The 121,896-nt window shown below is 38.9% G+C and overlaps 1 protein-coding gene and 1 long non-coding RNA gene across 5 annotated transcripts; one reads left to right on the top strand and one right to left on the bottom strand.

Moving 5' to 3' along the window:
* Positions 1–218: 218 nt before the first annotated feature.
* On the top strand, positions 219–82,207 carry UBE3D (ubiquitin protein ligase E3D). 4 transcript variants are annotated; one of them, XM_039385324.1, is made up of 11 exons: positions 219–292; positions 671–873; positions 3,012–3,102; positions 6,849–7,080; positions 11,336–11,405; positions 13,869–13,938; positions 14,726–14,834; positions 20,034–20,203; positions 47,561–47,699; positions 80,350–80,381; positions 80,852–82,207. In XM_039385324.1, the coding sequence occupies exons 1-11, from the start codon at positions 231–233 to the stop codon at positions 80,862–80,864; spliced, it is 1,191 nt and encodes a 396-aa protein (XP_039241258.1). In that variant the 5' UTR covers positions 219–230; the 3' UTR covers positions 80,865–82,207. The 4 variants fall into 4 exon arrangements, with proteins under 4 accessions (XP_039241258.1, XP_027599011.1, XP_039241257.1 ...); XM_027743210.2 differs by lacking the exon at positions 80,350–80,381; XM_039385323.1 differs by lacking the exons at positions 80,350–80,381; positions 80,852–82,207 and adding an exon at positions 80,123–80,339.
* Positions 82,208–90,443: 8,236 nt separating this feature from the next.
* On the bottom strand, positions 90,444–96,317 carry LOC113999614. Its single transcript, XR_005565031.1, has 2 exons — positions 95,960–96,317; positions 90,444–93,474 (listed from the first exon to the last, which is right to left on the bottom strand). It is a non-coding gene; the product is annotated as an uncharacterized LOC113999614 (long non-coding RNA).
* Positions 96,318–121,896: the final 25,579 nt, after the last annotated feature.

Genomic DNA, 121,896 nt, shown 5'->3' with positions numbered 1-121,896 from the left:
CCCCTGGATTGTTTAAGAGGCATCTGGATCTGGCTCTGGTGATATGGTTTAGGGGTGTAGGGATTACAGTGGTAGTGCTGGGAGGACGTTTAGACTAGATGATTTTACAGGATTCTGTCATTCTATGATGATTCCATGCAGGCGGCGCTGTGACGGGAACGGGGGCATCGCGCCTGCGCCGGCCGCGAGAGCGGCCGCTTCCTGCGCGCCTGGAGCTGCGCGGTGCCGGCATGGCGGGAGGGTTCCTCATGGAGATCAGGCGGGGGACGCAGAGCGCGTTGCTGGTTATCCGGTAGTGCGGGGGCGCTGCCCGCCCGCCGCCACTCGGGCCGTGCGGGGAAGGCGGGGGCGCGGCGCGGGGACGGCGGGCTTGGCTTCTGGCGTCCTGAGCCTTGAACGAGGGGGAACGGGTTGTGTACGGGCGCCTCCCTCCGCTCTCGTCTGCCTGTGCGGCTCGGCACAGCCCGGGCTAGTGTGCAAATAAATGCTTCCTGAGAACGGTAGTTTATTTCTCTCGGTTGCTCCTCGCTCCCACGAGAGACCTCGGTTCACCGCATGGGTTCCGCGGCGCCACTGGGGCCGCGGGAGAGCTGCAGGTCGGCCTGTGTCAAGCAGCAGCTCGGCCTGACGGCCCCTTCCCGAGGCAAACGGCGTTCCTTTTCCTCCCCAGCGCGTCGGCAGAGGATCCAGGCACGCCGGTGGAGGTGTCGGTGTCAGCGGATTCCCTGGAAGTGCGGAGCAGCGGGAGCTGCGCCCCGGCAGCGCTGCCGGCAGGGGTCAGGCTGGCGCCGTCCTCGTGCCGCGGGCTCCGCCGCCTCCCCGGGGACGGACTGCACCTGCGCATGCGCCTGCGCCGCCCTCCGCCCCCTGCCGGTGAGGGTGGGGCGGGGGCGCGGCTGGGGCCGGCCATCCAAAAAGTTGTGAGGGGGGTGTGAAACAGCGCGGGTTCAACTGAAAGGCTTTGTAGTGTAGGTTCTATAGAAAAAACACCCCTGATTCTTCCCATTGTCAGTCCGCCCCTCAGCCTGAAGCCGGTGGTTCGCGCTGAGTGTGTGTTGTTGCTGTTTCTCAAAGGCTGTCTTAGCTCTGACTTGAAGGTGTAAATAGGAACTGAGAAAATTTTAATGGACTTGTCACTTTTAAAATATTGAAGTGCAATTAGAATGACGTAACAAAAGGAAAACATGGACTGTAGGAGTTTTGAGAATCAATTCCTCCACCTATGCTTCCCCGTAGTACTTCCAAATCATTTCATTTCTCTCCTGTTTCATGTTTAGTAGCTGAAAATCATAAAATATTAAGGGGTTGGAAGAGACCTTAAAGATCATCTTGTCCCAACCCCCCCTTGCCATGGGCAGAGACACCTCTTACTAGACCAGGTTGCTCAAGGCCTCATTCAACCTGGCCTTGAACACTTCCAGGAATGGGGCGTCCACTGGGGGTAACCTCTTCTGAGTGTCTCACAATAAAGAATTTTTTCTTAATATCTGACATAAATTTCCCCTCTTTCCATTTGTACCTATTACTCCTTGTCCTGTCACTACAAAAATGCTGTAATCTGATTCATCCAGGCTATCAGACTAAGGTTGTCCATCCCTGACCGCTTAATCATAAAGGATTGTGGGTTTGTGTTGAGGCTCTTTGTTCTCATAGCTGGGGTTTGCATAGGTTAATGTCATAGGTAAAATCTGCAAATTACCTTCTTTACTTCCATGATGCTAATTCAGGTCTAGGATGTCTTTGCAATAAATAGAAAGCATGGTAGTGCAGCTGGTGCTTTCTTTCGTCCTGGCATTGAAGCTCAATATGTTTAGATTCATGGCATATGATGTGACACAGAAAGATATATTAAATAACACAGAATTGCCATTCTGTGGTTTTAAAGTACAAATGGCCAATAAAGTGTGTGATATACAGTAATGATTTCTGCACCAGAAACGCACTGGAATGCTCTGTTGATTTTAGGATATGCTGAGGTTGTATCTTTACGTTAATCTGTAATTATGCACGTGCTTTAAAAATTTGATTATACTAAAATTATTTAATGTGTCCTATTAATGAGACATGCTTGAGGAGACCAGTGATGAAATTTTAAAAATTTACCTTGGAAATTCATACTAGTGAAAAACATGTCTGTGAACCACATGGTAATCAATGTATATATTGGAAAATCTTAGTTAACTTTTAATGCTAATATTGCTATGCAAAACCAGTTGTCTCTTACATGAAATTCTGGAACCTTTTAAAGTACTTTTCTCTTGTGGTTGAATCCTAAATTTCAAGTACTGAATGCCAGTGCTGAGAATATACTTTGGTTCTTAAATTTGAGAAAGTGGGCGATGCAGAGCATATTCATACATAGAGCTTGGCTTAAAGTCCTACTTTTCTTCCACTTAATATTGCTGGATAATTTGTGGAGGCTTTTATAGCTTCTTCTTTAATTTGGAAAAGTTGTCTGAGCAGGCTTTTGTGAGACTGTTTTTGCTTTGCTGGCCTGCAGAGGCCGTTGCTCACTATCTTTTCCTGGACTGGTACTACAGTGGCTGGCCTCTTATATGCCTGAAGATTTAAAACTGGTGCCTCCCTCTGCTCCCTGTCCTGACTACTTCGTGTTACGTATTGGGGTGTATCCTCATATTGCAGAGACATTGAGTATCAGAAATATCATTACAAAAGAGTGGCACTGAATTTTGATTTATACAATCTCTCTAATGATATCTATATCTCAACTCCCCCTGTGGAGAGGATTTGCACCTTGAAAATTATTGTTCACATATACAGTTCCTATTCAGCAATATGAAGCATGAGGTGGAGATGGCAAGTTTTTCCTCAATCTAGATACTTGTTCCTACAGGTAAATAAATGAAGGTTGTGTTTCAAATGTCAGCATCTCGCATTGTTTGTTAGATTTTTCTTTCTTGGTTTGAGGTATTTGGCAGGATTTTTCTGTACAAGTGACTGAAAATTTCACACAGTTTTTTGAAGATTAATATGTTTGCTTTTATTAATAGATCTGGCTTTTACTCTGAGGGAAAGCCTGAAACCCCACAAGAAATACGTCTTTTACTGTCAGTCCTGTGGTGACATCATAGTAAAAGACCGGTGAGTACTGCAGTGTCTTGTATTTATAGCAATAAGTGCCATAGTGATTCGTATTCACGTTATTTTGTCTACTTAGAGGATGCTAAAAGTTATTTGTCTTGAAATTGATAGACAAGAACACATTTGAAGCACTATGAATGACAAAAAGCAAAATTACCTGAAGCAGTTTTTAACCATTCATTTAATTCTTGATTTCTTTCTTCCTCTGCACTTCAGGCATCCTCTTCTGTTCTTTGCAGTAGCTTGTAAATTTTCTTCAGTCATTGTGCTGTAATTATAGAGTGGCTGCTCCGAATGGCGATGTTGACCACAGCTGCCCTCTATCTGTTAAACAAATCCTACCTCCACATAGTTCTGGGGTGCTGAATTTGGAGAACACAGGAGCTCTGTCTTAGAGGTGTGACTCGGCCTCGTCTCTGTTCCTTAGTCTGCAGAGTGAATGAGAATTTCAGTAAAAAAGCTGCTGCATTATCTGGCTCTTTTGATGAACAATTTTGACAGCTTCAGTTGTATGTATAAGAATTGTTATGTGCTTACAGGCTTTTGTGATCTGTGTGACTTCTAATACTTTGTTACTTTCTTGTTGTAGGTGTAGACTTATGGCTAGCCTGAATGTAACTGAATGAGGATTTTTTTGGCTTTCTCTTCTGAAATCAGAAATTCTCTTTCTCATCAGAAAATCTAGTAGTAACTCTTATTTTGATACATTTGCAGAGTAGTGAAACTTCTAATTTCTAGTCAGTAGTGTTTGCTTTCAAAACATACTGCACTTTTATATTTTCATATCTCAGTGGGTGTTTTTTGAATTTCAGCACATCAAATTCATATGCATGGAGTTTAAATCTTTTGGTTCTGAATCCAATAATATAATGCAAGCAGAATTTTTGAGAAAGGAAAAAAACCAAAAAAACCTGCGTGTTCATGGCTCTTTACTTGGCATTTCTTCTTGCAGGGAACCTCTGAGCCCCTTGAATGTTGCCAATAAAAAAGACTAAGACAAGGGTAGAAGAGTGGAACTGCCAGTGTATCCAACACCTTCTGTCCCAGCATTTCCAAAAGGAAGAGAGTAGCATAGTCAGAGGTTTCAGCTACTAAATTCATGTGTTCATTTCTTTGGGGAGAGTTAAGTATGACAGTGGCAACACAGGTGGAGGGATTGAAATTACATAACTGTGTGAAGGAGAACTTTTTTAAAGTGTAAATTACTAGAAAAGGATCTGTAATAAGAAAAACCTGAGATCTAGAAAATTATATCTTTGAGAATAAATTGAAATAAATGGGATTTAGTTTAGATAAAGTTGTGGAGAAGACATAAGACTCTTCCAATATCAAAGAAGTTAATGCAAAGGAGGTGCCAGTAGTCTTCAGCTGAAGCAAGAGCAATTCAGGTTAAAAATAAAAAAAAATCCAAACCTGCCACAAACTTATTCTAAAGCTTATGTTTTACTGTTAAAGACTGTGTAAGCAGCCATCATTTTAAAGGCTGGATTAGAGAAATATATTAGGAATGGTTTAAATGTAAGTAAACCTTCCTTGGTGCAAGAAAATTGACTATGCATTTTCTGAAATCCTCTGGTTCAGTCTGTTTCCTTCTTTGAATCTGATTGTTCTTCAGAGGTTAGGGGGATGTTCTCTGATTCTTCTCCATTACTCTCACATTATCCATGTTAGACGAAGTGATTAGATTTTTGTTTTCTTCCACGATGTAAGAACTGCAAAGAATTTGAGATGCTTTCATTTTTCTTTCTCTCCTTCCAGGTGGGCTAAGTATAGCTCATATATAAAATAATTCTTTAAGGCTTTATTTCTGTCATGAAGAAATTTTTAAAGGTTTGTGGTGGGTGGATGCCAGGTGCCCACCAAAGCTACTCTATTACTCCCCTCCTCAGCTGGACAGGGGAAAGGTCCCAACCTAAAAATTGTTTGTTGCTCTGACCATGAAGGCAGCCTAGGTGACTATTTTTAAGTAGAATCTCAGTTGTTGTTAGGAGCAAGTTTGGGGACATAAGTCCCCCTGTCTGCTAGGTTTTATCACTGTGTTTAGCAGCCTCAATTTAGTCAGCACCCAGTGAACCTCAAGTTGTTTTTGTTTGTTTGTTTTTCCAGAAAACTACATTTTCGTTAGTGTTACATTTTTCCAGTTCTGATGATGCAGGATATGGTTTCCTGCCTATGAGTGGTGAAAGCCTAAAATATAGTGGAAATGCTGTATTTTCGGTATAGCTCAAAGTTAAGAGAGTCTGTTTAGGAAATTCCTACTGGTTGGAGCAACTGCTTTTGTTGGAAAAGAAGTGAAGATCCTGATGCTTTAGACTGTGAGAGTAAAGAAAGGGTGATGTAATGAATAGAGACAGCTTCAGTATGCAGCTTAAGGTAGTCGCTGGCTTTTTTTTCTCCTGTATGTAACTTTTGTAAAAACGTTGCTGAGCAATACCAGCTATTTGTTCTTTAGTGTAAAGAGCAATTCATAGTTTTTTATTTACAGTGTGAGTCCAGGAATTGGAACTAATTGTGAAGGCTGGTGAAGAATGAGTCATTAGGCTAATACCAGAATTAAAGTCTCACCTTGGCAGTATTGGGTTGTATCTCAGGCAATACATAAGAACACAGAAAATAAAGATAGAGATGGGTAGTGCTGAGAGGTTATCTTAGTTATGGTAAAGCTGGATCAGAGGACGAGTTATTCCAACTTTCATCTGCAGGTAGGGCAAGCACAGTTTAAAATGTATTGTCAATCTAGAAGGAAGGATTTTTTGATAAAAGATTTTACTTATTGAACAATTCCAAAGGGACAAGAAACTACAATGGGAAGAATTGACATCCTCAGAAAGGGTTAGTTTGGGAACTGCAAGAAAGGGAGGACGTCTAACTATTGGCTTAGCAGCTGTGTTTTTATTTGCAGAGTGGTACCATAAGCAAAGTCGTATTTGCAAGTTTAAAGTAAGAAGTAGAATCAAGAAACTCTGTGTAAAAGTTTCAGGTGACAGCAGAATAACTAGGGGAACAAAAGGAAAGCATTTAAGGAAACTAGGCAGAGAGCAGAAAATGCAAACCCAGTACAACTGATAACAAAGGCAAAGTCTGGTATGTCCTGAAGCAGCAGCCTTGGTCCTACAGCTACCCAGGAGAAAGGGATTTGTGTTTTCTTTAATATGACTTCTGAAAGTTGGATCTGAGTACTGGAATCTGAATTAAGATTGCATTATCCTTTGTTTGTTGTTTTGTTTGTTTCTGTTTTTTTAATGAAGATGTACTGTGGTATTTTTGTCAGGATTTACCTTTTTCAAAGTCTGGTATCTGACTCTGAAGGGCTTCAAAGTACATGCTGAATCTTGCTGTGGCATGAGTCTGTTTCTGTTGGTTTTATATCAACATTTGGTGCAAGTAATAATAAGTGTAATTGCAAAATGCCCATTGCTGTATTTTGCATGATTGGGTAGAACTGTTTTATTTGTGACATATGATTCATTTCAAGATAAGACTATACCAAATTCTGCCTTATAATCACTTCAGATTCACCCTTGGAAAATGTTTTATCACAAACTTGGCAGGAAACACTCAGCCATGGCTTTCTCAGAATTCACCCAAAGAAAGTGCCTTTGACTGAAAAAAGAGTCAAGTATTTCTTTTGAGAAAATGCCATACTTCTCCTTCCTCCTCCTCTTTGTCAGGAGTCTAAGCTCTCTTTTAGTATCTTAGAAAAGAATTATAATATATTGAAATGTTTGTTTCTTGTTCCCTCTTAGGAAATTTCTTAGAGTTCTTCCTCTACCGAGTGAAAACTGGAATGATTTAGTTGAAGAGTGGTGTTGTCACCCTAACCCCTTTGCCAGAAGCACTTTGCACCCTCAGCATGATGACTGTTTTCTTGGAGACACTTTTTTTATGTTGAATTCAGGAAATGAATCACATGTGCCTGAATCTCTCATGTGCTGCTCAGAGACTGGACACCATGCTTCGCAGAGTGGCTTCAACTTGGTAAAGTATTTTCTTAATATAATTCTCAGGTGAATGCATTTAGACTTTTTTAATTATAAAGTACATTTTTTTATTTCCTGGCTTGTTTAACTTGTATGTATTACAAAGCTGTTTTGAAGGTCATTGAGAGTTCTTGACATCCAGTTGTACAGAAGCCAGAAAATATTCTATGCTATGTTTTACGTTTCTTAATCTCACAGCACAGTCTTGATATTGACCTACATATGCAAGAAGACCTTTGTCCTATAAACTGAATTAGGAGGTTTACATTTATGCAGTTCTAAACCCAAAAGTTTTCCCCCAAAAATATCCCGAGTGAAGGGCAGAAGGGCATTGAAATTTAGTAAGATAATAACTGTAATGGGTTAGGTGTTTGTCAAAGGATAGTGGAGCAAAGAATGAGGAGGAAACTGGAGTAACAATTATTTTTCTTCTCAAACTATGACTGGATGCATAACCATAAGTATGATCACAGGAAGGTGGGAATTTTTTTTCTTTTTTTTTTACTTTAGAAAGACTTAGAAATGTGTTATGGGTTCAGATGTGGCTGTCTTCTTAGAAGGAAATTGAGTTTGTTTGGCTGTTCTGTCTAGAGAGGGGGCCTGCCATGTCACATTATAGCTCTTTGTGTGGATGTTTCTGAGGTGTTCCAGGATGGGATATATTCATCAGCTGGGTCTCTAGGAAGAAGGCTGTCGTTTGGCTCAGAAATGTCAAAATTTGTTGTTTCCAGGGAAAAAAACATTTTTAGGAATGCTGATGTTTCAATGGCGGGATAAAACCCATGAAGAAAGAAAATTCAGTGCTTTACTCATCCTGGAGGTATAGCACGTGTATAAAATTTCAAGCAGTAATCTTTTCTTCTGCCAGAAGAACATCCAGGAATTTAGTTCATCAAAGCCTACATTTCCATAACGCTTGTCTGCGTTTATGCTGACAATGGTTGGGCCTGAAGATGCCGTATTTTCTCACAATACCAAGTATTAAACCTAACTATTGAAATCCTTCTACAATTATGGGAACCACTGCAACCTTGGCAGTTTGTGTCTGTAACAACTGATGACTTTCTATATCCAGGTTCCCAGCGTGAAACTTTTAATCTGTTGAGAACTAACACCAGAGACCCTGATTTCCATCTGCTGCTGCTGCTGCTTATTAGTGATTTGTATTATCCCCAGTAAAATTCTCACAATTCAGTATTTGCTGGTGCAATGCCTGGGGAACAGTTTTGTCCTATAGTCCATATCTCCAACTCTTACTGCTGTGGTCCCCTTCGTTTCTTGTTCCATTGTTCTTTGAAAAGCAGAATATGGGGAGGGGAAAATAAGGACTGGTACCCTGAAAGGATATCAGCATGGGAGAAGCAGATTAATTTGGATTAACTCTGTGACAATTGGAGTTATTTCTTCTAAGTTTCCTTAAGAAGGAGGTGGAGTAGAAGATTATGAATTTCAAAGAGGACAATGCTTTCTGCCAGAGGTCCCCAAAATGAATTCTCACATTTCAGCAGTCTTAAAAGAGATCTTAGAAGAACAGGAACAAATATGGGAAGAGGCAGGGTGTGTGGAGTTCATACTGCCCACTTCTTCATCAGTCAAAGAGAATGTTTGGCAGCAAAGGATTGTTTTTGAGACAAACACATAATAAAAGGATGCAGAACAAGATGTTACAGAAAAGATGTTACAGAGATGTGAGTCACACCAGGATAACAGAAGGACTTTTAAATGAGGGAGAAGGCTGTTTTATGTCAGAGGCATACTATAGTAGTTTAGTGTAATGAATTTTCATGTTTGCTTCCTTAAATGCCTCAGAAACGTCAACATGAAGAGCTATAATGTGGGATGTCAGGTCCCCTTCTCTAGACAGAACAGTCAAAGAAACTCAATGTCCTTACTGTGTCCTAGGAATGTAAGACAGCCACATCTGAAACCACAACACATTCCGATTTTCCCAAGTCTTTATAAAGCTAAAAAAAAAAATAATTGAGAATGTATTGCTTGTTTGTGTCAAATCCCTCTTTCTACATCTTTCATACTAGCAGTGAATTCTCATTTCTGTGTTTGCTTATTTCCAGCATCACTCAGTTGCCAAGCAAATGAGCAAAACTCTAAGATCCAGCAGAAACTGGACTAATAAGGAAAAAACCCTCATACTGAAGGAGAAAATTCTTCCATAATATAAGTAATAGGAAGTTACAAGCAAGACGGATTGCTATTGGCATAAATGTTCTCATTTCAGATAATTTTGTTGCAGCCTGCCCCAGTATGAAAGTTCTTTTCTAATTGCATTGCAGTTCTTTGGGAAGTGTTCGCCTATGACTAAAATAGTAGCAGGAATGTACCAGAGGTGCTTAAACAATGTTTTCCAGACTCCAGTGGGACCAAGACAGCATCCGTCCACTGCAAACATATTTTTCACATCTATTAGTCTTCCAGTGTAACATAGTTTTTAAATGTCACATGGTATTGCAGCATCCTAATAGTATCTCTTGGGGAAACTCTTTTTCCCTGACACCATATCAGGGATCCTTAGAAATAGAAACAGAAAATATTAGGCTTGTGATCCACCTCCACCTGCAGATTGCCAGCAGCTGCAAGTTGTCAAATAGATATATTGATTTAATTAGTCAAGCTAGAACTGTTGCTTTTTCCATTGAAGCATGATCCAATGAGGTAGTGGTGTTTTTTTAGTACCGTGCTGCACAATTCTCAGCCAGCATCTGTAACTGTAGTCAGAAAAAAATACTCAAGTTGTAGCTTTCAAGGAAGTACTGTATATATTCTATACTTGTACTGTGCAGTATTTGTACCTGTCTCAAATACTGGTATTCACAAAACCTTGTCTACTTATCCTTGTTTTTCACATCAAGCAAGTGATTTTACTGTGTATGTTTGAGAGGAGTAGCAAGGTGGGAATTGGGAAAGGGGGTAACTGCATATATATATGAACCAAATATTTCTTCTGATCTCCATAACAAGGGGGCTGTAGTTCCAACGTAGTCAGCTCTTGGGCTCTCCCTGGGCCATTTAGTTTGATTCGTCATTTGTGACCATTACAGACGTTATATATATGTACTGCTTTCAGACCAGAGCTGTAGCGTGCTACATCCAGGTTAATAAGCCCACACAGAACCAGTTTTGGACTCTGGATTAAAGTAGGAGTTGTGTTTACTTGTTTGATACTGAATTTAAATATTAACACTGTAATTAGCAGGAGTGTTATAGGGCAGATTTCATGCTGAAAGGAGATCTTTTTCAAAGGGCAGTAATGGATACATAAGAGTAAGGCAAGTATTGAGTTATGTTTTGGAGATTGTAGAGACTCCTTGAACTGTTATCCACATTTTTTATTTTTAATAAGACCTTGATGAACATTTCCTCTGAATTTTTGAAGACTTTCTGAACTTGTGTATACTTTCACTATGAAAAATACTTTCCTATAGTGAGTACCAAACTATATTATGCATTGTGTGACAAATGCTTTCCTTTTCTTTGATGCAAACAGAACTCGATGATCTCAGAGGTCTTTTCCAACTTAGTTGATGCTGCGATTCTAAAATTTTATGGCATGAGCTATGAGAGCAAATGTTTTTTCTTTCTATTCAGCTTTTCCTAAACATTAGTGATTTTATATATCTCAGTGATAGCCCTCAGTTTTCTGTCTTCTGTGCTTCCTTCTATTACGTGTATTTTCTTGCCACATATGGAGACTGTTTTGCGCCTCTGACAATTATTCTTTGTCAATACCTTTTCTGTTTCTACTTGAATTGAGGGAGAAAGGTTGTTCAAGAACAGAATAGACTGCATCTTTCTGGATTATCATGCTATATTGTGTTCTTCAGCTCTTTTCTAGTAATTCAAAACAGTCTGTGGACATTTTCTACTATCTGCTGAATGTTGAACTGGTATTTGACTCATATAAAACTGTCCAGAGTGGCTAGAACTTTTTACCGAGTAATGGTATTCACTTTGCATCATACTATTTTATGTATATATTATGGAGTACTTCATTTCATGTGCATTATTTTGCTGTGAGGTCAGGATATATTGCCAAATTTTAAAACTAGTATGAAACTTGCAAGCACGTCCAGCTATAGAGAGCTGAAGTAGTGAAGGCAAATCTGTGTGCGTGTAAACATAAAGAGAACAGAAAGAAGTATGAAGTTTACTGTCTACTCTGTAGATTATATTACAATTATGCATTCCTTTTTCAGAATATCAGAGAGACATTTAAATGATATTTCTTTGTCCTACAGAAATCAAAGGAAAATACCAGAGTAATTTGTAAGCGCTGCAAGAAAATGCTGGGAGAAACAATATCGTCAGGTATGAGTGTGCAAACAAAACTAGACTTGACTGCATCAACCATTGAGCACTGGAGGTTAAAAACTCTGAAGGAAAGTAGTTTTATCAGTAAGCTGCAGGGCTGATTCCTGTGTGTTCATCCCATTTCCTTCTGGAACAGATGAGGTTGTTTATTCCACTGTTAGACCTTGAAAGTGACTTTCAGCAGGGATTTTCCTCATCCTTGTTTCTGTGGCATATTTGGCTAATTTCAAAACTTTGGAAGACTCAATGCATGATTCCAGTTTATTAGGAAACTCGGTAAAAAAGGAGCCTTGAGAAATTACAGGTTGTTTATTTTCCTGTCAGTTCTACAGAATAATTGAGAGGCTAATTCAGAACTTGATCAACACAGAACTAGAAGCTGAAGATATGGTTGCTAGCAGCCTGATTTTGTGGGAAGAAAACCTTGTCAAAGAAGCAGGTTATGTCTCATCCTCGTTTGATGATGAGATGATGGTTTAAAAGTGTAATTATACTGAATCAGCAGGGTCTACCAGAAGTAGTCTAAAGATCTGGTCGTATTTAAAATTCAGCTATTAACAGGAGAGAAGCAATGATAAGACTGTTAGTAGCAGGGTTCATTCTTTCATTCTCCCTCTACTCCACTGCGTCAGTCAGTGTGAGCCTCTTTCAGTTCAAAGATCTGGTGAATATAAAAACTTCTCAGAAAATGCAAAGCCTGTTTTAGAAGTAAGTCACGAGGTGATGCAAGACAGAAGGTCTTCTGTACAGAACGTTCTGATTGTCCTGTACAGGGATCTGAACAACACAGGCTTTGATAAAACCAAATTTAAGGTAAAATGTTTGAAAGCCTCCAAAGGAGGATGTGACTTTGGGAAAGGAGTGCTTGGAAAAGAGCATGAATAATAGGGTCATGAGTAATAGATGCCTTAATCTAAGCCTTCAGATGGTTGTAGCACCCAGTAATTGATATGATTGATATAATTGGTGGGAATAGGTAAAGGCAAACACTGTGCATGGATTTGGTGTGGACTCTGCACACAGCTGAAGTTAGATAGCATATCCATTGTTTTGACCACGCTTCTTCAGTACTGTAGGAAATTTAGGTAGAGTTCAAAGAACAGACAAACTAACCAACAATATATGGTATAAGTCTAGGCAGAACCGTCTCTGTGAAAAGGGACTAGAGAGCAAACTTGACTGTCATGGTTTGGTACTTCCTCCTGAGCAGATATCGGTGCCTTGACAATAAAGCAGGATTAGAGTGGTGTGGCTGTGGAGGCCACATTTGGATTTGAATTTCTCCCCAGCTCTACCCACAGACACTTGTATGATTTTTTTTCTTGGGAAATCACACCTTTTATCTCTCTGCTAGCAAACATCTCCTGAATTCTCAATACCTTTGTAGCAGTAGCACTAATTCCTTAGTCAGGGTAATGGGTGAGGAACTAAAGGGACTGAACTTTATTTTCCTCCTGTCTCCTCGGACTAGTACAGCGTGGAGAAGACTAAGTTAAACTTAGAGGTAAAATATAATTTCCTAACAGTGAAGATAATTGAAAAAGTTATCTAGTACTTATCTAGAGAAGGGATTGGATTACCAAGGCTTTGGAGTCTTTAAAACACATTAAGTGTTTTCCTGAAATGCTCACTTTCATCTAGTTTTAATGGTATGTGTGGACAGAGATCAGATGAGATGATCCTTTTCACCCTTAAAATTTATGGAACCGATGAATCTTCCAGCTGTTCACATGCTAAGGCTTAGTAGAATGTTTTTATTACTCTCTATATTTAACCTGTTTTGCTGGCCCTCTCATAGGCTATGTTTGCAGCGTAGACCCAGATCTTCAATATGATCGTCTTTGACCTGACTTTATTGATGGGGATTAAATTATGTCCTCAAACGCTTACATTTAGTGTTAAAGGCTGTCTTAGTGAAGCTTTTGGTGAACACTGAAACTCAGAATGTATGCAGTGCTAGTGTTGAGTAAGTGTGATTTTTGGAAAGAAGTTCCATTCTGTTCTTTAAGCAAAGAAGAAAATTATTCCCCTGTGTGTGCTGTTATTAAAACTGTCTCTTGTGATTCACTGCAGCATTACTGAGCAGCAGAGGGTACTAAAATACTTATGTAAGCCATGCTGATCTCAGTGCTTTAGGGAAGTCCTTTCAATTCATCTTTCAGGTTTGGCTTGAGCTCTTGCTTTGTTTCAAGGTGATTGTTCCCAGTGTTAACAAAGATCAATATGAATGATAAATTGCTGATCATGTAATTAGCTCAGAACAGTTTTCTTCAGGCAATGTAGGTTTTTTGTTATGGTTGCTTCACCTCCTACAAACCAAAGCAGAATTTGACCATCTGCTGCACTTCTTAATGGAGTACTGAACAAATGTTTGATTAGTTTAGCGATAGGCTGTCTTATAGTCTAATCTTAACAAGTTGGTTATTCTATTATACTTCGAAAATGTTTTTGTCATTTTAGATACCATTAAATATTATGTCACCGAGGTGATTATTCAACCATCTGAGGGAAGTTTCAGCCCAATACCAAGGTAACAAAAAAAAATCAGGTAATTTGCTCATGTGTATGTTTTAGAAAGGATGCTAGAAATGCTCTAATGTTGTAGTTTCTTGAATAATTACATATAATTAACAGTGCAGTTTTACGTAATCATCCCAGAGTTAAGCATTGTAAAGGTAATGTAGTTTGAATTCATCTGTATACAGTTCTGTTTGCTCGTCTTTGTGTGTGACACGGGAGAGAGATTGTGTATAATTTGTCACAGTCTCTCACTATTCAGATGATAAACCAAAATGAAATACTTATTTTTTGAACTATTTAAGCTTACATGACGTCTGATGACTAATTATGGAAATAGAAGGTTACATCATGTAAAGTTAAATTAAGTAAAGCTTGAAATATTTAATTGGAACTGAGATTTTTGAAATTTCAAGCAATTCAGTTTGAAATTAAGACAAAGATGAAACAGAATCTGATCTATCTATCTTGTATCATGTACTACCATTAGTCACAGTTCTCTCTTTTTGTAAATTGTGTTTGAAATACGTGCATCGTTCTGAACTTTGTGTAAAGATCATATGTGTAAAGGGAAAGCTTTTATTCAGCATTTGACATTTGGTATCAGCCCAAATAAGGGATGTGGAGCAATTTAGAATGCTGGTCTGTTAAAAAATTCCTGTTGCAGGAAATAGAAAATTGTAGGATCTAGTGAAATTGCCAGTATGGAGATACTAATGTATCTGTAGTGCATTGATATGAATGACTTTGCCCATTTAACTGTTATGAAAACATATAATATGTGGTTCATTCTTAAACAGGTCTCAATTTGTGCAGAGCATGGTTGCTCAGTGTCTTTTGGAATTATCCTCTGCTAAAAGCACATTTAGATTCACTGTAAAAGGGGATAATGGAAAAACCTATATTCTGGTAAGTTTTTAAATCTTCATCTTACTGAAAAAGTTTAATCTATGTATCCCAGCTCCTAAAATTTATTATTTATGCTGTTAGTTATTGTATCTTTAAAGAAAATTAACAAATTCAAATTCTTGAAGTAGTTCTGAAGAGTTCTGTTCAAGTAAGAAATCTCCAAGTTCTTCAGTGTAAGTAGATGTACGTGTAGAAATTTTCTCTTGTTGTTACATTGATGAAAGTACTACAGACACACCAGAAGTAGCACTGGTTTGTATTCTGAAAACATGGAAAGTTTAAGTTTTAACTTTTTAATATATATCTCATCTTCTTGCTCCAGTGCTTCTTATCTTTAATTACAAGAAGTGAATCAAGTTGCATAGCATCTTTCCCATGTATTGTCTTAAGTCAGCAGAGACTACTAATGTAGTCAGTACATTGCATTGCAAAGTGAAGTGCAAACAAAACTAAAATTGCCTGTTATACTTAATGTTCCAATGCTGCTAAACTTGGTTAAGCTTGATATTTAAGTAGTGACAACTAGATTCCTCAAACTTTTAAGATGGATAGGAATTATTTTAATACTATACACTTGTTGTAACTAAGGATGTTTTCTTTTATTCCTGAACTAAATATAGGTATAGCGTTTGTATTTTTGCAGTTTATACAAAAAATTCATGGACGCAAAGATAAAGAAATACATGATTATAGATTCCTGCCCTGGATAAACTTATAGATGCACTTTCTTGAGGTAGACAATCTAATTACATAAATTGTTTTATATATGCATTGTCCAAGTTCTGTTATTTCTGAACACCCAGGTGCTGAAGAAAGTGTATATCTCTTGCTTTTAAGTAAATTTTAGTGCCAAGATAACATTTGTACAACCACTGAGAAATACCTGTTTTGTGATGGCAAAATTAAGGTTTCATGAGTGGACCTGTAACTGTCACTATGTGTTATCTAATTGAGGAGTCATTAAAAGTTGTTGTGATTTTTCCTTTGTAGCTTACGTGTTTCCAAGTTACCTAAAATTCTGCTGCTTAAGTCTAGTAGCTTACATAGAACAAACTGGTTATTTGCTAACAGAAAAATCACTTTGTTTAGTAGATTGCCATTACTCAGCTCTGAGTTGCATTTTTGCTGATGTATTGATTAGAGGAGCAGGCTGAATGAGATAGGGCTGGCTTCTGATTGGCATCTCTTCCTTTTTATTAGTTAGTTACTAGTTTTTTGGGGGTGTTCTTTGTGTTTAACATCAGAAAGCCCTTACTCGTGTCTGGACTTAGGTTCTGGCAACTGTATACACATCAACAGGTATTCTGGAGTTGTGGGTTAAGTCTTAGGGCTCAGAGGCCTTGTGGACACAAGTATAATTTAAACACTGTTTATATTAATGATTGTCAACAGCTAAACAGTAAAAAATGTAGGTGCTTGAGGCTGTGAGTATACAGCCAAGTTACACAAGGAGTCTCATCACTGATGCATCGTGAACCAGCTGTCCCACCTGTTTGTTTTGATAATGAGCCAAAGATTGTAGTTGGCAGTGTTTGTGCTTACATACATGAATGCCCACAGCTTAGGGTGTGTATGTGATAATTAGGGTTAAGGTTTCTCACGAGTATGTTTAAGTTTTTTTTAAACCACAGATATTATATACACTTGTTTTCCATGTTTCCTCTGTATGTATCACTTAACGTTACCAGTTATGCTATTTGCAGATATCATAATATGAGTTTCTGTTGTTTAAGTTATGCTTATTCTGTTGTTCAAGGTATATACTACTTATGTTGGGGGTATTTTTAAAGGATGTCAATAAATAAAAGTCTCTTTGTCTCAGGAAAAAAAAAAAGTGGTGCATACAGATTTCCTTATTTATCCTAACTATATGTCTGCCCTCTCTACCTTCTGTAAAAGGTGAATCACTTCCCTCCTCTCTTTGCTAAACTGTTGAAGTGTTCCCTACCTTGCATGACTTACAAGCTAAGAATAAGAGGAGGACAGCAAATGGGCAGTGAGATAGGAGAACATGAGCAAAATGGTACATTGTTGATCAGCATAGCAGCATCTTAATAGATGTCTGTTTTTTCTGTACTATTAAAAAGTACAGCTTTGAAAGAGGTAAATAAGTAGTTTTCTGGATAGATACAGAGAATTCATATAATGGATGGGATCAACCTGATAAAACCCAAAAAGATACATCTATGAAAATCAAGAAGTGTGTGGTAGAGTTTAAATACTAACTCCAGTCTTTCAGTACTGAATGAAAGACCTTTTTTGGAGTGTAAAGTGCCTTGAAAGTAAGGCAGCTTGTATTTCAGGAGTGACTGGAGAGGGAGGGTCAAAATATCCCAAGAAATTTAATGTGTAACAAAATGGGAGAGACCTGATTGTTGGGCCATGTCTTGAAGAGCATGTGCAAAACAAGTTTGCATTGGTTAAGATTGGAGAAGGGGTGGAGGTTGCAGTGATCAAGAAGTGCGTTAATGAGAACCTTGTTGAGACTTAGCTACCCAGTTCTCTTAGCGACCTTTATTCTTTGTGAAATATGTGCAAACCACATCTTTACCTGCACAGTCTGAATGTGAGGACAAAGTAGCTGTAATGAAAGATGTTTGCATTAGTGACCTGTGTGATGATAAAAGTAATAGTAATGCCTGCAATAACTAAGAAAGAACTAGTAAGGAAAAATAAAAGCTTTTTTTTAACCCATATTAAGTTTGAATTGATGCCTAATTGTTCACAAGATTGTAGTATTTCACTACCTGGATTGAGTCTTGTGAAGTATAACTGAGATAGATTTGTTGTAGCTTTTCTCCTAAGAACATCTTTGAGGTCTATTGACAAAGTGATTTAAAAGTGAAGGAAAACAATGAAAAAAGACCAACAAAAACCCAGAGACTTTCTTCTTATGCTGTCATTTCAGAAAAAGTCATCAATCGCACTATTAATGAATTCTAAACTTTATATATTTATCTTTCTGTGAAGGTTCTTTACTTACTGGAGTTAATATGAAGGGAAGTTGGTTGTGCAAGCTCTGCTGTACAAAGTGGTAGAAAGGAAGGAAAGATAGCACGTTGTGGGTAACGTAGTTGAAAGCACAGATCAAAATATGAAACTGTCTTAGCCAGAAATAACATAAACTGCTTTGAGTCAACACACTGAGTCTGAGCGAGTGGTTGGTCGTTCAGAGGGAAAGCAAGATCGAAATTAATTCATACATGAGGAAAAGAATGAAAACAGATCAAAATATGAAACTGTCTTAGCCAGAAATAACATAAACTGCTTTGAGTCAACACACTGAGTCTGAGTGAGTGGTTGGTTGTTCAGACCGAAAGCAAGATCGAAATTAATTCATGCATGAGGAAAAGAATGAAAATACTGCTGAAAGAAGTAAATGTAGTTCAGAAGTTGATTTTCTCAGGGCCAGGAGTCCTTCCGCCCCCATTTTCTTTCTCTGTACTGTGTGCTAAATTATTAATACAAACCTGTTACATTGCTGTTGAGACAAAGACATATTCTGAACAAGTGGTAAAACGTAATTGTCAGATGCCATATATCAACACTTGTGGTGGAAAGAAATGCTTGTCAGATGGAACCATGTTGCAAATGAAATGCTTTAGTTGCTTTCTGTAAGGCAAATTGCAGAAGGATTCTGAAAGGAGTAGACATGTATTGGCTGCATTGTTCCCTAGACTAGTTTGAAGCATATTCCCCTTCTGAAAAGCATCCCAGGAATCTCCTTCACAGGGAATTGGTAGTAATTTCAAAAGGAAGAAATTCTGTTTCGTTAAAACTAAAATTGTTCAGAGTGGCCTGTGTGTAAAGGGCACTTCTCTTTTTTCACCATTGTCTCCAACACCTCCTCAGCACTTGGCTTAAAGCACCTTGTGTAATGGTCCCAGCTAATGAGGTGTATTTTGCACTTTAGGCTATAAATGTGTAGATTGAGTTACCAGAGCAAAACTGATGAACAACCACTTGCTAAGCCAAGTGCAGTTGCTTGTCATCATTTATGTGCATATGCTAAAGTGATTCTCCTCCTCCCATCCCTCCCAAGCTATCTTTATCAATATATCTCATTCCTTTTTTATGAAGCTTCCACTGTAATGTTCTGAGCCTTGGGCTCTGATAAATTGTGACTGTCACATTCAATTACAACATATACTATGTGTCCTGTTAATGGTGGCTTTTTCCCTCCACCAGGGGATATCATGTGTCTGCTACCTAACATCATGTAACTTGTTTTACTTGAAGCTGATTAGATCATGAGAAGCAGAAGATTGCTCTCTGGTGAGCAACACTGCATAAATCCTGTTTTCTATGATAAATATTTCATATATAAACATTTCATACAGGCTCTGCACTTGCAAAAATTGATTTCCATTGTTAACTCGTATCACTTCACTGCTGCAGGCTGTGAATAAAGGAAAAGCCTGAGTTTTTGTACAGTGTTTTTAGTATGAAAGCCCTGGTTCCAAGTTGGGACACTGATGCCCAATCACACGAAGATTAAATAAGATCCTTAATGTGATGCAAAAAGTTCAGATTTCTCAAAACTCGCTCCAGTAAATATCCCCTGAATTGCTGGGAGCAAATAGTGCTGAAGAATGCCAGTCCCATTATGAAATTTGATAAAGATTTATTTTCCAAGTAAGAGTTTGTTACAGCTGTTTGTAAATCTCAGTGTTCCTTTTAGACCATGTTAATTGGTGTCTTCTTCCTTGCATGTCTTAGCTCCATCTAGTCATGACTACCACTTATAAAAATCCTCAATTTTTGGCACTTTCGGTGAGCAGTCTTTCAGTTCCCTGTCTTTAGCCCTCAGTTGCTCAACACCATATACTTGACTACCTCCAAAAAACCCCAAAAGAAATTGGAGAAAAAATCCATCTGCTACTGAAGGAGATGACTTGGGACTGTTTTGTTACTATCAAAGGAAGTGTGCTACACTCAATAAAAGAGACAGCTTCACAGAAATGATCTTAAGAGTGACTGTGATAAATCAGGCATCAGTTCATTGTATTAATCCTTTTTTCTCCACTAGACGCTGTGCAGACTGTGCTGAATAATAAAATGTCAATTTATGTCTGTTAAAACATTGTTGAAAACTTTGTAAGAATGTAGCTTTAGTATCAGTTGATTTAGAGTCAGAGTAAAGTAACAAGTTGAAATTGATATAATCTACAGTAAAATAAATTATTTCTTCATTTATAGATATGGCTTTTAAATTCTGACACATTGCTGGTGGAGTCTTTAGGAAGTTCCTCCTCTCTCAGTGTTCTTACACTGTTTGGAGATATTTTCATGCCTAGCTCTGGACCAGTGGGGACCTGGAATGCTGTCAAAGTCCTTTACCAGCCATGCATTAAATGCAGAAATAAGGAGTAAGTACAGCCTTTTCTGAAGTCAGGTTCTGATATTTGATTTGCTTTGCATTAGTATTTTTTTGATGTTCATTTTTTTAAATATTCTTTTAAGCAAAATGCCAGAGAAGTAGTATTTTGTTTCTGTTAGGGCCAGAGAGAATCTGGTTGTTAAATTTTTCCACTCTGATATTAAAATATAGACCAAAGAGTTATGATTTTTCTAGGGACACTTGTAGATAACTTAGATATTAGTGTTAAAATTTAATTTGCTTTCAGCCTAGTGATGACATTATTTCAAAAAGAAGCAGGGCCCTAAGAGAAGGGGAAAGAGAAGAGGTGAGGGAGCTAGTTGAGTACAATGTCATATAAATGTTTTACTTGGATGTATTCAAGTCTACCAGAGCCCTCATAAAGGAAACATTGGATTTCAGCAAGCTTTGAATTCAGCATTATGAAAAACATACACTGCCTAACATGTTAAAGCCTTTATCTGTTGGAAAGCAAAGATAAGAGAATATTGATTAAGCAGCGGCTCCAATGTTTGCAGGTGATGGAGTGTGATTTTAGCATAGTTTTCTGCATTTGTTTTTGCAGTGATAGAGAAAAAAGTATTGATTTTGTATAAGTCCCACTTAAATAGTGGTTTGGTATTGTTATTTCTTTAACCTTTTGGAAACTAGATGAAAAATTTAAATAGGTATGAGTGTATTTGAATTTAGAAGACAGTCCCTCCAGACTCAGTCAAGACACAGCTAATTTATAGCCCCAGACCTCACAGAAGTACAGCGAAAATGTTGTCTCACACAAACTAGCAAAGCTGTGTATGATTTTAATATTTTTGTAGGAGAAACATACACCTTGCAAGCATGTATGATTCATCGTAATGTGTTTATCCTGGGTGTTGCTAAGTGTATCCTTTTTGTTTTTCAAACAGATCCAATGCTAAATAGCTGAAATAAACTGACATAGGGAAAGAATACAAAATTCTAATGTTTAGCAAAAAGGTCACTCTACATTGTTAATGCTATTCATGTAAGAGAAAATAGCTTTATTAATGTAATAGCCTCAGAAGCTGGCATTGGAAAACCTCTGTGATCCTAATGTTATTTAATGATCCAAAATACATTGTAAAGCATTATCACTTAAAGTGCTCCTTCTGAGAATGGGAGATATTGCAACCTGCTATAAGATGAAAGATATTTCACATACCACTCTTAAGTCTTACAGAAGTGTAACTTACAGTTTTGCTTTTCAAGTTTCAGTTCTATATCACTGAGAAGATTGAATTACCTTAACACACGATCAATTACTCTGACATGTTATTGAGATAAAAGTCGTATCTACTTAGTCATTTACCTAGCATTCACAATTCCTTTTCTTGAATGGAGTTCTCAGCAGCAGAATTTTACTGTGAAATTATATTCAGTTCTTTCCCCAGACAGACTTGTTACAAATCACTTTTTTCTGAAGATTATTTTGTATTTATCTTTGGGATTTTGCACTGAGCATAAAGCACAACTAAGGTTTTAATTCTTATCTGACAGTAATTGACATTTTTCCCTGTCCAGTCCCTAGACAAATGCAACAATATAAGAGAAAGAACAGAGGATTCTTTTTAAGGTTCAGAAACTAAAGGAACTGTTAGTTTGGTATTGTTTTCCCATTTTTATATTTCTTAATAAAGTACAGTAAAAAGGACATTAGCACTTCAGTTTGTTTCCACTAACTCATGTCAGTTGGCTGGAATTACTACTTGGATCTGTGAAATAAGACTGAAGTCTTTCTGTATTGAACATGAATGTAAACACAGTGGAAGGAAAAATACCAAGACCAGTACAACATATTTAATGCAATGTGTTTGCATTTAGATCTCAAATATTATTTCAAGAATTCTGAACCAAGCATGCAAGTTCCAAATATTTTAGATGCCCACATTTCAATAATAATTATATTACCCTGCTTGCTTCTATGTACACCTGCCTTTGAAATAATGCAAAGGTTTCAGAGCCCATGGCCTGCTCCCCATGAGTGGGGAGTAAGCAAGGACACCTTCTGTGTAGGAAGCAGTCAGCAGCAAGTCTGCTTGTGACCTAGACACCAGCAGACACCAATAGCTACAAGGCATAAGCATGCACTCTGGTAACCTATTGCACATCAGAGAGCCTCTTCAGTTGCTGTGAGTCCCTGGGTACACTCGGGTCCTGTCCAATTCCTGCAAGGCCAGAATCTGAACTGTGTAATGAGAGGGAAAGAAAACACCTTCCTTACGTGTGGACACTGCAGAGTCTGTGCTGGTTAGCTGGGCCATAGGTAAACTAGAAGTAAAAGCATTGTTTGTAATATCTAAATATAATAACATAATCACATATTTGTAAAACACAGGTGACAAAATGAAACAAAATCTGTACTTAGTCTACTTACACAAGCATAAATCTACTTACTCTGAGAGAAATACATGGTTCCATGGTAGCAGTTGAGGTCTCAGGATTTGTGAAAGTCTCCCTAGGCAAACTGCTGCTGCTAGAGAGAGTCGGACTGGGATTGCTTAATAATTCACATTCAGGCACCTTTTTTTGAAGTAAGCCTTAGGTTCAGATTCCTGGGGATTCACTTGAATATGTTTCTTATTGGGAGCGTAGTAGCTTTTATGTGTGATCTTTCTTTTCAAGACTTTTGAGATGTCAGAAATTTATTGTCTCACTCCAAAACTCATTTTATTCCTTCTTTATTCAGAGCACAGTTTTGGAATTCTTCGTAATTAACTTAATGCTTATTTCTCTTCCTCAGATATAGAAGTGCTTTTTTCCCGTTAAACTAGAAATTATGTCCTGTGAAGAGCACTGCTTCAGTGAGCAACAAAACTCTCTTTCCTCCAGTAAATCACTGACATAAATCTGTCGCTGTACCTTACGTTCAGTATTACTCTAAATCTTAACAATGTAAAGGAAACAAACATTTGAGTAGGATAAATGTCCATGGTTCATTACTGGCTACTGAGTGGTAATTGCCCATTTGAAGTGATAGCTGTTTAGGGTTAGCTATCCTGAAGCCTGCTGTAGGAAAACTGTGGTCAGAGTTAGACTAAGTATTGCTACAAAGGTAGCCCCTTGTGTGACATCAACAACATGCTGATTTCATGTTCAATTTGTTGATCTGTGTTGACCATCAGATCCTTTCTGGTGGATTGCAGTCTAATAAACAGCCTTCCTCATCGTGTTTGCACACATGTCCTTTGCCAAATTATATCCTAATTTGGTCCAGAACCTTTTTCTCTTTTGGCCATGGCCATTTTTGTTTCCAACATGTGGCCAGTGATGGCTCTTCCCAGCTCCATGTTGTCTGTGGAAGGAGAAGCATCTGTCTTGTTCAAGTCTCTGGGAGGGCGACTGAGATATGGGATAGGAACAAACTAAGAACGTCATGTGGAGTCTCTGTCCATATACCTTTTTTTGGCAATGAATTGTTAACAGTTGTGCTCTCTATATTCTTTGTATGTTAAACTGTGTTGCTTAAGAACATTCAGAAGCTTAAAAGGCGTTGTGAAGTTAAAATATGGCTAGGAATATCCAGACATGCTATTTATAGTGTAGTTCTTGGCATTTCTCCCTGCAGATCTGTTTTCCTCTGATCTTCTTGGGGGTAGCCTTTAAGTGTTGTAGTGATTTGTATCACTCCTTCAGCAGTTAAGCAGGGCTAGAAGCACTTAGGTGTGTGTTATGTGTGATAACACAAATTCTGTATAGGTCCATCTACAGTTAGGGTTTCAGCCCTTGGGGGAGCTTTATGACAATCCTTTCACAACAAATGAGTTGAAATTGCATGCTGTCAATTTCTTCTTATCACACACGAAAGAAGTGTCTTATGAATGTGGTTGAGTCCCATTAGAGAAGGATGCCTGGTTGCATTTTCTGCTCTGTCCTTACTTAGGTATTTGTGGATCATGAGTATGTGATTCTGTTCGTTCCCCCCACTTTTCTCTCTGCAAGGCTCCCTTTCTCCACCTACAAATCTGCTGTGCAGACAGAAGAGGTCTTCCTTTCAAGTAACAGGTTCTTGGCAAATAACACCTTATGCAGACAGCCTTGGCTGGTGGGAGTGATAATGGTAAATACTGCTGAAGTGAATGTGTTGTAAAAATGTATGAAGAAAATTGAAAATACCATAACATGACAATTCAACCATAACTTGATCTCAGAAAATATATGTGAAGGTACAGTTAGAGGAAAATTGCACTTTTCCCTTTATAGTAGAGTGCTAGACAAAGCTTTGTCAGGTCACTGAGAACTTTTTATATCTCATATGCATCTAGAGTCTCTGTGAATGGTTTACAGCTTTTGCAGAAGCCTTCTTTTGTGTAAGAATTTTCTGCTTATAATTTGAGAGTTGAAAAATGACTTCTAGAAATTGCTCATTTTATTAGTTTTAGAGGGACAAGAATAAGCTTGAAAATCTAGTTTGTGGCTGAAAACCTGGAGGTTTTGAGTCCCAGTGCTCTTAATACAGTCCATATATAGTGAGCTGTTTATGAAGCTGTTATTGCTGTATTCCAGAATGTTGTTTATTTATCCCAAGAATGGCTCTCATTCTGTATTTATCATCATGGCTGGGCTTCGCGAATGAAGATTTGGGAAGGGCTCTACCCGTGTTCGTTACAAGCGCGCTGGTGGTTAAAAAGGCCAATACGAGATAGGCACGTCCGATTGCAAAAGGCACAGCAGAAAGACTCCTCAGGTGGTATATTCTGCAAGACACAATTCTTTCTGCGTTGTCTTTTCTCCTCAAGGGTGATCCTGCGTGCGTTCTCAAAGGCATCAGCAGCGTTATAGATGGTGTGTCTCCAAACCTCCCGACTGGAGGCCAGAGTAGACCAGTTATGTTGATCAATATGGCCAAGGCTGAGATGTTGTTTCAGGGAGTCCTTGTATGTTCTCTTCGGGGTTCCTCTCATGTGGCAGCCGGTGGCAAGTTCACCATAAAGCAAGATCTTAGGGAGGCGGTGGTCCTTCATCCTGGAGACGTGCCCTGCCCAACGCAGCTGTGTTCTCAGCAACATGGCCTCAATACTTGTAACTGCTGCTTGTTCTAGAACAGATGTATTAGTTCTAGAGTAATTCACCTGTCATAAAAACATCAAACTGTGTCACTGTTTCACTGATTTCACTGATTTTTGTATGTCTGAAATAAAATGTCTTTCCCTAGTGTTTCAGTGACTCTTGCCTATAGAAAACTTATGGGAGCACACAGATCAAGAGTTAATTGACTGAAGGGTGACCAATGTTTCACTGTTTTGTGCTCTCTTTAAGCTGATTTCTGTATATCTAGAATGATTAATGACTGGGTGTGATTGTAAAAGGATGGTGAAGGATCTGGTTTGTTTCAGATAATTTTTTTTTTCTGTTCCCTTCTTGAATTATTTCCTGGTGTCAAGTTAAGAGAACTGACACCACAGAGGGGCTAGTTTGCCTTAAAAGATGTGACTGAGCAGTCAGGCAAAAATTTTTTTAAAAGATGCAGTCTGATGCCAATCAGGGTTTTGGGACGGGAAGGAAAAAAATACTTTTCAGAGTTTCATAGAGATGTAGAAGCTATAAACCTCACAAACTTTGAATGCTTGGGCAACAAACTGCTCTTCAGTACTGGTAACATCTCCCACCTCTTGGAAAAGGTGTATGCAACTTTTAAGTGTAAGATTCAGGAGAAATATCCTGACTTTCCTGTTTATTGAAACTAGACCTGCATGCGCAGCATCCTTTTATGGTAGTTACTTAGGAACTTAATTATTGTTTCTAAACACAGGTCTGATATATCTTTCCAGCTCTTCCAAACTGTAATTTTTTTTGTATCTAATCTTTCCAATTATAAATAGTGTTAGAAGTACTAACTGAAGTAGAGGAAAATGTTGGAATAAACTCTTTGTCTACCAAATAAGTTCCGATATTTTTGCTCAAAAATTTTGCTCATGTTATCATTCCAGCTGAGATTTTTGCATAGGCTGCCATCTTTTGCTCATCTTTTGAAATTTAATGTTGAAGTCCGAGGAGAAAGGATTCTGTCTGGTTTTTAAAAAGGGGATTTGTAATCCCAAATTGCTTAGCATTTGTTAGGAATGGGACCAATAGCCTGCCTTTCTTCTTGTGTAGCGTGAAAGATGCTGATGTGTCACTACACATCTTGCAGGGCACTGCTGTTTTACTCTGCATTAGAAGTGTTAAATGCTATGTACATGGGCAATGTAAAAATAAGAAATTTACTCTAAGTGGTATAGCTTAGCTACTTCTTACAGTCTAATTTTTTTTTATAAAAAATTGATAAATATGCTATAAAGATCTATCACATTTCATATGCTTTTGAATTAGGATTTGTGATTCTGTAATATGGTAGAACAAAAAATACAATCAGGCTTATATATTTTTTTTCCGTATTGTCCATATTTATTGTCAAACGCTGCAATTCAGGTAAGTACAATTTTGGTAGTTCTCGTGTCTCTTTGGTTCATAGTGCTGTAGTTCAACTCTTTTGGGAATCTTAGGATTGGTAATAAGAGAAATGTCAATTTGGGTGGGAAAAATTGTAGATTAAAAGCGGCCGGATTATCTGAAACTAATTTAAAATGTGTAGTCTGAAACAACTGCGTTTTTAGATAGTTTATTCCACTCTTATGCAATTATAAGAATTGCCACGCTAGGTCAGAGCAGTGTAACATCTAACTCAGTATCCCCCCTCTGACATCCAGGGATGTTCTTCAGATTGGTGTGTGAGCCCCAGCGCTTCCTTGTACTCTCAGCTCTGCAGTTGTTGTTTTAAGGATGTTAGAGAGTACAGCTGTGCCAATTTCCTTTGCAATCTATCCATTCATCTTTTGACCATCTGTTTGAATAAATACTTTTTGACCTTACTACTGCTGTCTGCCTCCACACTCTCTTGTAACAGCAAGTTCCAGAAGTTCACTATTGATGTGTAGTACTCTTTTAACCTCTTCTGAACTCATGTCCTCTTAGATCTAGGAGTGGGGATTTAGTGAACAGCAATTCTGCATTCTTACCAGCAAAATGGACATGGGGATCCTAAACTACAGCATGCAGTGATCTTGCTGATTACTTTTAGGACTTAGATTTACAGGCCAGTTTGCTGGAAGGAAATGAATGTCACATCTATTCTTCCTAAGTGTTACTATATATATATATATATATCTATTATATTCATTTTGCTTTCCTTGTAGCACTGCTTTTTTGAAAACCAGATAGCCTAACTGTGATAGTGATGATCTGTTGAGGATAATTGTATAATTGTACATCAAACTATAGCAGATTTCCACTTGGAAGCTTACAGTTTGTTTCTCATAGAGTTATAGAGACTGTTGGGTTCACTCATGAACTGTAAGTACTCAACTCTTATAATGCTTTTTAAATTATGGGATTTATTTGAGCAGGCACGAATCAAATAATGAGCCAAGAGTGAAAGAAATAAAGCTTATAAAAGGCTTTTGGACAGATTGCTGACAAGAACTACTTAAATCTCAAAACTTGATTTATTGAATTTGAGGATCTTGGTCTGTTTTAAATTAATTAGCATTTGTTGTTTCCACTGTATTTCTCCATGACAGGCTGTGTAAACTAACGTACTTAGATTAACAAAATTTTACTGCCAATTTTACTGGAAATGTTTTTTAAATCAGTAAGGCTAAAGCAAATTGGGAGTTTATGATTTGAGATCAAGGAAGGCTAATTTGTGAAGCTGGTCAGGATATTTCCATTTGTGGGGGGGGGAGGGCAACAACAGGATATTGCTGTTGGTTGTTTATTTTGAGTCTGGTAGCATCAAAACAGAACAAGCAATTCTCCTGTTGGCTGCTCTGAATACTGACTTTAAGCTATGGAGTAAATAATTTGTATAACTAATAGGCATAATAAATGATACCTATCGCAGAATGAATAAGGTTGAAGGAACCACTGGTGGAGTCATGTGGTCCAACCTCCCTGCTCAAGAGGTGTCATCATAGAGCACATTGCACAGAATTGTGTCTAGATGGTTCTTGAATATCTCCAGTGAGGGAGACTCCACAACCTCTGCACTGTGCAGATTGTCACTCATAGATTGCCTCTGCTGTCACCCACACAGTAAAGATGTTTTTCCTCATGTTCAGGTGGAGCTTTCTGTGCATCAGTTTCTGCCCACTGCCGCTTGTCCTATTGCTTGTACTACTGAGAAGAGCCTGGATCCATCCTCTTGGCATCCTCCCTTCAGATACTTGGAGACATTGATAAAGTCCCCTGTAAATCGTCTCTTCTTGAGGCTGAACAGGCCCCTCTCTCTCAGCCTTTCCTCATAAGAGAGATGCTTCAGTCCCCTCATCATCTTCATGCTGGACCCACTCCAGGAGCTCCCTGTCTCTCTTGTACTGAAGAGTCCAGAGATGGACACAGTACTCAAGATGTGGCCTCACCAGGGCTGAGTAGAGGGGCAGGATCACCTCCCTTGACCTACTGACAATGCTTTTCCTAATGCAACCCAGGATTCCATTGTCCTTCTTGGCCACAAGGACACAGAGCTGGCTCATGGACAGCTTGCTGTCCACCAGGACCCCCAGGTCCTTCTCTGCACAGCTGCTTCCCAGCAGGGCAGCCCCCTGTACTGGTACCTGGGTTTATTCCTCCCCAAGTGCAGGACCCTGCATTTGACTCTGTTGAAATTCAAAAGGTTCTTCTCTGCCCATCTCTCCAACCTGTCGAGGTCCCAGCACTCTGGTGTATCAGCCACTCTTCCCAGCTTTGTGTCATCAGCAAACTTGCTGGGATAAAATTGCTGCAGAATTTTAGAACCTCATTCAAGTACTTGCCAAAGGCAGGACTACTAGATCTACTCACAAGTGAGCTGTTGGATTGACCATGCTTGTTTTCCTTCTGTGTATGGTTACGAGTATTAAAGTTCATTTACATTCTTCCCAGAGTGTGTGCATTACTGTAATACCTGTTAAGCCTTCATAGGGTCTTGTTGAGGATGGTTTTCCAGGCAAATGACTGCAAGCATGTATGTCAACTGGATGTCCATGACTCCAAAGCTGCAGGTGCAGCTTTTCAGCTGGTACTAATGTGCAGCTGCATAGTATCAGTAGCAGAACTGGTTAGAAGTTGAGTTTTAAGCTAAGCACAATTTTTCTTTCCCCTGTAGACACTGACTTTTCTGAACTCTCCAAAACCATTTTATTTCAGTATGGATGTGTTGTTGAGGTAGTTGCACTGTTGTATGAACTTGTTTTTCCTTGTTGACTGACTTCCCAACCGTGTCTCTCTCAAAGCAATATGGCTGAACAAGATATCCTATTTCTTCATTTTTGTCCAAAGTTGATATCTTAGGATGGAAACAATTGTATGGCCCACAGAGAACACTGATGAAGCATTTCTTAGGTACTTTTTACACTGAATTTTTTTCCAGGTTCAAAACTTCCTCCAGAAGTTGGTGGGTATTTTTTAAAGAATCCAGCGTAGTTTTGGCCAAATAGAATTAATCTTCTAGAAAAGGCAATTAAAAGGTCTCTAAGAGAAGTCATCAGATATTTAACGATTTAGCATATTTTGAATCTAATATCATTACCAAATATGAGCCTTACTAAAAAATTTGTCAATATTCTCTGCTTCTTGTTTTCAGCTTTATGAGTTTTACTGCTGCAAACTACTGTTCAGCTGATGCAGAAATGGCTGCATGTCATTAATGTTATTAAGGCCTCTAATTTTTAAGCATATCAACTCTTGTCTAGGTTGAGTTATGTTATTGAATACTATATTTTGGTTTCTGAAACTGATGAAACTCTCACTGGGTGTTGCAAGAAATCAGTAACTGATAAGCTGTTATTTGCCCTCCAACATAGCAATTCTGCAGACACTTATAGATAGCACCTCTGCATCTCTCCTTTACACAAGGGACCATTTAATTTAACACAGGTGAATTTCTTGTTTCACCAGCTATGTGTGATGCAAGTCTAACTCAGCAAATTTTTTCAAGAATGTAGTGTAGTAGTGTGTACTAGATAACTGTAATGTTCACTGATTGCTTTCAGTAGAAATTTGAAAGAACATACACCTCTATAGTTGATCATGAAAAAGTTTATCATGAAAAAGCTTAGACTGGACCTTCAAAACTTCCTAACATCAGAGCAGTGAGATTCCTGCAGAGCCTTCTAGTAGGAATAATGGTGTCAAGAAACAGAATTGCTTTTAAGGTGAAGCACGCTAAAGCTGGGAAAAAGGAATGCTTCAGCACAATGCCTGTTCTTGCAAGGAGGTGAACCTTTTGGCTGGGAGATGCCTTCTAGTTTTGTTTTCCAACTCTGTCACTGACCTGCCAGAAGACTTTAAAGTTCACCTTCACCATATCTCTCTTGCTCTCTGGAAGCTCTTAGGACTGACATCTTTGCATATAAAGCCTCACTGGTACCACGGTCTTGGTTGGACTGTTATTCAACAATTTATCAATTATCAAGTGTGGTGTTATTTCTTTACCTATGGTGTGTTCTCCTACATCTGAAGTCCATTCTAATTAACTTATATGGAAAAGATTTATAGTACTTTATCTGCAGGTGTCAGTATTTCAGCTGTTGCATCTCCACTTTGAATAAGGTCATCTACTCAAAGGCTTCTCTTCTCATTGAGCTGGTGTCTGTGACTCAGTCTTTCCATTCCTACTTTACTTCTTTTCATCAAAGCTGTGTTTTAGTCTGTCTGTAACATCAACTCCTGCATCAACATTGACTTGGTTTAAATCTAGATTTAGTCTTCCTTCTAAATCCCCTTTCTCTTCCTTTTTCTTCTGCTCTTGCTTGTGTCCAGAACTCAACTGCCAGGTTGTATGTCTCCCTTTCCTGTTTCTCACACTTCTAAGCTCAGACTAGCTTTCCCTTTTTCTTGATCCATAAAATTTTAAGAAAGCTCATAAAATTAAATTAAAGAGCCAAAATAATCTGCTTTCACTGATCGGCCTTTGTCTAGGTATGTGTGTGTGTGCAGTGCAGCCCCAACAGTGCTGTCTCAGAAGGGTGGCGTGTGGCCTGTGTAATTCCTCAGCTCTGCTTCATGTCTGTGGTAGGACAGCAGGACAGCTCTGCTAAAGTTCTGCCTAGGGCTTCATCAGCATCAGTGTGGATCATACAGGCACTCTTAAATCTCTGCCATAACAGAAGGGGAAAGCTTCAGAATAGCTTTGAAAGGGGAAACTTGGGAATTAGCTCTGAGGAGAGGACGTGTTAAAACTGGGGACAGTTTTGTGAAGGGTGGAGCGGTTATTTATGGAAGGGTATTTCCCTGCACAGAGGACAACTGACAGACGTGTGAGGACACAGTGGCAGGGGATAGGGAAAAGGGGCTAGTGGAAAGTTGATCATTCCAGACTGACAATCAGTCTGCTGTAAGTTTCCAAAGTGAGCTGTGGGATGTAGTAAAGTCTGTAAAAAATGTTTCTGTAGCAGTTTATGATTTTGAATTAATTTGAATTTTATTTTTAGGAGAGAAAGCTGTGTTCTTGGCTGCTGGTTTCATTTATTTGGGATTTAATTGCTCGTTAAATTTGACTTATAGCCACATCAGATACTTTAATGTCAATGTTGTGTTAATACCTGCATAGAGTGAGCGTCTGTACAATTTTTGCCAGAGGTACAATTTTTTATGAAAGAAAGGGAAAATGATGATAAAAATAAACTCTTCCATTAAAATTGTGGTTTCAATGTGAAAGTGAAAATATGACGTGAAATTCTAACTTTAGTCATTTTGTTTGGCAAAGGTTTGGATTAAATGAGTAGAAATAATAAATTTTGCTGTCAGCGAATTCAGGATCAACCAGTTCTGTGATTTGTGGTGTTCCTTACATTGCTGTGGGTAATTGCATCCTGAAATACCGAATTTCCTTCTCTTCTGAAGTTGGAACATTAGGGAAAAAAACCTTAAAGCAGCAAGCTGAGAGATTTTTTAACAGTGATTACAGCATTTTTTTGTACAGCAGGATAACTTCTCCCTTTGTATTTGGACATAATGTTCTGGAGTGCCTGATATTTGTGAATACTTCTATATGGAATATCAACAGCAGTGTGGAAAAGATATAATTTTACCCAAAGGTTTAAAAATCAGAGGCCATAAAACATTTTCATCTTTATATTGTTCTGAATATCCATTTCAACTTCAGAAATGGCCCCCTGCTTGGTATAATAGGACTTAAAAAGGAAATTAAAGTTTATGGAGCATGTGCATCTTCATGTGGCACAGCTGATAGGAATAACCTCCATGAGAACATCCAGGGAAGTGACTAGGAAACCAGAGGCTCTAGGTACAGAGTAAGAGCAGTGCTGTCCCATCACTGATCATACAGACCATTGGTTCTTTCAACTTTGATTTCATTTGATTTTTTTTCTTAAATAATTTTTCTCTGCCACTTGCCTGGTTTATTATGCTGACAAAATAAGTGTTATTGTTTGTTGCTAGTCTATGGCTCTGAAGGCACACCTGTTTCAATACTGTTGGGACCCTGTTAGGACAAGGTAGCAAAGACACCATCCCCTCTGGTACCAGGTGCTGGTGTTGAGGCTGCTGGTTTGGTGTGACAGTGGTAGTGAGGAGCAGTGGGAGGTGGGCGGTTGGAGAGACCTGGTGGGAAGGTACTGGCATCTAACATGAGTACAGTTCACATAATTTGCCTACAAGTTTCAGCAGACAGCTCTGTCCTAATAAGTGGTAGCTAGGCTATGAACTCTGTAGGCTCATATTATGGACTATATTTTCTGCATAGGGCCTAATCCCCTTAGTTTGTGGTTGGAGCCTTTACTGACGATTGTGGTGTGACCACTAGTAGCAAGGCAAGGGGATACCACATTGCTTACTGGGTTTGCTGCTTACCACCTCTCTGCTGCTCCCCCTGCAATGCCTAGATGAGAAACTTAGATTATCTCATGGAAGCTAACTCTGCTTTTCGATTATGGCCTTAGGTGAGGTTACTGCACTGTCTGCCCTGCTTTTGCATCACAGGCATGTGAGCCACTTGACAGTCAAGTCCTCAACTGCTGCAGTTTAGAGCATATGGTTGAAGGTAAATTGTTGCCAATTTTGGACTGCTTAAAGACACTGCACTATGAACCATGACAGTTTAGGAAATGAGGGATGAGCAGTTCAGATATCCAGGCAGGGTTAACAGCTGAGACCAGTAGCTTCATCAGTTATCTCATCATTGCTCATCCATCAGGTCACTGAGTACCTAAAACTGAGTGATGCAAATACCTCCCAGTGCACAGAAACAGCAGATCACACCGGCTTTGCAGCATTTAAGCATTGGCTCTGAATATCTTCTGTTTTCACCTGTAACTACTAATTTTTTTAAAAAATTAATCATTACTTAATAAACCTATGTTGATTTATCATAATTATATTTATAAATCCATTTCTAATGGCTAGGTGCAAAGATTTCAACAGTCTCTTCCCTAAAACCACATTTGTCAGTATAAGCTCAGACTGATGTGTAGACAATTTTTTTCCCCAAACTCACAAAGAAGTGTAAAGAAGTTATGATATTGCTTTAGCAAGGCCCACTGGGATTTGGGATTATTTATCTAAGCCTTTATTGAAGACAAAAACTCTTCTATGTTTAGCCATGCAGAGCACAGCTGCTCTTCAGACAGTTCAGGGCACTTTAAAAACAAAGAGAATTTGTTGAAATAAAGGAGAAAAGTATAAAGGATCTTCCCTCTGAATTCTTTTACTGCAAAGCCACAGTTACTATGAGCTACTAATGTAAAAAGTAAAATAGAGTGACAGCACCTCTTGAATTTTAAGGCCATTTCACTATACTAGGAGCCAACAGTGGAAAACTTTTAACATTGTTAGAAGAAAACTACTTGCAACACTGGAGAAAAGGCAGAAGATGGAAAAGGTATGCCTCATTCCCTAGCAGGAGGATTAATTCTCCTCTACAATTAATCTGATTTCTTAGCCTCATTCTTCAGCACCCAAATCTCTGTTCTTTCTCGAAGAGGTAATTTTTACTCATGTATGCCACTGTTGGGACTCCAGTTTAGCAGTCCCCTACTTCTTTCTCCTAGGAAGCTCTAGAAGGAGAATTAAGTGGAATGTATTCATGAGATACTTTATGTTCAACTCCCTCTTGTTTTCTTTCAGTAATTAGGAAATGAAGCTGTCTCCACAGGCTTGAAAATGAAAAATCTAATGTAAAATTAGACCATTTAATTAAATTATAAAAATTGAACCTAATATTTTTAGGGAAGATATTTTACAAGAGGCCACAGTGTGGTTGGTAGAAAGTTTTAAGTTCCACACTTTCAAAGCACCAGAGTTGCTTTAGATGTTTTCACTCCTTTTGTAAATCTGAGCAATCTGTGTATCCAGAAACTTAAACACATTTTTTGTCTCTCTCTCTCAAGAAATTAGGCATTCTGCTTTTGTGAGAGTTATACATTGATAAATACCTTCACTATTTCATTCAGCCTTCCTTTGGATAAATTTCTACCATTTTAATTTTCAGTGTTTGTTGTTTTGGATTAAGCTTTGGTTCTTTTTACCAAACCAGTAAGAGTGCGCTCCTCTGCCAGCAATTCAGAGTTACTAAGTGATTTCTGTTCTGTAGATCATTCAGACACAACTAGAGCGTTGGACACGATGTTGTAATCTTATTAAACTGAGTTCACTGCTTCTGTAGACATGTCCACATCCTGTTGTACAGGGTATTCTGTCCTCAGCGTTAAATTTCCACATAACACAACAAAAATTTGCAACACTGCATATTTGCTGTAATGCCTAAAGGGTATAAGTTACTCTAGTAAGGGTAAATTTTATGTTGTTAGTGTTGGAAACCTTATTTGAAACTAGGAAAGTATACTTCCTCTTCTTTGCAAAGGTCCCCATTTATCAAGGCTTTCTGATAACTAGGTCTGAAAAGCTGTTCATTGAGGTTCCTCTGAAATAATTTACATTGACTGGCAATCCAAAAAGGGCAGTCTGCAGGTAAGTGAACTGCACATCACAGAAAACCTTGAAGAAAAAATGCAAACCTGAATGTAGCTGGGGCTGGTATTACCTTTTTTACAAGCAGTGACACTGAATATTGTATGAAAGGCTGCAGACACAGATGTTTTGGGTTACCGATTAAGCTACAGATGCTGATCTTCAAGAAGCATGTGCATGTATTTTTACACTGTGTAGATACAACAAGAATATGTAATCTCTCTTATGCCCCAGATAATAATGAGGTTTTATTTCAATAAATGATGGGAACATTGTCTTGGAATGTCATTGTATTCACCTTGCTTAATGTAAAAGGATTTAATGTGGATACAAATTCTACTTTTATGGATGCAGAATTGGTAAAATAATCTTTAAATCTGATTAAACACCAACCAGTTATCTTTCATCTCTTGAATTGTTTTGCTGGTTTGGGATTTTTTTTTGTTTTTTTCAGCAGCATCTGTGAGATTTGAGATTTTGTCAGTAATGGGTATTGAAATTGAGCATACATGACCCAGTTGCTGCTAATCTGTAGATACTTCAGTCAGATGTATGAATTTGGAAATCATCTCGTAGCTGTTTTGGTCAAGCAAACCAGATATTTTTGGACCAACTCCAGTAATGTCCTGGTGAGCAAAGGAGGACTTCAAACAGATGAAACTGGAAAACAAGTCAATCACAGATGAAATTAGGAGCTGCAATAACTTCAAATAATTCTTATCCTTGTGTTTGTGATGGTTATAATTATTATAGGAGGTCAAGAATGGCATGTATAGTCATTTTTAATCTTGGACAATCTGTACTAGTTTCTTTTGAAATAGTTATACTAATAAAATTCCTTGCTAAGGTGGTGAAAGGAATTGTTTCATTGCCCCTATTTTCATTAGGAGAATTTCTACTTCTCTTTGAAAACTAAGTTATCTTTACTCTCTCCAACTTTGAGCTTTTTTTATGCATTTGCTCTTTGAATAATTTGCTCAACTGAGAGTTGGTTGGGTGAACTGAAGTGAATTAAATGCCATTTCAAATGGCATTGGTCTTCTCTTTCTTAAGCATCTGACCCTCAACAGGTCCAAGCATACTGCTTGTGAGATTTTTGGAACCTTTTGTACTGAACTAGTTAAAAAGATTAATTTTTGTATTTGATCTGCCTTGCCACTGTTTTGAATGATGGATTTGGACTTTTTGGTTGACTCTTTATCAACCTTTCACATTTTACATAGTGCAAAATAATTCTCAGATATTGAGCATAGCGCTTGTACACAGGAAATCTTTCTGTGAAGTAAAGGGCCCTTGTATTTGTGATAGGATACTTGACAACGTGTGTTTTATTTTCACCAGTATAACACCTCATTTTGATAAATTTTAAATAAAGTTTAGAGTTTCATGGAGAGATGTAAAGGCACATCAGGAGAGTGGTGTTATTGATAGCATCTGGGTGTTTAACATAAAGACATGCCAGTATTTTTTGGCAAAGACGTTTATGTCTTCCCCCTGAGTCTTCCTCCTGTATAATGATTGGAATTTTCAATCTGTGAAAGGGGAAAGAGGCAGGGAAGTGTCTGTAAAATCATTCCTGTATGAGAGTTTAGTGGAAGTTTAGCCCAGGAGAGAGCAGAGATATTTTGTGTTTTCTCTTGGCCTTTTGCCTAGTGTCATGATGGCTGGGGTGGCTGAGAGACAGCCAGTTGTCTCAACCTTCAGCTGGGAAGGTAGGCTGTGTACAGGAGATGCTGGATAGGGTGCAGACAAGGAGGAGGCACCCTGCTTTTATGACACACCACTAGAGTCCCTTGATAAGATTTTGTAAGCTCTTGAGGTTAGTTTATGAAAAAAATCACTGAGGCAAATATTATTTCTCTGGGAAGATGAAGTGTTTAGGACAGTACTTGGACTTGGTGGTGTTAGGTTAACAGTTGGACTCTATGATCTTAGGGATCTTTTCCAACCTAAATGATTCTATGATGTTATACTTTATGTCTGCCTTGCCAGTTACCCTCATACTCCTTCTCCTGCCCCGACTTTTAAATGTGTTTGTTTTATTTGGACAATTTGGGAGATAAATGTTTTGAATGATTCTTTTCCCTGCAATATCTGTAAAACAAGTGTCTATATAGAGGATACATCCTTCGTAATGGCCCTGCTGAGGAAAAACTATAGGTTGAAAATGACAGTTACAAGAAGAGTCTACTGGGAAATGCAGGTCTAATAGACATCACTTAGTCCCATGAGCAGGCTTCCTTAAAACTGAATGAGTCTTTCAAAGGTGAGCTGTCTGGAATTACTTTGCATTTACTGCAGGGTAACCATATTGATGTCAGCAGTTGCCATGAAGGAGCTTTTAGATAGTATTTTGTTTTTCTGCAGCCCTACCGTGCACTTCTACCCTTCAGGAAATGTGCATTAATAGAAGAGGCATACTCCTATTTGCCAGGGCAGTGGCCCTTACTTTTCTATATACCTCATGTGTTGAAAGGTTAAAAAAAAAAAAAAAAAAGAGCTATAACCTTAGAATTTGAGTACTTGATTCATACATGCTGGGAAGGAGGCTTTTTAGGTTGATGGTGTTGCTGCTCACATTTGGTATTCCCTGCAAGTAAGATGGCACCAGTCAGGTTGTTAGCATAGGTCAATAGCACGCTGTTCTGTGTCCTCTGTGTCCATCCCAAGCACAGTAGTCTACAGTTATTGCCATACACTAGGGAAATTATGAGCCACCTGTTCTAATTTAGACCAAGATGTATCCAGAAAGGAATCAAGAGGTGGTTAAGGTGAAGAAAAGTATTTTAAGGACATACAAAGCTATCCCTTTGTTCTGAGCTGTAGGCGTATTCAAGAAAACTGCAGTCTAGAGTCATAGGACAACTGTTGCTAATCCAGATGGTGATGACCAGCAGCACTGCCATCCTCCACTATGGATCAGCAGTGATCTGGCTACAACAGTCTGATCTTTATTGTTTTCAGAGAAGTTATTTTAATTCTTTCCACCTGGGATGCAGTAAGACATGAAGAAAATGCAGCTTAAAGCCTTAACACAACCATTAAAGTGAAGAAGCATATTCTAAAGCATCGGCCATGAAGTTTTTATGAGAGCAATTTGCTTCTCCATTTAGTGGGACTGTGTTGCTCTGCTGCTGAGAAGTCAGCAATTAGTACTTTGGAGCTGCTTCAGCAGTTCTGCATAGTGTGGATGCATAGTGTAGAGCAGTCACAGCAGACTTTAGACGATGCCCAACAAGAGCTAAACTCCTGTGCTTTTCTTGGTTTTTTAGGAGAACTTCTAAATTAACGTGTGGATTCTACTGTTGCAGCCAGCTACGCAAAAATTAGTAGGAATTTTTAAAAAGTAGTTTCAAGAAAATATATTGTGAGTCAGTTGAATTCTGTCTGCCATGTTTTCTTCCTATTATGTCTAGATATGTTTGACATCACGAGCCCAGCAGGAGCTGTTTTCTCCATGAGCTTGTATCCCTCAGTCAGGTGCTCTAAAGCAGAACTTTATTTTAATTGATGAAAATTTGCTGCAGTTTTCTGCTTTTACATCTTTAGCTTTTGCAATAAACTCTTGATCTTGTAGATGAATGGAGAAAGAATGTGTCTCTCCATAGGCAGCTATTCCTGTGGGTTGGCTCTGTGAATAGAACTGCTGCTGCTGTACATTTATGGACTGTGGTTTTGCAGGTAGGACTTATCCTGGGACATAGCTGGCAGGCTTGCGATTTAATATCCAAGGTCAGTTCCCAAAAAATTAAAATCACATTTTCTCTTCATTCTTTGATCAGCTTATTTTTGCTTCCATGGTGCTGAAACTAAATAAAGATGATAATGTCTTAGTTATACTCATTGACCATCTGTGCATGCTTTGAGTACTGTTGTGAATTTTAAATTTAGTACATTTGCAATGTTCATGATCCCACGCATCTAGGTGCCCCATTGAACATAAGTCTGCTTTAGACATTGTTGCTTGATTTAGGTTTTCATACATTCATTTTAGATACTATGAATCTTCAACCTAAAGGTTGCAGAATAGATGAACACCTGCTAATCCTTCTGTGATGTTTAAGCTTTATTTCAGTGATTCTTGCAGCTGAAATTCCGTTTTGTCTTCAGCAGAAACAGTACAGTTGGTGCTGTTCTGCAATGTAATGAAAATATTTTATGGGTGATAGAGTTTATGACTTAAAAGTAATGCTTTTGAAATTGCATAGCAGTCATCTAGAGGCGGGAAGGCAATGTGAAAAAGCTGTTGGTGAGCACCCAAAAATCTTTAGACTGGAGAAGTATGTTGAGCATTACTTTGAAATTACATACTCCAAGGCAAAGTTACTCCTGGACGGGATTAAAATCTCAAGATTTATTGCCATGTAAAAAGTTGCAGGACGTTGAGATAGCTTTTCTGTGCTTCAGAGGAATAATCTACTTGTAAACACCTAGTCTGTCTTGGCACAATATACTAACGCAGTTCTTTGGTCTTCTGGTTTTGCCCTTTACCACTTTAAGAAAAAAAGAATTGAATTCTGTGTGCTATTCAGAGGCTTTATTTGTGCTAACAACATTTTTTAATAACTGTACCAAAACCAATGCAATTACGTTTAAGTTAATACAGGGCAGTTGGGTCTAATAAAAATGTTGGTTGGTGTGAAACAAAAGAAAAATAATTTGGGCTGTGCTTTACAGATTGAGATAGGCAGCTTTTACTACTCTAACTTCCCTTAAGTAGCTTAAAATGATCAAAGCATGTCAAGAAGTTGTAAAATAATTTAAAATACATTAATAAAATTAATGTCGATGAGATTCATATGCAGTTGTTTCATGGAAACAAAATAATTTAATCCACTGCCTTTTAATGTACCTTTTAGCATGAGCTATTTAATCTATGCTATGTACTGGAGTTAGAAAAGAGAAAAGTGCATGTGGAATATCGATTTTAAATCATAAAAGCATTCATCAGAGAAAATGGAATGATTGTACTTAAAAGGCACTTTGAAATATCACAAGACCATTTGATATTTCTTATGTCAGCCCTTCTGAAAAATATTATGGCACTAGTACTCTGGTGAGGTTAAATTTTAATTTTCATTATAAGACTTTCTTATTAGTAATAAATAACATGGCCTTTTCAGATGGTGACACATTGAAAGTTCAAGAAGGACATATTTTGTAGGATGAGGTATTTAAAACCATCTAAATTGTTTTTGTAGTGGATTTCTAGCCGAATTCTTTTTGACCAGACTCTAGAATACATTGTTTTTCCGTTCAAAATATGCATTGCTAAGAAAAAAGATAGAATACTATCAATAGAAATATGCAAAATTGTATATTAATATGATAAATGTATATATAACTAATATAATTATGTATACTATATTAAAGTATATGTATGGTGTACTATATATAATTCACTTTATTACAAGGATTACATATCAGTAATTTTCTGATAAGAATGCTTTGCAGAAGAGAGTATTTGAGACTCCTTGAAAGTATAGAAATTCAGTTAAGTGAAATCCTGTCTCTGTAGTACTAAGACTGGAGAAAAGAAAAGGTTTAAAACTTAAGAGACGGAGCTTCTGTTGTTGACCACTGTAGTCCATTGCAAAAAATATAATGCATGCTCTCTGTCTTCTTACTTCCATAGATATGTTGTTCTTCTCTTGCTCATTCCCTTGCAAGGACACCAGTGGGTTAAATTTCAGTTCTTCCCCTTTTTATCTCTTATGAAAGACTTAATACCTGATGGTTTGGGATACCATGCGACTAGTAAAGATTCCAGGGATCTTTACTAGTGTGCTCAAAACCCACACTTGACATTCCCAGCTGTTGAGAATGAATAATGAACTGCGTTAGAACATGACCACAGATGTTTGTTTTAGAGGGAAGCAGTGATTCTGTAAAGCAAGTTTTTTTCCATAGGAATTTGCTGTAGGCTGTGAAAGTACCACACTTCCTGGTGTTCCATATTATTTAAATTTTGTCTAGTAATGAGCATGCCTTGATTTTTATGTCATTTTTAGATCACTGTAAGGATAATTAAAAGTATAAATACCTTAACCTCTTGGTACGTTAAGTATATAGGCACATCATCAACCATAATTTAGAATTGTTTTTAGATTAAATCATTTTTACAAATAGTTATTTAATTTAGCAGGTTTGTCCTTTGGTTCAGTAAAGTCATCTGTCATTTCTGTCAGAGCTGTAGCTTGTGGAAAGGGCAGCTTTAACAACATTCAGTGAGCTCTGAGAGTCAGGGCTGAGCTTCTGTCAGCTTTTATATTGGATTCTTCAGCACAGGCTTGATTCAGCAAAGTGCTGAAGCTGGAGCTAACATAGTAATCTCTGTCAAGGGTTTCATGTCATTGGGAGCCCTAAATGCAGAGTGCATTTACCTGGATCATAACTAATAAAGTCAAGTTAATATAGTGCCTCAGCAACACTGAGTAGTGCCCTGAGTAAGAGCTTTTTCATTTTCTAGTTTTGACCTCTGTACACTACCTACAGTTAATGTATTTATAGAAGCAACCTGCTAAATCAGAGGGGGGGGGTGTGTGCTGTTCCTCTTCAAAAGCAGACTTATTTTGTCTGTTGATGAGACGGCTCAGTTGCATTTTGAAGTGAATCTCATGCATGACGGAGGGTGATTACTGCTGATAAATGGCTTTTAGCACTTTTCTTTTGAAAGAAGTCACAAATTTCTTCATTGCAGTGTAGTCAGAAGTTTGGTTCAGTTTTTCAAAATCTTGTGAGAATCCTTGTCATTTTTTCCTGGTTTTGAAATACAAAGAATTCTTTTCATTCACTGACATACCATGAATATTGCATTTTTCCTGAAGACTCAGGACATTGTGGGTGGGTTCCACGACCTTATGGATGACTGTGTTTGTTTACTAGTTTTTATATCAAGGAATTAGGAAATAAAAGTGTTTCAATATTTTGGTGTCTTAAACCTTTCTTTTAAGGACACAGTTTTGAAATGTTACTCTGACTTATGTAGGCAATTCATTGGGATCAATTCCGTAGTCAGTAGTGGAGAAATACCGTTCTCTGATGCATGGTGAGTCAAATGTAAAACATCATCTAAAAATGTGATCAATTATTTCTGCTGCAGAAGTAACTGTCTTATCTTTAGTCTTATCTGAGTAGTTGTGTTCAAGTTTTGCTTATCTCTGCTTTCAGATTTTAAATTGGTTGAATTTCAGATAGCATTTACTGATTTCTTTTTAGTTTTTAAAGAAATCAAAATATTCCTGGATTTCCCCTTATCAGCTAAACAGATTGGAAAATGCCACTTAATTTTTTAAAACATTTTATTACATGTTAGTACAGGAATTTTACTTTCCTAGCTGTATTTCTTTGGCTGGTTATTGGGAATGTGGCAATCATGTCATATTCTAAGATTCTCCTTCAAGCAACCCATTCCTTAGAGAAAGCGTTGAAAAGGATAAGGGGGAAGATAATCTCAACCTGTCATCTTTATTTCTTACTTGTTTTGAATGCTCCATTCATAACAGTTTAGCACATAGTTATTTCTCATCAGTATCTAGAACAGTAGCCAAGTATCTTCCCCTTAAGCAGAGTTTTACTTCTTCACTTTCTGTACAGCTTTAGTTGAGTTCTGAAGTGTTTGCCAGAAATATATTAAAGTTTTATTAACATTCATTATATGTGGTTCTGTCTTTCTAAAATTAAAGTTATGTGAAGGTTCTAATGATACCTTTTAATCTTAAGTCTATTTGTTGTATTTTCGTGGGTGAGACTAATAGATATCTCTTAGATGGAACAGAAGGAGTGGGTTTGAGGTTTTGCTTTAATCCGCAGAGGCAGCATCTCAAGTTTGGTTAACACTGGGAACAGCTCTGACTGTTGTTCTTACTGGTGATCAATTCTGTTATCAGCAATCTTTCTTCTTGCCTCAAAATTTTAAGATTTTTTTTTTTTCAGTTGTCCTGAACCCACAAAATTGACTGCACTTAAGTGAAAGCACCAAGTCTCTCAGTTTGGCTCACTCATTAGGGAGTGGGCTGTGAAGAACATGTTTACTTTGCTTATAGTAGTTGGTTTGTTAGATAGAAATGTCATATTATTGAGTTTATGCTAATATTCTCCCAGGTAAACATCACTTGATTAGCCGGTATGTATGTTGCTGCATTCCATCGGCAGCTTTTCTCTGTGGAGTAACTAATGTGCATTTCTTCTCACTACTCAGACAGTGATTTTCAGGAAAACATGAAATTTCCCCAAACCTAATTTATTTGTGATCTTTCTTAAGAAAAGTTGGTTGAAATAAGCTAAGAGGGTTAATACAAGTTCTGGGGAAGAGTGGGATAAAGAAAACAAGGAGAAAATTGAACAAATGGACTGACAGACAAAATGCTTAGAATTATTTGTGCTTTCCTGTTGGTGAGATCACTGACAGACAAAACCGGATGATGATGGTGATTTACAGAGGTGGATTCAATGTCCTGTGAGAAAATGCACTCTGACATGTCCTTTTCTTAACTCAGAACATGCTCTTAGTTTGGACCATTTTACTGAGTATGTTTTACTACATCTTACTGTTTTAAAGCCTGTTTTCTAAAGCTGACTCACGTCTCCCTCAAACACTGTCAAGGTCAGTAGGTAGTGGTGAGATTTTACTTATCGTAAAATTAGTCCAAAGTAGATCCAGTCTTTCACCCCGCAATGACTTAGGGAATCTTTGTAGAATTTATGAATTTTGTTTGATACTGAGAGTCATAATTTTTTCTTTTATCAGACTATGAAGTCCAGAATCTCAAGGCTTCTTTGCATTGCAGAAAAGATGAATGTTTGCTGAAGGAAGAAGAGCATTATTTATTTTGTTACCCTCACCTTCCTACCTTCCTCCAGCTGATGTCTTATCTCTCCCTTACTTCTTTCAGCCAGCATAGCAAGCTGTGCTGTCTTCTTTGGGAATTATGCTGTCTTCTGCCTTTATTCACACTGCTTTCACTCAAGGGAAGCTTAGAAGCAAGAATTCATTGCTGAGTAAAAGTATTAAGAAGCAGCAGAAGAGAGCACATGGATGCAAAGCCCTACATCCGAAGTTACCATGCAGAGTAATGGTAACTCAGAGTTACCACATCTGAGTCCTACATCTTTCTTTCTTGTCTTCTTGAGCCCTTCCAAAATCTCCTTCTGACAATTTGCCCTGTCTTAATATCAAATTAAATTTTTTTTTTCCATTAAAATCAGGAGAGCAAAACACAGTTTTGTTTGCATGTTTGAGGAGCTCTGTTGGCATTTCAGATTAGTCTGGGAGGAAACGCTGAGCTGATGGGCTGAGTTGTCCTCTGTGAATGCTCACTCTCCTGGGGAGCATTAGCAACCAATCTACCTCTTCCAGTAAATGGAAAGCAAGCTGTCTCCAGTCCTGTACTGGAAGTGAGACAACTCTCCTTACACAGAAAAACTGTGAAACTAAGGTGAAAAACAGTGGGTTCTTCATGTTTTGTTTTGCTTTTGTTTTAAGCATAGGTGCTTTTCTCCTTCCTCTACTATAAAGATTAGGGAAAAATGCTTCTAAAAATAATAGAGTTAAAAAAGAACAAAGAGAAAGGATCTAATAAAACAGTGACTTCCCACAACCACTTGTGTTAAATGCTGGTAAAGGACAAGTAGCAAAGACGAATTCCTAACATGAATGTTCCTGGAGCAGTAAGTGCTAGGATACACATGGTTTGTTTGTAGTAAGGGAATACACTGGAATCATTTCAGGAAATACTAATAACCGAGCAATTAATAAACAAGAATTGCAATATAGTTAGGCCAAATGTCTTTATGCAAACATTCTTTCCCTCAAATAAACCAACAGCCACAAAAAAAAGCCCTTGTTCAGTGTCAGGGCTGTACTAGTTGGACTTTAAAACAAGAAGACATCTCCAAAAAATCCTCAAATCAAAACACAAGAATAGAATCAGGGTACTAAAGTAAGTTGTGATGTTTTGAATATTGCTTGGAGTTCTGAAAAGTTTCTTTGCAGAGAGGGTGTTGATCTGTGGAAACACCTTCCCAAGACCCAGAACCTTAGCATATCACCTCCAATCTCCAAATTCTCTAGCTGTGTTTGAAGATGCCTGCACAGTGCTTTGTTTAGACTTGCTGATTTCTGAAAAATAAAAAGCCCCAATTTTACTAGCTTCACCTAAATTTGCCTCTATCACCACATTGTAAAAAATGTAGAACAAACACTGAGTAAGGAACATATAAAGGTAAGTTTCAAATTATGTGTGGAAATGAAATTACGAACTGATAAAGAAACATAAAACTCAGTTCTGGATTACAGTTAACAAGACTCCTTGGTTACTGGCTGCTCAGTGCTCATCACTGAGCATTGAGTGTTCCTTCTGGAATATTTATAGAATCATAGAATGCTTTGGGTTGGAAGGGACCTTAAAGGTCATCTAGTTCCAATCCCCCCTACTGTGGGCAGGGAAACTTTCCACTGGACTAGGTTGCTCAGAGCCCCATTCAACCTGGATCTCTGGACCAGGGCTACCTCTTCTGGGCTTGATCTCTTGTGTAGTCTTGTAAAAGAATCCTGCTTCCTTTCAATATAGATATAATATTTGGGACTTAACTGAAGGCTTGTATCTTTCAGTAGTGAAAATACTCCAGAGTGTCTTCTAAACTTTTCACCTTCCAGTCCTAGAAGACAGTTGGGGGTTTCTTTTGTGGTAGCTTTTAACAGCTTTTCCAGATCTGTGTGGCACAGTATAATTGTCCAGTGAGATAGTACATATTATAATGGCTGTTAATGTATGACAGGTTTTGGCCTCTGTCCTTTTGTAGCAGATCAGACATATGTGGAGATCTTAAATGGTGCACTGCCATTAGAGGAGTCAGAGGGTGCCTAGACCAAACTGCCTTCCTTCTTCTCCTTACATGTAAAGCTTAGACCTTCTTTTGTCAAAGTGACCTACTCTAGTGAAGGTTGAGAAAAGACATGGTGTATTTGGTAATCTAGTTGTGATACGATTCTCTTTGTCTTTTATTGTGGATTAAAAAAAATAAACAGAGTGAGAGAAAACACTCCTTTTTTTAGGGAGATTGAAGTGCATTGTAGGTCTGACCTTGAGTGCATTGTAGGTCTTGCTTCTGTATACTGAAGCAGAATTGGATTCTGCTTAGATAGTAGATAAGTGAGGAAGGAGGAAAAAATGTAGATATTAGGAAAGAAAAAACCCAAATAGTTGAAATTCAAGAGGCCATTTCAAACAAGTGGACGTAAGAAAGTGAAAATACACCCACTCTTTGAAGAAAGATTTATGCTAAGTAGGATTGTCTTGTAGAAGAGCTAAGAAGGTGCTGTGTACAGTAAGTGTATAAGCAAGCCTATGTGTAAGAAGCAGGACTTTACAATTGTTGGATTTGAGAGACCTGAGAGAATGAGAACTGTCCAGAAGGAAACAGATAGTGTGAAGACAATATTTGCCCAGTTTTCACCATTCTGAATATTGGAGTCACGACTGCTCTTCTAGGTGTTTAAAAAATGCAGCTACTTCTAGATAGTACATTAAAATAAGCTGATATTTTCACAAGCAGTGATTCAACTGGAAGAGCTGCGGGAATTTAAAGGTGAAAGCTGATTCTAAAATTATTTATTGAAATTTTGAAGTCTTGGACATGGAAGGCTAGCTAGCATTGTCTTCCAAAGTGACACTCTCAGGTCTGCTGAGAATAATTGGCATCTATCTTACTTTGGAGTATCTGCTACTAGCTGCTCATGAGCATAATATGGAAGGTAAAATTATTAAAGTAACTGGATCACTGATCAGTCTATCAGTTTGTACATTATGGAAGAAATAGGCCTGAACAAGAGGAAGTGGAATGATCTTGTGTTTTGAGTAAATCTGGTTGAACTAATCTTGTTCTTCAGCATGCAGTAGTGGGAACAGATTATAGGAATGTGCTTTAGAAATCTTAATTCTTAAAGCTGTAGAAATCTTTATCCTTTTAATACATCTAAAGCAGAAAGCTGTATAAAATGAACTGGAATTGAGTTTTTGCTTGGTGTAGACTGTTAGTAAGTTTGCAGTGTGAGCATCATAAACATCAGTTTGGGAAATTGCCAGTGACAAATGAAATTTTGTTCCAAAGGAATGAAATTTTGCATTAGAAACATGAGTGAATTTCTCTTATGTATGCTAAGTTTTCCTTTCACATTGTTTTTAACAGTTGGTGATATGGTTAAGGTGCTCCATCTAAATTCACCTTGTCTTTTGGTAAGACACACTGACTTTTACAAGGAAAATGTGAAAGGAGGTGTTTTTTTTTCACAATAATAAGACAAATTCTAATACTTGAAACTTATGGTTTAGATATATTTTAAGAAAATGAAAAAGGTCTTTTTTTTTTTTTTTAAACTTTATAGCCTTGCTGATGCATGGGAAAATGATATGGGAGTTCATCCTTTAAAGTTTCCATCAGAAACATGTTTGGAATTACTGCTAATGCTGGGTTTGAGCACCGCATCTCTTCCGCCTTCGCTTCGATGCATGAACTCTTTTCAGGTAAGGAATAGGTGCTATTTCAGTATAAAGGTGTTACTTTTAGGAGAAAGAGAGATTCCTGGGGCCCATAAACCCTTTCAGAGTAAAGGTTTATATTCTGTGGTTACATGACTCTCCATTAAATATAGCAATGGATGACTTCTTGTAGTGCTCAGTTTCTTTCAATTGTATTAAATTTACATCAAGGCAGGAAATGTCATTGGATCTTTAAACAATGAATCACTGTTTAAATTAAATTAGATGTTTAAAGAAATTTCATCAATTTAGGCTGGAGTAGTTAGAATCATTATATAAAATTTTGTTGGCTTAAAAAACAATAAAAATCTTCAACAAAAAGTAAAGATTTCCTGTGGTGAAAACCTATAAAATTTGGAGCGAAGCATTCAGAGTTTTCTCCAGTGTTCTTCTGTATGTTACTCACAGAAGCACTCACAGAAGTTTTCCTAAGAAAACATTGTTGCAGGCATGTTACATTGTGATATGTATCTATTATGTGTCTAGAGACTAGGATTTTTACAAATGCAATACACAGGCAACTGAATTCATGATGATATTTTTATGATGCTTCTGTCTTCCCTTGTAGTTACATAATCCATCAGTTGTGTATTGATGCAAATCTAAAGTAACCAGCTGTTGAGCAGTATGTGTAACTGAATCTGTGTTTGTTTCGACAGCTATAGAAGAATCATTGTCTTAGTGGGACTGAGTGTCCTAAACAGTTTGTAACATGAAATCAGGTAGCTTTTGTTTGTCCATACTTCCTATTTTAAGTTAAGACCTGTTTAATTAGTATTCCTGAGTTATGTTTACTGAAAAATAATGTTATTGTAGAATTTTGGAGCCAGAAAGAACATGGTCATAAGCCAAAATCAAGTAATAGATTTTAGTGGAGTTACACTGATTTACAACTACTGAAAACTCCTCTAGATGTTAGGAAATAAGTATGCACCTGTATTGTCTGCTCGCTTTGTGTCTTGTGAGCTTTTAAACGGGGGATCTGTGTATGGTAAACATTTGGGTATGACAACAGCCACTGATTGTTTCAACATGTTATTTTAATACCCAGGGGCAGAATTGTTATTCTTTTGTACATTCAGAGGCCATAAAATTGAAGAATCTCCTGGATACTAACACAGTGAGATTGCAACAATTAGTAATTTCAAGAATTGGCCAGTACTAGTTATCCATGCAGTTGAATAGTCCGTATATTTCCTATTAAGAAATCAACATTTTTGTTGTCTAATCCAGCAGGATGTATTTCTTGTCCATTACATTGCCAGTAATCTGTGGTAAAATCTTCTCTGCTTTACACATGATAGATTAAATAGGAGTCTCTTCATGTATGCCAAAGCTGTATGTCCTGCATTGTTTCTGTGTGCACTCAGTCCCAGGTTGTGCATTCAGGATTCCCTTTAATTTGTGTGTTGGGGTAGAGGTAGGAAGTGATAAATGGCTGTCAAGTATGAAGTCAGGTATGAATAAGTAAGCTCAGGAAGGGTTTTTTCTTGGAGTACACAGAATATCAGAGTTTTCTTTTTCCATGTCGTTCACTCCATGATTGTGCTTGATTGCTCCTGGGTCATTTTAGCTTTGTGAGGCTGTCTCTGTAAAGGCACTGTCACCCTAGAGGCACATGTGCAGAGCCTGGAATTGAACCAGGCATAGGGTTATGTCAGCTGTGGGGTGGGAAAGCCCCATGCATCCCCTGGAAACCCTCTGACTATGGCCTTTCAGCCCTAGATTTCCATGGAAGAGATGAAGGCAAATGTCACAGTGCTTTGCTAAACCGAAGGGAATGGTGTCTTCCAGCACCAGCCTGTGCAGATTGTGGTTTGCCCACCTGTGTGCCAAAGTTGGCGATGTGACAATGTCCAGTCTTGGTTGCAAACAGAATTTCAGGCTGAAGATACTATATTTTGAGGTGATTCCCAGGGTCTGTGCTTTTATAGCAACACACAAGGTAAAAATTCATAGTTTTTGAAAAGCCCAAGTTCTGAAACCTGCTCTGCTAAGGTAATGTTATATTCTGCCAAGTGGGAGGAAAGGAAGATGGCTTTTTTGATAAACTTCTGTGACTCCAACTGTCATTCTCCTTGTCAGAAAGTCAATATCACCAAGTGTTTGTCCTAGAGGGCAAACACTGTCCAGGAAAATATTGGTTTGTTTATTTTTATCCTTGCAAACCTTGTTTAGATCTCAGTTTGTGAATCCAAACAAAGTTTGCCCAGGTTTTCACTGATGCTTTACAGTGGTCTGTCAGCCTTAGAATTTTTTTTTTCTGGCTTGTTTCATTCTACTCATATTCACTTTCTGTACAGCAAATATTAGAATTACTGATCCTAGTTTTTCTGTATTTTTATTGGGAAAAGTTGGAAAGATCTGCAGAGAGCTTGAATGATGATATTTAATTGTGCTTTTTCCTGAGCGTAAGATCCCTCTTCGTCCAAAATAGTGAAGATTGTGAGTCAAACAGGGAGTAACAAAAGGGCACTAATTGAAAACTGATATTTCATGTATCTTACTGGAGTAATAGCAAAACAAAAACTAGTTTTGTTTTATTTTGGTTTAGACATATTTCTGGCAGTAGCCTAGAAAAAAAATTGAAACATTGTAATTCTGTATTACAATAAAACTATTTGAACTGAAAATAATTGCAGAGTTTCCTGGTATGACACATGGCAGCTATATTTGTGGTGTTCTAAAAGTTACAGTTTAACATCTGATACCGTGTCAGTATAGCTTTTAAAAAGCCTATTGTTTTAAATTAGGTAACCAAAAATGATCTCAACCACACCCGTGTTTTTGAGAATGTATTTTCTCTCTCAATTATATTACAATACTGCCAAAATTCTAGTCGGTATACATATGCATTGGATGTAATAAGCACACAGAGGAAATGCTTAGTTGCTAATAATCTGTAATAAACTCTGTTCTGCCTTGTGCTCCAGAACTGCTCTCTGGGACTAGCTTAGCGGACTCCTTATCTGTGCCGAGACATAAATTACATTTTATTTTCCAGTGGTGTGCTACTGCTTAGTAACATAATATTTGAAATCACTTTTCAATTCCGTTTTGACCCTGTAAAGATCTTTCAGTGTGATTTATGTAGCTGGAGGAGCCTGGAAGAGAGCAGCAGCAGAAGAGTATGTTACATAGCTCTCTGCTGAGTTTAAGGTGCTCACTGCAGCCAACTTTTAAGCTTCCCAGTCTGTTGATTCTAGTTTTTTAGATTGTCTTTGGCTCATCTCTCATTTCAGCTGTGCAATTGCATTGACATTTTTCTGGTGTACTGTAGAGAGTTACATCTTGGGAAGCTTGAGCCTGGAAACTGAGCGACCAAAGTGGATAGACCACTTCTTGCTGGTAGATCGCTGCCCCCAGGTTTACTGGAGAACATGTTTTTTTCAGCCCTGATTTGTTCTATCCCAGGCTTGTAATCCCTCACCCATACTTAGGATGTCTCAGGTCAAGGGAATTGAATGAGGCACTTGATACTTATCCTGGAGCAATGAAAAAAGCAATAAGAAGGAAGAGAGTAGTTTGATGCTAGAAGATTAATTTTGTTTTAGAGTGCTTTTGCTCTGAGCATTGTTTTGCCACTTTTGCTTCAGCTCCATTACACTGCACAGAAAGGTGTGTTACCTTATTACACGCTTAATCTCTATGGCTCTCCACCCACCCGAGCTGTCAGCCCTTTGCTTTAGGAATGGTTGAGCTTTACTTAGTGTATTATTCTTAATACTTGCAAACACTTGTAGCTAGCACTCACTTGAGTTATTGTGTACTTTATCACAGAACTGCTCAGCTGCTACTTCTCAGCACAGTCTGGGAGGATGTTTTGATATTTTAGAGCCTACGGCACAAAACAGTTAACACAAGGAGGTGCTTTAAAGTGACAAGTAATCTCTGATGTGTTTTTCTAACCTTATCTCGTCTTTCTCTGAGTTCAAGCACAGTAAACAGAAAATGTCCTAGATATTGAATTTTTATGATGATAAATGAGGCTGTTGAGCAAATTTTATCTCACTGCTGTTATTGTGGGAAACCACAGTAGTGGTACTTCCCCTCTCAAGGTGCTATTCATAAGGCCACAGACTGTAACAACAGTTTTAAACAGATTGTGGTTTTATTTTTACTTTTACAGTTGCATGAAATTGAAAGAAGATTGCGATTAAGAACTTCTGAGCCATTTCAAAATTTCATTTCAAATAGCTCTTGATAGTCTTTGGAGCTGCAACCAGCGCCACTGGTAGCTTTCAGCACACTGTCTGCTTTGGTCGAGAAATGAAGCCAGTGTTTAAGAAAAAAACAAAAAATGTTCATTCTACCATCGCAGTAAGAATTCCTGCCAGTGTCTCTGAAAGGAAAACTCATTTGCTTTCAAAAAAATGAGGAAAACAGAGGTTTCTCATAGAATGCCTGTTCTCTGTCATTTAAGTTGTCATTTAAAGTCTCTTAATAAAGTACAGAAAGCTTGCTAAAGGCAACAAGTTTAGTGATATAGACAACAAGTTGCTCAGAAAACATAAGAATGAACAAATACAGTATTCATTATAGTTTAATGGCTCTAGTGTATGCATTTCTAAAGACTCATGAAAAGCAAAATGTAAAATTACCGCTGTCTCTCAGGTCTATGCATGGTCCAAACTAAAGTATCCCTTGATATTTGGTGTTTTTTAATATTGATACATATATTTTTATGTGTGTCTATATATATAAAAAACACTTTCAAAATCATTTATGAGAAGAGGTAGTTAGCTGCAGATAGGCAACACCTGCAGATGCTCCTGTGTTTTCTGACAATCCTTTTTAAAGCAAACAGCTGAGTAAAATTTAGGAAAATCAGCTCAGTTTAGCTCAGCTCAGTTTAGCCCAGCTCAGCTCAGCTCAGCTCCTCCATTTGTTCTGGGCATTTGGAGCTGGGGAAGATGCACAGATCATTTAAGATGGATTCCCCTCCCTTGGAGCACTGTCAAACAGCAACAAAGACAGGTTCAAAATTATGTGTGCCATAGTCATACAAGAAATGAAAATATCAAGAGTGAAGGAATGACTTTCAAAATATTGCACCTTTTATTAAACTATCCCAGAAAGGAAAAATACATAAGTCAATTTATGCAGTAAAAATAGCTTCTTATCTTTTTAAACATTTTAAAAATCACACACCATTATTTGCCTACTAAGGACCTCCCTCAAAATGAATTATAGATCTGAATATGTATATTCTGTAATATTTCACAGACAAAGGATGGCTTCCTAAATACTGCAGGAATTTTTTTGACCATTAAGGAGATTTTTTAAAAATTTCTCTGAAGCTTGACAATGTTTATGTCTCTGAAACTTCTGAATGAACATTGACAGTAGTAGGGAGCAACCACTGCAAGTACATTTCAATCTCTATGGAAATACCATAATTTTTGTTTCCCTTAAATGACAGGTTTTACATAATGTAAACTACAGTGAGCAAACCCAGTGTAGTTAGTGTCAGGCTCTTTTGGCTGCTCCTGTTTTCCCCAAAATAAAGGTGGTTTGATTTTTGTGGATTAGTTAGTATAAAAGTGCCTACTATGTGCTTTTTCCAGTTTTGACTAACTCAGATAGATTGCCAGGATGACATAGGATTTATATTCTGGTTTAATTGTGATCATTATATTTAAATTTTTAAGTTCAATTTAAAACAATTTATTTTAAGTAGGAAATAAGAACCCAAGCCTTGTATATGAAAGCAGATGTAGTTTTGTAAAATATGCATAGAAATATTTCATTGACTTTAAAATAAAAGAGGTTATAACATGTATATACGGGAGTTTTTTTATGTTTGTGCGCATTTACCAAGAGCCATAATAAATGTATTGAAATGCTGCAGAGTAATTTGGAAAAAATTATAAAACTGTATTGAACAAATGCTGACAAGCAAATGATATTAAGAGAGTTACTGCTTCAAAGACAAATCTAAATATTTCTTTGCAGAATTACAGAGATTTCTATGTTCAATTAAGAGGAGTTTCTTTGTCTGGTACTTAATCGTCCCATGTTAAGTTGATTTATATTATGTGACTCAGGTTATCTTACTTGGTGTTCACTGTAAACTATCTTTTAAAAGTAGCTCTGAAGTGTTCAGGCATATTTCTTGGACACTGAGATTATCCATTTCTTTTAACATTAACTCTTGGGGCCTCAAGCTGAGATGGAACAATTTTTTTATTGAACTATAATTAGTATTTTAAGTCCTTGTTGAACGTGTACCAAAAATTTTACGTACTGATTCTGCATAAACTTTATTAAAGCATAATGTCTCCCGGCTGAGAACTGTTCAGCTCTGCATATGCAGGAGCTTATTCAGCGATGACCTGTATGTCCTTATGTGCCCCCATATGACTCATCCATATCTGTAGCACAGGCTCTTATTTCTAGGCTAGGGTTTTGTTATATCTGGGGCTGCTTTGGACATGCTGATGAGAAGGTAATATCTCACTTGTCTGATATGTGGCATGGCTACATTTCCTCCAATGGACAGGAGCTGCCCATTTATATTGGCCTGAAACAGAATAAAATCAATCATGTGCAAACCTAAACTGAAGCTATGAATGGGAAAAATGCAAGCTGAGCTTACTTGTGAGAACACAAAATTTTGTCATTACTTCAGTGTTCAGTGATGGAGAATCAGGACCTTGACAGCAGTGACCTTGACCTGAATTTCAAAATTTGTTGTCGTTTTCTCGGAAGAGGTAAATGCTTCTTTTCTTCCAAGGCGGTTCTCCAGTAGAGAAGTCAGAGAGAGCGAACATGGGCATATCCTAAACACAAGTAGATTTAATTACAAAAACCACATGAACTCCAAATGAGAAGCAGTGAACATGTAGCACACAGGCAAGTGCCTTCTCTGAAAATACAGTCTCCCACTGCTTGAGAGGGAAGATCTGCCAGAGGAACAACTTGTTTGTGTGCAGTTGCCTTTGCATAGAATATGGCAAAAGCCACCTGTTACATAAGCATCTGGTAATACATTTCAAAGCAGTTTTCTTAGAAAAGAAGTTCCAATATGTCATTGTAGTAGTTTGACCCTGACTGAATGCCAGCTGCCCACCAAAGCTGCTCTCTCACTTCCCTTCTCAGCTGAACAGGGAAGAAAAACAAATGAGCAGCTCATGAGTCAACGGTAAGGATAGGGAGAGATCATTCACCAATTGCTGTCATGGGCAAAACAGATTTGACTTGGAGAAATTAGTTGAATTTGTTAACAGTCAAATCACAGCAGGATAATGAGAAGTAAACCAAATCTTAAAAATGCTTGCCCCGTACTCCTCCCTTCTCATGTTTAACTTTGTTCTCAATTCTCTACCACCTCCTCCCAGCAGTGCAAGAATATGGGGAATGGAGGCCGTGGTCAGTTCCATCACACGTTATCTCTGCTGCTCCTTCTTCCTCAGGCAGAGGACTCTCACACTTTTCCCGTTCTCCTGTGTGGGTTCCCTCACATGGAAGACAGTTCTCCAAGAACTTCTCCAACATGGGTCTGTCTCACAGTCTGCGGTTCTTCATGAACTGTTCCACCATGTGTCCCTTCCATGGGGTGCAGTTCTTCAGGAACAGGCTGCTCCAGTATGTGACCCTCATGGGGTCACAAGTCCTGCCAGCAAAGCTGCTCCTGCATGGGCTCCTGTCTCCACGGGTCTACAGGTCCTGCTAGGAGCCTGCTCCAGTGCAGGCTTCCCATGGGGTCACAGCATCCTTCAGGCATCCACTGCTCTGGCAGGGGTTCCTCTGGGGGCTGCAGGTGAATGTCTGCTCCAGCATGGACCTCTGTGGGCTGCAGGGGAACATATCTCACCACTGTCTTCATCACAGGCTGCAGGGGAATGTCTGGGAAGACCTCCTCCCTCTTCTTCTTCACTGACCTTGGTGTCTGCACAGTTGTTGCTCTAATATAGTCTCATTTCTCCCTCCACCTGCTGTTCTACCTCTTCTTAAATCTGTTATCCCAAAGACACTACCACCATTGTTCATAGGCTTGGCCTTGGCAAATGGTGCATTTGTCCTGGGGCTGGCTGGCATTTGTATCTGTTGAACACAGGGGAAGTTCTAGCAGTTTCTCACAGAAGCCACCCCTGTAGCCCCCTGCTTCCAAAACCTTACTGTGCAAAACCCATACAGTCATTTACCATTTAGATGTGAATGTACACTTAATTGCAGGAATCCAGTTTAGATGGTCTGGTGTAGCCCACGTATCAACTGCTAGAAAGGGGTGAAGACAGAAGTAATTAGGAATCAAAATGCCTGATTGGTGCCACTCTTTTTTTTTTTTTCCAGTTTTCATCTATTGGAGCTTTCTGCTTTTCCCAAGTAATTTTGAAATCTGAAAGTGTAGCTGTTATGTTGTAATTATCAAGTAGTTCTGTAGGTAATATATTGTGAAACACAAACTGAGAGTTTTTCTTCTTTATCAACAGACACCATCCTGCAAGTGTGTTATGGAAAAGACAAATTCTCTTGTTTTGTATACCTGAATATATACATAAAAAAGAGTCTTATGGGAGGTCTGATACACTTCTAGAACATCCATTTTTTTTTTTATTAACTGAGGCTGTTGCCTTTGTGACCGAGAAACAAGCTCTGCTCAAAAGATATATTTAGCCCTGTGCACAACCAAATATTGCAATATATATTCAACATGATTTGTATAGGGCTGCTTCCCTCCAAAACCTTGGCATCTCTGAGTTAGTCTTAGCTCTATCCAGATTATAATTAAGAGCTTGATTTACGTGAGGTGTAAGCTTCAAGGCCATAGCTAAAAATTTACAGAAATCAGATTATCAGCTACATAGAGCTCTGTTGCTTTGCACATAATGCTGAGTCATTGGACTACAATGATTCTATAATGGAAATTTATCTTAAAATTTCATGTTGTTATGCTGTGTGTTTGGTGAATGCTTGTTATTATGGAAAGCTACAACATTGTTCATTTCCATTAAGAGTCTGGATGGAAGCTCTGAAGGTACTTATGAAATCAAGAAAGCTGTACAGAAAAACAGATGTATTTATAAAGGTGCTTCTTAGAAGGTTTAAAAGTGCTTTAAAAATGGATGGATCCAACTCTGTTAGATTTCAGCTGTAGGCTGAAAATATGTATGATGTTATCACAGATGACAAAATTTTGAGGGATCCTGAAGGAGGATGTCACTAAATTCCAGCATTTTATTGATAGATGGGTCAGCTTGCCAAGGCACTTAGAGCAGCTCAGGAGCATTGTGTGTTAAAGAGCTGGAAACAGTAACGATGTCTTCAAGGAGACAAATGGACACATATACAGGAGCCTGCAAAGCCAGAGCATAATAATAGAATCAATGACTTGACTAAGATAAAGTACATGGTGGACGAAAAGGAAGAGGGTTGTTAAGTTCTCTTCTTTTTATTGTCAGTTGAAAATGAGTCTGGAATGGATCTTTTGGTGAGGAAGTCAGTAATGCCTCCAGTGAGAAACATACAATTTGCCCTCCCTCAGAACTGGAAGTCCATCATTCAGTTGCAATGTCAGTAAAGAGAGCGGTGTGCTCTAAATCTCTGTTCTTAAATCATAGGTCTGTGTTCTGGGGGTGGTGGCTGATGACAAATGGTAGAGCTTGAAAGCTCTTGCTTCTTAAGGAAGAAAACGCTAGGTTTGGGTTATAGGAAAGCTCGAATGGGCAGAAATATGACATGGAGAAACAGGTCACATCACTGTCTGTCCAGAGGCAGGGATAGACCTGAAGGGAAGTATAACAGATAAAATGGACCAACTACCCTTTCAGTAGGCTGGCGCTCTTGCTATTGACGTACACCAGCACAGTTCTGACTGGGCATAAAGAGGGCAAAAGTATTTCCATGATCTCTAAGTTGCTTGCTGCTTTGACCAGTAAAAAAGATCAGTTGTGTCAATATTCGTTTGTAATAGCTCCACTGCTTTTCAATTAAGCAAGCTGTTCTATGCATGGGAGTGTAAGGAGGTATCTCAGCCTATGCATTTTATAGAACTTCTGAGACAAGATTTGGAATACTCCTGTGGGAAGAAGAAAGAGAAGGTCAAAAAGGTGTATAAGCATTAACACAACCTACTGAAATAAGGAAGCGATTTAGCCTTCAACAGAAAGCTGTTATGCCTTGTCGTGAAACCTGGCAACCATTTGGTAAGATGTGGAAAAACTTGCAGGAATCTGAAGATACTGTAGCTGAGTGAGATCACAGGGAGTGTTGGGTGGGCAGAATGTGATTGCTCTTTGGACTTTTGCCAGGGTTTCTGGTTAATGTTTCTTTATCTGTCTCCCAGTAGCTTGATAAGTAAAATGGGAAGTGATTCTGCCTTATGGAAAAAGAAAATTTAAAAAATTATTCCCATATCACTAATGTAAATTATAAAAGCATGGTATATAGAGAAAGAGACTATTTTAAAACACCAGTTCCCAGTCTTCATTATTTTTGTGAGCTGTGGCATTGTGAAGTGATGAAACATCAGGGAGCTATATTCCTGCTGTTGCTTTTAGTGAGCTTGAGTTTTATAAGGAAAATAGAAGAAAAAAGTAAGTATTAAGCACCTTGGCTACATGGAAAATTGTGTTGCCTGCAAACTCGTACAAATGAAGATGTGATTTTAATCTTACTGACTATTTTGGCTGCTCAGTCCACTTCCAAGTTCTTCCAGAATGCCTGACATTTCTAAATATGATCCTGAAAATTACTGAACATTGTACTGGTCAGTTAGTCTGTGACTGGTACCACTGACCCTAGTTCAATAATTATATGCTGCATAGTTCAGTTGAGATAGAAGTTTTTCTATCTGTTGATGTTGCAGTCTTTGACAACTTTTTCTATTTTCATATGTCCCACCAAATAAAAAAAAAAGCTATTATTGTGTAATGGGGAGTTACTAGCTAACATATTTCTTTTTAACTCACCAGAGAGCTTGCTGCTTACCCTTTATTTCATGTTTTCATACAAAGCCTGTTCCATTTATCATTTGCCAGATTTTCAGAAATTAAATTCTAGAACTGTCTTGTTTTCCTCTTTGTTAACCTCATTGAGTTTTGTGCACTGTTGAGTTTCTATGTTACTTTCTAATTTCTATTGGATACGAGTTTACTTTGTTTCCATATAATTTTGGAACAGACAGCCCTGTAGTTCTTATTGCTTTTCACTGGTTAGAAACTAACTTTTAATGCTTACAGTTGCCTACTTGTATTTGCCTCTTTTCAGGTAAGGTGGAAAAACTGAGCCTGAGAGGGTAACAACAGGGCTTTATATTCTACTTTGAAATGAAGTAGAATCAACTTTCCGTCTTAAATTAAAAGAAAAAAAGGTCTGCTGAACATACAGAAACCTTCATATTTCGGTTTGGATTCTCTGCTTCCACAGAAAGGAAATGCATTTTCAGCTATATTTTTATAGAGCGGTAGCTAGTGACTAGTTAAATTAATCAGAAGTGTCTATTCTGCATGATTATCCTAGGGATATATTCCATTAAGCGAATGCTTTTTCTATTTTAAGATGAGATGTAGAATATGACTAAATACTGTCTGTAAAACTTACTGTATTTTGTAAGCTTTTACTCACCTCTTCTACTCTGTATTTCCTACATATTTTTGCCCTCTCGTGTAGTGTTCTTTCTAAAATCTGGATTTAATCCTGGTACTAGTGAAGGAGATTAAGAAATTTTTCAGTTCCAAATATTAAACCGAGTTCTTCGAGAAGAAATTCAAGAACAAATAAAAATAAATCCACGTGACATCTCACATAGCTAGTAAATCCTCAGGGACTGAAATTTAAACATACAAGTAAATACTAATTTCAAGTAAAGTTTTCTCTGCTCAAGTGTTGATGCTAATGGAGAACTGGAATTTGAGAAGTAGTCCACTGCTCCAACAGTGTACCGAGGCTCTGAACTCTTCTAGAAGGAGACAGGATTCTGGTGAGGCCAAAATTTGATAAGATTTGAAACAAAAGGGAATTTTGATGTATGTGAATAAGAATGGTGAGCTATGTGGCTTAATGATTAGACCAATTTTGAAAGAGCTACTGAGTCTACTGAGTAGAATATTACGGTTTTTTAAGCCACTTCTGTGTGAGGAGTTTGGAAGGAGACTGTTCTGCTGTTTACCTGATATTTGGATCATCTTCTGAGGCCTCTAGCATTCAACAGGGTTGTATCCACAACACCAGATTTAGATGAAGCAGAGCTCCAATTCCACCTGGAAATTATTGTGTTCCTGGAATTTAGTTAAAATGAACTGTCAGAAGTGAGACACTGTTTACGTATTTTTAAGTATAGCTCAGTAGCTGAGGAAACCCTTGGTGACAGTTATTAGCTAATCATTTTATTTCAGCCTTTCCTGCAAAGGCAAAGCATGTATTCCTGATACAAAACAATGAAGAAGTCAAGTGGGGCTCTTTTCAACAGTACTGATAGTGGTTAAAGTACCAATACTTATTACAGTGCAGTGTCACTGTTGAATTACACTCCTTTCCCAACTCTACATTCAGATAAGTTACAGTGCAGCTGAATACCTGATTAAATCTTTGAAAATAATTCTCAGAAGAACCCATAATATTTTTTTACAACAAAGTGATCATCTTGAAGAAGATGCAAGTCACAGAAAAAAAAATTTCACATAAAGACATTATCTTAATCTCACATGCTGCTCTGCTTATGCAGAAGTGACTTGCCAGTCCATTTTTAGCCATTCCAATAAAAATTGCCAGTACTTTGGATTACCTAGTGTTTGCATTCAAATGAACAAATACTGAGTGTTTTTGAGAGTTAGGCAATCATTTAGGGTGTCCATCTGAAGACTTAGGAGCTTGTTTCTCATCTTGTAAGCTTAAAAATGCTAGTGATGGTCCCTTAGTAGATATAGCTTTTAATTAGTTTGTGAGGTATTACAGAAATGCACCTGAAGCATTTGTGGTGATAGCTCAACATTGTAGGCAAGGACCCGAACCTATTGAAGTTAATATTAAAACTCTCCTTGGCTTCAGTGGTGCAGAACTGGCCTGCAAATGAATAAACCAGCCAGCTGGATATATTTTAGAGAAATAATTATTGCAGACTCTCTGAAAGTTCCTCATTAACATTACTGCATGTGAACTTTGCAAGCAAATGCTTGAAGCTAATCTCTGATAGCTGTTTGTTAGACAAGTGAAGTAATAACTGTGGCTTCTGGTTCATGCAGGGGGTTTTCTGTTGGATTTTTTGTCCTTTCTTTGAAGACTTCAGTCAGTATAAATGATTTAAAGGCTTCACTCCACTAGATGGGGAGAAGATGCTTATAGCGTAGTTCTTGCTTATACTCTGCAGTTATTGATGTAATGTAATATTTCTACACTTGGGTGAGTATAGATTTTGAATAAAAGAATTTAATTAACACTGAATAAATGTTCCTCATAAGGGGAAAATTTTCTATTTCTATTTCATTAATGCTTCATGCTTACAGCAGTTAACTAATTTAATTTTACTCCTGGTGTTCAAGGTCTGTGCTTTTCTTTCCTCCTGCCTTTCAGTCTTTCTGTCTTTTAAACAGGCTTTGTTTGTGTTTTATAGTTGGGAAGAGAAAATCAGCCAGACATAAAAGAAAGGGAAAAGTGCAAAGCATTTTTTTTATTTAGTTGGACTTTGTGTAATACACAGTGGACATGTATCTTTGACTGTGCATGAAATGTATGTAAGGTGAAAAAATGAGATTTTTTGAATGATCTCTGAGATTTAAAGACTACAAATCCTATTTTAAAAAGTAAGCTCAGGGAAAAATGAGTTATTTTAAATAATTAAAGGTAGGTAAGATCAGTCACATTATAAAAGCAATCCTTACACATACCAACAACCGCGCTCATTTAATTTGGCTTACTAAGGAAATTGAGGGTTTGGGGGATCAAAATCCCTTTTGAGATTTATTTTGTTTGTTTATTTTGTGTGCAGTACAATAGGATTTTGCATAAAATGGTTTAATTCAGAATACAAAGTGAATGAAATGATGTGGCAAGTGTTCAAAGTGAATAAAAAATATCTGTTCATATTGTGTGTCAAGCAGTAGGGGTTTTAGTGTGAGAAGTCCAGGAGAATGATTGTTTTTAAAGTTTGAGGCAAACGATTTTTCAGTTTTCTTTCTTTCATTTACTTGATACAGTTGTATTAAATAAAGGTTTTCATGCAGAAATGTTAAGTGCCTGGTTTCAGTCGTTGGTAGTTCTCAATATTTATCTTATAAAGCTGGTAAAATTTTTAACAACTTCAGGTTGTTTCAGTCAGACTTTAAGGTCATGCTGTGATCCTCAGCTTTGGATCTTGCATATTTCTAACTTGTTCTTGATTATCATCTTTCTGCATTTCTACTGATTTATGCTATTTTTCATTCATTGAACTTTGTGAAGTGCTAAATTATCTTTTTTTAATCATGCAGATAGTTTACCATGTTTCAACAGCATATTTTTTTAGTGGCCTTGCCCTAAGGAAGAAGTTTTAAACTGTATTTTGGAAGTTGTAGAGCAGACCAATATGCTATAATAATTATACTTCAAGAATCCAGAATGATACCTTAAGGGAGCTCCAGTGCAAACTTTGTTCATAGATACTTGTCCTTGATGGTAAGATTGGATTAAAAAATAAGAAAAAGAATTAAAAGAATACGGAAAATTGATTCTCCTTGAAGATTATTAATGCTTTCTAAAAAGAAGATCAAAATTACCATAAAAATCTCATTGTTAAAGAAATCATGCTAGCTTTGTTTTGAATAATAAGATCTTTATCAGTACAAGAAAAGTTCTCATAATAATAAGACCTAATTCTTATTTTCATCTGAAACCAGAAAGTATTCAATGGCAGGAAAACAGACAAAGAAAAAGAAGGGGGAGGAAAAGAAGCTTGAAGAGAATAATATAGATTGCGTGGAACCACCAGCTGAAGGACAGACTCATACTATATTGAAATATAGAGAAAAGAGGTTGCAAAGGAGCAGGCAAGGAAAAGAGAAGGCGAGTCAACCAAAACTACAAGATAATGTTTAATTCAGAAGTATTTTCTGTGCAGTATTTGACTACAGTATCTTTCAAGTGAATGAAGGAAGTTGGTATATAAATGGAAACTTAGGCAGCAAAATGAAGAGGGAATGTGAAACTTGCACTCAAAAAGAGTGGAAAAAGTCCAGCTTTTAGGTTTTACAAAACATTTGAACTGTTTGTCTTCAAGGATACCTTAATTACTAATCTTTGTTAATTAGCTGGTTCACTTCAGAAATGCTGCAACAGAAATATATTCACAGAGTCATTGAGGTCAGAAGTGACCTCTTGATATCATCTAGTCCAATCCCCTGCTAAAGCACAAGTCAGCTAGAGCAGGTTGTCTGGGACCATGCCCAGTTGGGTTTTAATTATCTCCAAGGATGGAGACTCCACAACTGCCCTGGGACACCTGTGCCAGTGTTCTACCATCTTTACAGTCAAAAAGTGTTCTGAAGGAATTTCATGCTCTCCAATTTGTGCTTATTGCCCCTTGTCCTGTTAGTGGACACTACTGAGAAGAGTCTGGCTCTCTCACCTTCACTCTCTCCCATCAGATATTTTTACACATTGATAAGATCCTCCTGGACCTTTTCCAGGCCTAGCAGTCTCAGCTATCAACCTCTCCTCATATGAAAGATGCTCCTTGCCGTCCCTTAGTCATCTCTGTGGCCTCTTGTTAGCCCATTCTTAGCCCTTATCTTGCTTCAGTAAGTCCATATCTTTCCTGTACTAGCACTCCAGATGTGACCTTGCGAGTGCTGAGTTGAGGTGAAGGATCACCTCCTTCAACTTGCTAGCAGCACTTTTCATGATGCAGATGTATGTCCTCTTTAAGTGTTCCGTTACCCAGTCCTCCTTCACCAAGGGTAAGTCTTCTTCTTACAGATTTGTCTACTGGTCTCAGGGCCCTTGGATTCCTGCAGGTTGATCATATCAGTAAAGACTGAGGCAGAGAGGGCATTGAGTACCTCGACCTTTCATTGTCCTTTGTCAGCAGGGCCTCTGGCAATGTGCAGGCTAATGCTGTACTACTTACTGCTTGTGTCTCATTGAGAATCTGGAAAGAACTGCCTCCTGGCTCACTTGGTTCTCATCTTCTGCTGAAATAGTTGCTGTTCATGGTGATGGCCGTTGTTGCAGTTAATTGTTTAATTAGGGTGAGTAGGGAGCCAAAGAAGCCGTTTCTACAGTGTAGACTTGACTGTACCTGTTAGATGTCACTCAAGATTTCTTCAGTGATGGTTAGGTTGGGAGTGCAAATACTGGTTCAAAAGTAGTCTCTAAATAATCGCATTATCCCAGTCCAATGAGACGAACAGTCCCTAAGTATCCCATACATGTGTGCAGTTAATGTCTTTGACTGGCACCAGTGTTTTAACATCTGTTTCATTTTGAAATGGGTCTCATTTCAGCTGGTTATCCTGGATGCTGCCAAAGCCCATGTGTGAGCTGTGATAAATGAGTACAACTTGCCTCAAAATCCATTTGTGGTTTTTTTTTTCTTGGATCCCTTTTCAGAGTAGTGATGGGTGGCCTACTTTTGTGCGTATGAAATATTATTTTCCTGTTCTTTTTTGACATTATGGGTCTTGTAAACTGTTGCATTGTCTTTTGGAATAGGTGGCATTATTAGGATGGATATTAATTATTTTCAGGCTGCTGATACATCATCTCTGCATGATCTATATTTGTCTCTTGAATGTTCCTCATCTCTAGCTAATTATAGGTGGTCTTGAGGGAATCAGCTTCCTAAGTTAAATAGACTAGTGTAACACACAGAGTGTTTCTGAAGTGTGTTCAGATGATTCATGTCACCTTCTTGCCCTTTCGCAACCAGATTTTTTCGCAGTTCTGTGGTGAGCACACGCTAATGCTGCTACCTACTCTCTTATTTGGGAGCACGGTTCCCAAATCCCCTTGGTCTGAAAACATGTGAATTCCTTTCTCTTCTGTTTCCAGGCTTGTGGAGCAAACTTGTTATTTTGTTTCTGCTTTAAGAAATGTAATTTTTTTGTGTCTTTTTGCTGTCAGTTAATATTTTTCCTCTGTTCTATCCATTGCATTTTTTTAAAAAACAGCTTTAAGCTCTTCAGCAGATTCTGTGATTACTGCTACATCAGTTATCTGAAACTGAGAAGGGGAAGAGCTTGTTTTTTTTCTGGTTGCCTATTTTGCTTATCTAAAAAAGTCTCCATCTTTTTTCCTTTCTTTCTCTTCCCTCCACCTGCCAGCCCCTGAAAATTGGAAACATGAGAGGTCTTGTCTGAGCATTGGATTAAGAGCCAGGAAATCCTTACTCTTTCTTTCCATGACTCATTGCGTGTGTGTCCTTGGGCAATCTGTTAATAGTAACAGATAAAAGCTGTGCATGGCTTTTGGCTGAAAAATTAAAAGCACGGTGCATGATCCAAGGAGATTATTTCGAATTTAAATCAAAGCATGGCAAAAGTGGACAGGAAAGAAAGGCTGCAGAAGATGACTACTGGGGGAACAGTTTGTTTATGAGCTGCATAAAATGACTGTGAAGGGAGATGGCTGTTGCTTACAGTAATTTCGTTCTTGTTGAATCCTTTGATTCCATCACATTGCAGGCATATGCTGAGGTAGTAGATGCACACACATCCCTCAGTTTCAGAGCAGGTATGTTCTTATTTAAAAAGAAGTAGATAAATAAGAGTGATGGAAGAGGAGAGGATGCACTGTTCGATAGGTAAACCTGCACTGTTCAGTACATAAACCTGTAAATCATAGCACTCTGAGGGTTTTCTTGGAAGATTGGTTTGGTAATTGTGTTTAAATGTGTGTAAATGCCTGAGGTTTTTCTGTTTGCTTGCTTTACTTTTTTCACATTTCACATCTTTAAGGATGTGAACTCTTCCTCACAGTTCAGTACAAGTAACGGTAATCTTTGGAGAGAGTAAAGGTTTGGGGTTTCTAGACAGTGTCACTTGGAGGCCTGGGAAGACAAATGGAATCATTTACCTATATTTCCCTTGATAAATCAGACATGAAAATAACTTACAAAAGTAACAGAATACAATAGAATAGAGAAAGCTGCCTTCTGTACTGCTTATGTGACTTTTATGCACAAGGCTGAATACCGTGAAAAGCTCTTTATAGAACATGCTACTTTCAGAGTGTATTTGCAGACGTTTTAATACCATATTCATTCAGTGTTCTTTCACATGAGGTTGCCTATACGTGTATTTTGACTATTTAGCTCCCATTGCTGTGGTATTGAGGGCTGCAGTTTTATATTCAGCAGCAACCTATTTAATCTGGTTTAAGAGAGCCCTTCCATCTTGTTCAGAGAGCCCATGTAACCTTGTCACTTCTACTCCTTTGGCATTATCCAGTGACGATGCCGCTGTGCCAACAGAGTGAGGAGGAGGTTTGCAAGACATTTTGCTTATTGCTTAACCTTCCACCAAAGAAATGCATACTTCTGTGGTGAAATACGTTAGTGAAGGCTACTAAGGTTCTTGTATAATCTTTGATATTTCATTTGATGAGGAAAAAAGGTTGTACTTGGAATGAGTGTTTGGATTTGAATTATTAAATACTTATGTATTTTTTTTTCCTGTTTTTGAATAGTCATGGTTTATTGAGAAGAAATATATTAGGGTTCTGAGATTCAGAATCTTCTGGTGATGCTATGGTATGCAAAAGGTCATTGTTTCAAAAGGTTAGTGCTACCCCTGCAGTGGAGGTTGCTGTCCTGATACCAGAGAGTGTGGTCAGTCTGACCTCTGCTCGAGAGTGTTAACTTGCATTTCCCACTGTTGCTGCTCTTTTAACATGCTGGGATAGGAATCTGATGAAAAGACTCTTTCAGAAAGGGTTTAGCTCTGTATCCTGTGCTGTCAGATGTTTGTCCTAGCCTTTGTGATCAGTTTTTTACCCCATAGACTTGAAGTATTTTTTGTAGTTTATAGCTAGGACCACATGGAATTCTTGTGTTTCATTAAATTTAGTGCTCTGCTATCACAGATGTCATATATCATCAATTAGACAAGCTCCAACTTAAAATCTCTTTGGTTCTTTGTACAGCCCTTCCTTTTGGAAGGCCAATTCGTTTTCTTACGGTGCCTTCAGAAATTACCATTAATTGATGTATTCATCAAAATTTTCCAGTTCTGCCCTGATAGAGAGTAAGTATTTAAAATTGTCTGATGGTTGTCAGGAGCACCCATAAGCCATTTATTAGTCTAGATTTGACTCCCATAAGCACTTCACCACGTGAATAATTGCCTCCGTTGGACAATAGAGCTGTTCCAATGTGTGTATGGAATCAATGATACAGGCCTAAGTTCAGCTTCTGAATAACCATGTTCTTGTTGATGAAATCATTAGAATCAAAAGGACATGTGAATTTGTCTCAGGTCAAAATTGTTTTCTTCAGTATTATTTTCAAGGAGATAATTCTCTGTCATCAGTCATTTTAAAATCTTTCTTACTGTCTTGGTAATTTAATAGACTTTTCTCTCATGGGTGACTGCTGACAAGAAATACTTGGAAAGGATGCAACTTAACTGTACTGAAGTCAAAGTTAATTGTATTAAACCTTCTTAAAATGCAAGAATCATATAGTACCAGGAAAAAAAACATCTAGCATGCAGAAATTACATTACTACATTTCTTCCATCAGTTGTTCTACAGGCAAGCTTTTCCATAGGGAAAGACATGAGAGACTTCAATATAGTCTAGACAACCATTTTAGTTTCTTATGAGATCCTCAGTCTAACTTTCAACTTTTGAGATTCAACCGTGCTGAGAATTCCCAGAGCCGAGGACTCGTGCTGCCCATGGAGAGTCTTCCCAGTATTTCCGTAGTTAAATTTTATTAATTTTGTACATCATGTCCTACTCTTATAAGACACCGTCTGGAGTATGGCAATAAACAAAGTAATAATAAACCTCATACATCTTGCAACACCTACTCTCCTTTAAGTCTTTGCTTTTAAAAGCCTTTGCTTCATTTACTTTTACTTTGTAGGAAATTAATAGTATAGCTTGATGCAAAGAGGTTTAACTTGCAGGATTGGTGTTTGAGCACAGTCTGCTTTCAAAAAAAAAAATGAGAGATTTTATCTTCAGTTATCTTATTGTTGAGGGAAAAGTATTCTAAAAATGGTAAATATTGTATTTTCTTATAAAGCTTCAAGGTCAAGAACTGTTTTTACCAAGAAAACATCTGTTTTCATGAGTTTGAGCCTTGAAATGGATGGTTGCAGCTTTTGTTCCGATTGCAGCTGGCAAAATAATGCATTCAATCCCTAGAAATAAAAATCAGCTTGACCTAGTAATGGTTGTAGGGATCTTAGAGGCCAGAAATCCACACTGTAAAAATACCTGATATAATTTAGGAGCTCAGATCTTACCAAGAGTGGCCTTAAACTCCGACAGCCTTTAGAGGCTTTGAAAATGTTTTATTACCCAACCAGTATTGTTGAATGCCTGGCCTTTTAATAGGTATCATGAGATTGTACAAGAATGGCATGACCTGGGACCAAAGGACCACCCTGCTCAGACTCTGTCCCCCTGGGAATGAGTCATAGGAAGCAAAGACATTTTCCTAAATATCTATTAGTTGCTGTGCCTTTATGTTTTCTTCTGCCTGTCTCTCTATTTCACAGGATAAAAATGAATGCCTTATATAAATTATTTTTTTCCTTCGTCTTCTTGGTTAGCGCTTTTATTACAGCCATATCATCTTCTAAACACCTGTTCCTGTTTTAACTCAATTCTAATCTCTTGCCAAAAGCAGAACTCTGGTAGGAATGCAGTAGTCCCAATAAAGTGTTAAAAATAAAATAGTAGTTGATACTTAAATACCCATTTATATACACAAACAAATTAATCCTCATACCTCATGCAGGGATGTATTTATTCTCATTCCAGTTTTAACTACCAGGAAGCAAAGAGAATTTAGGCAGCTAATTTTTCAAACTTGCTTTTTTTCCATAAAGTTTTCAAAAGATAGCCTAATAAAGACATATCTTCAGCCTATCTAGTCTCAAAATGTTACTTAACAGTGCCACATTCTCGTTTAATCTCCTCTACCTCATTTTTTCCAGTTATGGTAGATTTGGCTGTTTGGGCCATGTGAATTGCATGTAAATGTGAGCATATAACCAAATACCTCTGATTAGAAGATATCATTTATTTTTGTTCTCTAATTCATCCATTCTATGTCATGCTCACTCTGCCTTCTCCCCACCTCTTACTGTTATTTCAAATCATATGTCAGGTAGTGTTTGGGTTTGGCATGTTGAAAAATGGATGTGCACACAGGAGATGGCCATGTCTTACACTGTGGCAATATTGCATACATGACAAGATATCCCAGCAGTTTCAACATGACATCACAGTGTGCTTTGCTCATGTAACATTTGCTAAGGGAGACTCTTACGAACCCAGTTTACATCTGTGTATTGGTTTCTGTGACATAACTAACTATAAACATTGCAGGAAATGAAGATGATAGACCATTTCTTAGCTTTCAGGGTTTGGTAGATTTTCTTTTTATGTATAAATCTAACAGTTTAAAGACAAAACCAAAATTAAACTGCAATTTCTCCTTCCAGGCGATCAGCAAGTAGAGTATTAACCAGAAGTGGTTGACTTGTTTCTTCACAGCCTCTTTGTAAAGCACCTTACCACAGTAGTTTTAATATAGCTTTTCCTGACAGTCAATATGAAGACAGAGCAGGTGACCTTTGGTGCTGCTCTATAATTTCTCGTGTCAGTTTTACCTGTCTTTTGGGGTTTTATATAGCATTTTGGTGTAAGAGATGAGAAGGTTGTCTTATGACTGGCCTCGTACAGACTCTGAACAGGTACCTAAATTTGGACAAAGAGAAAAAGTCTGATTTTCATTTAATTAAAATTCAAAGATGCATTGACCTAGAACATTAATATCTAATGTCTCTAGTGTCTTGCCAGTGCTGAATCCTGCAGGTAACTGTATTGCTATTACATTGAGAGTTATGGAGAGTGTGAGGGAAACCCAAATAATTTCTTTAGTTGATGCTTGTATGATAGCCTTGATAATACATCACACCAGTTACATCTGTTTTATTTAGTGCAAATGCTTGCTCTAAAAACTTCAGTTTTTAGCAAGATATACTACGTTCTCCTCCTTTTTTCTTATGTTTCCAGTTCAATTCCTTATTCTCTTTAGTTTTCTACCATATTACTTCTAAAATTGAAATAATCTTAGCCTGCTATTTTTTCCTATAAAGGGCAGAGGAGTTGGGGAGAAAAAAGACAAGAAACACAAGCAAGAAACTGGTAGGAGTAATGAGATTGAAATACAGTAACAGGATATTTTGGTGAGATAGGATTCTTCATAAATTATGTTGCAGAGAATACCACCAAAGAGTATCTAATTGAGAGCAACAGCCAAGCAAATGACCAGAACATTACACATCTGGATGAGCCAACATCTAATCAAAGACATAAGTCTTTGCTCTTATCTCACACCTGACATGCGCCATTCTTTATCAGTTTACTTTTGAGAGAGATGATTCACTGTTAGGGAGAGATTTTGTTGCCCCTTAGCCGACCCTATTTATTCCTTCTGGAATTAGGTACAATTCACTTGCTTCATGGTCAAGAAAATTTCTCTGTTCAGACCTGTGGTGATGCATCCCCTCTCATCCCTTTCTTTTTTAAGGCACCGGACTATGTATAGTGCCCTTGTTCAGGGCTTTTTTCATTCTTTTCTTCTTTATTGCTGAAGTACGACAAGAGGTATAATTGCTGCATACCACAGCAGTAGCAGTGTGTCATATTTCTTTTCCTGGGAATGATACAACAGTATTATTGATGCTGGTCAGTTGAAACAGATTCCCAAGAGTGCAGAGTAATCTAGTGGTATGAGGACTGCAAAAACCCAATGAAAGCTTAAACTGACATGACTTCCAGGAAATCAGCCTGGAATAAATCCTGCTGTGACAGTAGGAGTGTGTGTGAGTGTGAAATGGCCCACTGGAGTGCGGGTCTTCGAAAGGGTGGCAAACTGGTCCTTCTCTAATTCAGCCTTGTGCCACGCCTTTCGGCAAGGCTGAGAAGTTTTTAGAAGCTGCATCCTATGTTTCTGTTCGGGCTGCCAAGCATTAATTTCTTTACATGTCTCTAGCTTTAGAATACAGCCAGCATGCTGTAAATTGACACAGCAGCTTTCAGAGCCTTGTTTAGTTTTAGCTTGTTGTGTATTTCCCAGTTGCCCATGCATGTATGTGCTTGAAGAAATGTCTTTTCTATAGCAGTTTAAAACCACTTGAACCACTTGATGCAGGAACATATGTGCTACTCCAATTGCCTGATTAGTTTGAAGTTTGGCTTGGTAATTACTACAGTAAAACCCAAACATCGTCTGGTTGACTAAGACAACCCTGAATTCCATGGAATTTTTAGCCTGATTTGCTTTGTATCAGTAATTGCAATGCAACATTAATACCAAGTTACATCCCCCACTATGGTTTACATTCAAGAGAGAAAGTGTATGTAGGACTAACAAAGGTGAATAATACTGCTTTTTCTGTGCTTGTCATAATGATGGGGACCACAAGAAGTAACATCTGCGGTGGAAATAAAAATAGTACAGGCTAATGAGGAAGGCTTGGCAGAAAACAAAATAAAGCCATGAAGTTCTGATACTTCTAGATGTAAAGAAATGAAAGATTAATAGCCATCTTATCCTGAAAGAAAACCAACCCAAAAAACCTTTTACTTTTTTTTCACACAAAGAACTACTTGATCTAAAATTTAAAAAAATTGGTGGTCTTCATATAAAATAAAAACATGCGGAGATTTATATTCTACTGTTTTTGCAAGCTGCATATGGTTTTCCCTCTAAAGCGTTGGCAAGCTTCAGCACACAACTGTTATGTTAGCAAAAAGATAGTTTGCAGTACACATGCACAACCTGGGTCTTAAGAGGAATCTCTTACTTTTTCTCATTTATCTCTGTCACATTTCAAATCTAGTTTTGTTCTTATAGGAAATGAATACTTTTAGGAAGGATTACTTGAAAGAATGAGTGCTGATTTATAGACTGGTTTATTTCATAAATCCTGAAGTGACATTACCAGATTGAGAAATCATATTTAAAAGAATAAGTCCTTGCTTTGGCTGCAATTAATTTTACTAGCAATTGAATGAAAGGACTCTAATTCTCTTCCTGCTTGGTCATTTTGGTTATATTTATTATTTTCTCCAGCTTGGATAGAAGAATAAAGTAATTTATTAGAGTGATATTCTAAACAGTTTCTTCCACGTTGAAGATAGGGAAGCTGACAGGTGGACAGTGCTTTTCACATTGTATAGTAGAGGACTTGTCTTTCCCCAGCCTTCCCCAAATTCCCTGGGGAATTTGACTCTTCAGATGATAGGTCTGCTGAAGCCAGGTTCTCCCCAACTTTGGTTGCCACCTGTGTTCCTCTGCTTCTGTGGTAGTGTAGCACTGACCAAAAATATATCTCCTCTAAGACCTTAAAGCTGTTTGAAGCAACTTGCCTTTGAGATGTGAAATTCCATGCAGATATATATGCTAAAGAATGACCTTGACCTTCTGTGAGTGAGGTAAGAGTCCTTCAAAAAATGTCTTCTCCTCCACACCCAAATCTGAGCCCTGTAGGCATTAGTGGGCTACATTGCAAAGCTGCCATTCCACATGCCTTTATTCCTCAGTGGAATTTGCAGGGTATTTGCTTGTCAGGATAACATAGTTCCACAACATGTGCTTCTGTTGATTTCATTATTGCCATCACCACATAGTCCTGTACAGCACAATGCTGCTATGTTTGGCTGAGAAAATATTCTGGATGCATTTTAGTTTCTGTTTCCATTGAAATTCAAGCATACTAGTGATAGTCATGAAGGCTTTTATACTGAAGTATACTTTCTTATTTGATTAAATATTTGAAACTCAGCTTGTCCAAATATATATGTTCAGTCAATCTGAAGTATTGTAGTATTGTTTTAATGACCTTTTCAAGGGACTTGTGTTCACAGAATCACAGAATTAATTGGCTTGGAATAGACCTCTGAGATCATCAAGTCCAACCTATGACCGAACACCACCATGTCAACTAGACCATGGCACTTAGTGCCATGGCCAGCCTTTCCTTAAATACCTCCAGGGAGGCTGCCTCCACCACCTCCCTGGGCAGCCCATTCCAATATCTTATCAACCTTTCTTTGAAGAAATTCCTCCTAATGTCCGACCTAAACCTCCCCTGGTGAAGCTTAAGACTATGTCCTCTTGTCCTTTCACTGGTTGCCTGGGAGAAGAGACCGACCTCCACTTGGCTACAACTTCCTTTCAGGTAGTTGTAAAGAGCAATGAGGTCACCCCTGAGCCTCCTATTCTCCAGGCTAAACACCCCCGGGTCCCTCAGCTGCTCCTCGTAGCACATGTGCTCCAGAACCCTCACCAGCTTTGTTACCCTTTTCTGGACACGTTCCAGCGCCTCAGTGTCTTTCTTGTAGTGACAGCCCAGAACTGGGCACAGCACATGAGGTGTGGCCTCACCAGTGCTGAGTACAGAAGGATGATCACTTCCCTAATCCTGCTGGCCACACTATTCCTGATACAGGCCAGGATGACATTGACCTTCAGTCACATTTCTGTTTGAATTAGTAGTAATTCAATTAATTTAGTAGTAAACTATTTAAGACTTACCAGCCTAGTGATATGAAGTTCTGTTGCTATGAACACAGGCTGATGGTTCCTTGGTTTGCTTAGTCCAAAAATGCCAAGGAAGGGTAATTACATAAAACACTTTTTCATGTTCTGTTGCATACTCAAAACCAGGCTTCTCAGTGCATGGCTTTTAAAGCATCTTAGGAAACTTTCCCTATCCGAGAGAACCCAAAACAATTATTTTTGACATGTCATGATAAGTGGCTGCCATTGATTGACTGTGGAGGGGATATTAGAGCAACCAAGTCTACTTACATGATCTCTGTGCCACAGGGGAAACAGGCACCCAGTGACCTAAGGTACAGCTATTATCCCAAGAGCTTAGAGTACAGAAAAAAAAATTAAACATCAGCATAACAGAGGACAAGTTTGCCATTGGAATATAGCCAGGGAGTTGCAGACTACCAGGAGGCTCTCTTAGGGCAAGTATATACTACATGGTCAGATGATTGATGGATTCAATGATCTTGGAGTTCTTTTCCAACCTTAATAATTCTGTGATTCTGTCTCTGGCTGTGTTCATTCTTCAAGTAGTGAATACACTGCCTTCCTCTCCAATTTCCTCTAAAAATGCCTTTGCTTTCTCACAGAGCAGCCCCAGAGATCTAGGGGTAATGTGCAACGGCTTGGTAACATTCAAGTCTGGAAAAGACAGCTGCTTTTTTATGGGTCTGTGGATTCAGTGGGAGCAAGTGTAAATATAGCAGTTAATGTTCTCTCACGTCTCTGCTCATCTAATGCCATCTGCTTTGTGTCCATTCATTCACACTGGTACCAAAATGTATTTCTGGAACAGGTTATTTGTGTATCAGCAGACTTGATCCCAGATTGTTGGGTGAGAATAAATATATGAACTGTACTGAATGGGTAGGCAGGTGAACTTCTAAGATTTAATATGGCAGTTTATAATCAGCCATTGCCAATAGTTGCTAATCCACAGGGTAATGGTAAGAGTCTGCTTCTGGTAGGGGTGCAGGAATGGGAGGAGCACTGTTGCACCTTAGGGAAGACCTTATTCCTCTAACTCCTCCATCCCTTTTTGAGCAGCTGTGGCAACACCAAACTTTGAGAAGAGTTTGTCAGAAATCAAATATTTGTAGATCTGGAACCTACATGTGGTGCAGATGCTTTAATTCCTCCGATTCGCCGATCTATCTTTATGTTACGGGCATGAGAAATGTGTGAGGCAGGGTTATGGCCACCTCTGTCTGTTTATGCACGTTGTTCCTCTTATGGTATCGTACATTACTAACTATGGGGATAGGGGATATGTAGGATCAGTTATATTCACACAAACATGTTTATATCTGATTCTTTTTTCAAGGTATTCTATGTACAGGGTATCTTGATTGTACTTGATTGCAACGACCTGAGCAGTTGTACTAGCTATAATTATTAAGGCTTAAACCATAACACTTAGCACTAGCCATAGCTTTTGTGGCTATACAAATCTGTATGTGAATTAGACTGGTCTGAGTCTTTGAGTATATGTTATCTTCCAAATCCAGCTATATATGTGGAAAAAACCACTATTCTCAGCTTTTCACTCTCTTTTCCACCAGAGATTAGTCTCTCCCCTGTTATCTGCCAGCGGAATTGTTAATGCAAGCCCTCCCTTTCTTGTTTCCAGGGTAAATCAATTCAGTTAGTGCAGACCAGAGTTTAGTGTATCAGTCTGATTTCACTAGACACTAGGCAGAAAGCTTGAAATGGTGTTTTGTGGGGAGAGAGGAATGGTAACTTGTAGCACAGGGACACCATGGGCCTGTGAGAGTAATGTCATCCAGCACAACTGGATCTAGGAGCAGAGGTCTGCTTACAGCTGTCTGTGCCTTTTTGGGTAGGTTATTCTCTTCCTATGCACATGGATGGCATGGCATTGCTTGGTTACTGTCAGCCTTGAATGGAAATAGATACAGCATTTGATGTTGATTGTAGGCTGTAGCCGTATTGATGCGTAATCAACATTTCCTCTGCAGTCATTCCATCACTCCTGATTTCACAGTAGCACATGTGCCGGATTAAAGCATGGGTATCTGTTTATGTACAGATTGTGTGTTGCAGTAGATGTGATTTGAGACAGCCATGTAAGTTGTGTTCTTCTAAAACACAATGTAGCTTTATGAACTGTGTGTGGTAGTGTTTAAAAATTAATCTAATGTTCAAAGACAACAGTAGAATGTCTTTTATATATTTAAGCTTCAGTTTTGAGCCTGGTGGTGGAGTTTTATTCTTTGCTGTGCAATAAAAAAGAGAAACCAGAGCAGTCATATTTCAGGAAGCATTCATAGATTTAATAGGTTCATTTTCTTCTGCTGAAACCAAAGCATACATAACTACTTTCAACCCACTATTTTCCTTTATAGTTATTCCAGGAGTAAACAGAAGTACAATTCCCTCTCTGAAACTGAAGAGAAATTCTCTACCTTCTACATACTTTTGTTTAGCTCTTAGGAGAGACATGCATTGTTTTTGAGAGACACACACAGGGATTTTTATGCACCATTCACTTGGTCTCCTTTAAAGAGAATAAAAACTTAAGAACACTTTAAAAACTTGCATTATAACATGGGAATGCAACTTTTGGCATATGAGTTATTTCCTGTTTTGTGGAAGTAAGAATCTGGCTTCTTTTCTGGTTCTTGCAGCTGATTCAATGATTGAACTACTTTGCTTAGCTGAGAAAATTTTCTACTAGTGCTGTGTTTCCTGTACCATCAGATCCACAAGACATGGCACACACTGAATTTGCAGATTGCATTTCTTTAATGTACATTGTTTTGCCTCCTCTGTCACGCTCCTCCATCTCTTACAGCAGTCATCTGCTCTGCCTGCTCACCCAGTGTTACCACTTGGGTAGAAGAGATTTCTTTTCACCAACTCCTGCCATGTGGAACCACCTTCTTTTATCTCCTGAGTTCATTAGGTCTCTGTAGTTTTTAAAATATTTTCTGAAATTACAACTGTTTTCTTTCACCTTTTACTCCTCTGTGTTTGGACATATTTCACTAGACCAGGTTGGCCAAAGCCCCATCCAACCTGACTTGAACACTTCCAGTGATGGGACATTCCATCTCTGAGCAACCTGTGTCAATGTCTCACCACCTTCACCAAAAAAAGTGTTTCCTTATGTCTAAATCAACACTTGATGAAATAAAGCATTATGAGAAGGTTTCACAAAGACAGAAACCTATAACCCCATGGCTACCTTCTTCCTATTGAGGAAAGACTATTGCCAGCTTCTGGTTTTGTAGCTTATATTAAAAGAGTTTTCACCAGCACAGCACTGTTGTTTCACTTATCTCTTTCACTTATACATTTGTGTATAAATACAAAAATGTCACAGTCTCAGAATGGCTGAGGCTGGAGGACAACTCTGGAGACTGCCCCATCCAGCCACACTGCACAGGCAGAGTCAGCCAGAGCCGGATGCCCCAGGCTGTTTGCACTTGAGTTTGAAATATGCAAAAGACAGATGAAGATTGCACAACTCATCTGGACAACCTGTTGAGAAGTTTGATTGCTCAAGTACACTCTCTGTCAGGATGCTTTTCTCAATCCTCAGTACCATTCCTATGTACCCTGATGTACTCTGGGGTATGCTTAACAGTTAGACATTTTGCACTTACCCATTCACTGCCCAGAGAAACTGTGGATGCCTCATCCCTGGAAGTGTTCAAGATCAGGCTGAATGGGGCTTTGAGCAACTTGGTCTAGTAGAAGGTTCCCTGCCCATGACAGCGTGGGTTCAGAGCTAGATAATCTTAAAGGTCTCTTCCAACCCTAGCCATTCTGTGATTCCATGATTTTCCTGGAAAAGCTAAGAGAGCACACCTTCTAAAACTGAACATCACAACATGGATTTTTTAACTTGTCCTGACTCTGAGAGATTTTAACAAAGTTGGTGCTGCTTTATTGTTTACCGAAGAAATGATTTTGTAAGATATATCATTCATATGTCTGGTGCTCTGGTGCTCCCTCTGTATTGTTATCTCTAAAACTACTTGAAAATGTGGAGTTTATGTTTGTTCATTATCCAGAGGTCTTAGCGGCTCCTGGCTCTGTGGAAAACTAATGGGGTAGAGGGCTGAGATGCACTTGATACTCTGTGATAAAGTAAGATTAAAATCTTCAGAAATAATTGAGAGGAAATGAAAAAACAATGTCTCCTATCATAGAAGTATGGATCGTAGAGTGCATAAATCATTCCTAACAGTGGATTAATACTAGCTACCCTGAATGCTTTAAGAAGGGGACAATGTGCTGAGGTAAGATCAATAAAAAAACTGATTAGAGAACTGACTTTGTTTCTGAATTTATTGATAAACCTTAGTTTGTAGATGAGATAACTGTTTGGCACATTATTTTTCTTTCAAAGTGCACTAGTAGCAGTGAAATACTGGATTTGCAGACTTTGCTGAAATCATTGCTACTAGAGCTGGAAGAGGTCAGTAGTTGTCTGTCTTGCACAGAAAGTATCCTGAAAGATGGAGAACTGGGGGAAAACCACTTAGTCCCACTTTCCCAAGCTATTGATTTATTATGTAGAAGATACAGTTTATTGCTGTTCAGAGATGCAACTGCATCTACAGTAACAGTATAATAAAGAAATATTTTATATGCTTCATATTGAACTTTTGATTAGGTGAAAGTGGTTTGATTTCAGTTGATTTTGGTCTCAAATATTTTCATGAGTTGCAGGGGTTTGCTAAGCAGCATATGATTTCCACATATTATCTTTTTTTTGTTGTTGGCTATGTCAACTGAAGAAGTGATCTAATGTGCTCTTTTCATTCACATCAGTAGTAAATATAAATACAGACAGTAATAAATGATTCTTTTTGTTATTTTTCAATTTATTGGGCAGTAAGAGAACCTGGCAGTCTAGGGAAACATTATGTTGCAAATAATCCTCTCAAAGGAGAGAAAAAGTGTGTTTAATGCATTATAAAATATAGCAAGTAGTCAAGTTAAACAAATATATTCACTCTAATGGTACCTCAAAACTGTGTAGCAAAGGTGTCTGCAACTTCAGGTAGAAAATCTGCTTAAAATTTTGAATATTGTGTATTGAAATGGTTATTGTTTATCTCGATCTTTCTTTTTCTTCCTTGCAGTGCAAGGACAAATCTCATACCTTGTTAAAGTCAATGTAAGTTTAGTTTTTTACTTAATTGGTGCCAGGATTTCATCCCTAGCGAGTATGATTCTTCCACATAGGTAAAATTTTACATTTGCTATTAATTATGAATCTGCCTCTATTCATCTGAGCAACTAAATCATAAGAAAGGTGGCAAGCATATTGATTTTCATTTTATGTCTTTGATGGTGGGGGTCTTTAGCATGGTGGGTAAATTTCCCTACATGATGAGTAGTCCCTAGCTTTTACGACACCCCTTAGCTGAGCTGACAAAAATGTTTTTGATGTTGCAGCTTACTGTTGGGAAATGCTGATGGAGCTGAATGAAAACACTCAGTGGAAATATGTCAGTGAGATGAGATTTTCATGGGAAAGCAGGCAGACTTTCACCCTGGCCAGCCAGCTGTTTGCTGGCCAGCATTGCCTAGAGACGTTTCTGAAAATGTGTATTCCACATGAATCATAAGAATGGTTTGGGTTGGAAGGGACCTTAAAGATCAAATCGTTCCAACTCCCCTGACATGGGCAGAGACACCTTCCACTAGATCGGGTTGCTCAAAGCCCTATCCAGCCTGCTCTGGAACACTTCCAGAGATGGAGCATCCACAGCTTCTCTGGGCAACCTGTGCCGGTGTCTCACCACTCTCACAATAAAGAATTTCTTCCTTATATTTAATCTAAGACATGAAAATTCAAGTGAATTTTAGTGCCAGTTTGGAAGAAGAAAAGAATTATTTGGAAATGGGGAAGCTTTAAGGGATCTCAGTTTTGTTATCTGTACAAAGCCTTCCATGTAGTAACATCGCAGCTTTCTAATAGGTTATTGCTGTTAGTGTTGGAGTAGCAAAAGAGCGTTCAGGAATTGAGATTGCATGGGGTTTTTTTCTATTCTTAACCAAGAATTGTTATTTTCATGTCCCACTTATGCCTTGTGGGCATGTTATTTAGACATGGGCCTTTTTACGACTGATTCTCTGAGAAGCCTCTTAGATATGTTAAAAATGCTTTATTTTTTTTCACTCTCTGAAACATACTTTGGGCATAGGATTCAAAATGAATGGTTTAACTCTGTTTTACCCTTTGTTCTGAACACTCCACTCAGTGATATTTTATGCTTTTATTCAATTCCTTCTGCTTGATCATGTTTCATGCATTCTTTAATCACAGTGTTGAGTAGAGTGGTGATTGAGGGTCAGCTGTGAAAATCCAAAGTGGTAATTGATAGTAATTTGAATCTTCACTTAAGTGACTGTTGAAAGGTCTTGGAGAGAACAAAGGGGAAGTGTTTATCTCACATATTTTTTTTTTGGTCTGTTTTTCATGGGGTAGGAGAAACAGGTTATATATTTTAAGAAGACGGTTGTGTAACCTGGTAGACTTTTTTTTTCTTTCTTTTCTTTTGTGCCCTTCTGTGATGGAACCTGTCCATCCGTTTTTCTGTCTTTGTGATCAGCAAACAATATGTGAAGCAATCTCCTTGGCAGATAAGAATCTGGATGTGTGATTGTGTTTCCAGTCAGCTAGCTTAATTTCTGCGTTAGTATCATGCAGGTCCTGAAGAAAGCTAAACCAAAACCAAAACCATACAGGAGAAACTGCTGCATGGATGTGACAAAGAACGAATGAGTTGGGACAGCAGAAATCCTGTAGGTCTCTTGTATTTGATAGATCACCTTCCCTCTAAATAGCTTTTACACAGTTGACTTAGTCCACTAAAGAGAAAAGGTACCTCATTTGCTATCTTCTGATTGTATACAAGTATTTGTTTTCTCTCCTAGGGTAGGATTTTGGTTCCTGGTCATTTTAAAATGTAAGGCATTTTTTCATTATGACTTTGGACTTTTCATTGTGACTTTGGAATCAGGATTTGACTTATAGTGACGGCACTGTTCAAACAGTATTCAGACAGACCAGGGAATGTATCCAAGATTTAATCTAACTAGTTTCAAAATACTATTAAATAGCCTTTTAAGTTAGATGAGATGACTACCTTGTGCTTTTTTATTCTGGGGAAAAAAAAATTTTTGATACGTAGTCCAGCAACCCTTGCAGTGCTTGAGCAAAAAGAAAGCTTGGGAATTTTTAGGAGACCTACTAGGTAGAAAAGACGTGGGAAAGTAACACTGCTCTCAAATATAGCCTATGTTTTCTTATTGCATTAGTGTGTTATTAGGTAAAAATATTATTATAATATATAATTTCTGTTGATACAAAGAAACATCTTTGTTTTACCTACACTGTAAAGACTAATCAGAATATTGTTTCTGCTTCCTTTTATAGGTTGCCTTTTTGAAGATGTGAAGAATGAATATACAGTTGAAAACTATTGTCAAATTTATTTTCAGCAGAAATATGTACAGATACACACACAATGGTGTGACTTCTAGAAAAAATCCACTGGCAATCCAAAAGAATATGGTGTGTGTTGTGTATTCTTCATATCTGAATGTGTTTCAAAACCAAAGACAGAGTTCACTTTTGCATCCAGTACATTCTTAGATGTCATTCTAAGAGTGAGTTACCTGTGACTCCTCTGACATCCAGCTGGGATGACTATTATGATGTCTTCATTGCCAAAACACCTTTATCAGTGTTTGGTAGCAATGTATATGTCCTTAGGAAAGTTCACAACTGTAGCAAATATTTTGAAATATTTAATGTCATGGATACTAATGTAAGTTCTTTATTTTCTCTGTTTTGGTGAAGTTAGAGGTCCAACTTTAAAACATAAAATCTAGTTTTTGTAAAACTTATATGTTTCTCATCTCTGTTGTTTCCACATTAAGGTTTACCTTTCTGCTTGTGAGGGAAGGCAATTTCTGTATTCCTACACCGTATATAAGGTTTTTTAAACTGACAGTGTTTTTGTTACTGGGAATAATTATTCCTTCAACTTCAAAAAAGTGTGTGATGAGTGACTCTGCAGAAACTGCTGGAGGTGAAAGATACTTGTAGAAAGTCAATACAGCTGCTCTAAACTGTTGTTCTCTGTTGTGGATGCTCAGCTGCCTTCCATGGGAGTGATAACATATTTACATGGGACACAGAAGCTGTTACCATTTTGGTTTTGGAGTGGATTATTTGCTTAGTTGCCAGCAAGTTTTACCTTCCTTTGTGCAGGGAAACAGGATGGCCCAAGTTCGTAGGCCAAAGATCAGAAAAGAAGTCTCCTGCAATTTTTGCCTCAATTCCTGCTTATTGGGATGGACTGCTCTTGAGTTAGAAGGAGGTGATCCTTTAATATCTTATCCCAGATATCCCAGACTATTCCAGTGTCTTATTCCATACCTGCCTCGCTTATCTGTAGATTTCCTTAAACAACTGCTCTTGGCAAAACAGTCAGGTACTGGAATGGTTCATCTGACCTAGTGTGACAATTCTTGTGTTCTCAAAATACATACCAAACGGTATCCAAATGGGGAAAAAAAAAAAAGGAAAGGAGAAGGAGAGAGCCTGTTTATGTAGGCTGGCCTGTTAAAACTCCATCTTTTAACTCTTACAATAAAAAGATGCATAAAAGGATGAACAAAATTATTCTGAATGTTGTATTCAGTGACTAAGTTATCTAGCTCCAAGATATTTTGTCCATGCACCAATGTTTAGTCATTTTATGAATAAAATATTTTTTCTAAATTAGTTTACTGTTTGTTTTGCCTAATTTCTGTGACAGTTTCAGCTTCCCAGAGTACGACTGAGCAATTTGCAGAGGGAAGTCATTCATATCACACCGAAATACTCCAACTTTAAAATCTTTTTCAGCCTCTTTAAATGACCCCTTTTATTGTTTTGCATATATGGGGCAATCTTAGGTTAGGGAATATTTGTGCTTTTGAGGTTCAATCTCTTGTCATGTCCTGCCCCATTTGGTATTGTGGCCATAAAGAGTTAATTGGCCTCTGGTAACATACATGGTTCCAGAATTATGAGTGCAGACATTCCATTGGAAGTATTTTTTTGGGACAGTACCCTTCCAGATATGAAAGACCAATCAACCCAATCCAGCCTGGTCTGTCTCACCTCTAGGAGTTAATGGCTCCCATTATGCTACTACAACGTCAGTGCTGCAGCAGGCTCAGGAAGGAAGTCCTGAGAGAGTGCCAAGCCCAGTGTGTGCACTTAAAACATGAAATTTCTTGTCAGCTTGTCCTCTCTATGCATGTTTAAAGCTTTTGGTTATTCTTTTTTACCCTATACATTGGTGAGCAGGGTCTGCCTGGGGTGGAGTTAACATTCTTCATTGCAGCCTGTATGGTGCTGCAGTATGGATTTGTGGCTCCAGCAGTGCTGGTAGCACAGCAATGTTTTGACTGTAGCTGAACTTTTTCTCATTTCCCCCCTACGCCCACCTGTCCCAGTAAACAGGCTGAAGGTGGGCAAGAAGTTAGGAGGGGGGACACAGCAGGAACAGCTGACCTGAATTGGCCAAAGGGATATTCTGTACCATACAGCATCAAGCATAGCAGAGAAACTGGGGATAGTGGAAGAAAGGGGAGGAGAGGGGTTACTTCCAAGGTGTTGGTTGCTCAGAGAATAGCTGAGCATCATCCTGTTTGTGAGAGGTGATGAGTTACTGCCTTTGCATCACTTGGTTTCATTTTTGTTTGGTTGTTTGGATTTTTTCTCTTTCCTTCACATATTAAACTGTCTTTCAACCTACAGGATTTCTTGCTTTTTTCTTCCTGTTCTCTGCCCCATTGTGCTCAGGGGGGAATGAGGGGTGCACGAGCAGCTGGATGGGTGCTTAGCTGCTGGCTGGGGTTGATGCACCACAATTGGAAGTAGAATTGTGAAATCACTAAAGGAAAAAGAATAAAAAACTCTGTTTCACCTGCCCTCCCATTTGGGGGCATTTTTCTGCCCCAGTTTTCCAATGGTCACAGTTGTCTGTCTGTATCTATAGGACTGGCAGGGCAAATTGACACACTTGGTGTCATGTTTCCCTTTCCTTGGTTCTAGCTCTGAGACCTCCATTGACATTTAACTATTGAAATTATAGGGACAATATCAGACCACGTGATATTATATAATTGATAATTGATAATATAGAATTGGGGTGTTTCCATTTGAAAGTAGATTTCTTTGGCCATGTTCAGAAAAGATCTGGTTTTATGCTTTCCCAGGTACCAGGCACCTGTTATTAAAAGTGCTTTTTAGATTGCAACAGGCATATAAAAAACATTATTCAGAACTCTGGTTTCTGAAGACAAATTTATTGGTGCTTTTTTTTCCCCCTCCTATTTATTATGTCACCTTTCCTACAGAACCAGTAGTGGATTAGAGGTGTGACAGCTTCATTTGACACTTTCTTGCATTCTAAATTCTTTATAAAAGCAAAACTTGGCCTTTTTTATCTTTGCAGTGAACCATGGGCTCTCATAAAAAATGGACTTAGGTTCAGAAAAACTGTCAAGTTCAACTCAAGGCTTCTTTCTTGACCTTTGTCTATGACTGCTCTTGCCTCCATTTCTCTCTCTGTTGAAGAGTGTAATATTTAGTTTTACTGTTTTCTTGTTGACAGCAGCATTTGGAAAAGTAGTGTAAGTACAAAGCATAATTAGGTACTGTGTTATTGTCTTTGCATCCAGAGTTAGTAGTCTAAATATCATGTTTGGATACATCCATAACAGAAAGCTTGTTTTGTTTTGAAGTGTGCAGACACCATCTCCATGCAGATGGAAAAGCATACAGCAAGATAGGGACTGGCCTAGAAGCTGTGCTCTTACAAAATATTTGGTCCTTCTTATCGTTTGCCCTCTCTCTCTGGCCTTTTGTGTCTGTTACAGTCTGCATTCTTCACTGCAGAAAGTGTCTTAATTTTTGCTTTCTGTAGTGCCAAGCATGGTGTTAGTCCTGAAGTAATAATATTTAATCAACAATGACATCAAGAAGTCCCCAGCTTGCATTAACTGAGACAGATGTGCATCCTTTCATAATGTGCAGTTACCAAATAGTGTATGGCACAAGAAGAGATTAAAAATGACGGCTTTAATTCTAATATACCATCAGATTATAAAGCTGGCTATTGGTGTGGTGCAGAAAACATGCCTGTCAGACCAGTACTGTACTCGCCATTTGCAACAACAGACAACAATTTTGTTTCTGGCATTAACAGGTCGCAGGGCAATTCTATTTGTGTAGGGCTTGCTGCTTCGTTTAAACAAGTTTGACCATTTAACTGGAATAGTTAAATTGGCATACCAAATTGAGTCCCAGTGGGGCTATTTTAATTCCAAAATTAGTGTGACTTTCTAGCTTAGTTAAAATCCCTGCTAGAGTAGGTTAGGATAAACTGAACAATCATAACAAATGAGTTAATCAGAGAGCTGTACTGGTCTTATCCTGTGAGTTGAGGGGCAAGTTCTAGTTTACTTCCATTTTACTTTTCTTTGTAGAGAAACTGTTATATATAAGAAGCAACTTTAATTAAAATTTACAATGGATGATTCTGCTCTCAAACATTCTGGGCTTAAATGCAAATGCTTTTCAGTAATTTTCTTTTTGTTTTACTGCCTTATTTTTCGTTCCTCCAGAACATCACTTTGTGGTTACAATTTTAGACTTTGTGTCCTACCATTTCTCTTCTAGCCAACTGTGCTCCATTATAAATGACAGATAGCTTGTTTGAGGTATTGAATTAGCTCATAACTCTCATTCCTTTTGGTTTACCTCCATGGGTTTTCTTGCTACTGTTGTATCACTGTTGTAGAAGCACTGCAAAATCTGCAGATGGACAAATTATAGAAACATTGAGCAACTCTGTCTTTTGAAACTGCTTCAGTTTATTCATTCAGAGCATGCTGAATTACCTCACAGCAGACACCATGGAGCATTTGCTGACTTTCACAGATTCAGGAAATTTTGCAGGTTCACATGCAAATTGCTCAGTAGCAACATTTATGTCTTCCAATACCTGATTGATTAAAGCACGGCATTTTTCTAACTGTGGACAGCAATGGCTGTGTTCAGATCCCATGGTACTGTGGTTCAGTGTGTTCAGCTGTGTTCTCTTAAACATGGCAGTAATGCTATGGTCTCTCTGCCACATGCTCCATTCCCTTCCGATCATCTTACACATGGATTATATAGGTCTGTATTCTGTGTTTTTAGTGATAGATACTTCTTCTACCCACTTATATTCAGTTATTATATAAATGTGTATCAATTTGTCAGTGTAAACAGTAGAAAACTGTTTATTTCCAAATATAAAATATCAGCATATCTTATGTGCTTTCAATCACTTCCTCAAGATTCCAAAGCGTTTTATATTTATCTTCTTTTGCAAAACTGAGTTTTCTGGAGTGCAGGCAGGATGGCAGAATTGCAGATGGGCAACATGTTTGTGTCACTGTCAGCTCCACCAGGGGCTTGTGAAACAGCCTTTACACCTTCTTTACATCTTCATTACTGACACCAGGTAATTGCAATCACAATGGGTTGGCCATCTTTCACCTGTGTGTGTTTCCCCTCCTTTAGAACTATGACTGTATCATAAAGGTCATGACTCTCTTATCAATGACAAGGTCATTTGTTCAGCAGTGCAGCTGGGAAAAAAGTCCCTGTGTGACCATAAATTGAGTTACACAGATGAAGGGCAGACCATCAAGTACAATAAAACTGATGTAGCTGTCCCAACCTTAATGGAGCCATTGCCAGTTTACATCAGCCAACGATGTTCAGTGTAATAGGAGGGAGATGAAGTCTCTTGTCTTCTCCTGACAGCCCCACTCCAGAATACAGAATTCAGTTGGCACACATATAGAAAGAGACCTGGTCTGAGAAAGGCCTGAGACTACATCTGGACAGACGTGGAGTCAGTTGCCGTCATTGTGCCATCCTAATGTGAAGGCTCAGCAGAGCTCAGAAGGTAAAATGAAGAGAGACATTGCCTGTAAAGCAAGAGGGGAGAAAGAAATTCCGTGCTCTGTCAGCTCTGCATGATGTAGTCCTAGATTAATAGGCTTACTGAGTATATCCATGATGCAACAGCTCTGCTCTCAACTTCTTTGTCAACTATGTCAGAAGTTTCTAGTTTCTGTCTGTGACTAATGGGAAGCATGACATGCAATAATCCAATTGTATAGTTAGTGTAGGCTGTTTGCTCAGATTACTTGACTTGTCCTTTACCAGACTTTGATTTGTGCGGACATAATATGAAAAGGGCAAGCACAGTCCTTTGTTTGAGCTTTGAAAGAAAATGGAGGTATGGACAATTTACAGCTTGTGCTTTGTTGCTGTAAAGAGGTTTTGTGACTTTGTTGGAATAAATATTTTCAAGCATGTGAAGCAAGATGAAAATGCACTGAATTAAGAGTGCCTTTTAAATTTGTGGCTATTGGGAAGAAGATACACATTGCTGTTTTAGTTGATTCACAGTAATTATTAAGATCATATTTTGTGGTTGAGGTGCACAAAAATATCTCGACTGTTGCAGCCTCTTATCTTGAGAGTACAAAGAGCAGTGTCTGTTCCGATCCAGCAAGCACAGCTCCAGCAGCTCAGGCAGTTCTCCAGGTAGGTAAGTAAACAAGGCATGAGTGAGCCCTATAGAGGACAGGGAACATAGCGCAACAGAGGGCTCTGTAAGATGCTTAGAGGGAAAATACATTAACAGTGCATCTGAAGGAAACATTTTTTCTGTCCTTAAAAGTGCTTTTTAGATTGCAACAGGCATTTAAAAAACATCTTGATAAGCTGGGGATTTTGGAATTGGCATCATTATTTGTGAATGAAAACGTTTTCTGGCCTGTTGGGTTTTTTTCCAATGATAACATGAACTCAAAAGAACATCTTGTCATACAGTAATGCTGATTTAGTTTGCAAATAGATCTACTTACCTGTGGATTTATTAATGTATGTGTTACAATCTGTACCTTCCTCCTCTTCCAGATTTTGAGACTTGCTCAGCAAGAGCAACCATTTACACAAGAGTATATTAGCTTTTGCCAAATTTAGAAAATTTTTGTTTGAAGTAGAAATGAGTTGCAATTTGTTGTTATAGTTACCAGAAGACTAGTAAGTAAAAAGACCTCACATGGGCTATTTTCTTTGTAGTTTATCATTTCACATTTTAGCCTGGATTTTTGTCTCTTATTCTACTAAGCAGGTGTTACAGTATCAGTATTTAACATTTTTATTTTGATCATAGAACATAATTTTAAAGCATTTTTGAAAGATCTGGATTTCAGAACCTGTAAGACTTTTCCATTCCTTAGACAAAATCTCCTGTTACAGCTGTGTTGCTGGGTATCCGTCGAAGGGGTCCCGGTCCAAGGGGGGAAGAAGACACACAACACACATGAGGATGGTGAGACAAAGGGATGTCTGCCCGCTCAGCGCAGCAGGCAGCTTTTTTATTCAGTTCTCCCACCTCTACTTTCCCATACACAACACAAACATATTCTTACAACAACATCCAGGAATGCAGCACCTGCACTTAGCCACACAGCTCAAGGCTGTGTCCATGGGAACTATCTAATAGCTCCACTGCTCTCAAGGGAAATGGCCTCTGCAACACTCCAAATCCTTCAAACTTCATTTGTGGGGCTGTGACTTCACCCCACACAGCTGGTGCTCTTCCACATGGTTTTCTCTCATATGAGTAGTTTCATATCCCGATCTACCCTAAATTTAATCACTTTGAGAGGGGCGGGAGGGGGGATGCCTGTCCTGCTATCCTTACTGGAAACCTGACCCCGAGTCTCACTGTTCTGATAGGAATCTTTTGATTTCTGGGGTAAGTGTATCCCTGGCTAATTTCCACCCATTTGTTGTTGTGCCAACAGCATTCTTTAATACAGGTAGCTTTCTTCCTGAGTTCTTAAACCTTATTCTACACTTTGGAAACAATCCTATCTCCTCAGTGTTAATTTTATTAATGGTTTCTTTCCCAAAGATAGGCTTAGCATTCTAGCAAATTCTCTGTCTGCGCCCATTTGAGTTAGTCTACATTGTGCAGGAGTGAGCAAATTGTGCGCAGAGTGTGCATCTTAGCAAAGAGACGTAATACTTGTTTGTTACTTTTGGTAACACCTCATTTCATGCATTAGTTAGCACTTCTGGTTTTTTTCAAGTTTGCAGCACACTGGTGGTTCATAGCAAACATTCCAACTCTTCTTCCATTTCCAACTGTAGAGACCCAAAGAATGCCATTATTCTCTGGCAGAAAAATCTGATTATTTCATAAGTGCATGACCTCGTGCTTTGTGTGTTTGATCCTTTTCTTAGTTTTCTTGATCCTCATCTTTATTTTTGATGCTTCCGACTGTCACATCAGTAAATGTTCTTAAAACATTTCTAGTGGACCATGTCACTGTGCTATGGTCACTAGTGAAAATGTTTATTAAGATCAGCTTATAGGCAAACTACTATTCGCTGAAGTTGGTTACTTCTCTGTCTGGTTTCCACTGAGAATTTGAACCTTGGGAGTTCATTTCAGACCTCAACAGGAGTCAGGATCTCAATGCCATCATCCTGAGCCCTGTGCTAGTCCTGATCTACCAAGCAGATTCACCCCTTCAGCTGTTATTGACACTCACTGGGCCATACATTTTCCTGACCATACACATAAGAAAAATGCTCTAGTGAATGGAGTTCCCCCTGGTCTGTAGTAAACAGGTGTTGATATATTATATACTTCAACTATTAGGCAAAAATTGCAGATTATCTCGTTCTTATTTAATGCTCTGTTGCTGGTGCATTTGATTTTTTTTTGTCCCTACTGAATTCTGGAGTGGTTTGTTAATTTTAATATTTGCTACAAAAGAATGTGATTCTAGTGACCAAATGCTCCTGTAAAAACACAGTGTTATACTCTATCCCTTCTGTCATGAATACCAAACAAAGCCTCATGATAGCTTGAAATCAAATTATAGTAGTTGGAGCAAGACACTGGTCAAATTTTTTAACTACGAACTCTCCAGATCCGTCATTCTGCGTGGTGGGAGTTTGTCATCACTGTAGTGTTGGAGCAGCTTTGTGCATTCTGTAACACAGGTAGCACCTCTCAAGTGTGACCTACCCTTTCTCTCTGCAGAAAGGAGGTGCAAAATGCCTGTTGTCTTGATCTTGTGGGGATGAGCATGGTGTGGTTGCCTGCTTGTTTTAAATGTACGACCTTCTTGGTGACACTGTTAGAAGAGGCAAGTGACAGAAGCGTGCCTGGGAGGGGAAGGTGTTTGGGTTTGCCATGGTCCAGAGTTTCCATGTGAGGTCCCTCCATAAGTGAAGGGGCCACTGTGAAAAGTTTTTCTCTTGTGGGAAGTGTATAGCTATCCTGAGCCCAGATTTTCAGGTATCTTGAAGAAATTGCTTTGGGATCATGGATTTGATTCAAAGCTCCATGAGAGAGCAGCACAGACAGCAGGTGCTAGGTCACTGACATATTTTATTAAAGTCTAGTTGGAAGGAATTTTTTTTGTCGTTGTGTTTAAAAACATTGAATATACACTGCACAATTTTTGCCCTGTCACTAGCAGTCTTTCTAAAGTGCAGGCTACACTGATCAGCCAAAGGCGGGTTGGTCTGTCACCATGACGTTCTGCATTCCTCTGCCTACCACCAACAACTAGAAATGTTTTGTCTTGCTTAAGTCCATTTCAAGTAACAGTTCATGTCAATTTAGCAATGTTCAAACATAAGCTTGCTAATGGTAGTGGCCTGAATTTAGGGAAGGATGGATGAATGAGCAGAGTCTCTGCAGTAATCTTTGTCTGATTAGCAATGTGATTTATGTGTACCATGGTCTTTATTACCCTGATGCATGCACAACAAATGCACAAGAATGACATGTACAGCTGCAGAAAGTAATCCAAGCTATTGTTAGTTATTAATTTAATGTAATCCTCTAATCAAAGATGATACAGTAATGCACAAAAGGACACATGTAAATTTATTTTTGGTATTTTCTGCCATGAAGTTTTTTGTCACATAATCTAAGCAGGGGTTTAAGGTTTTAATGATGTATAGGAAAAGGATTTTAATTATTTAGAAGAAAACATTAGGAATTCTGATATTGTCATGTGTTTAGACACAGTCTCCAATGAAACTGTGGGGACTTGCTACTTCACGTAACTGTACCTTGTGCATCTGATTTCATGAAGAATTCAAGATCAAAGGTCTTGATCAGTCTTAATACTGACATAATTTGTTGATAATAAGAAAATTTGGACTTCTTATCCTTCTAATGAAATGGTGTTGCACACATTGCAAATCTCTGGTAATTTCATTTTCCTGTAATTCCTAAAGAGAATAGGCAAGTAACAGTGCACTGGGGCATTTTATCAGGAAATTGAGGGCCATCTTCACTAGTTCTTCTAGATAGCTTTTCTCCTTCCCTCTGTGTTGTTGTTTTTCAAAATTGCATTTCTTTGGTACCATCTCACTTCTGCAAAAGACAATTTTGTTAAATGTATTCCCAAATGCACTGATGAAGTTAGAACTGTTCGACAAAGGCTTGGAGACAAAGATGCTGCTGTGAAAAATGAGTCTTGTCAACAGAAAACTGATTTGTGATCACCGAATTTGGACAACGTGGTCAATGTTGTATTATCTGTTTGTCTCCCACTTTCATGTGTATCCACTATCCTAAGGGAGTTGTTATATGTCAGGAGCATCTATATGGACTCTGTCAACTCTTCTTTACTGTCAAATTATATCAGAACAGAGACATTTTCTATCTTTCAGCACTATGGCTTTTGCCCAGTGTAACTGGATATCCTGGGGCTTTGTGGCTGGCACGCTGGGATTTGGACATTTAGTTCTTTTTTTGTGCATCTGTACCTGCTTTGTCTTTCTTCTGTGCTTACAAAATGGGAGAAAAGCAGAAAAGCACGGTCTAGTCTTGAGAGGGATGTTATTAGGAGAAACGTGCTAAAAGACTGTAAGAAGCCAAGGATTTAGTAGATAAAATGTGAATTTGCTATAGACTGTTTCTAAAAGAAGTCGTATCTTCTTCCATACTAATAGCTGTGTGGCATTTTGGCACGTAAGTGAAAAGCTGTTGCTCTCTCTGCTAGGAGATCATATTATTTCCTTCTCTTTACTCGTAATGCGTTTACCCTGCCTGTGATTTATGTAGCCAGGAACAAGAACTGAAGCACTTACACAGGGGAGATGTGTAAGTGCTTGCATGGGTTCCTTGTATGTCAGAACTGTTAAAAGCTAATCTTTAGATCTATAACCCATAGGACAGTGTTTCTGAAGAGAACACCTTAAACTTGTTTGTATTTATTAATTTCACTGCTGTGTTATTTCTATCCTGTTTAACAGCTGATATCGTCCCATGTCTTTCAAGATCCCAGGGTTTTTATTGTAGCTGCAATTGTTCTTTTGTTGAGATCAGCAGAGCAGCTGGGCTTCAACAGCAAACAGAGACAGCAGGTCTATTTTAGTCAATGAGCTAATAGTTTATGCGAGTCTAGGAAATTCTGCTTTTTATTAAACTGCATCAGCTTGTTCATACTCTCGTGGACTTGTCATTAATATAATATCCAGTCTTCTTAAAATGTGCACTTCTTGTTTTGTCCTAATCCATCTGTTTGAAAAACAAAAAGTTAAATGGGCTATGAAGTATGTGTGTTGCTTTGATCACAGATTTGGAATTTCCTGCCTCATATAAAGGAGCAAAGATTAGCCTTAAAGATGTAACTTCAGTCTAACACCCAGATCTAACGTTTGCATTGCAAAAGGGGGAACAATCATGTCTTTGCAAGGTATTCTACGAGACCCCTTTTCCAAAGTAGAAAATCTGCACTTCAGATGCTCAGATAAATTGTCTGGGGTGTCCCTTCTTTTACAGGCAGCTGCTAAGACCTAGGAGGGATGCTGTCTATCCTTGTTGCCACTGACTGAAGCATAGGAGGTGACTTCTCAAGTATGTGCTATTTCTGTATAGTCTGAGTTTCATTGTATTAGTTGGGCTGAACATACTACAGGTCATTAGGAAGGGTATGTAATATAGGAAGGTTTAACAGAGGTGCACGCACAGAAATGTCCTGTCCCTCATATAGATGGTATCAGAAAAAATTTCACGTATTTGCTGATGTTCCTTTGCTGCTTGAATATCCAGCAAGAGAAACAGCACCTGAAGAGTAAGGCAAATACTACATGAAACAGGCTAGAAAGCTAGAAGACGAACTCTTCCAGTGAACCATGATGATTGGCTGCATTCTCACTAAAACCCTACCATCCAGGCCTTTTCCTTTCATGCTGTTAATGCACCATGCAAATAATCTGATGTCTGTGTAACCCGTATCTCTTTTGTCAGTAAGAATGTAGCCCTCTAACCTCTGAAAGTCACACCAACTTCCCTGGGCAATTACTTTGGCCATTTTGTGCTAGAAATGGTCATTTAGTACTGCACTAACTTAAAAAAAAAAAAGTTTTAAATTACCCTGAATGGAACTTTAAAAGGTAACAAGAAGGGACCAAAGGGAGAAGAACTAGACTTCAGCTCTCCATATTCTGCATATAACAGAGCCAGAATAACATAGTACCCCATTCTCTCTGTAACAGGAAAAATCCTTTAGACTGGCTCTCCCGTGCAACCACTGCAAAGGCAGTTTAAATACAGCAGAAACAGACTCACTGACAAAGTTGTGAGCAGGTTCTAATTTGCAACATCCTTGTTCAACTCAGGCAGCCAAAAGGTCCATGAGCAGAAGTCACTGCAAATGAGTCCAACCTCCTGGTGATCGTCACTTGTGTAGGTGTTAGTGCTGAACACTTTCTCACCTCCTGGAATGCAGGAGGGCTTTTGCTTTGCAAAGTTTTCAGTTGTTGCAGTTTATCTGAAATTCCCCTGGTCAAAGGTTCATGTGCTTTGTAAAGCTGAGCTTCCAGGCCAGCATGTAGAAGGTATGGAACTGGAACGTATGTGCTCCTGAGAGGTGCCTTTCTAATTCTTCCTGGTGGGAAGGTGGATGAAGAAATTAATAAACATGGATTCTATTATGCCTTTTTAAAAATAGTTTAAATTAAAGAAATACATGTTTAGGGAACAGTAATGGATCCACACACTGCTTAAAAACTGAAACAAACATGAACACTTGCAAAATGACATTAAAAACTTAATTTTAAAACATTTTAATAATTTCACACTAAGGCAAGGAAGTTCCAATTAGAAAACTATCCAGTGTCAGAGGGGCAGCACGGAATGCTGTTGGATATCTGAGCCCTCAGCTGACAAATGGTTTCTAATTTGGGGCCAAATTAAACTCTCATTTACGCTGGCATGTGTCCCCGGGAACTCTTTTCACTTCATCAGGGTACTTGAGTCTTGCCCCTATGTAGCTGAGACCATAAATGAGCCCTTTTGAAGCTTTTTGCTACTGAGAATTCTTTCAGAGCCTCATCATTATTTAAGTTCTTTCCTGAATAATGAACAGGCAGAGACAGCAGAGAGAAAAGACTGACAGGCTGTTATAAAACAATAAAATGACCTGATTCTGACTATATTATAGTTAGCACTCTTCAAGTTAGTCCTTATTGTTTACCTCCCACATTTAAATCCGCTAAACATTGGGAATCCAGAAACTCCAGATTATTAAGGTATTGAATGGACATGATTACAGCATATAGCATTGTGTTATTCCTGTGGAGGCTTTTCAGAATTGTCTTTCAATGACTTCTTTCCAAACCTAAGTAAAACAGATCTTTACAGCTGGACATTTGTGTGGCATACTAGATGCGTTCCATGTGAGTGTGACCTTCAAGCACTAGCTGTTATGGGCACATCTCTTGTGGTTAGCATGATAAATGATGTTACGCTGGCTAATTAAATCAATACATCTCATTAATGTCTTGCAGTTTCTGAATTTCTTGTCACTCTCTAGTCCCATGGAACACTTTCTGTATTTGCTCTTCTCAGATTGACATGCAATTTTTTCAGTCTTTCTCAGCAGAGGTACAGCAATTTCACCTGAAAGTAAGTTTGAGAAGTATATTTAGTATGTCCAATAAGAGAACAGTTGAAAGGTAACTGGTAGCACCTCCTGCTTCCCCATTAAATTTATTTTCACCCTTTCACAAATGGAGGACTCTGTGTCTTTTGGACTAAAGTTACAAGATAAACAATGGGAATAACTTTTTTTATTATTATTCAATGTGTTAGGAATTGTGTTAAGCAGGGAGAGAACAGCTGCTGAGAGATATTACATTAAGGAATGTAAAAAATCCTACAAGGATTTTCGCTCTCTTGCAGCACTGACAAGGATCTGAGTAAGGAATATGGCAAAGAATATTGTCCCCATGCCTATTGTGTGTCTGTCTCTATGCTTCCACATAATAGAAAGCCTTTTTCTGGTCCCTTCTTGACTTTTGCAATGTATTAAAGACCTAATAAAAGAGGTTTAAAACCATTCTACACAAAAAAACCCTGTTTTTCCACAAAAACAGTAGCCTAAATATCTCTCTGAATATGTTAATTGTCTCGGCTATTTTTCAGGGTTTTTTGTCCCCCAATAAATTGTGTTTTCAATACCACCTCAGAACAGAAACAAAAATATTGATGTTTTGGGGTTTTGTGTTCTCTATAAATTTTGTTTTTCTTTTCTCTTCCATCCTTATTTACAATTCTTTTTCAAAGGCCAACAAAAGGGAAGACAAGGGAAGAAATTTCTCCAGTTAAGCATTTCTCTGGAAGAGTTTGGAAGAAGCACATTTCTACAACAGCTAACCAAGAAAGAAGAAACAAAAAAGAGCAACTGCCAATGTTGTAGTCAAACCTAGCTTACCAACAGCTCGTGTCTGGATAGCTTGTTATGATTCAAGTGGATATATTTTAATAGGGGGAAAACCAAAGTTTGTTTGAATGCACTGAATACCAGTAATTCCCCAAGAGAGAGCTTCCTGGCTGTGGGCAAACACTAACCTTGACTTGGACTCTGTGACATAAATGCGTTTGATTGTCACACACTAATGCCCTTGGAGTTGCCCCCATCCCTGCAGCACGGTAGTGTGTAGGAACACAGCTTGGGTTCTCCCTGGGAATCCTGTCTTGCCTTTCTTGATTTGTAATGAGGCAACAGAAAGATTCTGGAGTGGAAACTGTGACAACAGCCCTCCCTGCACCCCTACAGCCACTAACTCCAGACCCCCTGAGCTGTGGTGCAAATGGGAAGGGAAAGGTAAGGAATAAGCAACCAAACCAGTAGATTCGTTAGGATGGAGTGCTGCCAGGGTGAAACACTGGCATGATTACACACACAGCATCTTACTCAAAGACTTGTCCAGGAAGCCTTTTGCAGGTTACTGAAATCTGCTTTTTGCTGAGCCTGGACCTCTTGTGCAGGACTTTTCTTGCCTTCTTTGCACTATATATAGTAGGTATGTTAGCAAAGGCCCTGAATATAAAAGAAGTCCTCAGGTTCTGTTGCTTCATCTACCACTAACCTGTCACATCGTGATTTGTCCTGCAAGAATTGGGGCTGCATTCTGAAATCCAGCTTGTTATCCAGAGGTGATTCAACACAGCTCTCGCCCATCCTTTTCCTGCAGTTAATAGAGCTGTCAGCTCCCCTGTCATTTCCTTGTCATCCTGTCCCGAAACATATAGAAAGCCTTAAAGAAAACCTTAAAGGTCATCCCAGGAGCTTGAAATAAAATTGACCCTTATTCAAAAGTACATGCAAAATAGCTTGGACTTTTCCCTTCAACTGCTATTTATATTTGCCTCTTGTTCCACAGAGAGTTAATGTGTATTGAAAATATGACATTTTCCAGGAAAGTATCTGTTACAGGTGCCAAAGGCTGTTCTGTTGTCAATGCTTTGTGATATTTTCATGGCATGTTGGGAAGAAAGCTTTTTTTCCCTGTCTCCTTCAGTTGCCTTAAGCCCAGCATTACCATCTCATTCAAGAGATGATAATGACTGTGTTCACTTGTTGCATTGGATGTTTGTGCCAAGGGTGTTTATGAATGTTCTAGCTGATTTTAAATACAAACTTCAGTGCCTGGAGACATCTTTGTATTAAAAGCAATTGACTCATCATAACAGGGAAGGAGAGGTTCAGCAGGTAAAGTGGCACTCAGTCAAGAAGGTGCTTCTTGGCTAGTAAAGTACAGGGGATGACAGCTGCTCTGACAAAGTGACATTTGCATCTCCATAGAAGTGAGACTTTCTTAATTTAACTGGAGAAGTGTCAAGATCATCTGCTGAGTAAGTTAGAAGGAAGTAAGTTTCAGATGGAAAGAAAGAAAATTTCAAGAGGAAAAATTAAATCTACTCAGAGCCCCTGGAAAGGACAGTAGTTGTAGACATTGGTGTGGAGGAGAGGTTTTTCTCTAACAAGTGCAGTCTGTGACACATGGTACACAGGGAAACAGTGTCCCTGACATGTCAGGAGAGTACCCACAGCAAATGAGTAGGATATGGAATAAAAAGAACCTTTCATAATTTTCCTTATAAGCAGGCTGAGCATAGGCTTCTTTGTTGTGCCTTAAACCCCTTTGTTACAGTGGAGTCTATTTTGGATGCTGTAAATAAATCCACTTGGATTTTGCTTTAACTCAGATGGACTTAAAGCACCTGGTTAAAAAGACATTTCATGCTGAAGGCTGGCACAGCCCCACTAGGCAACTGGGGATGTGGTCACCTAGAAGCGATGAGGGGAAGTCACTTCTTCCTGCAGTGAGGGATCGCTAAGGAGGCTCTTAGCAGGATGCTGGTGAGCATACCTGAATCTCAATGGTCCTGAAGGAATTTGTCACCCATGCACTTGAGCCATGCTGTGTTTTAATTCCTCTCTGAAAGAGTGAACTTCTGTGTTAGAGTGAGTTTGTCTTTCTCCATTTCTTTCTTTGCTCATGAGCAGCTCCTGGTTTGCTGGGGATACAAGTAGTTTACTAGCAATCATGTCAGAACATTTGCTAGCAATTTACTCTGGCTTTTAAGTCATAAAGCAGCAAAGGGAATTATTGCTGCCATTTCCTAAGCAAGGCAACAAAGGCATAGATGTAATAATGCCTGCCCCTAAGTATTTGCACAGTTTTTTTCACATTCCTCTTTTTGTTTTCCCAAGCAAAAAGCATCACTCCGTAGCAACCATTTTAAGGCTGAGGGCACACTGAAAACAAGCTTGACAAATGAAAGTGAGATGCTGCAGCATGTGGGACTAGCAGAGCAGCCTAGTGGAATTATCAAGCCCATGCTGTGCATGGCCCCACTAGGCTGCATCCCTGGAAGTCACAGGGATGGGAAAATTGCAAGCAGGCATCTAAGCTGGCAATCAGGAGCTGCTTATGAAACAGGCTTCTGTGTCTTAGCAACTCTGAACCCTTTCTCAGAGTTGAGTGCTGTGCTCTTTTTTTTTCTGGAAAAAAAAAAGTGGTGAACATTAGGCTTGCTTTTTAACAGGAGTGGAGACGTGAAAGTCCCAGTTTTAAATGCTGACTAGGTGGGTATGGCACTTACCTGGGCTGTAGGAGGCACAGATTCAGACCCTACTGTGGCAATGAACTTGCCATATACAATATGGAAAAAGTCCTGCCAGAAATGGACTGGTGAGGAAAACAGCTCAAACCCTATGGAAACAGAAGTTTTTACTGTAGTTTAAACATGTCTCAACATGTTTGTGTATTTTCTGCAGTGTCACTGTCTCCCTCTCCCAAACACCCCCTGTGAAGCTATTGTCTCCCATACAAGGTGTCCTGGGAAGGTGTCCCGAGGTGTCCCATTGGTCCTTTGTTTAACCCCTTCCTATTGGCTGTTGACCCCTTACCTGATGGTTTCTTTTGTGTGACCCTGAACTTGTGATTGGTCCCCTTTGACCTTCCTAAAAGCCTTATAAACCCCAACCCCACAATAAACTTCCTCTTTCGTCCGTCCCTCCCAGGTGGTCTGTGTGTGCTCCTTGCGGGGTCACCGGGCCACGTGCTGGGGTGGGGGGAAGGGCATTCACCTCGCAGGTAATGGGGCTGGAAGCATAAGGCCTGGAGGTCTCCCCCAGTATCCCCAATCCGCCGTAACCCTACCTTTGCCTCAAGAGATCTGACCATCAGTGTTTGATGAATATACTCATCACCAGGATGTGGGGTATCTAAGGCAAGACTCTTCCTAGATATGGGGCTGGCTCAGTGGTACCATCTAAAGACTCAGCAACAGGTGTGGCTCTGCTGTGCCAGCTGTGCAGTCCTACCCACTTCTCCGTGCCAGCTCTGATGGCTTTCTGACCTCACAACATATTGCTATGATTCACAAAGCAGAAGACATTCACCCTGGTTTTATTGGTTTAGTTTCTCCTGGAAGAGGATTAAAAACGGAAGACAAAGGTTCTGAAGAGCAGGACTTTGTTCCTTGAGTATCAATGACTGATTGACTTGACCCTGCCGTACCATTTTTGTATGATCTCACCTGTCAAAGCTGCTCACTCAGGATATCACTGTAAAATATTCCCTGAGCTTGATAAAGACTCTTTAGCCCATAGCTAATCTTCAAAAGATGAGACATGGACTTCCTTTTCTTGCCATGTATTTCTCGCTGTATTGTTTTTTCCATTTGAAATCATACTGAGCACATTTCAGTTGTATACCTGTCATATACAGTAAAACTGAGATTCTGCGGTCTAAAATAATTGGCTAGGGCTCTCAAGCAGAGAAATGTAGGATTGATTGTGTTTTGATTCACATCGTGTAATCTTCAGTTATTAAATAAACCAAGACAGCTGAGTGTTCCCTTCCAAACTTATAAACATGTATAATTTTGAGGGACTTTGGCAAATGTACTGGTTACCTGCCCTTAGTGTGGCTTCCTATGACACTTATGAGTACTGAGCTAGATAATGGATAGCTAGAAGTCTTCATATTCTCATCTGTCATTTTGTGCTCCTGTGGGTTCTACTTGCAACAAATGCTACTGAAAGGTATCAGCCCTTTGAGGAGATGCATAGGAAAATAATAAGGTGAAGTAGGCGTCTAATGTCTAGCCAAGAAGATATTAATACCAGTCCCCACTAAATAAAGTGTCAAACCTGTCAGTGTGACCGTCAGGCAAGGAAGTTAAAAGGTAACAAAGCAATCAGTGTAGCTGAGTTTCAAGTATATCTTCCAGTTCTTATCAAAAATGGTTGTCATCATTCTTGGGGATTCTTATAGCAAAAAGTAAAAAAGGCTATATAAATGCCAGATGTTTTTTCTCTGGAGATTTTTTAATGCCAGTGAAAACTTGCTGTTGCCCAGATCCATTAGTGCTGGTAGAGGCAGAGCATTTGACAACCATATTCTATCCATCCCCCCATGTACAGTTTAGAAACTTGAGTGATTCAGAACATTCATTGTCCGGTGTCCAGGGTCGTGGCTTATTAGATAGGCAATGACTAAAATAATTTCAGTGTCCATGACAGGCATCCATAGCAGGATGTTTGAATTCAGCCCTAAATCTTTTTGATAGTTTTGAAATTGTTACAGGGCATCAAATTTGTCAATTTTTTTGATTGGAAAAAGAAATTTGAAGTTTTATGCAAAAAAAAATATGGTACAACTATAAAGGAAAACTTTTTTGTTGTCTGGTTCCTGAGCCCAAAAATAGCAATATGCACAAGGATAATAAGTCTTACTGACTTACTTTACACTGAATATGGTGACTGAGCACACTGAGAGCTTGGTACTCTTGATTTCAGTTACCTTGTTTCTTATACTTGACTGAATCCTACAAAGCTTGCCCAAAATGACATGGTACCACTCAGATATTCCGCAGCTGACTGTTCTCCATCAAGGCATGGTCCTGTTTTGTTATTAAATCAATGCTTATTTTATTTCCTCATTGTTTGTTCTGTTTCTTTTAAGGTTCTGCAGTTGAAATAATAATACTTCATTAGTGCTGACATTAAGGGGAAATTGCCAGATTCAAAATGATCAGTTATTGAAGCAGTATAACTCTCTGCTTCAGGACATATGTCTTGGATATGAGCAGATAAGTTACTCTATAACAGCCAAATTTAGGATTTTGGAAACTTCCTTTTGAAGCAACACGTTCTCATAGCACATAAGAAAGTTTGTGTTCATTACCAAAAAAGAGTTCACCATCCAAAATAAACATTATCCAAGGTAACTTAAGGACTCCATGTATTTCTGCACTTGATTCACTACAACATATGTGCCTTATATATGTTATAAATCTCATATATGTTATATATGCATATATGCTATATACTTTATATATACTATCTTAGGATATATAAAACTACTCAAGATTTAGTAGGTTTCATTCATATTAGATAGTGAAACATCAGCTGATATTGCCTATATATTTAGGTTTAAAGTATATGTTAGAGATACAGATAGTCTGGAGCATAATATAGTCAAGTTCTATTTGGTTTTGGTAAGGTGACTCCAAATCATATTAGGAGCTGGGAAGGCAGCTTCTGAGGCAGTCACAGTAATGATAGCTTTATCAGCGCTCATTCACCATTTTCAAGAACAAAGGTTAACAAACAGGAGATAGAATATTTATTCTAATATAGGTCCCTGGGGTACTAAGTCATCTTTAATGAGAAATGAGGTAATTACCAGTTCTGTCACCTTTCGTCTCTCAAATACACTTGAAACTGTTTAATATGAGACCTGTGTTGTTCAGTGGAAAATAAAGACTTGGAAATTATTGTAAAGCATTTCAGTATTACTATGTTAAAGACAGTGAAGCCTGAATATCGAATTTTGTATTTCAAGGCAATTTGAATTTTTTTCTTAATGAGAATGGAAGGAGATGTCAGGACAAAGAAATACATCAGTTGTCCTGGTCTGTCATCACCCTAGTCATCACAGACTACTAAGCTCCTCAAATTGGAGGTATTTTGCGTTTGAAATGGAAAACATAGTGGAAGAATTGGGCTGTGACAAATTTTGGAAGGACACATTTCTAAATTTACATCACTTGCCTTATATGCAGAAAGCTTGTGGAGAGTGATATGAGATCAGCTAGGATGAAAAAAAAACGATATCACAAAAGTAACGCGTGAGATGAAAGAACAAGGAACAGCTGCCACAATTAAAGGAAATACAGACTTCTGGAAAGCTGTGAGACTAATTTTCACTTGTTTTGCTATAGTTGCTGGTTCAAAGATTCTCGAAGTGGATTTAACTGCCTGTGCCTTTTTGCAATGTCAGAGCAGTGGAAAGGAGATATGATGTAGATGAGAACCACGTTCTGCAGAATTAGGTTATGGAAAGATAATTACACAAACAGCCTTCATCCACATGCTGAGCAGTGCAGGCAGGATTAAAATGGTTCAAGTTATGCAGGGCAAAATAAATAGTCACTCTCAGGTCACTGGTGTGCCAGGGACACAGACTTCTGGAGGACAGTCTCCTCCAGCCACCTCTGCACCAGAAATGCTGCTTGGAGAGAGCCCGAGCAGCGGTGATACACGGGGTTGCTGGCACCTGGCTGCTTCCCATGGCAGATCTGGGAGTAGGACAGTGGGCTAGACCCCACCTTTGTCTGTGGTCATGGCTTCCCCTGCAGGTGAGGTGAATCAGAGGGATGAAGACACAAAACTGAGTGGAGTGGCTGATATACCAGATGTTTGTGTCACCATTTGGAAGGACCTTGACCGGCTGAAGAAATGGGTTGACAAGAACATCATGAGGTTCAATATAGGGGAGTGCACAGTCTTGCCCCCGAGGAGGAATCACCCAGGCAGAAGGACAGGCTGGGGCTGCCCAGCTGGAAAACAACTTGACAGGAAATGACTTGGGAGTCCTGGTTGACACCAAGGTGATCATAAACCAGCAATGTGCCCTTGCTACCAAGAAGGCTGATGCATCAGGAAGGGTGTTCCCAGCAGGTCAAGGGAGATGATCCTGACCCTTTTTTCTCAGCACTGTTGAGACCACACCTGCAGTGTATATCCAGTTCTGGACTCCCCAGCACAAGAGAGACATGGAACTACTGGAAAGTACAGCAAAGGACCTCGAGGATGATGAAGGGACCAGACCATCTCAGTGGAGCTGGGGCTGTTTATCCTGGAGAAGGGAAGGCTCATGGACGTCTTAGTAGTGTGTATAAATACCTGCAGGGAAGACAGTGGTCCCAGGTGACAGGACAAGAGGCAATGGGCACAAATTGAAAGAGAGAAGGTTCTGTCTGAACGTCAGAAAATAGTTTTTTTTACTATGTGATATGGTTTGAAGCTGGCTCCCTGCCAAGTCTCCAAACCTTACCACAAGAAGTTGTGCCCCCCCCCTCCCAAACCTCAGGGAGAGGAGGGAAAAAAACAACCAAGAAAAACCTAAATGAGAGGGACAGCTAAAGCAATATATATATATATTTACACTTATGTTACAGTTATATACAATTGAAATATATACAATTGAAATATATACAATTGAAATATATACAATTTCACAAGGGAAAGGGAAGGGGGAAGGGAAAAGGAACAAAACCAAAATAAAATATATATATATATCCCAATTAGTAGCCCAATATCTAGCAACTAAAAGAGTTAGCAAAGAAATATCTCACTACTCTCCTTGGGACAACCGAGAGTCGCTCTGGAACGATCACCGGCAACCTCCGCCTCCCAAGGTGGACAAGGCCTTACCAGGTCTCGCTCCCCAACACGGCAGACTCAACAGCAGGGAACCTGCACCTCCAAGCCGCCAGAAGGAAAGAGAGCGAAGGCCTCTCCTCCTTTCTTCTTATACCCCGGCTTACGTAAAAATCGTAGGGAATACTGGGTAAATCTGGACCCTTCCTTGGTTACAAACTGGTCACCAAGGAAGGCCCAGACCAAACTACCACACCATGACATTCAGAAGCTGTCTGAACACGGTCCTGGGCAACTGTCTATAGGATGAGATGATCTCCAGAGGGCCCTTCCAATCTCAGCCACTCTGTGATTCTAAGAAAAGCCCACTACTGTTGGAGTAACAGCATTGCTGGCACTTACCACGCAGGCAAAGCCAGGGAGGTAAATGTTCACCTTGAAGACATGATGTTCAATAGGACAAAACCTCTGTGGCTGCATTTGCTCAGACTGTAAATGACAAGGGCAGAAAGAACTAAAACATGCCTGTGAGGCAAGGATGCTGGCGGGATGGCCAAAGAATGCAGAGGGCTGAAGAGGAGAGGAGAAACAGGACACATAACACCCAGACTAGGAAGAGCAGAGTTCAAGTGGCCATTTGGCTGAAGATTTGGGGAAAATGCAACTTGCAGGCTCCTGTCTTTGCAAGAGGAATGAATATGACTGTGAGAAGAAGCTGTGAAAATATCTTGAGTGGCAACAGCAAGAGAAAGGTCTGGTGGCCCTGCTGTAGCCTGTCAGTAGTCAGCCCTGCAGCTTTTGCAAAAGCATTGTGGGGATCTTTGACTTTCTTGGCCCCCATGTCCTTGTCCCCAGGAAAGGAAACTTACAAAGGGAGCAATGGGGACAGAGAGCCCTCTTTGAAAATTCAGATGTATATCCACAAAGAAGTTGCGTTTTGTGCGCTTCCACACATCCCCCCACTCCACCCCATCCCCACTTTTCTTCATGAAAACATTTATTTAGCTTTAAAAAGTCACGGGCAAATGGTTGATGATGTTGTTCCCAGGTTATAGTTGCTAAGCCAGCTCCAGGCTTAGTTCACTACTGAGTAATGATGGCTTAGGATCTTGTTTGCTATTCAATAGTTGTCCTCTTCAGTGAAAGTGTCTATTGACCTGAATAAAACATAATTGTGTCTCCCATCAACTTTCAATTTTTTAAAAGCATTTCTTCACTGAATTGGTTTTCTCCAATAATTATTGTATTTATTGTAGGTTTCCCTGACAACCTAACAGTATGGAAATAAGCATTTGTACTAATCCTTTCTGCCTCAGTTCTAATATGCAATAGTAATTTTTACATCAACAGCCACTATCTAGCATTCCCTTCAGTGTAAAGGTGAAACTGCTCTTCAGCATCACTAGTGCATCTCAGCTTCTCTGTGTGACAACTTCTCAGTAGCTCCTTATTCCCATTCAATAAAGGGATAAATAACATCTCCCTTCCTCTGCAGGTGCTGAGGCATCTACAGTACGTTGGCACCTACTTTCAGTCTCCTCTATGAAGGCAGTTTCCAGAAGTGGTAGCACTAGTAAATCCACTTAAAGACACTAAGAAGTTGCAGACTCTAATCAATCCACTTTCCTTTCTCATTTGAAGGTCTGGAAAGCTCACAGACCATGAAAAGTTTGGGAGTGTGTTGCTCCTTCCCTCCTCGTGGTGCAGTAGTTTGGGATTAACTGGGGAATTCACTTTTGGGTGGCTAGGGAAATGCCACAGCAAACTCCCAGTTAACTTCTTGATTTGATACCTTCTCCATACTGAAAGATAAGCAGGTTTGTTTAAAACTGTGCAGTACAGTTCTGCAAAACTAACTGCTGTTATCAGTGGCTTTGATCCCTTACAAAAACTGCATACAGCACTTCTGAGTGTAATTTGGTGCGGTAGGTTTATAAATTTAATAGGCAGGAGAAAATTTTCAAGACCACTCCATGCAGGGCTGGTTGTTTTGTTGAATTAATTAATTCATGTTATTTCAGGTTCATGTGATTTTAGTGCAGCATGAACAGTTAGATGTTGAGAAATGGAAAATATGAAAATAAAATGAAAATCACTTTTTTCTCCAAACTTTATGATTTCAGTTTTGTTTAAAAGACTAGAAATAGCTTCTTCTAAGAACAATGAGTTATTAACTAAACCAGCAATTTTGGTCAAAATATTTTTTAAAATTTGCAGGATGGCCACTTGGTGCAGGAACTTAAAAACTTAGTTTCAAATTCCAGCATATGCTTACTCCACTTGAAAGGCCTCTATAAACAGTCCCAATCACTGCTAATTGATTTAAATCTCAGAACTCAGTAGGAAATCACAGATGTTAACTGCTCAGTGATGCACTAAAACTTCCTGAGTTTCTCACAAAAAGATTTGGCGTAATTGCAAGATATCTTTTTGAGGTACAAGGATTATATAAATCTGTTCCAGTGAGAGCTGTTCCGCAGAAAGCATTGATGTTAAGCTTGTAAGGTTTTAAGGAAAATAACTTTATGTTTCGAGACCTTCACCCTGTAGAAGACTGAAAAAATCTCTAATGCTTTTGTACTGCAAAGAAGAGAGAAACTCCTTTTTCGGATGCCCATGAAGGATTTCAGAAGCCTTTAAAAAAGAAAGCTGACCATTTTCTTGAAAAACTGAAAAAAGACATGGCAGAAAGACCTGAAAAAATCTAGTCAGCAGAAAATAGGTCTCCTGAATGACATGCAACACTGGAGCTTAACTTATAGGACAGAGAACAAAGGGAAAATGTTCTAGAAATATTTGATTGAAAAAGTGTAAACATTGTCTATGTACTATCTGTGAGCCTTAAGTTAAACAATGGACATAAATACATAAGCAGGATGCATTACTACTTAAATGTAAATGGACACAAACTTTAGTAACCAAATTGCTTCTAGAATTAAAATGACCCTGTTCCCTTCCTCATCCATAGAAACAACTGCCATTTGCCCATGCCTCTGCATGCTGTTTGTAAAATAAAGCATTATCCGTCCTCCGTCCGCCTTCTGAATCCCATTAGAATGTGCGGTACGTCAGGACCTTAGAATGTGCTGTATGTCAGGACTGTGGTGCTCACGGAGCCGCTACAGGTCCCAGGCGTGACTCCTAGCCCAGAAGATGACAGAGGAGAATCCCTTTCCCAGAAATTGCTCTTTGAGACAGTAACAATAGGGCAAAGAAACTTAAAATGGCCACTCTTCTGCAGCTGAGGTTATATCTATGTCAGTGCAAGTCTGTATCTTCCGTATGTCTGACAGAGGTGTCTGTGTCCAAGAGTGCACTGGCCAGAAAGGTACATATGGCCTAAAAGGCAGACCAACCATTTGAAAAATACACTCCGGCCTCCAGTAAAGGCAGCACTGCCTGGTTATGCTGGCAGGATTAGGGGATCCTCTCTCCCTACAACTACTGCGAGCCCATTCCAGGGCACAGAGCTTCCCCTGCCTCTGCTTCCCACTCGGTCCTCTCTGAAACTCAACAAGACACTAGCAAAGCATCAGTTAGCGATAATCATCCTAGATATGTGAGGTCACATAGGTTGTACAGCACTTTGTGGCTCATCCAGCTCCAAGAACCCACCTCAAGACTGGGCCAACATCCACCAGGTCTGTCAGTCTGGCAGGGGGACAGCCTTTATAAAGCTGTAAAGCTTTATAAAAGACTATTAACAATGCCAGCATCTTCCTCCAGTCTTCTCACTGTTTGCTCCTTCTTGGCAAGTCTGCTAATCTTATGGGCAAGGCTCCTGGTTTATTCTGCAGCCTTTTCCAAAGGTATTGCCCAGACTAGAAGAATCCCTCAGCCTCCATATGTACCATGCTCCAGTACTGGCACATATTTTATATTGTCCTCTTCTTAGATTATAGTTTTAGGTGTGCAAACTGAAAGATATCCATTGTGAGTGTTGTCTTCCTATCCATCCTCTTAAAATACAGATGAGAAAGCAGAGATGGACAGTATTTACACTGAGAATAACAGCCTAAGAATCAGAAGTAACTTATTTGCCTGTGCTGTTATGCCTACATTTCAGAAATGTTATCCTGCTGCTCATTTAATGAGATTGTACTGGGAAAAAAAAGGAGAAGGATGCAGTCATGGTGAATGTGTCTAGCCTTTGAATGCCTAAGCGTTGATAATAATGTGAGCATGGGTTTATTGCTCTGCATTTTAGAAATACATTTTAAAAACTTCCAATTTTACTAGGCATTTATTTGCATACAGGCACTTCTGCCTCTACTTTCTGTAATTTTATTGCTACTGTAATAGAGATTTTGGAAATCAAATGCACTCCACTACATTTCAAGGCTCTTCCTATGCTTCTGTGTGATATCCGATTTATGAAAAGAAGGCACTATTTGCGCAACCTCTGTGTATCTGATGGAAAAATACAGTAAATTGAGATTAATATATCCATTCCTTGTGCATGTGGGTGGATATAAGGGACATGCAGATTTCAGTCGCATAGAGGTTTTTCCTCTCACCTTATATGAGCTTGAAACATATTATTGGGTTTTTGTCGTCTTTTCTTCTCCAGTCTCATGCTGGGTGCTGATAATGGGATGGTAGGTTTCTTTGTCACAGAGTCTTCCTTGAGATTGTTCCAATTGTACCTTAGTCCTTTGAACTTGTCTGTCATTCCTGACTTCAAATTAAACACAGAATGGGAAGGGAGGAGTTAGCCTCTCCTTCTCCACTGAATTGGCTGCTGTCATTACACAGCTTTCTTTCAGACTCACTGACAGTCCTAGGATCTGTTTTTTAGAAAATTGCTTTCCAGTCAGTATGTTTTCACTAATTGGAGGTATTATTCTTGGAAGCAACTCAAATCCAATTATTTTTGTATGTTATAAGTCCATTTTAATTTGAAAGTGGCACTTAAGGTCAGATCCTCCCCCTCTCCTGCTTCCCCAGCCCACACTGCCTGTATTGGAGGCATTAGAGGTGGTATCTATGGAAAAACCTTGGCATTCCAGATTTCAACTGATGTGTGAAAAGAGAAAGCTTTTGTTCTCCATCCTTGCCAGCCTCCTCTGGAAGCAGAAATACTTGGTGCTGACCAGCACCCTACGAGATGACTCTTCTCTCAATTTATTTCTGGTTACCAGACAGTGCTGGATATAACTTCATTATCTATTTTGCCTTAAGTCAAACTCTGATTACCTGATTTGAAATGTTATTGTGTGGTTTCTGAAAGAGCTATTTTTATCAAATCATATTTAAGCAGTGGAAGTAGAGCTGAACAAGCTGCAAAGAGAATCTTACGCTGATAACAAGATAAGAAGGGTGTTGATGAAGATAATGTCTTATAGAAAACTGGATAGACTGAAAAATAACCTTGCTACCTCTGGATACTTTGGTTTTGTCATGACATTACATAGCTATTACAGAACTGCATGCCATCTTTCCCACAGTGAAACAAGAGGTAAGAGAAACAAGTTTTTAGCCATTTTTGCATTTCATTCACAAATAGTCTTCCTTGAAAATGCGGTTCTCTAGCCCTGGGCAGTAGTGAGATGCCTGTAGACAGGAGCATAAGTCTCCTTTCGATGATTTCTGTACATATTAAACATGGAAAATTCCAAGCATACCTGGCCATGTACTGTAGGATGAGAGTACTGGTGATAGTGCTGCTCAAAATACCCTCTGTGAGAACCATACAATTCCATGGCTGTGTAGCAATCTGCGGCCTCCTATTGTCCAACTTGTTTACTATCTTACAGATGAGCCCAAAACTCAAGAAAAAGTAATATCTGTCTTATTTTCAAACTGCTGTAGCTCCTTAGACCTTGCAACAATATAGAACTATTATTCTCAACCCTGAGAATAATTTTAATCTACCCTTAAGATACCAGTGACGGAAAATAATCATGCAAACATTATTATACACCTCTCCTTCTTCCAATTACTTGCAAGGGATACAATTATTGCAAGCAGGGAGTGAGTGCTGGGCCATTCACATCCCCCAGTGCATGACTGGGGGTGGTCCAGCGTTATGTCCTGGCACTGTTGCTGGAGGGCACGTGGCTTGCGAGCATCACACGCATGGATGCTGCTCATCTGAAGATGTTTCCAATATTAGTTTTGTGTTATTGATCTCTGCTGTCCCTGGAGCCAGGAAAAACCCTACTGCAAGAAGCGAATGAGGAAAGTAAGGCAAATGTAAAGAACAGGCTTGTGTTTGCCGTTAAAAAGGGCTCCAAAATGCTTGCTGTGCAGCTCAGATCATTCACAGGAGTGAGGAAAATCACAGTGGTATGGGGGTTATGCCACAGTTATGGCTCTGCTTTGCCCTTAAAATGAGCACATTTGGATTATAGAGAAATACATGCAATTCTGAGGCATTGTGCTAACTGAATTTCTCCCCAGATGTGTACAAGTACAATGGAATATATCCCTCAAACAGACTTGCATCATGCCAATGATGAAACGATCCATGAAAGTTCAAATATGCACTACCAATCCAAAAACAGTAGTCCATGAAAGGCCTCTGAAAGCAGAAACAGTGTTTACCTTCAACTTTTTAATTAAATATTAAAAGCCATGTTTTAGGCTTGAGTAACTGCAGCATGTTCCTTTGTTGCCACCAGCCCTACACCAGCACACTGCCACATGTAACAGCATGTACAAGCAAGCATGCAATGAGACCACAGTGGAGACTTGTAAGATGTCAACATGAGCTGTGTAGTTCAGTGCTTCCAGCCTGGGGTCATAGTGTGAGGATGAAGAGGACATTATGGCTCACGTTTCTGTCCAGGCAATTAAGTCCCTGCTGTTGCTGCTGCATGCAATACTAATGCTGCATAATGCACATCTGAAATCTTGGTTGTTTTAGTGTTGAAATATCAGAAACCTCTTTCACTTTTGACTAACCCTTGGTTGGTGTTAATATAATTAGCCCAGAGTCAACGGACAACAATCTCTCTAAAGAGTTCAGGTGAATTAAAAAGTGAATTAACCTCTCTGGGACTGCAAAAAGACCTGCTTGGACTTTCGGTCAGAGACTGTGGTTGCATGGCATGGTATGTTTGGCTTGGGGCTTCTGATACTGGACCCAAAATGATACAATGGGTTGACATGGTATGAACTCACCCTCTGGTTTCAGATTTATTCCATAAAAGTTGGATGGGCTGACTTTGTACTGAGAAGCCTTACACAAGATCAGGTTTCAGCTGTCCTCTGCAGCCATTGCTCCTGATTCCATAAAGTTGGAATAAATCCTTTGCTGTTTGTGGAGGTGATTCAACATAAATATGACCATCTCCCTGTGCCTGCTCTGGATCATATTTGTACTGTTGAGTAACCATAACACCTTAATAAGCACTAATGATCACAGGACCGTGGTCTCAGAGGTATAAACCTGAGATTAAAAAACATCTCGAATTTGTTATGTCCCTTAGTCCCTCTACTCCTGTTGTTTCAGATATCCACTTGAAGAAGGGCAGGGAAGCATTAAAACTAAAGGGAAAGAGTCAACCTAGCTTTTTTTCCTGCATGACTATCTTGCATATTTGTGAGAAAATGATGCCTTGTACCTTCCTCTCTTCTCCTTAATACACAGATGAATCATTAAGACTCTGCTAATGGAGTCCATTTGGGTTGCCTGGGCTTTTTCTTATGCATTTAACAAAGGGATAAATTCAATTAAGCATCCATTGGTTAGATGACCAATGTTGATTTCAAGCAAAAGAGACCAACGGTGTTCTGCCCAAAAGCAACCATGGGTATTAGTCCATTGTTGAAAGTGTAGTATTTTACAGTGCTATTTTGTCTGTCCTCCACCAAAGGCGTCTTTAACAGACACTTGTCACAGTCCTGCTGTCAGTTACCTACCTCTAATTCTTACAAAGCACTGAAATTTAGAATGCTACATTAAGCTTGATTCATTACCATTCTCCTTAGTTCACTCACAGCAGTCCTGTTTGTGTCAACAGAACTTCATGAAAAGCATTGCCTGTTACCCCTAGGGGGACTGATGGCTGTGTTCCTTGTACCGTGGCCCTGTTTTTCTAAACAAGATTTTATCTACAGCTATTTAAGCTTTTTTATCGGCTCCTTTGTGCTAAAGGAGCACAAAGTCTAAAATTGTAATAAGAACTTTCCAGTGTCTTTTTCTGCTAGGGTTGTTACTAGGATAAAAATAAAATATTCCTGGGTCTTTTTCTAATGAATATTCCAAGTTTGCAATTCTTTATGATGTGACTTGCCTAATGCCGAGGGGAGGAAAAGTGATACCAGATGATGTGATGCTGCAAAGCTGAGTCTAATTTAGCAGGCCGAGCAAGGGACAGGCTCTGCCAGACACAGCTTTTCTTGCACTCAGACACCTCTGTCAACCAAGACCTGCCCCTCTCATCTCTTCAATGAGTTAGTGATGCTCCTTCCAGCTGGTCACAGCAACGAGCTTTGGGCACTGGCTTGGCTCCAGCCTCTGATGGTGCCAGCTCAGATGCTACACACTGTCGGACATCCATGTGACAGTGCTGCCCTTGTCAGCGGCCCTGGGGGTCATTATAGACGTGAGTCAGCAGTGGCTACTAGTCCCTCTGGCCACGTTGACATCCTGCTTTACTTCTGTGGTGGTTTCAGACATGCTGTCCTGTCAGACATTGGTCCATGGCGCACATAAGGCTCATGCCATGGTCTCCATCACCCTGTCACCTATGGGTCACTACACTCAGCCTATTTGTGCCAGCTCTTGGCCCAGGTGAGAGCACAATACTCCTTTGTCACCTAAAATTCTGGAAGGGATCTTCCTGCAGTTAAGCTTTGCATCTTTTGGGACTGTAGGCCTAAATCTTTCCTTTTGGATTAAATACAGAACTGATGAAACATATATATGTATGTTATTACTGGCTGTTGTATTTCAACAGACCAGACCAGAAGACTGACTAGTAACAAAGACAAGTAAATATCTCCTTTTTACTGTCTCTGACACATTACCCTTTCGCTTAATTTCTGTTCACATTTCCCTTCTCTCAGTTGCAGGGACCCTTCTGCTTGACTGGACCAGTGCAAGATTCTTATATTTTCCGGACAGGGATACATACCACAGCTGCCATCCTTGACAAACATTGGCTCAGTTGTACAGATAGAGGCACGACTAGCTACCTGGGTCCTCATAGGCATGTCCCTGGCATCCACTGGAAGTCCTTCTAAACTCAGAAACTTGTGATGGCCAGTCAGGGAGTCTGTAAGACTGATTGGTCTGTTGGCCTTTAAGAGAAAGCATGTGGAATATGTTTGTGTAAAAAATATAAAGGAAGAAACAACCGAGAAAGAGCTTCAGAAACAAATCCCCTTTCTTGAATATGTCTTGAGGAGCAGCTGGCTGCAAATGCTAATTGTCCTCGTTTTAGGAACAATAAATTAAAGCAGAGTGAGATGAAGACAGTGATATTCCCAAAGACCTAGTTGATAATTTAAAAGGGCTTGCAATCACTGTAATTAAAGGTATATTAAAAATATATAACTACAGCATGAAGTTGATTTTAAATGACAATTTCTTTCTTCCATTGTGTATGTCTTCTTAATGATGACTTGTATTTGACATAAGTTCAATTAACAATGTTTGTATTAAACTATACTCAGTACATGCTTGGTGCATGAACTTGTCAGATTGGGTAATGACATCCTTTTCAAGAATATCTCCCGACCTTAAAAGCACTCTGAGAATTATGAGTAAATTTATATTTTACATTGTAAATATCTGTGGGGACTGTCCACAGCAGAAGTAAATAAGAAAATAAAAATGCTAGCTTTCCCTGTATGCTTGCAGTGTTAAAGAGCAGCTTTCTGAGTTTCAGAGGAAGGGTGATTGTGTTCACTTTAAGAGGTCACTGTCTGTCACATTGCAAATTCCCTTCAAAATGTTATGACATAGCAAAGCCTTGTTTCCCTTAATGAGGTTCCTAATTAATTGCAGAGCACTGTAATGAATTAAAACTTCCCAAAATGGAGATCTGTGAGCCCAGATCCCTAAGAACAGCAGCAGTCCCTGGAAATGCAGTGGTAACATTTCTTGCTCATGAAAACCAACAAATAGTTCCCCTTAGTAGCTGTTCAATGGTTAATTATATCCCACTGTTCATTTCTCCTGTTTCATTGTGTGTGTGTGTGTGTCTGAGCGCCCACCTTCCTCCTTGCTTTGGAGATACCTGAGGAAGGTCTGCTAAACTATGTGTTAGCTGGAAATATAGGCCAGTTTAGTGCTCTGAGAATGAAAGCTAAGTAAGAAAAATGTGACGCACTTCTAGAGACCTTCCAGCAACTGGCAGAAAGAGAATCGAACCAGTGTTTTGGCTGTGAAAATGAAGAAGGTTTCTAATTATTAATGGCTATATCCTGCTCAAGTGCTTTGCTTAGCTGTTGCATCTAAGTGGATTGCTGAAATGTTTCACTGAACAGGAATAAAAGGAAAACAGAGATCAGATAGGGCTTCAGTCCTGTTTCTGAAATGTTGAGTTTGATGGAAATTCTCTTAGGTTTGGGGGATTTAGAACGCAAACATCCAAACAAAATCTTTTGCTGAGGCTTAGCCGTGGCTAACAGCCAAACTTGCACCCAGCTGCTCACTTCACCCCTTTCAGTGGGATGGGGGAAGAAAATAGGACTTGAAAATTAGTTTTAATTTATTGCCAATTAAAATAGATTAGAGTAGGAAGAAGCAAAATTACAAACATTAAACTAGCACCTTTCCTTCCCCCTTCTTCATGCTCAGCTTTACTGCTTCACTCCCGATCCTCTACCCACTAAGAAGTGCAGGGCGGTGTGAAACTGGGGTTTGCCATCTGTCCATAACTGCTTCTCTCTGCTGCACTTTCCTCTGGCTGGAAATGTCTGTGTCTGGCACAGGGCAGCCCCTGGCCATTTCTTGCAGGGGCCACCCCTGCACACCCCCAATGCCTTGATACCTGCACCCGATGTAAAGCCTCTGCAGTGGAAGGGCAATTTTTGTGCTTTATTGAGTTGAGACCAAGGTCAGAAGTCAGAGCTGGTTTTGGTCTCTTATCTCATGCTGAATAGTCACCCAGAAAATTAATGTAAACCCTTGGAAAATGAAAGACTTGCTGTGCATGGTTAGATAAGATCAGAAATGCCAGCAATGTTTTACTTCCTGATAGAGGAAAACAATTAGTAATGAAATTCCTAAGAAGATGCCAGTAGATATGAAAGAAATGTTAACATGAGTGTGAGCAAGGCAGCAGGGGCAAGGGTAAATTTTCAGTGCAGCGAGAAAATGGGCATTTCATGTGAGAAATGGGACAAAGAAGAACTTTTGTGATTGCCTTATTTCAACTGGCCTGTGTGTGTCACCACAATGCGCTGGCATTTCTGAATAGCATTTTGCCAGATAGTTGCATATTACAAGTACTAAGTATATTTACCTGAATCACATAATTATGCACCATTATGCAAGTCAAATAACTGCATTAGAATTGACAAAATTCTATATATGTGCTCTCCTTCTAATGTAATTCTATCAGAATAACCTGAACACCCACTGAAATACCGAAATAGGCACATATAGGAATATTTTCCTCCATGTATCCATATGTTTCTATATTTAAATCACTGCTAATTATGTATATGTATGTAATTTCTTTTTTGCTGTGAACAAACAGGAAGAGCTCTGTTAATTTTTCAGAAAAAAAATAAAAAAGCTGTCAGACTGAAGTATTTGTTATATTTTCATACAGATGAATAAAGAAAACGTTAGCAAGCATCTGCCAAGGTTTATATTTGATGTTTCTCATTTAAACTTGCAATTTTAAAATATCAACTGTTGCAATGGTACAGGTATGACCTAATGCTCTTCTCACTCTTTCCACCATTTTAGGGCAAATGGTGACCATATTGAGAGCACAGACGACTCTGAAGACACACAGCCCTTCTCCCTCTCTGAGAGAAGTTTTAATAAGATCTGGATAGATCTTATTAAAGATGAGGAGTGGGATCAGGGATAGAACTTCTTTCCCTCCCTTTCCTAAGACTTCCTTGTGAAATAAATCTTTGCTCCTGCTCTTCAGGAGCGGGACTAAGAGCATGTTCAGAGGTATCCATTATAGTTCTCTAGTTTCTGCAGCAGAAAGGGCAGCAGCAGCCTCTGTGGGGAGCAAGGTAGTGGGATGCCCTCTGTGCCTGCTGGAGAGGGAGGAACAGCAGCACCCAGGCAGGCACATGATGAAATAGGAAATGCAGCACATGACTTCCAGGCAATTCAGTGAGGTCAAGACAATCCCTTGGAGGTGCCTATCCCATACAGTGGAGGGCAAAGCAACTGTTTCAGGTCACAGGTGCCCTGTCTGAATGAAGAATTTGGAATTTGACCCAGAGCAGGTGAGCCAGATCCCAAGTCAGTTTGCCGAACACTGAAACAGTCTTTATTTCAATCATTCCAAAGGAGTATAATGGTGAAAATGAACTTGGAAAATGTGAAACGAGAAGGGAAAGGTCAAAGATGAGGGGAGGACTGTGCCTCCTTCACTTCTTGGATTCAATCTGAGGAGAGGCATCTGGAGGAGCACCAGTGAGTGGTCACTGAGAAGGCAGGAGGTGGAGTACAGCAAGGCTTCCCAGTGACACCGACATTAAACAAGCAGGAAAGACTGGTACACAGCCTTTGAGCCAACAAGTAGCATCTTTTACCCCATTACATGTTTCAAGAATAATCTGCTAAAAATATACATTTCCTTGTCTACAACATTCAAGGGAAAATCAATTCATATGTCTCTTCAGTGAGGGTGATTGTTAACATGGACATCAATATTTGTCTAAGCTTTAGCAGTCAAAGCATAAACTAAAATGCTCTTAATTTCCTCTCAAACAGCTTGTGTGCAGTAACATGTACTACTTACTATATTCTCTGTACTAATTATATTCTCTGTAGAGGTTTTTTTTTTTAAGACACCTTGGTGAGATAGCAAAATGCAGGTCTAAAGAGCTGTGTAGACAGTTTGCTACAATCTCTCCTCTTTACCTCAATGTTTTTCTGAAAACTGGAAGCAGAACCAAAGATGAGATTAGCTGGAGAGCCTGAGAAAAGTGGGACAGACAAAGGCAATGTGAACACAGCACAGTAGCAAGGCCATTTCCTGACCTCCATTTACACCAGAAAATGCCAAAAAGAGGCTTGCCCAGTCCTTTTCCTTATGGAAAGGAGAACGGATTCACTGTTAGAGGTTAAAGATGTCAAGAGAAGATGTGCTTGTCAAACCAATGAATATGACATACACTTTCTGTCCATTTTCTAGCCCGTGCTGATCTGAGCTTTAAGAGTTTTTCTATCAGGTTGGTATAGACTTTCATATTACACCCCAGAGGACTGGCAAATGCCGAACACTTACTCATATAAAAAGAAAGCCCAAACAAAAAATCCCAGTAGTAATGGCCTTGGCAATAATGGACCAGTAATCCTTTCTTCAAGAAATTATAAAAAATGTTTGAAACAATGAGAGATTGCTCACAAGCTACTCTTTAAACTAGAATTTTCAGATCTAAAATAGGATAGTGGCAGCTCTCAAAGAAAAAGGACTTGCAAAAAGCCTGAGACAGAGCCACATAACAAGGAGTCAAATAAAAGAGTGGTGAGCAGTTCTGCATACCTCTACCAGCCAATTTCCCTTTAAACACCAAATCAGTGGAATAAGTTTGTGGGGAGTACAAGATAGAGAGGATGACACTGCCCTGCCATCCTTCCTTCGTGTGCAAGACCATACCCGTGGGCCAGTGCTTTTCCTCCTTTACACATTGCTCCCAGAGAGTGATAAGGACAGACACCAACAGTGCAAATTCATCAGCATTTCTCCATGTGGAGAGATGAAGGTATCTCTGAGGAGTCATTCAAAGAGTCTGAACAACTGCTGAGCCAGCACCTCCATCCTGATACCTTACCTTCTCCTTGATACTAACTGCAGAAACTTTCTGAGTTACCTTTAATAAATGGGTCTTGAGAACTTTTCCTATGGCAAAAAAAAATCTAACAGATGATATCTTGACTGTTTCAAGGAAATACAACGGACTTATCTTTGGACTTATCTTTTTTTAAAAAAACACTGTTTGTCCTCAATTTACTCTCACATATATGATCAAAGTTGAATAAATAATAACGCTTCTAATAGTGGATCAAAGGAAGAACAGAATAACTGCTTCACAACTATTTCTGCATAATTAAATAAAGGCTGTGAATAGAAGTTTGTTGAAAAATCATTTTTTAGGGATGTGCATTTAGAAAGGAATGTAAAATAACCCCACACTTAAGTAAAATTCTGTCTCTTGTTTAGGAGATGGCTAATTAAATCTTGCTTTTTCCTAGGTGAGTCTGATAACTTTGACTAAATATATTTCAAACTTTTTAAGGTTCTTGGGGAAGAAACCAATGGAAAATTGATTTGGCTGTGTTTGTTACTGTCCTCAACATGAGCTGCTCTCTATCATCTCTGTACTTATGACCAAAACTCCTAACTATATGTACCTATTATTGCAATAAAATTTGAGAGAGGAAACCAGTTTCAATTGAATCATCTCTATTACAGCACATATACAACAACCGCCCCCCTCCAAAAAACCCAAGGAAAACAAAAGATCTCCCTCAAACATCTGGAAAATCTGATAAACCACCGACATTTAAAATCATTCTACTTGGAGAATTCCATTAAAACAGCCAAATTTCAATTACCATATTTATTAACCTTGTGTTTTGAAGAAAGGTTCATGTTGGTGCATGCAATCAAACCATTGTCATGCTTTAATTCCATATTAGTGCACGTGAGTTCTCATGGCTAAAGGATGTTTAGTTTCTGTACCACCTAGACAAGGCTCCTAAAGGAGAGTGACTTGCCTAATCTGTGTGAAGAGCATAAAGATACCTGGAGGAGCTGGTGGGGAGAAAAAAACCCAACACCACCAGCTTTTGCTTTGATCCAAAATGCAAGGAAGACTTTGATTTTACTGGGCTCTGGAACAGTGACTCAGACCTTGTTTCAGCAGGATTTCAAATGTGCCTTCCCTGCATGCCTTGTTGAATTCATAAGCCAGAGCAGGTTTAGAATCCAAGCTTAAATTAATATGGCAGGCAAGAAAGTATAAGGGCTAAATAAAAACAGACTTGCCTTTGGTCCTTCACAGCTGCCATGCAGAACCACTCTCCAGGAAACCTAAGCAGAGACAGTCCTGCTTTATGCAGGTTGTGGGGGGTTACTAGGGCACCAAAGAGATGCTGATGCACAATGATCTTTCAAGGCTGTCATGCAATGCTCATGGTACAGAAGAGCTTCTTTCAGTGTTTCAGCTTGAAGAAAACTTCCCTCTTAATACAAATGTGATAGAATATACATGACAGGTCTATTTCTCAACATTTGCACTGGGTTATGATTCCTGTAATTAGCATGATTACAGTTATATGTTCAGAAATCAGCAGTGTTTGTTTTCTCATGTACCTAAAACACTGGAATGATGCTTAAATGCTGCATCCTAAATATCAAGTTGTTTAAATCTCAAGTTCTTACAGAAACTTGTTACTTTCTTGATCTAATAAATACATAGTATTTTTACAAGCTTGAAAATCACAGTGCAGAATGTTAGATTTACCAGCATGCGTAGATGATATTTAAAGCAGGAACATTTATAAAAACAGAACACATGGGAACCAGCAAGTAGCAGCTATTTTACTTAGTGCAGTTTTCTTATTTTACAACACTTTCTAGTCCAGTCCCCTTCCTGAGCAATCCAAAGGTCATCACCTCACAGCTCTGAGCAGCAGGTCATTCAATGTGCTTACTGCTATGAAAGATGAAAAGTGATTTTTTAAAGCTTGATTTAAATTTATTTTTCTTTAACTTCCATATGTGTTCTCCTTATCCAGTCTTCTGCACTGAAACTAAAAAAGAATCTTCTGTTATCTCAGATATTTATGATTTTGGTCGATTCTATTAAGTCCTTACTTATCAACATAGTTTTCTAACTTGTTCTTATATCTAATTTCTTTTAATCTTGGGATTATGGCTGTCCTTCTTGGTCCTTTCTGATTTTTCACCAAGACCCACACCTTTGATAATTTCTTGTGAGGGGTGTTATATTTCAGATTTGGGGTTTTTTTTGAGTTTTTTTTTCCCTATAAAATACTTTCTGGAAAGAAAAGGAAGTCATAGGTATGATCAAAAATAATGCCCAGTATAGTGTCCATTCATATTTTTCTTTCTTTAAATAGAACGATCCTGGGAGAGGAAACTTCTTTGGAACATGCAGTTTAAATATTTAACTTTTTTGGACCAGGTACCACTTGTGGTTTAGTTGTCTCTTTTTAGGAAAGTCAGTAACAACCCTATATTTAGGGTATTATGTGCTATTATAAAAAATCTTGGAGCCTTTTTATAAGAAAGTCTAACATCATTGTTTGTGTCAGGCTTTTGAGGTCTTCAGCTGAAGACAAATGCTTGGGGTTGATAATGCTTTTTCCTCTTCCGCCCATGAAAATTCATCTATCCTTAGCGGAGATTCAGATTGTTAAATTGCTGTTCCATTCTTTCACTGGTACTCTGCTGGAAAGCCTTGGCATCATATCAAATTAATAAGATACGGTCCTTCAGCACCAATGTGACGTTGCTGCCTCCAACATTACCAGGAGGGGGGGAGCCAAGAGAGGGGCAGGTGAAAGCAAACCCAGGAGCTTTGGTTTCTGCTGGTCTGACCTGTGCCCCTCACCAAGGATCTCCCTCCTTCTCTGACTTTGAAGGAGAGAGACGCCAGCCTGATTTGTTATGAGAAGCTTTCTAGACCCTCTCTCATCCTTGGTAAGGTTACCCTGACAGCCAGCTGCTGTCTTACAAGGTTAAAAAACATGGGCTCCAGTGGCGATGACAGATAAAAAGCCTTTGGTGAAGTGAAGTCATTTGGATTGCTTAGCTGCCTGCTCTGTGCCTCCCAGCCAGCTCCATGGGACAGCTGGTCATGTAATGCCCTGCTAGGCACTCCCACCTCCCACTGCTCACGTGTGGGAGGCAAAACTCTGCCTCTCCCAGTAGGGCTGAGTAAGGATGCCATGAACTGTGAAGGAACAAGATTCAGGATGGGAGAGTTTCCAGCAGTAGAGAAAAACATACAGCAATTGACAGGACTTTATGATACGGACTTTACAGTTCTTATGTGTTTATAAATATACACGTTGTATGCTTCCCCAGGATTTGTATCTCCCAGGCACATCCAGGCATGCCTGCTCCCTGCTTCCCCACTCCCCTCTCTGATAGGCTGAAGAAGCTGCAGAGAGGAGACAGCTACCATTTGCCCTTTCCTTCCCCGGTTCCTCCCACGTTCCTCCCCCTTTACCTGTGTCCCTACCCCGATTTGTTCCCCCGTTTGTCTGTCTCATGCTCCACCCCATATTCTAGCCCTTTCCCCACCTGAAACTCATAAAACCCCTACACCCCTCAATAAAGTATCCCACTTGCACCTCTACCTTTTCTCCGGACCCGTCCGTGCTGTGCCACGGCCCCATCCCCCCTCGGCCCATGCAAATGAACCCATTTTCCCACTCCTGGTTACTGGAAAAGGGTCTCCTGATTTAGAGGACATAATTTTCTCTAAAGGAGGCTCAGTTTCTTTCTGTGGGAAGTTTGTTTTATTCCATCCCACTACAGCTTTTTGTCTCTTCTTCACCTGCTGTTACTTACAGGGTGTTTAGGTCTCACCCCCTAATATCCTGTCATGTGAAAAGGAGAGATTTCCTCAACCTTAGTGTTTGATTTTGCCTATCAGTGCCCCAGGAAAGCTGAGACCTTTGTGCCCTACCAGTCTGTCAGTGTCCCATTATTGGGACCCTTCACTGAACAGTCCTACTGGATTGGAGGACAATTCTACTGACTTGTTCAGGGACACACACCACCAGCATAAGGGAGACCCCTCAGCAGGTCTTCCCACCTTATGACCCCTCACCAGGTCTTCCACTTTTCAAGTATGTTACTCACTGCCAGCGACTGCTAGCACCAGTGAAGGACTCACACAGTTTAGGGAATAACACTCTTTAGTTATACAAAATATAAAATTGTGACAGGTTAAGGTTCAAGGGTTGCCAGTGATAGTACCTGACTGCAGAAGTGTATTCAAAGCAATACACAGGGAAGCTCTAATCCCCAATAAAAGTATTTGAGGTGCATAGAGTATGGTTCTTACTCAATAGGTGTCCCTATGGGGGAGAACACAGGTTCAGCATGTTGCCTGATCCCAGCACGTATGATGGACTCTTCCCTAACTTTTCCCTCATTCTTGACTTATTTTTATGCTATTTCTTTATGTTTAAATGGAACTTGAGTGTCTCTAGTCATACATAGCTGTATTACTGATTGGTGTAAAGTTCTCTTGCTTCGCTCCTAAACGTGCAGGCAATTTAATATAGGGCACATGCCCAGTGGGGGGTGGCCATCCCTTTAATTTCTGTACCATTATAACTTCTGTTAGGGTGTGAAAGTAACTTCTCAGTTTCCTCTAACTTTACTCCCAGCCATCTTTCCACAATCCCTCAACCTCCAGTCTTTGAACCCTTCACTCTCACCTACCTGGTGGCTGCAGGAGAATCTGCCTTAAAATGAGCCACTTCCTGCTGTGTAGCCAGCTTTTTATTGTAAAGCAGGACATGTCACATGAACATTGTCAAGTAAATCAGCAAATAGCTTAATCTTTTTTTTTTCTCACAAACACTGAGTTAAAGTGCGTATGAATAGTATTTGAATTTATATTCTGCAGGAACAAATGGATTTTCATTTCTGAGGGCTTGTTGTTTTATATATATTTATTCTTAAATGCATAGCTAATCTCATCTGC

Source organism: Pipra filicauda, unplaced genomic scaffold, assembly GCF_003945595.2.
Source record: "Pipra filicauda isolate LSUMZ 115617 unplaced genomic scaffold, ASM394559v2 scaffold403_size635245_pilon, whole genome shotgun sequence".
Taxonomy (NCBI): domain Eukaryota; kingdom Metazoa; phylum Chordata; class Aves; order Passeriformes; family Pipridae; genus Pipra; species Pipra filicauda.
Note: the sequence above shows the minus strand (reverse complement) of the source record. Positions and strands in the feature narration are given on the sequence as shown.

Bases quoted from the DNA above. Each gene is read 5' to 3' on its own strand.
- UBE3D (XM_039385323.1), top strand. From the start codon at position 231: ATGGCGGGAGGGTTCCTCATGGAGATCAGGCGGGGGACGCAGAGCGCG. The intron at 874-3,011 runs GTGAGGGTGGGG...TTTTATTAATAG, and splicing joins CCGCCCTCCGCCCCCTGCCG to ATCTGGCTTTTACTCTGAGG. The intron at 13,939-14,725 runs GTAACAAAAAAA...ATTCTTAAACAG, and splicing joins AGTTTCAGCCCAATACCAAG to GTCTCAATTTGTGCAGAGCA.